General features: G+C 44.4%; 1 protein-coding gene and 1 pseudogene across 3 annotated transcripts; one reads left to right on the forward strand and one right to left on the reverse strand.

Moving 5' to 3' along the window:
• Positions 1 to 7,373: 7,373 nt before the first annotated feature.
• Positions 7,374 to 97,439, reverse strand: PPC4 (phosphoenolpyruvate carboxylase 4). 3 transcript variants are annotated; one of them, XM_086502225.1, is made up of 21 exons: positions 97,107 to 97,439; positions 96,817 to 96,979; positions 96,456 to 96,619; positions 96,244 to 96,358; positions 96,085 to 96,162; positions 95,905 to 95,973; positions 95,691 to 95,769; positions 95,527 to 95,603; positions 95,332 to 95,427; positions 93,614 to 93,755; positions 44,132 to 44,269; positions 43,789 to 43,865; positions 43,401 to 43,715; positions 43,156 to 43,281; positions 42,907 to 43,008; positions 42,682 to 42,828; positions 9,922 to 10,020; positions 9,702 to 9,790; positions 9,508 to 9,634; positions 9,153 to 9,359; positions 7,374 to 8,517 (listed from the first exon to the last, which is right to left on the reverse strand). In XM_086502225.1, exons 2-21 carry the CDS (start codon positions 96,970 to 96,972, stop codon positions 7,693 to 7,695), a joined length of 3,228 nt encoding a protein of 1,075 aa, XP_086358351.1. In that variant the 5' UTR covers positions 96,973 to 96,979; positions 97,107 to 97,439; the 3' UTR covers positions 7,374 to 7,692. The 3 variants fall into 3 exon arrangements, with proteins under 3 accessions (XP_086358351.1, XP_086358350.1, XP_086358352.1); XM_086502224.1 differs by having other exon boundaries at positions 97,103 to 97,439; XM_086502226.1 differs by lacking the exons at positions 42,682 to 42,828; positions 42,907 to 43,008 and having other exon boundaries at positions 97,103 to 97,439.
• Positions 97,440 to 113,516: 16,077 nt separating this feature from the next.
• LOC147423765 (large ribosomal subunit protein eL43z pseudogene) lies at positions 113,517 to 113,804 on the forward strand (annotated as a pseudogene).
• Positions 113,805 to 144,179: the final 30,375 nt, after the last annotated feature.

The following is a 144,179-nucleotide window of genomic DNA, read 5'->3' on the forward strand; positions in this document are numbered from 1 at the left end:
AAAAAATTTCCATTGTTAACCGACCAAGCCAACGGATAACCAAGATGTCTCACAATTTGATCAGGCTTTACTATCTCACCTGGTCATAACAGAGCATGCCAATCCATTTGATGCAACAGCAATAATTTAGGTTTTCAAAAATTCACTTGCAAACCTGCAGCGAACCAATAAATATGCAATGCTTCCATTATACAACAAGCATCCTCAGGATGATTTCTAGTCCAGAACATGGAGTCATCCGCATACTCTTGTGTCACAAAATTATTATGAGCTAGCAGTTGCAGTTCATGTAGCCGACCAGATGCTATTAAGAAGTCAATCAGAGGATGTGTAGCAATAGCATACAACATAGCATTCAAAGGCATCCTTGCCTGACCGATCGACCAAGATCCCATAACCGAGTCAGCTCACCGTCAAGAATTTCAGCAGATTGACTATTTTTTAAAAGAAAATAGATTACCTGGTGCATCCTGGGCCCAAAGCCCAAATCCGTCATGATCTGAGCAATGAAGTGCCAGTGGACAGTGTCAAATGCTTTCTCTATATCAATCTACATGATAAGCACATCTTGTCCAATATATTTTGCGTACTCAATTCCAATAAAAGCATTGGCAATATTATCCATAATTTGCCTGCGAGGAATAAATCCATACTGAGCCCGATGTATGTCGGAAAACAAATGGTTAGCAACACGAGTAGCTATCATTTTTTACAACAATTTGTAAACAACCAGCATAAGCATTATTAGTCGCCCATGTGAAAAGTATTCACACAATGCTTGTTTAGGCAACAATTTCACCAGTCCTTCTTTCCACGATTGCGGCAAAGATTTCGTGGTCCATGCATGGTTTATCATGAAAAGAAGAGGCTTCTTAAGGGATTCCCAAAAGAGAAGGAAAATTTCCACCGTAAGCGCGTCCCATCCAAGCGTTTTCCAGCGAGACCAAGATGCAACAAATTGTTGTGCAATTCATCTTCAGTAAAACTCGCCTCAAGGATATCTACATCATTCATTGTCAATATAGGATGTACATACGACAACATTAACTGTCTGGCTTGCAAAACCTCAGTCAAGGAGGCTTCAGGCTTAGCAAAAACACGTTGAACATGATCCACCATTGAGTCCGCCAATTGACCTTTCTTGGTCGTCCATTGCCCAGTTTCATCTTTAACCCTTTTGATAGAGGCAGAAGTCCTCAAATGATGCAAATGCTTAAAGAATTGTTTCGATGAACAACCTTTATCCATAAAAGCGTATTGCCTAGATCTAATTTTCCATTTTCAAGTTTTCTCTTATCATTACGCATCAACGAGGTTTCAGCTATGCATAATTCCTCTTGTTCTGAGCCAGTAAGCCTTCTAGTATCTGCAAGACTTGCCAAGGCGTGACTGGTCACCTTATCTTCCTGCACTTTATTTCTCAACCCATTTTCATCTTTAACCCTTTTGATAGAGGCAAAAGTCCTTGAATGATGCAAATGCTTGAAGAATTGTTTCAATGAACAACCTTTATCTATTAAAGCGCATTGCCTAGATGTAATTTTCCATTTTTCAAGTTTTCTCTTATCATTACGCATCAATGAGGTTTTGACTATGCATAATTCCTTTTGTTCTGAGCTAGTAACCCTTCTAGTATCTGCAAGACTTCCCAAGGCGTGACAGATCGCCTTATCTTCTTGCACTTTATTTCTCAACTGGTACATGTACCACAAACCATAATCCTTTATGACTGCCTGGATATGCATGACAAAGCGATACCAGGCCACATCCACATCAATAAACATCTAAGAGACAAGTGGAGGAATTACTGCTTCAATTGAAGTTCAAAATGTTGTATGTGAAAGATACGCCTCATTAATATGCAACAACCGCTTACAAAGGAGTGAGGAGTCTATATCTATTGCCTCAAAATAGACCCAGAGCCAAAGAGAAAAATGAGCAGATAAGGTAAAAGAATGATTAATCCTCATATCACAAGCAAACATATATTGCAAAGTACCCAATACATACCAACGATCCAAACATGCTCTATATCCAAAGTGAGCATTATGAGTAAATGTATAACCCCGCTCTGAAGAGTGCGTGTTGGTCCATAGATCCAAGACACCGGTATTACTGATCGTGGCATCCCAAGAAGAGCATTCAGAGCTCAACATAAACAAATGACCCATTGTGTTGTCCGTGTTTGCGGGTGCATTATTAAAATCCCCACCCCAAAAAGCATGCAACGTTAGGGATATTTGACCAACTCTTGCCAAAGACGACTTCATTGTGCTGAGGCAGTATAAGCATAAATACCAGCAAATTCCAGAATATTTCCTTGGACAAGACATTGAACTACCATCCAACGCCCTGCCGGATCATTATGGGCTAAAACCGGCTGCAGTTCATGACGCACCATCATCAAAACACCCGAGAAAGAACCAGTACCAACATAAGCAATCCAAAATCCCACATAGTATGAAGATTGACCTACAAAATCATGCTGATTATGCTCATGTCACACCACTATATCTGCTTTAATTGTATGTACATAATGCCAAATTAACTTCCACTTGTTGTGGTTGCACAAACCGCGCACATTATACGTAAAGCATCTAAGAGGACAATGCACCTGTACAGTATTTACAAGAGAAGCATGAGGCACTATCATCAAGTGGTATAATGAAGCGGACTCCATATGTGTTCCTTGGTGAGGATTCCGATGCAAAGGCAACGACCCAGATGTCGGTCCAAAAAGAGCATCTTTATATGAGTGTACTACCATGCCTATGTTTCAACGAGTGACTTATGATCATATGATGTAAATGTGGAAGATCCACCACTTCTCGCATTCAAAGCAGGTACATGATTTCTTGAAACAGGCGAAAGACGGGGCTTAAGTGGCTTCTTTGGAGTTTGCCAACCATCAGTAGAAACTATCATTTTAGCTTTACCCTTGGTATCTATCTTTGCAGTGGGATGCACATTAGACATGCTTTGATTTTGATCTTTCCCTTGTTTGGCCTGACATGCTTCCATTAGCATCCCCCATCTTTGGTCTCGCAAATGAAGAGGCGGAGGAGGCAACATGGGTTCCAGATGCCAGAACAACAGAAGGCGGAAGTTTCAGTAAAGATTCCTGGTATTCAGACTGCATATGGCCAAATTTTTCACAAGTGAAACATGCACCAAAATACACTCTTCGGACAGCTTGTCTTTTCAATAGGAAATCAACCCATTGACCTACATCCTGTGCCGAGGACATCTTGCCAGGGAAGAACAAAATGACCGCATTCAACACATATTGTGCTACCGGATCCGTAAGCTGTTGAATCGGAATAACCACTTCTGTAGCTGGCTGCTGACCTTCCCAAGCATTCCGAGCATCAACAAAATCCTCCGACAAACACTCTTTTGATGATATTTGTAACATCCATCGTGGAAAGATCCACCTGTTTCCTACGCTTCTATACAGCTTCTTCTGCCATATCTAATCAACACTTCACTTTCTAGAGCACACTCTGGACTAACACCCACTCAATATATTTATATACTTTTTTTTTAAAAGCTTTCTTAGCTAGGACTGTGTTGAACACACCGACAAAAAGAGCCTCTTGTTAAAGAAAATACACGCACACCCACTGTCAGGCACATCCACGACACTAAGTGACACATAACATTAAAGAGGGGGAGGTAAGCGGATCGACGACGCGGAAGTGGATGCAGGGAGCCCGAGGCAGATTAAACCCGGACGCGCGACAAGTCAACGCGAAAAGGAACCCGGGCGGCGACTCGATTTGAACCAGAGCCTCGTCGCTCAGATTGTGACGCATGGGGTAACCATCCCACCCGCGCGCACATGTTGTACCCATTGCTCGGGTTTTTGGGGTTTTATTATTAAAACATAGGCGCTGCTCGGATTTAATCCGTGGTCGGGTTTAGTTTGTGGTCGGGTTTAGTTTTTTAAGTGTCGATCTACGGTTGCAACCTCTCCGATTTTCGTGCGCGCACTTTTCTGCCCTCGATCCCCTTACCCCCCCTCTTTAATACTATGTGTTATTTAGTCCTGAGGCACTCACATGAGAATCTGACAGAAGAGCCACGTGCAGGTGAAAATCATCTTCAACTATCGGCGCGTTGAAGAAGGCCTGCGCAATGTAGGAGTTGCGCAAGGCAAGGTGGCGCGACAATCGAATGGCAGAAGGATTCACTTTCACTACCCTGTACAAAATCCCTGCAATGACGCTCTGTACTTAGAACACCTTCAGGTCCGCATACATGTAGGGCTACCCAACATGCTTCAGCAGCAAGAGGTGTCAAGGCGGAATAGTTTGGTGCAGATGCTGTCACACAAACTAAGCAGTCGCAGACAAACCTAGCCTGTCAGATGACCGCTGAAGCGCGCAGGAGCAGAGTCGCATACGCCAGGCAGGGGGCTCGCGCAGATGCTGGAGTGCGCAGGCAGGAATGCGCAGGCCAGCAGAGGGCTCTCGCCGTGCCTCAGACGTACACACGCACGCACACTACACCTCTCTCTCTCTCTCTCTCTCTCTCTCTCTCCCCTCGCTTCCTGTAGCTCGGCAGAAAAGTCAACGCTTCTTCTTTCTTTGCCCCTATGATGTAGCGCTGCAGAGAACAAACGTTGCTTTTCTTTTTAATGCTATTTTATAAGCTCACCTTAGCACCAATGCTTTGATTTGAGATAGCGCTACTGTAAACTGTTTTATGCCTTAGGGCGTCGACTACTCCCTTTCTCAGCTTTCTCTGCTAAAGCTCCAATCCTTAGGCCTACTTAAATCTTGTGCATGCGCATCGAGAGTGAAACTCAAAACCGAAGCTCTAATACCACTTGTGATTGCACCGAGAGGTGCATGCGGAGTGCGAGTGAGTGAAAGTGCGAGTGGAGATGAGTACATTTGAGGATTGGAAACAACAAATGTCATCTTTGAGAATTGAATGGTTTACCATTTGGTTGTATCTCTATTTTGGAGGCGTTTTGTATTGGTTTTCATATGTAATCCTTCTTGACTATGCTCCTTCTCTCTCCATGTCTTCTTGTATCCGATGCAGGCTAATGAGTTTAACGAGCTCATTTGAAAAATCAACATCTGTAATAGATGCAAGCCGTGTTTGGGAAAAATGTGTCTCAGCTTACAATCGTGCGGCTTTAAGGCTAAAAAATGCTAGCTGAGCAGGAGAGGATAAGGAAAATTTCCACTCAAATTTTGAGAAAATTAGTGTCAAAAAGAGTAAATTTTAGCTCAAATTTCAAATTGCACTATTGCAGAAATGGTGAACGGGATTTATGTGTGGTTAGAAAAATGATTTGCTATAACACAAGATGCAAGCATTCTTTATGTGGAATATATTTTGTTTTTTTTTTCATCTAAACTCCTCTATAAGTGTAACACCATGTAACACTATGATAATGTCGTCGTTAACAAGGGGATTTATCTTGCTACCACTTGCTTACCATGTGCATCTTGGATACGCAAACCTTCACAATCAACTCTAACCTACACTGTAAATACTACTTGTTTGAACCAATTTTTCATGATGCCAAGAGCTTGACTTACATTAGCCGAGTATTCACTTTGCTACCTTCCAAAAATCGACATTTTATTGGGCGCAAAAATGCATAGCTTCTAGATAGGCGACATTTTCCAAAGTCTGTAATTTTGAAACAATTCCCCATCAATATCTCGACTTGTATGCCATACCCTAAATTTCCGGTACACTGCCGCATTTCAACAAGCATAGCGTTCATCATAACAAATGGCCTCTCTACGCGCTAAAATTGACTTCAATTCTTGTATTTCTACGTCTCCTCTTATCATGCACGCAGTTGTACGCTAATGAACCCTCTAAGATTCTCTTCTACCACTCGCATTTGCTTTCTTTGTGTCATGTGACTGCTGTTGTTATTGATCCATATGCTAGGTACCACCACCATAAGTTCAACCCTTATCACATAAAACAAATGAGTTGATTAACTTGCATGGTTTTGTTGTCAAATTTTAAAGATTTGAATGTTTTATGATGGAATAACAGAGAAAATGGCTCCTCAAATGAGTCATTTTGTCAAAACTTTTTGAATGCACATTATGTACGCGACTTCCAAATATTGCACCCCTCAAGCGACTACTTGAACCTTTGTCCTTTTTGGTTCTAATGATTGATTTCTTTCACCTCCCATGAGTTGAATGCCACTATTATTGACAAGGTCTCTCCATTCTATCCTTCACTACGATGCCAATAGCTATTTTCCTTCAATAGATCGGTCCTACTTAACCTCCAAGCATGCAAAATATCCTTGTCCAGATTCTCGATTCATTAATCTTCTCATCACCAAACATGTTTGCACATAATCAAAATTTTAAATAATGCTGTGTAGAAGGGCATTGTCAAGATTTTCCATGCCTAATCTTTTCAAAAAAGCTTAGATAAGATGTTATTGCTTCAGTCATGTGCCACTTATAAGCTACCTTTCTTTACTGTAGTCAAAACCTCCTACATTGCCTGTTGTCCCACCATCAAATTGAATATGCATGCCCTGCTTATTCCAGGCTTTAAAAATGGCAAAGCTCGCCGAAGGGCGCCATCATAGGTCAAGCACCCAAAGAGTTCAATTATATCTTAATGGAATTTTTGGACTCAAGAGTACTTTCTTTCAGTGGTCCACCTTAAAGACTGAAACTATGAGAAAGACAAGCTCACACCACTTGAACAAGAGAAACCACTAGATAGGTAGCAAGAAGTAACTATACGATACATGTAAGAATGTGGACAAGGTTTCTTTGCGTGCAAAGAACGAGCTTGAAAGCTCAACCGGATACTTCACTAATCACTTGCACACGAATACTTCACTAATCACTTGCACACCGCAACCGTTTAAGTATTCCTAGTTCCCATTTGTTGACGGTTGCATAGATATACACTATCATGTTTGGAATTGCACATATTGCCACAAGAGGGTGCGGTGGAATAGTAGAGGCTCCCTACAGGCTCACATAATTGAGAAGATTGGTTCCCACACTATCTGTGGCACATAGCCTTCCATAACTAATACTATGGGATCCCCCCCTAGAAAACCAGAGAGATTTTATTAACACGTTATGGAGGCCGAACTTGGCCTATGAGACAAATCAGTACACTTGTGGTACCTCATCCTGAATAACTTAAAACTAAAGAGGCTTGCAAGATAGAGGCAAATGCAGCCATTGTAGATGCTTCTTCGAATGCAAGTTCGTCTAAGGGGTATCTCCTCTCTCATCCTAAACAAGAAAGGAAACAAGCATAATGACTAAATGAAAAGAGAGAGAGAGAGAGAGAGAGAGAGAGAGAGAGAGAGAGAGAGAGAACTTTTCAATGTCCTAGGAACATTCTTGAGATACTGCAACGAGCCAAGAGACCATTAATTAATTGTAAAATAGCTGTCACATTTTGTCCACTTCCAGCAAATATGCACAAATTATCTTTTAGAGTGTCACTTTGTAGAATATGAACTACAATAACCCTTGCTCACTAACCTCTATCATCCATAGCGAGGAGGAGGCTCTTTAGGCAATGCATGGGCTACATGAACACAAGTAGTGCAGGAGGTTAGCAGGGTGTTAATGAAAGCTCCGGGCGTTGCGAGCAGGAGTTTTATGTCAACGCAAGCCAAGGCAAACACAGAAATGAGTAACCCAAAAAACCTCACTCCCTTCTTCAGCCTGTGTTTCTCATTCCAGCAGAAATGCCATTGATTGTGATCAATAAAGCATCCCTCAACTTGGGATTGTTCTCATCTTGCCGCAACCGGTGTAGAATCTCCACCTGCAGCATGCTGAGTGGGTTCAAGTAGGGCAGTCTACTCTCTATCAGTCGCTTGAGCGTCTTGTTGTTTTCCGACAGCTTCTGATGCCCACTTATCAGCAGCACAAACTTCTCCGTGACATGAAACGCTTCCCTCAGTTCCGCGCCTATGGATCGTCGCTCAGGCGCAACCAAAACCTCATCATAATGCTTTGCTATGGGTAGATCTGCCTTTGCAAGAACCATCTCAATGAGGTCGATAGTCGATTGAAAGAATGGCCACTCCCTGTACATGGCCTGTAGCTCTTCCAAATACCCCTTACTGCAAGCCGCCTCAAGACCCGCACCCACTCCAAGCCACGAAGGCAACACAAACCTCGTCTGTGTCCAAGCAAAAATCCAAGGAATTGCACGCAACGAATTGATGCCCCCTGTTGTCCTCCTGCGAGTGGGGCGGCTCCCTATATTCAAATTTCCTAGCTCTGCTTCCGGTGTACCCTCATGATAGTACTGCAAAAACTGCTCATTCTCGTAGACAAAACTGCGGTATTGACTGCAGCTGATTCCAGATATTTCCTCCATAACGTTGCGCCAATTGGATGAGCGTGGGGGAACAGGCGGGTGGAGCGTGGCAAGAAGAACAGCGGTCGTGTAGACCTCCAGCTGCCGAACTGCGATCTGAGAAAGACCAAACTTAGCTTGCACCATCTCGCCTTGCTCTGTGACTCTTAGAGTTCCCTGTACTCACAAACATGGATCGATTGTCAGGTCATAAAGAGCAGAAATTCAAGGAAAGAGAGAGTACAAAAAGTTGCAGAGATGCTGACTAAAATGAAGTAAAGCAAATGGAAGTCATGAAACGTAAAGAGAGAGAGAGAGAGAGAGAGAGAGAGAGAGAGAGAAGACAATCCTCCATGGACAGACATGCATGCATCCTCTACCCCATAATAGGGCTTCCTAAGGAGAATGAAGAATAAATATTACAAAGAAGAACAAGCAAGCACTACAGCTAACACAAAATATCTGGATCTTTTACCCATCCTGCGACAAGAATCATTCCAATGTTTAAGATTTGAAACACACCAAGCTTGTATTTGCAGCTCAATGGATTCTCCAGATGACCTCGACTATTAATCTTAGGTCCTTACCATAAACCTAGATGAAACCAGGATAAGCCCAGATTCAACTTCTAAGGAAAATGTAAGGTACAAACTCATGGTAGTCATCCACACAACAACATAACCACCAGCTCCATCATGCATACTATGACATTAACGTCGAACAGAGCCTTAAAGTGGGTGTAGTTACCACAATATGCTCCCACACATCCACACCAGACGAGCATTTATCAATACAAAGATCTGTGTCCTTACCATCACTGAGCCTGGAGGCTGTGACTGGATGGCATGATATGTGGGACCACCACCCCGCCCAACACTCCCTCCGCGTCCATGAAACAAAGTAATTTTAATGCCAAACTCCTTGCACGCCGCAACAACATCTTCCTGAGCCTTGTAGAGCTCCCAAGCTGCAGTAAATCGGCCAGCATCTTTGCCAGAATCCGAGTACCCAAGCATGACCTGCACCAGACTCTTAAAAACAATCAAGCCATCAAAGTAATGACACATTTCCAAATATTGCCTTTTTTTTCACACTATAAAGGCCAGCACCAGATTCTCTAGCACTTTATCTAAAGAGAAACCATGAAGAGGTTCACAGGGTAATGACCTCTTGATGACCCTGATGATTCGTGATGAGGTGTTGTTTGTACCAATCGATGGATAAAAGCTTCCGAATGACAGTTCCAGCAGCATGGAGATCTTTTACAGTCTCAAACAGGGGGACCACACGCAAACTGTTCGTGCCATGTAATTAGGGCTCTCACTTTTGTAACAAGCCCTAAATAGTAAATGCATACTTACGAAGTTCCTGGGCATGGCCTTCCAAGCTCTCCACTTAATGCCAATCGTGCTTCTTTTTGTAGCAACTCCACTGCCAATACGTCACTAGCCTGCGGAACAAACAATTTACGTGTGAGAATTGCACAGTACTTAGCATGCAACCAAAATTGAGCTTTTCGCACTGAAAAAATTGGAGAATAAGATTCACACAAATATGAGATGATAAGAGAATTTGGATCACCTCAGAAGCCATTGAAATTACATATGCCCCCAAAGAATCACTTCCTAGCTCTGCCGCAACACGAAAAGTCCTCAGTACTTCTTCTACTTCTGCCGAAACCTGAAATCACATCATAGGTCATTTTGGCCTTTTGCGTTTAACATTTCATTTCATTTTCTCTCTCTCTCTCTCTCTCTCTCTCTCTCTCTCTCTCTCTCTCTAAGTGCAAGAGGGGCTGGCGATGGATGTAGCAGACCACATGAGCACAGAGAGAGAGAGAGAGAGAGAGAGAGAGAGAGAGAGAGAGAGTGCGAGCGCTGTTGCAGAGAGAGGGAGAGAGAGCGTACGATTTCCAATTGTGTTTCTTGGGCACACAACTAAAAGCCCTATGTTTTATTATTAAGGGTACAAACTTGTCACCATTTAAATGGCCTTTGGGTGTGAACACACCCAAGTATAAAAGAATGAATAAATGAGTAAGAGAGGCTATAAGAGGGCCTTTAGACCCAACAACCTCCCACTTAAAGGCCTGATGTGGTACCTTTAAGTAACTCCCACTAAGTGTAAGCAATGCTCATGTTGTGTCTTAGCAAGACACTTAGTGAGAACATCTGCAGGGTTATCCTGTGTCTTGACCTTTGTCAGTGTGACAAGGCCATCATTCAATACTTGTCGTATAAAATGGTACCGCACATCAATGTGTTTGGTACGAGCATGGAACATGGCATTCTTAGCCAGGCATATAGCACTCTGACTATCACAACCAAGCACTGGAGCATATGCAGGAAGACCAAAGTCTCTGACCAACCTACCAAGCCAAATAGCTTCCTTAGAAGCCTCTGTGGCTAAAATATATTCAGCCTCTGTAGTGCTCAGTGCCACAATCTTCTGTAACCTTGAACACCATGAAATAGCACCTCCAGCAAGTGTGAATACATACCCACTAGTAGACTTTCTAGTGTCAAGATCACCTGTCATGTCCGAATCACAGAATCCCCGCAATGATAGTGTACCCTTGCCATAACATATACATGTGTCCAGTGTACCTTTTAAGTACCTGAATATGCTCTTCACTGCCTCCCAATGTGGTTTGCCAGGATTAGACATGAACCTACTAACAACTCCCACTGCATAAGCAATGTCTTGTCGTGTAGCAACCATGGCATACATCAATGAACCACAAGCTGAAGCATAAGGAATGCCTTTCATAGCATGAGCAGCTATATCATCTTTTGGGCAATCAAGCTTGCTAAGCTTTGTGTGCGTAGGTAAGGGCACACCAAGAGGCTTAGCATCAACCATATTAAATCTCTCAAGTACTTTCTTGATGTACTTGTCTTGAGAAAGGAATAAAAGTCGCTTCTTTCTATCCCTCCTAATACGCATACCCAAATATGTTCAGCTGCACCCAAATCTTTCATCGAGAAAGCTGAATTCAACTCCTTTTTCAAAGCATTCAAAGTCTCCTTCTGCTTGCCAGCAATTAACATGTCATCCACATATAGGACGAGCACAATAAGACTACCATCAGGAGCCTTTTTAGTGTAAAGACAGTGACTGCGTTTGAAACCATGATTGAGCATAAAAGTATCAAACTTTTTGTACCACTGTCTAGGAGCTTGTTTCAGCCCATACAAGCTGCGTTTTAGTTTGCATACCAAATGCTCTTTCCCTCGAATGACAAAGCCCTCAGGCTGCGGCATATACAGCTCCTCATCTAAGTCACCATGTAAGAAAGCAGTGATCACATCCATTTGATCAAGCTCCCAATCCAAGATAGCACATAGAGCAAACAACACACGGAGAGTAGACATCTTCACTACAGGTGAGAAGATTTCCTGGAAGTCAATGCCTTCCTACTGTGCATAACCCTTAGCAACTAAACGCGCTTTGTATTTGGGTTTATCATCAACACATTTGATCTTATAAACCCACTTGTTAGGAATAGCTTTCCTACCTTTGGACAAATGCACAAGCTCCCATGTATTATTTGCATACAATGATTGCATCTCAGATTTCATAGCAAGCTCCCACTTACTTTTGTCGTCACAAGACTGGGCTTCTTTGTATGTAAGAGGCTCTCCCTCATCAGTCAACAAGACACAATCCAAAGATGGCTGAAACCTCTCTGACTGACGTCTCTGACGTGTAGATCTCCTCACCCAATGATCTACATTTTCCGGTAAAGGGTCTACATCCTCAGGAATGATTCCGTTATCATTTAGCGGCTGATTTTCAGCATTTATACCCTGCTGTGAATCATTTTCAGCCTGCTGGTCATTGTGTTCTACCCCATTTTGTGCATCTATTTGCTGTCCATTCTCTTCTGGCTGTTGCACAAATGGTTGCTGCTCATTTTCAGCATCAATAGGCACCATATTTTCAGCCAAGGAAGGCTTTATGGCTGGCTGGTCATTATGAAATTTGACCCTCTTTTTATCATGGTCTACATGTGTAGCATTTTGGAGCAATTTAGCCTCATTAAATACTACATCTCGGCTGCGTACAACCTTCCTGTAATCAGGTAGCCATACTCTGTAACCCATCTCACCCTCATCTCCATAACCCATGAAGATGCCTCTGATGGATTTCATGTCTAGCTTAGTCCTCTGATCTACAGGCACATGTACAAATGCCTCGCAGCCAAAAACACGCAAATGGTCATATGAAGCAGGTTTGCCAGACCAAACCTCTTCGGGGATGCCATTGTCCAAAGCACGATTTGGAGAGCGGTTGCATACATGAACTGCAGTTTTCAAAGCCTCTGCCCAAAATTCTTGCGGAAGATTAGCTGTGGACAACATGCAACGAATCCTCTCACAAATTGTGCGGTTATATCTCTCAGCCACGCCATTAGATGATGGATTATAAGGTGCTGTTAACTCCCTTTTAATACCATGCATCTCACAAAAACCATTAAATTCACATGATACATACTCTCCCCCATTATCTGTTCTTATGGCCTTTAACTTGAGATCCTTTTTGGCGTTTAGCAATGCCAAGAACCTCACCCAAGGTAAGATCGCTGAGCTCGCTGCTGCTGTTGCGCTACCCACTCGCCATCGCAACCTCCCCCTGCCCCTCCCCGCCCTGCCCTCGCGCGCCACCGCTGCCCATTCCCCCCCTGCCCTCGCCGCCCGCACCTGCTGCGCGTACGCCAGCGCGCTGCCCAGCCTGCCCGCAGCCCTATGCCCGCCCTGCCCACCTGCTCACCAGCTTTCCCCCACTCCCGCATGCCGCCCCGTTTTCTGCCTCAGCCCCCCAGCCCCGCCTCCCAATCCTACCTCTCGACGGCCATCCTGCTCGTCGGGCCTCGCCAGTACCAGTGACGGGTTCGGTCTTGCAAAAGCTTCGTTTTTCGACTACGTTTCTCCGCCCCTCCCCTACAGCAGCAGACACAAATGGAGGCTCCAGCTTCGCCACAGAGGGACTCTGATGAGGCCCCCTCGCCCGACCCCGCTGAGCCCACCATTCGACTTGCTCTCTCGCTTACAGAGCAAGCGAGCCTTGCCGCAGAGGTAGAGAGATTGCAGGCGACTTCGGTCATCTGCAAGGTTCTCGGCACTCGACCTAGCAGAGGAGGGCTGCGAGACCTTCTCCAGGCCCGCCTTCTCTCAGAGGTGGGCAAGATCTTGGATGTCCAGATTCTCGGACGGGGGTACTACCAGATTGAGTTCGAGACATCCGAGATGGCTTCCAAGGTCATTGCTATGAGTCCACTGGCCATCTGAGCATCACGCGCCCACTTTCGACAGTGGCGACATGGTTTTGACCCGACTTCGAATGTGCTAGTAGAGGAGGAAGACATCCCCATCTCAGTCTGCTTTCCGGGTTTACGGAGGGAGTACCTTCCACTTCTCTCCAGGATTGGCTCCGCCATCGGGACAGTCCTGGAGACACCTCGTACGGCAGCATCAGTAGCTGCCAAGGCGGCTGGCATCCCTTCAGTTCGAGTTTTGGTCAGAGATACCCACACGCTTCCGAAGGTCATCCTTTTGCCTCAGGTGAGTGGGGGTTGGTTTCGACAGAGTGTGGAGTACTCGGGTCTCCCGAACCAGTGCTTCATTTGCAGACAGATGGGCCACCTAGCGAAGGCCTGTCCACGGAGGAGACCACGACCCGCACCCCAGCCTCAGCCCCAACTTGCCAAGGCTGGGCCGCAGCCACAGCCAGCGACACAGAGCACAGATTCAGCGCCACCCTCCGAGCCTGGGGCCCCAGCGGAGGAGGGGTAGCAGCAGGCACGTGGCCGTCGACGCCAGGGGCCACAGCGTCAGCCTGGCACTCAGAGTGGCCCCCAGGTGCCTACTCAGCAGCAGTGGGTTCCCACGGGGAACCGCTTTGGGCCTCTTGAGCAGGAGGAGCCTCCTTCGCCAGCCTCCACCTCCGCTTCACCCTCGACAGCCGCTCCGCCTTCCGATCTCCCCTCCTCCTCCTCCTCATGCCCTCCCCCGCCCGCTGCTACCGCTCACCCCCCACCTCGCCCCCCCCCCCATGTCTCTGCCGCCCCACCCCGCTTCTCCTCTCCCCCGCCCCCCCCCCCCCCCCAGCCCCTTCTCCCCCTTCTGCTTCAGTACCTCAGTCGGCTTAGGAGACTGGACCCTCGCCGGCGGCTAGGAGATCTCTTGGCAGCGCCTTTGCCACGAGTCGCCTAGCGAGAGAGGGTCAGCCCTTCATGCGGCCCCCTCTGCAGATTCAGACATCTTCTCTTGCAGCTATCCCGCGTGGTTTGACGAGCATTGACCTCCGACGCCGCTGGGATTTCTTCGATTACGGGTTTACTCGTTTTCTTGGCGACTCCGCAGCAGACCACGAGGCAGCCTGCTTCAGAGTCCACGCTTTGTTCCTCGCCGCTAGGGGGACAGAGGCCTTGGACTCAGCAGTTGGTTTCTCCTTCCCCCTCTGTGGCAGGACTGAGACAGAGTGGTCCCTCGACTCAGTGGTGGGATGGTTGCATACACAGGTTCTCGAGTTCTCTCACCACATGGGAGAACTTGGCGTTACAGATTTGTTGCAGACGTTGTGGCCACTGGCCAAGTTTGCGGTGACACCCCCAGACTCAGCAGGATGTAGACACATTGTGGTGTACTTTTTTTGCTGATACGCAGTGTTTGCCTTGCTATGTATTCATTCATGAGGACTCCTGGACAGAGGAGGTTGCTTTACGCACGGCTCGCTCTACTTGGGCTTGGACCAGGCACTCACTGCAGTCTCGCTTATCTAGAGGACGCTCGGATGCGGATTACTCCCCATCCAAGCCTGCTTCGAAGATAGCTCGTCTTGCTGCTGCGGCAGCATCTGTTCTCTCTCGCTCCCCATGAGGATCGTCTCGTGGAACGTGTAGGGACTAGGTGGGCCCCAGTTTCAGCGACAGCGGGGCCGATTGCGTCAGGAGCTTCAGCGTTGCCTTGTGGGAGGAGAGATTGATCTCCTTATGCTTCAGGAGCACCATTTGTCTGAGAGCCGCATTCGGCGATGTGGTCAGATTTTGCGTGGACGCTATGATACCTTTTGGTCAGCTGCTTTTGGACCTGGAGGCATCCAGGGTGGGGTATGTATGACTATTGCGAACTCACTTCAGCAAGCCATTGTGGGCAGAGGGATTATTGTACCAGGCAGGGCTCAGTGGATTACTATGCAGGTTCAGGGTAGCCTTGTGGGTTTCCTGAACATCTATGCGCCCAATGTGGCGAGTGCTCGTGCAGAGTTTTGGTCACAGATTGTTGAGTCTTTGCCACAGGTTGACCAGTGGTGTGTAGGAGGGGACTTCAACATGTTGGAGGACCCTTCTGACAAGATCGGAGGCAGCCATGCTACTGTGCATGGAGTCGAGTTAGCAGCTTGGGAGAGGTTTTGTATGACGCTGAGGGTCTCGGATACATGGCAGCATTCTGGCTTTGTGAGGCCTCCAGAGAGTCTTGCCTTCTCTAGATCGGACCGCAGAGTGGGAGGAGTGAATCTATCGCACATAGATCGCTTCTACACTAGTGACCACTTCAGTGACTTGGGGGGATCAGTGGGCATCCTGGCAGGGACATCCTTCTCGGACCATGCACCAGTGATTCTCATAGTGGCAGATAGGCAGAGGAGTGGGAGCACGATGCTTCACATCCCAGAGCGGGTCTTGTTGGACTCAGCACTCAGAGAGAGGGTCGAGGCTCTATGGACAGAGGGCATGGACAGCCAGGCTCCACCTGCACACAGAGTGGCCTCAGGCCTAGCTCAGCTTAGCCACTTCTTTCTCCAGGAGTCTTTGGCTCGACGGGCTGCAGCGAGAGAGGAGGAGCAGCGTCTTAGACGAGGCATTGCTTCACTACAGAGGATACAGGAGCAGCATCCAGACAGTCCATGGTTGGAGGAGCAGTTACAGCAGGCTCGACAGGAGCTTGCTTGCACAAAGGAGAGGCGCCATGAGTTTGCCTTTCATCGACAGGCATCTCAGTGGACTTAGGTGGGTGACAGGGTGACAGGTGGTTTTTTTGAGACAGTGGGACCTCGGCACTCGCATGCCAAGGTCAATCAGTTGAGGAGACCCGATGGGTCAGTTGTTTGTGAGCCTGAGGACATGCGTGCAATCGCTACTGACTTTTACCGTGAGCTACTGTCGGCTGAGCCCGAGTCAGAGAGACAGGATGTATGCAGGGAGCAGGTTTGGGCACAGATGCCCTGTCTTGTGACTCAGGAGATGCGGCAGAGGCTTGAGTTACCTCTTCAGCTTGAGGAGCTGCACACGGCTCTTAGGGCCCTCCCTCGTGGTAGCTGTCCAGGTGAGCATGGGCTGACTCCCAGCTTCTTCTTGGAGTACTGGGACCTGCTTGGCCTAGATCTTTGTAGTGCCTTTCAGTACATTCTGCACACAGGAGTGATGCCGGATAGCATGAGTGAGGGCCTGATTTACCTCATTCCAAAGGAGGGTGGCTCCTTGGATGAGATTCGACAGTGGCGCCCCATCACCATTCTCAACTCAACCTACAAAATTCTTGCCAAGGCTCTGAGTTTGAGGATTCAGCCACTTTTGGAGAGCCTTATACATGGGACTCAGACAGGTTTTGTCAAGGAACGCAGTATCCTTGACAACATCTTCACTTTTTGGGAGGCTTCTGCCCTTGCATGGCTCCGTGGGGAGGACCTTGTGATTCTTCTTCTCGATTTTGAGAAGGCATACGACAGAGTCGACTGGGACTTTCTCGAGGGCACGCTACGCAGGATGGGCTTCTCAGAGGCTTGGATCAGAGGGGTGTCAGCTTTGTACAGACAGGCTCACAGTCAGGTGCTTTTGGCAGGAGGTAGAGGTGAGCGCTTCATGCTCACACGATCGGTCAGACAGGGTTGTCCTCTTGCCCCCTTTCTCTTTCTGTTCTATGCGGAGGCGATGAGCAGATTTTTGGTGTCACAACAGGTTGGTTTGAGGGGCTTAGCACACCCTCAACGGGGAGATGAGCTTCTGGACGCTGAGTTTGCCGACAACTCAGCATTGTACTTAGAGGGCCAGGAGGCCAATTTACACAGATGTGGGCAGGCTTTGGAGACCTTCTCCTGTGCATCGGGCGCACTGATCAACTGGAGAAAGACAGTGGCTTTCTCGGTTGGTAGTGCTCCTGTGCCAGATTGGATGCCAGGAGAGGGTTTCAGGTGGATTCCTCCAGGGACTGCATTTCGGTACTTGGGTTGTCAGGTTGGTTTGGATTTGTCCCCCGAGCAGCAGATTGCTCCTCTTCTCCTGTCCATCAGGAGAAAGCTGTTACATTGGAGCTCAGCCCGACTTTCGCTGGCTGGTAGAGTAGTAGTAGCCAACCAGGTGTTGTTGGCGACTATGTGGTACATCACTTCTTGCTGGATCTTCTCGAGTTCTTGCATCAGCCAGGTACAGAGGCTGATCAGGAACTTCCTTTGGTCAGGTCGCGACACTCAGATTGCCCGAGCCAAGGTGGCTTGGTCGGTCATCACACTTCCTTGTTCTCAGGGAGGGCTTGTGATCATTGATCCAGCACAGCAGAGCAGAGCCCTTCTTGGGAAGTTCGTCGTCAGAGGACTTCTTCCAGGCGAGGAGCCCTGGAAGGAGTTCTTGTTGCAGAGGCTTCGTGCCAGGGTGCCTCAGTCAGGAGGTCCTTGGCAACCTTCGACTAGATGGATCTTTACAGAGTTGCGTCGAGTTGGTTTGAGCAGGAGACTGGAGGACCGATTCGCTGTGAGTCTGCTTCGTTCTTGGGAGCTATTACGGCGTGGCCTAGAGCAGAGACAGCCGACGTGCACGGAGGAGCGCCTACGGCAGCCCCTCGTCTGGAACCCCATGGTTAGCACTCAGCGAGGCCACTTGGTTGGGAGTAGGCCTCATGTTTCTTGGGGTCCCATGGCAGCAGGTCCAGCGCGCTCTCTAGGTGACTGGCTAGAGTTCACAGGTTTGTCAGAGGAGGTGCAGGTTGTCCAGCTACAGGGCATGAGAGGGGTTCAGAGCATGTGTCAGGACATCTCAGAGTCAGTTCCAGCTGACTGGCTCACGCCTCTCGAGCCAGTGGCACCCCGGTGGATGGGAGCCTTCACACGACTGGAGGTTCTCATTTCAGTCAGGGCTTGCTCAGAGACTGTCCCAGCCCTATTCTTCGAGCTTCAGGGTGGGGGACGACTACAGAGAGTTGCAGTAGAGGCCCCGCAGGTAGCAGAGTGTTGTTTCCAGAGGATCCGAGTTGTGGGCATCTTTGGGAGGACTTGCGTCATAGACCCTGACCCAGCAGCTCTTGAGACAGGACACTGGAGGCTATGGGCTTGGGAGTGCTGTCCACTGGCACGACTACAGTGGGATCCTAGTGAGTGGTTATGGAGGGACCCATTCTCTTCTACAGACCGCCCAGGGTTCCCTTTCTTTCAATACACTGTTCGGCTTGGACGTCATATACTTGCAGCACAGAGTGAGGCCCGCCCCGCTGCAGCACGTCATTGGCAGGAGGAGGGTCTCACAGTTGAGTTCTTGGCAGCTTTTTGGCAGAGGTTGTGGGACTCCAGACAGCCGAGGCGCGTCACCTTGTTCCAGTGGTTGGTTGCACACAGAGCCACAGCAGTAGGGAGCTGGCTTGTACATAGTGGTCTCTCGGCCCCATGTACAGCCTGTGACCAGTTGGTGGAGAGTCAGCGTCACTGTCTTTGGGACTGTCCCTCGGCCCAGCAGGTGTGGCTACGAGTTCTTCGGCTGATGCCTGCCCTCTCCACGGCTCGACAGTACACTTGGGGGGCAGCGGCTTGGTCCACCCTCACGGGCCCAGCACTTCAGTTTGAGCTATCTTCCACCAGCAGGATGATAGTGATACAGGGGGGTCGACCTACACTCCAGCCTGCTACAGACCTTACTCCACAGGAGTGGAGCAGTGAGAGAGCGGAGTGTTGGGAGCTCATCAGCGGCCTAGCTCTCTGGTTCATCTGGCGGGCCCGTTGTTTCCGCATCTTTGAGGCTCGCCTTGTACCACCAGCAGAGACTGTTCGTGACTTTTGGCTAGAGCTGATCCATACTCTCAGAGGACAGCTTGAGGGACTACAGGGCAGCTCCGACCGCATGCGGGAGCGCCGCGAGGCTTTCCTTCGACTCTGGCGCCCTGGGCCGTTCTACTCCATGGTCCAGGGGGTGCTCAGATGGCACTACTGTCCACCAGTGTGGCTTTTCCCTCCCCCCATCTCTTGATTTAGCCCCATTGTACATATGCTGTTTTTTCATTGGGAGAGTCTCCCCACCATGCTTGTTGTAGCCCTCTCTTGCAGAGGTGGATGTAGCCCTATGGGCAGTTTTCATTAACTAATAGAAGGATCTTTTTCTTTAAAAAAAAAAAACTTGAGATCCTTTTGTGTGGTCACAAAAGCATGAAATCTTTTAAAAGCGTCAAAAACATCACTCTTGTTTTCAAGTACATACACCCAAGTCTTTCTATAAAATCATCAATGAAAGATACAAAATAGCGTGCACCACCATGTGAGCTCACAGGCATCGTGCAAACATCTGAATGTACTAAATCAAGAGCATGCAACTTTTTAGAGACACCAGACGAATAAGAGAACTTCACTTGTTTACCATAGATACAATCTTTACAAAATTCAAGGCAAGGACCTTTTACATCAAATCTCCCAAGAGAGGAGAGAACCTGTAGTCCTTTCTCACTCATATGGCCAAGTCTCTTATGCCAAAGTTCCATTGGACAATGAACTTCAGCCATAGCAACAAACTTGCCAGGTAAGGCCTTGCAATGCAAATAGTATAAAGTTCCCCTTTTGCTGCCCTTCACAATCAACATAGAACCCTTTTGTATTTTCCAAGAGCCACCACCGAAAGTAGTGAAGTAGCCCTTTACATCCAGCTGCCCAACTGATAGCAGACTCTTCTTAATTCCAGGCGCATACCTAACATCATGCAAAACAAGTTCTTGACCATTTTCCAAAGCCAAGTGAATGGTGCCAACACCCTCAATGTCACATGCATAGTTATTACCCAAGTAAACTTTACCCAGGTTACCTGCAGTGTATGTGGCAAAAGACTCCAAAGAAGGAGTACATGAAATGAGGCACCACTGTCTACTATCCAAGACTGGGACAGCCCATCATGTGTTGAAAGCAAAGCGTCAATAAGATTTGGCTTCGTGATATACAAATCACTTGCCATAGCTACAACATCATCAAAGACACTCGAAGCTACGCCAAGTGCTTCGTCCACATCAACAATTTCCTCTATGACCACACTAGAGGCCACATTGGCCTTGCCAACATCCTTGGAAGAAGAGGAGGTGTCATCATCACCTTTAGCATCTTTTGCATCCTTCTTCTTCTTACCCTGTTGCTGCTTCTTCCTTTCAAGCTCTTGCTTTTAAAATCTGCAGTCAAGCTTTTTATGCCCTTTGCGTCCACATTGATAGCAAGTTATATCTTGAGATTTTCCCTTGCTCTTACTTCTACTCTTGCCCCTGTTAGCTACATTGTTCCTTTTCTCTAACCTGCCCCTTACATGATAAGCTGTGCCACTGCCTTCACGACTGGCTTTCCTCCTAATCTCTTCATTGAGAATGGAGCCTCTTACACCATCATTGGTTAAAGCAGCATTGTTTGACAATGACACAACAAGTGCTTCCCAATTGTCAAGCAAATTCATCAAAAGAAAGATAGCTTTCAACTTGTCATCAAATGGTTGCAGCCCTGAATCCTGAAGTTGACTCAAAACACCTGTAAACACATTCAAATGATCACATGCAGGCTTTCCCTCATCCAATTCCATGTTTACAAGTTTCCGCATGAGATGAACTTGATTCACAGGAGTTTTATTCTTATACGACCTAGTCAACTTCTGCCAAATAGCATGTGCAGTGTCAAGACACTTAATATCAGTAAGCACATCATCTGACACAACCATTTTGATATAAGCAATAGCCTTTTTGTTCAGCTTTGCCCAATCTGCATCTAACAAGTTTTCAAGTTTTGCTGCGAGCAATGCATCTTCGCAATCTTTAAGGAATAGAATGCCTTGCATTTCCACAAATCAAAGCCAGTGTCATCAAATCTTTTGATTTCCATCAAAGACTTTGACTCACTGCTACTTGTAGATGCATTGGAAGCCATTTCGATGCAAAATAGACCAAAAATTCACTGCTGTAATTTTATAACAGCAGGCTGCAAGTTGCAATTTTAGCCTCTTACAGGCTCAGAGAACACTGTAGAAGTGCAAGGAAACGTAACACTCGGTTACAAACACTTTATCCAAAGTGTACAGCAGTAAAAGAGATAAATTTCAGTAGTAAATACTGAAATTTCAGCACACACATGAAGCATACCTCCTGTGCATAAATGCTTCCACTTCAGCAGTAAAACCAAAGTGCATTTGCAACAACCTCAAACCTGCAACTGAGGTAAAAGCTGCTGCAAAATGTATTTTCAGCAATACATAGACTCAATGGGAAGCATCCACAAGTAAATACATGTGTTTTTTGTCACATAAACCTCCTGTATATGTGAGAGAGGTCTCAAACTCTGCTCAATTGTACCACAAATTGCAATACACGACACAAAATGTCCAGAATTGCATCACATTTGCAAAAGCCCCAAAAGTTTTTTTTTTTTTTTCTGAAAAAGATCTTTCTATTAAAATCACCTCAAGGGCACAAACCCCAAGGTAGAATTACATCAGAATAATAAAGAGAACATAGATAGTATCACCAAAAGATAAAAATCCTGGGGCAATCTAAGATACAAGATTGCCTCAAATCAAGGCTAATTATGGGGATTAAGTCTAGAAGACCTCCTAGGCGTCTTCAGAGACTTCTCCTCAACAGACTTCTTAGCAATTTCTACCAAAGAAGGGAAATACCGCTCATAAGCTCAATTTATGCCTTCAAAACTATTGCTGATATCCAAATCTGTGCCCTGAGAAATAGGTGGCGGATCATGAAGAGCTGGTGAAGAGGTATCCGAGGGGAGAGACGAACCATCTGCTCTGCATATATACACAAGCTTTGGAGCCTCTGTCCTCCTAGCTAGTTGTTTTCTTTTCTCCGCTTCCTTCCTTCTAGATTTTTCTGCTTCACTTCTTCTTCTTATCATACGAGCTTCCAATCCCCCATTCGCATGAAGTGCCTCTTGTTTTGAAGCTTGTTGCCTTTGATCAGGAGATATCATGCGGCGGGTACAAGCTGCAGCAGCATGGCCTTTTCTGCCACAAACAAAGCAGTGGCCAGGAAGACCAATGAAGAAAACCCTCCGTAGAATTTCGCCCCCATGGATGGTTGGGAGCGAAATAAATTGCGGAGGGTTCTTCGCCAAGGATGGGTAGAGCACCATCCTTATGGAGATTGTGCGATCCTCATCTTTAGGAATCACAGCATCTCCAACCACAAAGCCCAAACATCTCCCAATTTCATTAACATGCGGAGCAAATTCTGGAAGAAGTCCTGGAAATCTAGCTGTACTGCAATTCCACCTTCAAGTCCATTTAGGTCCATTCCCTGTGTCCATCTGGCAAGAAAACCTATAGCAAAATGAAAGTCCACAGGGCTCTGCGCTAGGACCTCCATGGCTTGATTTGTAGACTTGAACTGCACCCTGAAGAAGCCTCTCCCGAGAGGGGAGACATTCACAATCTTAAAGTTGACGTGTAATAGCGAAGCTTGAAAGTAGTCCTTCAATAGCCTTGCTGAGCATAAACTTCCCACCACTTTACAGGCCAAGGAACAGGACTCCAAGCTCACAGTAGATTCGTGAATGGCGCGTAAGGTGTCAGAAGAGAGATGAATACCTATTGCAAAAGCAGAAGGGGGGGGTCGGAGGGCCTCTGAAGGGTCTCCTGGAAAGGTTCCTCGAAGAGGAACGTCCGGCTCTGCGATATTCAGCTCAATCCCGACATTAAAGCTTTCCATCTCAGTCCTCGACCTGTGTAGCTGTGAAAAGAAAAAGGGGGGGGGGGGGATGGCTGAGGAGATGGCGAGGAGAGGCCCCAAAAGTTACTGCACAATTTGCTGAAATTTCTGAACAATCAATAAAAGCCCTCAATTTCTCAACTCGAATCCCCGAGAATTTCTCCTGTAATTACACCTGTAGGCGTAGACTTGAATAATCTTGCACTAATGTGCAAGACCCCCAAGTTTAAAGTGACAATTTACTGAAATTTCAGCAAATAGGGAAAATTCCCCAATTCTCCGGGTGGATTGGTGTTGCCCAAAGTGTCCCAAATGTACCTGTAACACTTGTACTTGCTGTAATTAACAGAAAAAACCTGTTTTTGAAGAGAAACAGCCCGAAATGACCTGTTTTCAGCTTATAAGCACTTGTGGGCTGAGGTATTGTCTTCCCAGAAGTCCGGGGAGGAGAGAGAAAACACCTGCGCTTACTGCTTTTAGAGAGAGAAAACTGCGCAGGAGAGAGAAAATGAAGATTTCTCGCGAGGGAATGCGCGCAGAAGTAGGGAACTTGGCTCTGATACCAGTTTGAAGTGCAAGAGGGACTGGCGATGGATGTAGCAGACCACACGAGCAGAGAGAGAGAGAGAGAGAGTGCGAGCGCTATTGCAGAGAGAGGGAGAGAGAGCCTACGATTTCCAGTTGTGTTTCTTGGGCACACAACTAAAAGCCCTATGTTTTATTATTAAGGGTACAAACTTGTGACCATTTAAATGGCCTTTGGGTGTGAACACACCCAAGTATAAAAGAATGAATAAATGAGTAAGAGAGGCTATAAGAGGGCCTCTAGACCCAACATCTCTCTCTCTCTCTCTCTCTCTCTCTCTCTCTCTCTCTCTCTCTCTCTCTCTCTCTCTCTCTATGGTCATTTTGGCCTTTTGAAGACGTTAATATAACATTTCATTTCATCTCTCTCTCTCTCTCTCTCTCTGTGCACCCCTGCTGCCTCGCGCTCTTCCCGTGCTGCCCTGCTCCCTCACGCTCCCCCTACCCCCCTACACCCCCGCCCCCCTCGCGCTCCCCCCCTTTTTTGTTGCCTAGTGCGTAGAGAGAGAAAGTTGAGAAAATTAAAACGTAGAGAGAGAAATGAGAAGCATAGACAGAGAAAGCGTAGAGAGAAAACCTGCACGCCAATAGCGAGAGAGAGAGAGAGAGAGAGAGAGAGAGAGAGAGAGAGAGAGAGAGAGAGAGAGAGAGAGGGAAAAAATTTATCTTCCTCTCCTCTCCCTCTCCTTTTGCAACCTTCAATCATGAGGAAACAAAATGGCAAGGATGATCCTATGGAGGATGCCATTCAAAAATGCAAGGAAGAAATGAGCGAGTCCATCAACAAGATTAATCGCCACCTTCTAGGTACTATAAAGGCACTCGACGAGCGCGTCGGCACAGGAAAGCACGATACATACACTTGAGGACCGTGTGAAGGCCCAAGATGAGGAAATCGCACTACTCAAGAAAGAGCTCGCAAAGGTGCGATCGCAAAATGTCCTCGAAGACGGAGAGCTTCAACTCTCGGTAGTTAAAGAGCTTAACACGATTAAAGAACAAGTGCAGGCCATCAAAGAAGGTGAGCAACAACAAAAAAAAATGACGACCTCGTGGGTAGATGTCATCACAAAGACCCAACAAAAAGCAGAAGAGGCCGAGAAATGGATAGAGATCATCAAGAAAGGAAAGGGCAAGGAAATAATCCCCACACCAACCATCATTAACCTCACACTAGAAGAGGAGCAAAGGAGACGTGTGTGGGCCGTACACGTAAGGATATGTGGCCTCAAAGACCAAGATAATGTGGATGAAGAGGTGAAAGAACTCATGACTATGGTGGGGTTTAATGAGCAGACGCATACGAGGGCTTTGTGAGTGGGCCATAAGAAAAGTGGGAGTAAGGGGGAAATCGCGAAGGAAAGGGTACTCATCCTCCGTTTCCCCTCCATGGAAGCGAAGGACTTCTTGAAGAAAAGACCGATTCTAAAGAAGACAGGCATCTTTCTTGGAGATGACCTCACCCTTCGCAGATTGCTCATATGCAAGACGTGATGCCGGAAATTAGAGCGGCAAGGGAAAAAGGGAAGATTGCTTTTTACCGGGATGGAAGGGTGGTGATACTGGAGCGACGCTCCGCATGACAGTGCGAGACCTATGGGACCACACTAAAGATGGCAGCCTAGAATTGTAATGGGTCACTCCGTCTTGATGTAGGTGCTTTTGAGGATAGTTTCATTGGGGGAGAGATCATTTTTTATTCTGAGACACATCAAGCCCCTAGGCAATCCATGCCATAGGTGAGCGGATATAGATGGGAGACAGCTTGCAAACAGGAGACCAGATCGGAGCATCGAGGACGGAGCTCAAAGGGAGTGACAGTTTTATTCAAGGAGGAGTTGCAACCATTGATATATATAGCGCGCAGGGATGAGCAAGCCAGGTACATGTGGGCAGATACCTCTACATTGCTATGTGATACTTTCCTCCTAATACGTCAGTATATGCATCACCTAAGGACAGTCCCCCTTTGCTATTTTGGATAATGACATATGAGAGTTTTCCAGGGATGGTGACATTATCATACTAGGGGACTTCAATGCTAGGACTACCCATCACCAGACAATATTTTATGATACTTCCGAGGAGATGCTTAGGGAGCTGGACGTTACAGAGAAGATGGGCCTATCCAGACTATCACAGGATGAGGGGTACACTGAATATGGCACATACTTGATAGATATGGGAACTGCACATAGATTGGCCATTTTGAATGGCCTACAAAGATTTCCTACAGTTGGAGGTTTTACATGCTTTCCACATCGACATGGTGCTAGTACAATGGATTACGTTATGGCCCAGCCAAGTCTCATTCCATTCTTATAGGATTTCATGGTGGGCACTAGGCCAGTTGGAGTAGTAGTTGATCATGCTATCTTCTCTTTCACTCTTACGTTTCAGTTCAGCACAGCTCCATTAGGAGAGGTCCCCGCACACACTCGGTATACCTTCGTAAGGGAGACGGATTCTGTATGAGATATACAAGCAGCTATGCACTCAGGAGCCGGGACGCCCACTAGATGAACTCACTCAGATATTGAAAGAGACGTTCCATGATGCAGCATCAGAGGCATACCCCCACAGCCAACCTACACGGAGACGATCTAGAAGCATGCCCCAGAACAGCTGGTATGATGAGGTGTAGAGAGACGAGGATCAAATTACAGAAGGAAGTGCTCGTGGGTATTAGCACACATAGACAGTCACAGATTATCTTTCGCCGCCTAGTGCGACATAAGAAAGGGCTTATCTATCCCAGCTAGAGCGGGATTTGTATCAGCTATTTATGAGTCAAAGACTCAGGCGAAGCATGGAGGCTATTCCAGGAGCATTCAATACCACCTGCCGTCGCCTCCACAGAGACATGGGGGGAATATGCCACATCTCTCTACACAGCATCAGGGCAACCACCTTTGCCGGACCCACTACTGAAATACCCTGAGACATGTACTTTCTTTACTGCCGAGGGGATAAGGAAAGCCATTGACAGGATGAAGACAGGGAGAGCACATGATCATGATGGTCTGGTAGTAGAGCAATTCATCCATGCCAAAGATATGCTTGCAGAGCTTCTTGCTATGATGTTTAATCGAGCCATGTATGAAGGCTTTCCTGAGACTTGGAGTATATCCACGATTGTGCCTATCTTCAAATCAGGAGATCCATGATTCCCGCGAATTATCACACCATCATGGTTGGTCACACATTGGCTAGGCTGTATGCATCCGTTCTTGAGCAAGAGCTGAGTAGATGGGCAGAGCGAGAGGGCATACGAGCACCAGGGCAGGCAGGATTCAGGAGAGGTTTCTCCACTCTTGACCAGGTTCAAACACTCAGAGCTATCATTGAGGAGGGTAGACACCATGGCAAGAGGATCTATTGTAGCTTTGTGGATTTCCGCAAAGCGTTTGACATAGTACCGAGAGTGTAAGGTGCAGTGGAAGTGAATGTTGAACTTTGCTCAAGATGAGTGCTCCGAACTGTGCTCAAGGTTCCTTTTACTTACGGAAGGCAGAGCCTTTCGTTCCTTTAATGAGAGAGTGCAAGTGATCACAAACAAAGTCGATAAACATTGTGAATGAAGGTGCTGAGACTGAGAGATAGAGAGAGAAACCAAACAAGTTGTCCAACCCTCCTCCCAAGGCCCTTCTCTCGATGGCGAGAGAAGTCTATGCTATTGATTGCACAAATCTGGTACAAGATGCCGATGCAAGTTGAGAGGCTACGATGCAATGAGTATCTAAGTTGTCGACGACGGCAACGACGAGACTGAAATGCTAACTGCTCGAAGTACAGAATCTGCTACTGTCTAGGCTGCTGAAAAACGCTGAAGTTGTTGCTGATTGTGCTGCTGAAAACGCCGTCTTCAAGCTGTCCAAAACGCTGTTTTGCTATCCTTGAAAACGCTGCTGTGCTGGCTACAAAAATGCTACCATGCGGGCTGGAAAACAATGTGGATCAATGCTGAAAAACGCTGTTGTTGTTGGCTGAAAAACGCTGGTCTAAGGCCTTTGAAAACGTTGGATTTGCTAAGCTGCAAGCGCTGATGTGAGGGGCTCCTTGGTGATGGACTGGCTGCTGAAAATGCTGGGCTTGCTTGAAGGAAAACGCCAGGTCTTCAAGAGTTCTTGCTTGAGAGAGAGACATATACCTGCTGCAAGGTGACTTGCCTGTGCACTTCCTGCTCTTCTGCCCGAGAATGCTAGCGCTGGTCTTTCTTATATATTGTCTTAGGCAAATTGCCCTACCCAGCTTCCCAACAAAAGTCACTTGAAATTAATAAGTGAAAAATGGCTAATATAGGGAAAATAGGTCTGTGCATTGGAAAATGCTCCTGATGGATTCTAATGGTAATGTTGATGGTCATGCTGCATGCAACCAGAGGATATGTATCTACTCTAAGTGCTTGGGCATGCACGGTCTACGAATAGACTCACAAAAGTGCCAGAATACTCCCTAAGCTATACTGATTGGACTGACTGGATTGACTAAACCCTTGTCATGAAGTAGCTTGTCCACGTACACATAGGGTTAGATGTGTCACGTGACATCCCCTCCTTTTTAAAGTGAGGTACTGGTACCGATCTGCATGGCTTCCTTGTAGGCGGCCAACACCTCGGGATAATCGTTGAAAAACTCTTCATCTACCCACACTGCTCCGTGGGTTCCTCAATCCTTTAACTTCAAAAAGTATTGTCATACTTGCTTCTTTGAACCATGGCGAAACCGATGTAATAACACTTGCTCCGGCACCCATGACTTCTGCTTCATCGATGATCTCCGGTTCCTCTTCTTCCGAAATGCTTTGGAGGTATTCCGTGAAACACTTTCAACCAAAAAACATGGAAAACGTTGTCCATTGACCATGAGTTAGGCAATTGCAATTTCATTGAAACCTCATTTATCTTTTTAATGACAAGAAATGGACCACATTCGAAAAGACAACTTGGGACACTTCTTTCCAACTTGCTTAAGACGTTGCTTCATGATTCTTAAATACACCCAATCCCCTTTTTTGATCGAAACATCCTAACGATGCTTACTAGCCTGCCGTGAATAAGATTCTTTAGTCTTGCTTAGCCAAAGCTTCACACTCTCAAAAATCTCATCCAATGAGACTGACTTTCAGCATTGGCATCAGGCATTTGACTGACCGAGCGAGTCATAAGTGACTGGAACAGAAGGCCAAAAGCTGCCTCATACGGAGTTTGCCCAATGTGGCAGAGGAAAAAAAGTCATTCAAAATAGCTTAAACCAATGGGAGATAGAGCTCCCAATTAGATTGTTGATCATGCACATATGACTTTAAAACATCAAAAGCCAACTCATTGTAAATCTCTGTCTGACCATCTGACTCTAGATAAAAAGCCGATGAAAAATTCAACTTAGTGCCAAAATTTTCAAAGAGTGCGCGTCAAAATTGGACGTGAACTTAACATCCCTATCTGAAACAATTGATTTTGGTAAACCACAGAGGGAGTACCAATGCTTTATGAACAACCGTGCCACATCTTGTGCAGTGACTGTGGCCTTACAAGGAATTAACATGCCAAACTTGCTGAAACAATCAACAATTGTCAAACATTGAGTGTTCCTTGAATGCAAACTAGGTGGAAGGTTAATCACAAATCCATGGAAATATCTTGAAAAGGTCCATCGGGAATAGGCACCTTTTGATATATAGTGCACTGTGTGACATAACGAAACACATCTTTCCACATTTTAGGCCAATAAAAGAATCTTTCTATTTTTTCCAAAGTGGTGTTCATTTCCCTATACCTACCCGTGAGAGAGTCATGTGCATCATGCAATATGGCTGGCTTGAGAGAGGGCAACACACACAGACGTTGATGAAAATACAACAAACCATCACGAACGAGATAGTTGCTTGGTCCTTGGGAAGCAAGAGCCTGCAACCATTGCTTACCAAACTCGGAATCCGCATACTGGTTCTTCATGCTGTCGAAAGACACACTCTGAATAGAAACTGTAGATCTTGACTCAAGAGCCAAAATCTGTCCTTTGCAACTCAATGCATCTGCAACAGGGTTAGCTTTTCCAGTCACATACTCAATCAAACCTCCAAATTCATCAAAAAATTATGACCACCGTGCTTGGCGATCACTCCAATGTGCATTAGACATAGATTGGAGCCACTTGAGGGCTTGGTGATCTATGCGAACTGTAAACTCTCTACCATACAAAAAATGCTTCAAATCCTTAAGAGAGTGAATGACAGGCAAATGTTCTTTATCATAAACTGAATAGTTCTTTTCTACACTATTGAGCTTCCGACTAAGGAAAGCTATGGGCAACCATGCTGGTGAAGCATAGCGCCTATGGCAACATTGCTCGCATCCGTCCATACCTCAAAGGGGTCATCCCAAGAAGAAGGATAAGACACGGTGCTTTTGTCACCGCAACCTTGAGAGCTGCGAAAGCATCAATGGCTGCTTCGGGCAAGTCTACGCGCTGACGGCGAGTCTTTACCTCTTTCAAAACATCAGTCGTAGGTGCGGCAATGCGTGCAAAATTCTCTATGTGCGAAATATATGCTTGACATAAACCAAGAAAAGAATGCACATCATATGCAGTTTTGGACAAATCCCAATTACGTACTTGTTCCACCTTTCCGAGGTCTAGCTTAACGCCGTCTGCAGAAATGATATAACCCAGATAAGTAACTTCAATGAGAAAAAACTCAGATTTCTTAGCTGCAATGTACAACTGACACTCATCCAAACGGGTTAGAACCCTTTCGACATCCTTTTCATGTTGTTCCTACAATGCAGAAAAAATGAGAATATCATCTAGAAAGATGAACACACATACACCAACCATATCGTCGAAACGGCAAATCATGAAACGATTAAATGTACCCAGGGCACCTGTCAATCCAAAAGCCATAACAACATACTCCCATTGCCCTCGCTCTTGTGAAAAGCGGTCTTGAAGATGTCGCCTTTTGAATACCCGTATCTGATGGTATCCACTCTTGAGATCGATCTTACTGAAAACCTTTGCCCCTTCGTGTCTATCAAGGATATACTTAATGCGAGGCATCGGAAACTTGTTCTTGACGGTCATCTTGTTCAATGACCTGTAATCAACACACAAACGAGACGAACCATCCTTCTTGCGGACAAACAAAATAGGAGCAGCAAAAAGACTTACACTCGGACGTATGAATCTTCGAGCCACCAACTCCGTGAGTTGCCGCTCTAACTCTTCCTCCTGTGTCTTGTTAAACGGTAGGGAGCCTCACTGACAGGCTGTGCACCCTTCATAAGCTCGATACGATGGTCCTCCAGCAGCTCGAGTGGGAGGCGGGGTGGAAGATCATCCTGCAAAAAGAGTTGCTTAAACTTGGTAAACAAGCTGAATACCTGTCTGGAGCCTGAATGCTCTGGGAAACTCGAGCAGCATAGATGAATGCCGCTTGTGCTCCACGTCGTAATTCACGCTTTACCTGCACATGAGAAATGAGAGGCAAAGAATGCAGACCCTCCTCCGCACGAATGATTATAAGAGAGTTACTCTTGGCATTTAATGTGAGAGTGTTGGCCTTCCAATCAATGAAAGGCTTATGCTAACCATCTAATACCCAAAAGCATATCACATCCTGAAAGAGGAGACACGAGAAATTTCCTACGGAAAGCAGCTTGTTGAACTATAAACAACACATCAAGGCACTCTTTCGTGATGAGAGAGTCCATACCGGGAGTGAGCCAGAGACCTCGAGAGGAGATTTTTGACTAACCTCTAGGCGAGCTCTCTCAACAGGAGAGGCACTAATCACATCATGCATACCGCCTGGATCAAACAATATGATAAAACGCTGACCCTTTACATGACCATAACACTTCATGAGAGACTCATCGATGTGTGTGTCACAGACATGCGAAGATTCAACTTGGTTCATTAAAGTGCTTGTGGTTATTGTGGGTGCCTTAGGTTCTTTAGGTGGGACTGTCTTAGAACAAGACTTCTTAATGTGACCCTTGACGTGATACCAATTAATGGCATCACCAACAAAGTACATAGCTGCCGTCAAAACCTTGCTATTTCTTGTCTTCTTAGTTGTCGCAAAATAAGCATTAAATTGATTCAACCAAGAATGAATAATAGTAGAATCCATCTTACCATCATACTTATTGAACGTCAACTTCTCGGTGACTGGGTTGTTGGAGTCCAAATCTCGGCTTGTGCCACTTGAGGAACTACCAACATCTTTTGCCCGCTCGGATTTTGAGGTGAGAGCCTGTCGGACAAACTCTTGCATGCCTAGGTCTCTTTGCATCTGTCAATCTACCTCCAAGGCCGCTCGTTTGTCTTCGGTTTCCAAGCGCGCTTGCACACGCTCACGCTCAATAGCCGCCTTCCTTTCTTCTTTTCTTTCTTTTCGTTCATCGCGCTCGCGTTCCAAGGCAACGCGAGTCGCTTCTTGTCATGTTATCATGTCCATCATCGACTTGATCAACGCCTCCATAGGATTCGGTGTAAACCGTGGCGTAGATGGGGAAGGGGAAGGGTCGGAAAAACCTCCTGGTGGGGAAAACTCTTCTTCGCCACTCCCATGCTCACCACCTCCATGCGAAGTATCCATTCCGCTTCGGGTGATGACCATACACTTGAAGTCTTGGGTTCTTAAGTTCACGAGGAACTTGGATTCTTTTGGGTCTTGGTTCTTGAGGTTCTTGAGTTCTTGAGATTCTTGAGGGTCTTGAGGTTCTTGAGGTTCTTCTTTCGCTTGCAATCTGTGTTAGAGAAGGATCTTCTCTTCACCCGAGTTTTACTCTTCCCCGCAGGCGCACCCCTTGGCGGCCTTGCGCTCACACCAAGGTTGCTTTTTCCCACCTCACGTTGATTGGCCGGCCGCTAAGTACACGGTCCGCTTGCAATGAGTGAGAAGAGAACAAGGGGAGGCTGGACAAGCCCTTCTTTCCTAGGTTTCCTGTCACTCTTCAAAAACACGATTAGGAATAGAAACGCCCAAGAAGACTTGGGTTACGTGCGACCGCAACAAGCAAAAAAAATTCTTGTGGTTCTTTCCTTGAGTGATACAAAACGCTGCCCAAGCTCTGATACCTATGTAAGGTGCAGCAGAAGTGAATGTTGAACTTTGCTCAAGATAAGTGCTCCGAACTGTGCTCAAGGTTCCTTTTACTTACGGAAGGCAGAGCCTTCCGTTCCTTTAATGAGAGAATGCAAGTGATCACAAACAAAGTGGATAAACACTGTGAATGAAGGTGCTAAGACTGAGAGATAGAGAGAGAAGATTACGACACCAAACAAGTTGTCAAACCCTTCTCCGAAGGCCCTTCTCTCGATGGCGAGAGAAGTCTATGCTATTGATTGCACAAATCTGGTACAAGATGCCGATGCAAGTCGAGAGGCTACGATGCAATGAGTATCTAGGTTGTCAACAACGGCCACGACGAGACTGAAATGCTAACTACTGGAAGTACCGAACCTGCTATTGTCTGGGCTGCTGAAAAACGCTGAAGTTGATGCTAATTGTGCTGCTGAAAACGCTGTCTTCAAGCTGTCCAAAACGCTGTTTTGCTGTCCTTGAAAACGCTGATGTGCTGGCTACAAAACCGCTACCATGCAGGGCTGGAAAACACTGTGGGTCAATGCTGAAAAACGCTGTTGTTGTTGGCTGAAAAACGCTGGTCTAAGGCCTTTGAAAATGGTGGATTTGCTGCAGCTGCAGGCGCTGATGTGAGGGGCTGCCTGGCGATGGACTGGCTGCTGAAAATGCTGGGCTTGCTTGAAGGAAAACGCCAGGTCTTCAGGAGTTCTTGCTTGAGAGAGAGAGAAATGCTTGCTGCAAGGTGACTTGCCTGTGCACTTCCTGCTCTTCTGCCAAAGAATGCTAGCGCTGATCTTTCTTATATATTGTCTTAGGCAAATTGCCCTACCCAGCTTCCCAACAAAAGTCACTTAAAATTAATAAGTGAAAATGGCTAAAATAGGGAAAATAGGTTATGTGCACTGGAAAATGCTCGTGATGGATTTTGATGATAATGTTGCGTGCAACCAAAGAATATGCATCTACTCTAAGTGCCTGGGCATGCACGGTCTGCGAAGAGACTCACCAAAGTGCCAGAACACTTCCTAAGCTATACTGACTGGACTGACTGAACCCTTGTCATGAAGTAGCTTGTCCACGTACACGTAGGGTTAGATGTGTCACGTGACTGAGAGCCAGACTTATATGCAGACTACAGGACATGGGTGTGCCTATAGAGCTGATATGGGGTATTTTGGCTTTATACAGGACAATGATGGGGCGGGTACGCACTACTGAGGGAATGTCTGACATGGTCCACTCCACTATTCGAGTGAAGCAGGGATGCCCCTTTCTCCGACTCTTTTTGGGATGTATGTTGATGAGTTTTAAGACTATGTAGAGCGTCAGGGAGACAGAGGGGCTTAACTAGCAGGGACATGGATTCCGTTGTTACTATATGCTGATGATATTGTGTTGGTTTCTGACTCTCCAGAGAAGATGCAGCGTCATTTAGATGTTGTGCACACATTAGCTCGTGACAGTGGATTGTCTGTCAACCTTAGGAAAACCAAGCTTATGGTGTTCAATACCACATCACAGTGGGTCAGGAGGTCAGCACCCACGTACATATAGCGAGAAGACTGTGGAGCACACAGATGCATATACCTATCTTGGGGTAGTTTTCAGTGGACCGGTGTTTTCACTAAGGAGAGCATCAGAGACTAGACTGACAAGAGCCTATGTAGCCTTGGGAGGACTGGAGAGGATGTGTTCGCAGGTTCAGTTTCAAGAACCACGAACAAAGCTCTGGTTTTTTGACACTCTAGTGACTTCAGCTTTGCTCTATGGAGTTTAGGTATGGGACCCTCACTAGACATCATGGGAGATCTGGCAGCACAGATGGATGGAGATATATGGAGAGGCCTTTGGTCTCTATGATCGCTCGGATGATTTGGGCTAAGGCCTCAGTGCCGCATGAGATCACTAGAATTGTACTTCAGGATTTGATTCAACTAGATACCAGAAGCACATGGATACAACCGGTAAAAGAGTTGGGCATGAAGATGGCTTTCTATAGAGAGCATCTCCTCCAACTAACAGAAGATGGATATGTGATCGACCGGCCTATATGGACACTCATTTATCCTATGGGATACGATGTGCTATTGGTCAGATGCGCACATCATTGCATCAGCTAGTGATTGAGACTGGCAGATTTAGGAGAGTACCAGCAGAAGCCAGGATATTCCAATTGTGTTATACAGAACCAGAGACAAACTTACATCACATTTGTCATTGTCAAGTATACTATGAGATACGAGGCTGCTTTCACTGTCTATTCAGAGAGGGCTTTGGACCGTTGGCTAGAGTCATGGCATATCAGGATCAGAGATGCCTAAACTTATTTTTGCTAGAGCTGCGCAGACACAGGGAGTCTCTTAAGGAGACCATGCAATGGGAGACATTCACAGAGGGAGATCACTGACTTCCTTAGAGCAAGGACTCAGTAGCCAGATGAGTATGCTTCATATTAAACTTCACAGCCCACTTCTACCAGAGGTATATTAGTGGACAGAGCCACTGAGCTCGGGAGAGCTAGACGTCCACGTCTCCGGGGGCGACCACAACATCGACGGAGGCTCCATCAGAGCTATTCTAGCACGACATGGGAGACGCCCAGTACGACTATTTACAAAGGCGGACATTGACGAAGCTCTTCAACGACCGATGCAATACTTTCTCGGACACCGCCCAATGCCGGGCATCCTCGGGCATGGATGATGATGATGATGTGATGATTTCAGTTTGACGATCTTAGTCTTTTAGTTTAGTTTAGCCTTTCACTCTACTTTATTTTTGTAACCAGACATTGGATTAGATCCACAAGGATTGTATCAATTTGGTCTCATAGGTCATTTTGGCCTCTTTGAAGACGTTTAATATAATATTTCATCTCTCTCTCTCTCTCTCTCTCTCTCTCTCTCTCTCTCTCTCTCTCTCTCTCTCTCTCTCTCTCTCTCTCTCTCTCTCTCTCTCTCTCTCTCTCTCTCTCTCTCTCTCTCTCTCTCTCTCTCTCTCTCTCTCTCTCTCTAACCCTACACTCCTGCACGTCTCTCCCTAGGTGAGGGCGGCCCTGTGGGGGGAGGCATTAGCCTCAGTCTCGCCTGCCGCACAGAGTAGTACACCCACAGCCCATCAGCCCATCCCGCGGCTCTCTCCCCGGCTCTGTATCTCGCAGCTCTGTCCCCCGCGACTCTGTCCAGCTGCTGCACCACCTTCGCGCTGCTGCATCCCCGCGTGGGTTGGCATCCAAGGGCCGCATCCAAGGGCCTGCAGGAGAACGAGGCCGCTCTCGCGCTGCTCCGAGTTGCCTGACTGCAGGAGAAGAACGAGGCGACACTTGGCATCCAAGGCTCTACAGTCGAATGAGGCGGCATCATAAACCTAAGGTCAAAAAAAAACAAGGGATTGTTCTCACCTCCGGAGTAGAATGACTTACGACGCCAATCGCTCGTATCCGCAAAACTTACCTTGCGGTCGTAGCAGCACCCAAGAAGGACCCATTTGCTCGCCAAGATGCGAGAATCACGACTCTAAAGGCCCAGGATCAAGAGCTCATTGAGGAGAATGCTCAGCTCAAGGAGAGTTTGAGCAAAGCTTGAAGAAAGGAAGGACACCGAAAGCCAAGCTCTAACTGCGAAAGCACATGAGGGAGAAATCAAAGCAGCCCAGGAAGAAGCTCATGAAGAAACACATAAAAAGATTGTCATTGAAGTACAAGCAGCACTACAAGAAAATTGATTACAAGAATCCATTGGCATGAAGGTTCGGATTGGCGGACTCCATCCGCCGTGGTGCACACACGAGGATACTCTTCAAGATGCAATCACCAAGCTTAACGACATTCTCCAACCAATAACTATCAAACCAGAAACCATCTCGTGGATCAACGACACACAGAGGAAGGTGCCACCCAAGCAGTGTATCCTTACTTTCAAGGACAGAGAAGAGCGGGGGAAGCTACTACGCCAGTCTTACCTCCTGAAGGGAACAAAGCTGTGGATCGCCGAAGAGTTGATCCCAAATCAACTCAAGGTCAAAGAAAGTGAACTCAAGGAGATGCACGAAGCCCGCAAACAAGGCAAATGGGCAGTCTACCGAGGTGGTAAAGCCATCATCCAGGAGTTTCGAACTCCCAAATCGGCCCCCCCTCCATTGGAGCCCCCTTAGGTTTCATCCCTCATCTTCCTTTTCATTTTTCATTACCCTTTTGACGGACCCTCAGTCCTTAACTGATATGTATCTATGCTTCGTTGGAAAGCAAGCGTTGTAATGTTTTGTCATCAGGTCCCATAGGTCATATCTGACCTCCGCGGACAATAATTCTCTCTCTCTCTCTCTCTCTCTCTCTCTCTCTCTCTCTCTCTACTACGTCGGTGTAACAGACTTGGACACTCCAAGTCAACAATCAATCGCGACAGCACCAAATAACCACTTCAAAACAATTCACAGATCACAATAGATTTTCACTGGCCCAGGGGAGTTCCGTGCCAAGAGATATTGGCCCCAAAGACTGGCGCCCCTTTCGGTATTTCTTTTTGTATTAATCAGTTTAAAACAATTCACAGATCACAATAGATTTGCATTGGCCCGGTGGAGTTCCGTGCCAAGAGATATTGGCCCCAAAGACTGGCGCCCCTTTCGGTATTTCTTTTTGTACAAGAGAGTGGGTCGGGATTCACTCTTAGACTCTGCGTCCAGATGCTCTGAGAAGTGAAAGCCCAAACCACTTATTTAAAGTTACAAGGGATGCCCAAAAGCAAAGCCCCAAAAGCTTGAAAGCAAAAGCCTCAAAGCAAAAGCTCTTTTCCATCTCTCATAGAGAGCTTCTGAAAGCAAAAGCAAATTCTCTCTCTCTCTCTCTCTCTCTCTCTCTCTCTCTCTCTCTCTCTCTCTCTCTCTCTCTCTCTCTCTCTCTCTCTCTCTCTCTATGAGAGCAACAAAAAGCAATTATACTTTTCTGGCCAAAAGCTGAGATTTGCGTCGCTCAAAAATATCCCAAAAAAAAAAAAAAAAAAAACGAACGCAGAGTCTGAGAGTGAAACCCTAGCCGCACTCTTGTACTTTGATCTGATTAATATAAAAAGAAATACCGAAAGGGACGCCAGTCTTTGGGGCCAATATCTCTAGGCACGGAACTCCGCCGGGCCAGTGCAAATCTATTGTGATCTGTGAATTGTTTTGAAGTGGTTATTTGGTGCTGTCGCGGTTGCTTCTTGGCTTGGAGTGTCCAAGTCTGTTACAATCAGTTTATGCATCACCTAGAGGACAGTCCCCCTTCTCTATTTTAGATGATGATATATGGGAGTTTTCCAGAGATGGCGACATTATTATCTTGGGGGATTTCAATGCTAGGACTGCCCATCACCAGACAGTATTCTATGATACCTCAGAAGAGTTGATGCGGGAGCTTGATATTACAGAAATGGGCATGTCTAGATTATCACAGGATGAAGAGTACACTGAGTATGGCAGATACTTGACTAATATGGGAACTGCACATGGATTGGCCATTTTGAATGGCTTACAGAGATTCCCTGCAGCCGGTGGTTTTACATGCTTTCCACATCGACATGGCGTTAGTACAGTGGATTATGTTATGGCTCCACCAAGACTCATTCCTTTTGTGGTGGGAACTAGGCCGGTTGGGATAGCTCGATCATGCTATTATGTCTTTCACTTTATCGTTCCAGTTCAGCACTACTCCATTGGGAGAGGCCTCCACACATACTCGGTATACCTTCACCAGGGAGACAGATCACGTGTACACTGATGAGATATACAAGTAGCTATGCACTCAGGTGCCAGGACAGATCACGTGTACACTGATGAGATATACAGGTAGCTATGCACTCAGGTGCCAGGACGACCACTCGATGAGCTCACCCAGATTCAGATAGAGACGCTACATGAAGAAGCCTCAGAGGCATATCCCCACAGCCAACCTACATGCAGACGATCTGGAAGCATGCCTCAGAACAGTTGGTATGATGAGGAGTGTAGAGAGATGAGGATCAGATCACACAGAGAGGTGCTCATGGGTACTACTACACATAGACAATCACGGATTATCTTCAGCTGCCTAGTGTGACGGAAGAAGAGGGCTTACCTATCTCAATTAGAGCGTGATCTGTACCAGCTCTTTATGAATCAGGACTCTAGTGAAGCATGGAGGCTTTTCAAAGAGCACTCTCCACCGCCAGCCATCACTTCCACAGAGACATGGGGGGAATATGCTACATCTCTCTACACAGCATCAGGGCAGCCACCTTTGCTTGACCCTCCAGAGGCATGCCCAAAAACATGTACTTTCTTTACTGTTGAGAGAGTGAGGAAAGCCATTGACAAGATGAAGACAAGAAGAGCACAGGATCATGATGGTCTGGTAGCAGAGCACTTTATCCATGCCAGAGATATGCTTGCAGAGCCTCTTGCTATGATGTTTAATAGAGCCATGTATGAGGGTTTCCATAAGACCTGGAGTATTTCCACTATCGTGCCTATCTTCAAGTCAAGAGATCCTATGCTTCCCGGAAATTACCGAACCATCATGGTTGGTCACACTCTGGCTAGGCTATATGCATCAATTCTTGAGCATGAGATGAGTGGATGGGTAGAGAGGGAGAGCATACGGGCAGCAAGACGGGCAGGGTTCAAGAGAGGTTTCTCCACTCTTGACCAGATTTTGACACTCAGAGCCATTATTGAGGAGGGTAGACACCATGGCAGGAGGATATATTGTAGCTTTGTGGATTTCCGCAAAGCCTTTGATACAGTGCCACGAGCCAGACTCATACGCAGATTGCAGGACATGGGGGTGCCCACAAAGCTGATCTGGGGGATCTTAGCTTTATACAGGACAGTGGTAGGACAGGTACACACTACTCACGGCATGTCCGACATGATTCACTCCACCATTTGGGTGAAGCAGGGTTGTCCCCTATCTTCGACTCTCTTTGGGATATATGTAGATGAGTTTTCAGATTATGTACATACACAGGGTGATAGAGGTGCCCAGCTTGCAGGGACATGGATTCCGTTGCTATTATATGCTGATGATATTGTGTTGATCTCCGATTCTCTAGAGGGGATGAAGCGTCATTTGGATGCATTGCATGCATTTGCACGGGACAGTGGATTGTCTGTGAACCTTGGTAAGACCAAGGTAATGGTGTTTAACACCACGGCGCACTGGGTAAGGAGGTCTGCCCCCACTTTTACCTATGGTCAAGAGACTGTGGAGTATGCAGATACATATACTTATCTTGGGGCAGTTTTAGTGGTCCAGTATTTTCCCTGAGGCGTGCAGCAGATACGCGATTGACCAGAGCCTATGCAGCATTGGGGAGACTTGAGAGGATATGTTCGTACGTTAAGTTCCAAGAAGCTTTGGCTCTTTGACACTTTGGTCACTTCGGCCATGCTGTACGGAGTAGAGATATGGGGCCCCTGAGTTGATCACCATAGCAGAGCTGGCAGTACTGATGGATGGAGATGTATGGAGAAGCCCTTGGTGTCTATGATTTCTCGGATGATTAGGGCCAAGGCCTCAATACCACATGACATTGTTAGGGCGGAGCTCATTGCTCCTCCATTGGTAGTGGAGGCACTCACTTGATCAGTTTCATTTATGCATAGCACTTGGGCTCTCCCTAGAGACAGATATGCTCGCTTAGCACTAGAATCTGCGCGACAACTGGCATTGCAGGGAGATAGATCATGTTGGTATGCAGAGAGGCATCTTGGTTTCAGTTACATGGCTTTAGTATGGATCGGCCACTCCCATTTCACTACTCTCTGGATGCACCCTCCATCTCCCTCACTAGGGTAGAGATTACTAGGCTCATCAGACAGGACTTGATTCAGCTGGATACGAAGAGGACATGGATACAACCTACACATGAGCTAGGTACGAAGATGACTTTCTATAGAGAGCATCTTCTCCAACTCACTAAGGATGGTTTTGTGATCATACCAGGATACATGGACACTCATCTACCCCACAGCATTCGATGTGCTATTGGTCAGATACGCACATCCTCACATCAGCTAGAGATCGAGACAGGTAGATTTAAAGGAGTACCCGCTGAGTCCAGGATTTGTCAGGTGTGCCAGATAGAGCCAGAGACAGAGCTACATTACATATGTCACTGCCCAGTATATTATGAGATACGAGCCGCTTTCATTGTCTATTCAGAGAGGGTTTTGGGCCACTTTCTAGAGTCATGAGATACAAGGATCAGAGATGCCTCGGATTATACTTTCGTAGAGAATTTCTATAAGTTATATGGCCTTCCTACTAATATTGTTAGCGATCACGACAAGAAGTTTATAGGATTCTTTGTGGAGCAGTTTCTAAATGTCACAAACTGTTGACTTGTCAAGCCATTGAAGAACGGAGCCAACCTGCAGATCCTGGCCGAGGGGCCTAACCCCTTAGAAGCAGCAGCAAAAGAAGCAGAAGCAACACAAGAAGTTTTACCAACTTATATAGACTAGCCGTGTGGCCCATTTTTAAAGAAGTTACCACCAACTTATGGGACCCCATCCGATGTCCAAGTGATTTGCGTTTTTAAAGAAGTTCCCACCAACTTATGGGACCCCATCCAATGTCCAAGTGATTTGCGTTGACATGTTGACGTGGCAGTAATACGAAGTTTCCGCAATTTGCACTGACATGCTGACGTGGCAGCTGTATGGATTTTCGTATTTTTTCGCTGGCTGATTTCAGCGCCAGCTCTTGAAACCAGATGCTTTTAGAACTTGTTGCTTTTCATGTAAACTGCTTTTAGAGGCCAGGGGCCTTTAAATATGACCCATGGGCTCTCCACTCTGGCAGTCTACCCCCGGGAGATGCAGAGTAGAGGTATGGGACTTGTATTTCGTTGAAGCAATATAAAGAAATACCGAAAGGGGCGCCAGTGTTTGGGGCCAGTGCTCTCTTGGGGTGGAACTCCACCACTCCCCATCTCGTGTGTCATGCATCTCTTTCAGTTCAGTGTTATTTTAGGTGCTTAAAGTTGTTTGGTCTGTTCTTTTTCCGTTGGCACGTGGTGCCCATCCCCGTCACACTGAATAGTCGAATACTACCCTCGATCTCAGTACCGCTGCTCATCTTTAGACTTCAACTGTAGACTAACGTCAGACTAAGTGTATTAAGTAGGAACTCGATGACGCGTTAAGAGCTTGTGCCAATAAAAAGAAGCAGATTGATTTGGAGGATATTTACCAATCTTAGAGGTTGCTTAGAAGTCAGATTAGTTCTAGATATGTTTCTATTGCAAAAGTGGGATTGGTAGAGTGCAAGTCCTTGATTCTAGATATGTTTCTATTGCAAAAGTGGGATTGGTAGAGTGCAAGTCCTTAAGAGTATCCAACTTCGGATGAGAGGCATGGACAGCCCATAAGGTCGGCAAGAAAGGAGCCAGCTACCTTAATAGTCTTCCCTTTGACATGGAAAATTTGGAAATAAAGAAGTGAGGAAACATCGGCCCATCTCGTCAAAATGGTGCTTCCATGACTTTAGAGCATGTAGCACAGAGAATAACTGGTCTCCATAGATGTTGAGAGATGATTCCTTAGCTAGAAGAGGACGACACTTATTAAGCAACCACTATACCTCATGGCCATCCTGCTGCTCCAAGGTCGCAAGGCTAGTGCCACAAGCGTGATTAGCTTGCAAATATCTATGTATGCACACACAAAGACGCGCACGCACGCACACACATAGTTGACATGAAGCACCTGTATAGTTGGAGGAAGCAAGGGTCGTTTCCCCTTCAATTCGGCTATCAAAAACTCCAATTTCTTCTCTTCACTCCACTGACTATAGATCCCAATTTCAAGAAACTCGGTTATTGCATCCAAGCTATCAGTGTGCTTGCTTGATTCCTAAAAGACAGATGCGCAAGCAAGCAAGTCAGCGTGGTAACTGTTGTTGAACTTCAAGCAAAAGCATGACGCACACACCTGCCGCAAATCTAACTGCATTAAGGTCATTCCAAACGTTGCAACACGTCTTATCAGATCTGCAACACGGCCATCTGCCACGACGTCGGAGAAGCAAGATTGCTTCCAAGGAGAAACAAAATGATATCTCAGTTTCCATGCCCTTTTTTAAAAAACATATGTAGACAAAATATTCATAACACCAAACGTAAAGCAGATAATAAATCAAAAATAAGCATGACTTCAAAAACAGGGAAAATAATAATTTACCATGGAATCATAACAAAGCAATAGGGGCTCAAGCAGTTCTTCTGGCTTATCATAAAATTCTGACTGATTGTAGTCAGAATTGATGCCATCCAGGAGTTCCTCCATGCGTCTTCGCGAATTGACAAGCTGGCACAAAAAGCAGAAACTATCAATGTTCAGTATGAAAATCTAATATAAACAGAGCCATCCCCCAGCTAACCAAAGTCTATCAAGAATAAATGCAGAAATTATTAACACAAAGCAACCTTCTCTCTGACGTGTCCAAGGACCACTCTGTAAGGTTCAATATCTGGGCGTCCAGTCATTCTGGGATAGAGCAGCTTGTCAACACTTGTTTTTCCAAGAGTAGAATCTGCATTAGCTTTTTTCCTGGCACCAGATTGGCCAGGTACACCAGACACTGCAATTGTAGGTGTCTGTGACCCACTATTGGCATTCTGTCCCAAGTCACCGTTTGCATTAACAAAACCAGAACCATTTGCATACTCAGCCTTTTCTGTCATTGGCAACAAATCTTTGGATGGCAAAGTAGAGTTTGACCCTGCATTGGCTGTTGTATCCTGCAGAAACATCTAAAACTTGAGTAATGCTTTACAAGCCACATTCATCCACTTAATACCTTGAGAAAGTAACCTGAAAAGTTGATAGAATATCAATGTCGTCTTTAATAGGAAGTTCTGTAAAGGAGATATGGCCCTCTCCATCAGCACCTACTCAATAACATGACCAAAGGGACCATTGACAAAGAGGTTTAGTGATTAAGAAGTATGAAATCTGTACTTCCAAACCACAAATCATCAAGATTCTTTAATGTGCATTACTCTAATGTAGATTTAATCAACCACTATAAAGCAGTTAAAAGCCTCTTATAGGAGTTCTCATTTACAAAAACACTACAAGGCACATATGTACCTATTGGGTTCCTTGTCATTTAAAAGATTGCTTATCTCCCTTCTATGAGATTAAGAATACTCACCAGCATAGGCAGGCAAGTCAGCTCCAGCTGGAAGCTGTGTTGGAAGAGCAGACATGTGAGTATCCATATACTTTCCATGGCCTCTATGTGTCCGTTGATGTGTCCAGCTATCATGATGGTGCTCGTCCTGCTCATGCTCTGTACAAGTTAAAATTCAACTAGTAAAAGGAAATTAGGAACCTTTCTGTGCAGTGGCAGAGTTTCTTTTTCTGAATTAAAACACTCTTCTATAATTAATCAACCCCCAATACAAGGTATGGAAGCATGGGGAGATTGTGCAATGATACAAACACGTGACGAGTTTTAGGGTTAGGGTTCTTGCAGCTAGACCGGAAGCACAACTGATCAGTACGCATTTCCATCAACTTTCAAGTCACAGACCTCTCTCTAGAAAAATGGTCCTTACAAATCTTTCAGCCATAGCAAGAAACTTCCTAACAGTACATTGACTGTACGGTGCAGCGGAAGTGAATGTTGAACTTTGCTCAAGATGAGTGCTCCGAACTATGCTCAAGGTTCCTTTTACTTAGGGAAGGGAGAGCCTTCCGTTCTTTAGGAGAGTGCAAGTGATCACAAACAAAGTGAATAGACACTGTGCGTGAAGGTGCTGAGTCTGAGAGATAGAGAGAGAAGAGAATACAACACCAGACAAGTTGTCAAACCCTCCTCCAAGGGCCCCACTCTCGATGGCGAGAGTGGTCTACTATTGATTGCACAATCTGGTACAAGATGCTGATACAATGAGTCTAAGTGCTTGCTATGCCGAAAAATGTATGCTGCCAGGACGACGATGCTATCTGCTACTGTGACTTTGTGTGCTAAAATACGTTGTCTTTCTTGCTTGGAATCGCTGGATCTACTGCCCTTTTATCTGCTGCATGTCACGAGGACATGGCAGTTGTTAACTATGTCACGAGGACGTGGCAAATGCTAACTTTAGTTGTTGGTTTCTTTCCAATGGGTTTTGTTTTATTTATTTTGGGCCGTGAAATGTGTTCGCGTCATTACCTCCGGTATGACTAGGGGAACATTTTACAACTCTGCCGCGAAGTCAACTAGGCGACCATTCGGGAGATTGATAGGCGGCAACCCCGAAACGGGCAAAAGCTTGTAAATACGCCAAGTGTCACTTTTGCATGAACTTGCCTCATGCAGAAAAAAGGGCGCTGATTTTTAAGCAGGGAGAGGCTTCATTTGAGTTTTTTGTCATAGGTTAAGAGCTATGGAGTGCTTTCTTTCCCTCCCATGTATAGTGTGGTGCTAGGAGTGATGCCCTGCACGCTACACACTGCGCTCTCTCTCCCCTACGTGCAGTTATGTGATGCCCCAAAAGAGGGCTCTTCATTTGACTGATGTACAGCTGTGTCGGTTCATGCCTTTGTGCTGAGGCAAGAGCCTCCTTGAGCAGGAACAGGGGTAGCTAGTTGCTACTTTAAAGCAGACACCAGTGAGGGTCCTCACCGTCATAACCTCACCGTACAGGTGCAAATTCAACGCAGTCTATGCGAAGAAAATTGACTGCTTTTCAGCCATACGGACGCCAGAACCTCTGGGAATCGTGCCCCAATGGCAAAGAACAATTAGGGGACTGTTTGGGGCTGAAAACAGGGCCAAAACCAGTAAATACAGCGACCTGAATTTACTGTTTTTGGGCAGGAATCAGAGCGCGAGTTTTGGGGCTATTATGGTGCCGAAATTTGGCCAAATCATGTAGTATCTAGTGTGATACAGGTAAAGGATTCCCAGGACCTTACTTTGTAATTTACCCTCTCAAAGAATAAAGAAATACCGAAAGGGGCGCCAATTTTGGGGCCTACAGGTTGTCGGCGTCTCCTCGGGGCATTCTAGCTTCCGAGCCGTGTGTGTATTCAAGTGTTAATTCCCGCCGTAGGTTCTCTTTGCAAAATGCTCTGTGTGTGTGTGTCTAAAGTAAAGAATTTCGGGTGAAAGCCAACACCTACCGCCCTACGGGACGGTTTCAAGGTTCCATTGCCGGGATATCAATCACTTTTTCCTCAAAGAGTGAGCCTCGGTTGTTTTGGGTAAAGACACAGAGTGCAGGAACGTGGTATTACACTATGGCCGACAAAGGGAAGGGCATTATGGAATAGGGTTCCTCTTCAAAGGACAAACGGGAGATTCCTATGGTTTTCGAGATTGGCGAGAGCTCACGGCCACGCCAGTCTGTACCTGCTGTCAATGTGAATGTCCCCTCCAGTAGTACAGGGCTTTATGACTGGCAACTTGAGGATGATGCGTTCAAGACTCAATTAGTTGCCGCGGTGAGTGTCTTTTCGCAGTTGGTGCAGAATCCAAGGTTTATGGAGTTCTTGCAAGTGTCCCCAGTGCAACAGCAAAACAGGCAACCTACGCCGCGTACGGAGCTTGTTGAGGCTCAAGCCCAGGTACTTCATGCGGCTCAGGAGGAAAGGGAACACTCGCATGTTGCGGAGTCAGGGGCTCCAAAATAGGTTCCTCCCATGCTTGAACAGGTGGCTAGAATACCTATTCCTCAGGTTATGCCAGTACCTTTCAGAACCAGCATGCTGTCTTGAATGGACAAGGAAATGGATACCAAGCTATGCACCCAGTTTTTCCACCACCCACTGTATATCCTGGGTATTTCAAGGGTGGATCAGTGTTCCAAAGTATGGCTAGTTATGCGCCTAGAAGTCAGCCGTACATGCCAGGAACAGTGTTTGGGGGTATGCAAGGCAGCATGCCAAACCCCATGTATAGAAGTATCGGCATGCAGCAAGGTTTTCAGAGCAACCACGGCCAGTTTGGGGTGCCACAGGGTCATTCTGGCATGGCTGGTTTTTCTGGACAGCAGCCAGATATCGCACCTCTGACGCAAAACGTGAATGGCCAAGATGTGCCGATCATGCCTACTACACTGCCCATGTTGCAAACCATTCCTCATGACAACTTGGGGGCACTGGAAAAGCCAAAACTTTACAAAGAAGGTGGTGCAGCTGTAAAGTTCAGTACCTTTAGTGGCTTCGAGGATAAGACAAAGGCTCTCACTTTTCTCCAACAGTTTGATACAGCTTATGCAGGAGGGAATTTCACAGAGGCCTCTAAGGTCAGGAAAGCTGCCACTTTCTTGAAGGACAATGCGCTTACATGGTGGACGACATTGTTGATGCAAGGGCAGGCATCCGCCACTTGGGTTTACTTCAAGCAAATGTTTGCATCTGCTTAATTGTCATGAATTTGAAGCCAACGTCATGACAAATTGGCACCAGCTTACTTCAGCTTCGTGCAAGAGCTTGCTGGAGTACAATAGGAGGTTTTGTAAAGCGTTACTTTCAGTGACCTCCTTCAGATTGTGCCATTGACAGAGCAGATAGAGAAGTATTGTTGTGGGCTACCTAGAGGGCTTCGCGATTACTGTACTAAGAACAGAGTGGCTACCCTCACTCAGCTAATGGAAGTTGCTAACACTGGTCTTGTCTTGTTGAAAGGAGAGGACAGTGGGTTTCCGAGCAACGACAAAGGAGGGCAGCAAAAGAAAAATTCAGCGAAGAAGCCCTTTGTGAAAAGGGCTCCTGATGCCTCACAGGGTCAGAAAAGGCCACTAAGGACAAGGATTCAGCCGGGACTTCTGGAGCGCAGGCAAAGAAACTGAAAAGGAAGCCTTTTGTGCGTAAGTTGCTCGAGGAAAAGAAGGTCCTAATGGCTGAAAATAAATGCTTTATATGCGAGCAGCCTGGTCACTTTGCTACCAATTGTCCACAAAGGAAAAGACCGGCTGACTCAGATGATAAAGAAGACCAAAAAGGCAGGAAGCCTAAACCCACGGCAGGTTTGGTGCCAGACATGGTGGGTGACAGGCCCAGTACAGATGCCAGTGAGTTATGCAGGACATGGGGTAAAGTTAGGGATCAGACGGCACTCATCTTCTTTGATCCAGAAGCCAAAGCCAACTTTATCTCACCAGAGTTAGCTATGAAGCTGGGCATCGGAGCTGAAGAGATGGGGTACAAAGCAAAGGCAGGGTTTGCTTGAAGAGATGGGGTACACAGCAGACGCAGGGTTGGCATGTCCTAGCTACTCAGAGTGTGTTACTCCCATCATTGGAAAGATGCGTCTGCATATTCAATCGTATGTGGACACATAAGAGTTCTACATCATGCCGCTGGAAGGATGTGACGCCTTGTTGGGGATACCGTAGATGTTCCAAGTGCATGGAGTCTTGGATGCCTACAACAAAAAGATCATTGTACAACATAGGGGCAAAACTCACATCTTGGATTTGAAGCTTAGAGGAGAGTCAGTCCCTATTGTATCTGCTTCTGCTATCACTTCTGTAATAAAGAATCATCTTTCTGTCTACTTGATTTTTGCACATGATGTCTCAGATAGTGATCGGTCAAATTTGTCTATGTTAGATAAAGAAAGGTCAGCATTTTTGCAAAAGTTTAGTGACTGTTTTTCTGATTCATTACCGTCGTAATTGCCGCCAAAGAGACCTGAGGACCATCGGATAGATTTGGTGCCAGGGTGTAGCCCACCAAATAGACCTCCCTACAGGGTTAGCGCGGCGCAGCAGAAAGAGATTATGGGCCAGGTTAAGGAGTTAATAGAGAAGGGGCTGATTCAGCCTAGTTCTTCACCCTTTTGCTCCCTAGTGCTCCTAGTGCAAAAGAAGGATGGCTCATGGCGCATGTGTATTGATTACTGTGCGTTAAATAAGAATACCATCAAGAATAGGTTTCCTATTCCTCGAATTGATGATATTCTCGATTGTTTAGAGGGTGCTGCAATTTTCAGTAGGATAGACCTTAAGAGTGGGTACCACCAGATTCGTATAAGGCCAGAGGATGTGCACAAGACTACGTTTAGAACGACATTTGGTCTTTATGAGTTTCTAGTGATGCCGTTTGGGCTAACAAATGCTCCTGCCACGTTCAACAGAATGATCGACCGGATTTTCCGCTCCCATCAACAGTTTGTTGGGACGTTCTTCGATGACATGATAGTGTATTGAGCATAGACGTCACTTGACCATTGTGTTCGAAGAGCTGCACAGTCAAAGGTTACTTGTCAATCCTAAGAAAAGTGAATTCTTCTTGGAAGAGATCCACTTTCTTGGCCACATAGTCTCAAAGGATGGTGTTAGAATGGATCCCGCAAAGGTCGAAGCTATCAAGACATGGCCAGACTTGAAGATTGTGCACGATGTCAAAAGTTTCTTGGGATTGTGCTCCTACTATAGAAGGTTTATCAAAAAATTTGCACAGATAGCATCGCCTCTTCACGCTTTGCAAAAGAAAGAGGTCACTATCAAATGGACCCAAAAAGAGTTCAGCTTTTAGTCTCTTAAAAGAAAAGTTGACTTCAGATCCAGTAATTGTTTTGCAGATCTCAGGAAGTCATTTGTGGTCCAGTGTGACGCGTGTGGTAGTAGCATCGGAGCAGTGCTAATGCAAGATGGACGGGTAGTAGATTATGAAAGCCGAATTTTGCAAGGGCCAGAGAGGACTTTATCTTTGATCTTCAAAGAACATCAACAAGGAATGATGGTATATGGACCATTATATGCAGGTTCAGCAAGCGGGCCCATTTTATCCCTGTTTGGAAGGAGATAAAATCTGATCAGATGGCACGCTTGTTCATGTACAATGTGTTTCGGTACCATGGTATGCCACAATCAATTATCGCCACAATCAATTATCAATGATCGTGATCCTCGCATGACCAGTTTGTTCTGGAGAGGATTGTTTGAGAACATGGGCACTACGCTCAAGTTCTCGTCTTCGTTTCATCCACAAACTGATGGACAGTCAGAACAAGCTAATTCTACTGTCTTAGATCTGTTGAAATGCTATGTGTCAGATAATAAGGGCAAGTGGGAACAGTATTTGCCTATGCTTGAGTATGCGTACAACAACACAGTGCATTCGTCTATAAGCAAGGCACCATTTGAGATTGTTGAAGGCAGCAAAAAGGTTCCTCCCATTTTGCATACAAAGGACAAGATCTTTGAGGCAGATCGATATGTTGAGAACATGGATGAAATGTATAAGAAAATTAAAGTTGCCTTGGAGAAGACTCGGGCAAAATAGAGAAAGGCTGCTAATCGTCACCGTCGTGAATTGCTGTTATCACCTGGCGATTGCGTACTGTTAAGGTTCGAAAAGGCAAGGTTAAAGAAAATGAAGGGCAAGAAATGGCTGTATCCTAAGCTCAGTATGCGTTTCACGTGGGTTTTCTAAGACCCTTCGTGGGTGATGTGCCAAAAGATATGCCAGATGTGGATCAGCCAGAAGTTGAAGAACTTGATGAGATCCTGTACCTGAGCAAGTTTTGGCACATAAGCACAAAAAAGTTAAAGAACAAGTTGCAAGACGCTATTTGGTGAAGTTCAAGAACTATCCGCCTATGGATGCAAAGTGGATGGAACACCATGAACTGTCCGAGTCACCAAATGTTTGCAGCTTTACCTTGAAGCCTTTAGGTTACAGCCTACTTATGCCCCAACCCAACGTGTGCAAAGCAAGGGTAATGATAGAGCTAGCACATTAAATGTACATATGAATTCAGTGTAATGGATGGAAATGACAAAAGTATGAAGGTCTCATTAAGTCATTTGTATCTATGTGTTATGACCTTTCTTGCAGATACATGCGATGATAAAAGAGAGTTGATAGCACAAGATCATCAGTGGCGTGTATTTATGGTATGCAATCGAGGACGTTTGCGATTTCAAGAGGGGGGTATGTCACAAGGACGTGGCAACTGCTAACTTTAGTTGTTGGTTTCTTTCCAATCGGTTTTGTTTTATTTTTTAAACCCTCTTTTTGAAGTAGCAAACGGTCGGACATTGTATGACCAATGTGAACGGTAGTTTCACACGAAGATGGGTAGTGATCGGCACTGGAATTCGTATAGTAAGAGGATGTCTAAACTCAAAGCAAGATCATGTAGGTCCCCCCGTCGCACTTAGCAAGTTCATGGATACTAGGAAGTGAACTCAATAAAGGCATAAAGTCAAGGTGGGACTACCAACAGAAAATATCCGACAGCTGGGCCACATTGCACTTTTGGATGCGGTTCCAATGAGGATAGATGGTCAGAAGACCATTGGGAGCCCAACGGAATCATTTCCTAAAATTTAGGTAACTGCTATTTTGGGCCGTGAAATGTGTTCCCGTCATTACCTCCGGTATGACTACGAGAACATTTTACAACTCTGCCACGAAGTCAGCTGGGCGACTAGTTGGAAGATTTTTGGGAGGATACGCCGAAACGGGCAAAAGCTTGTATATCCGCCAAGTGTCACTTTTTCATGAACTTGCCTCATGCAGAAAAAAGGGCGCTAATTTTCAAGCTGGGAGAGGCTTCATTTGGGTTTTTTGTCACAGGTTAAGAGCTATGGAGAGCTTTCTTTCCCTCCCATGTACAGTGTGGTGCTAGGAGTGATGCCCTACACGCTACACACTGCTCTCTCTTCCCCCTATCTGCAGTTATGTGATGCCCCACAAGAGGGCTCTTCATTTGACTGATGTACAATTGTGTGGGTTCATGCTTTTATGCTGAGGCAAGAGCCTCCTTGAGCAGGAACAGGGGTAGCTAGCTAGCTAGCTGCTACTCCAAAGCAGGCACCGGTGAGGGTCATAATCTCACCGTACATGTGCAAATTCAGCGCTGTGTATGCGCAGAAAATTGACTGTTTTTCAGCCATACGGACGCCAAAACCTCTCGGAATCGTGCCCCACTGGCAGAGAACAGCGAGGGCATTGTTTGGGGCTGAAAACAGGCAAAAACCAGTAAATACAGCGACCTGAATTTACTGTTTTTGGGCAGGAATCAGAGAGTTTACGCCAGTGCAAGTGAGATCCAGCAGGGGAATTGATTTCGCGCGAGTTTTGGGCTGTTATACTGCCGAAATTTGGCCAAATCAGATAGTATCTAGTGTGATACAGGTAAAGGATTCCCAGGACCTTACTTTGTAATTTACCCTCTCAAAGAATAAAGAAATACCGAAAGGGGCGCCAATTTTGGGGCCTACAGGTTGTCGGCGTCTGCCCGGGGCATTCTAGCTTCCGAGCCGTGTGTGTATTCAAGTGTTAATTCCCGTCGCAGGTTCTCTTTGCAAAGTGCTCTGTGTGTGTGTCTAAAGTAAAGAATTTCGGGTGAAAGCCAACGCCTACCGCCCTACGGGCCAGTTTCACTGAATTTGCTGCCTAAAAACGTTGTACTCCTGTTGTTTAAAAACGCTGATATTACTGGCTGTGGTTGTTGTTCCGCAGGCTGAAAACGCTGGATCTGCATGCTGGAATTGCTGATGCTTTAGGGCTGAAAAACGCCAGGCTGAAGGCTGAAGGGGCTGGTTCTTGCCTGAGACGGAGAGGGAGACGCCTGCTACAAGTGGCCTTGCCTGTGCACTTTGCTCTTCTTCTGCTAGAAAAGCTAGCGCTAGGTTTTCCTTATATATTTGCTTAGTAAATTTGCCCTACTTAGTTTCCAACAAAAGTCACTTAAAAGAATAAGTGAAAAATGTCAAAAATAGGGAAAATAGGTTTTACGCACTGGAAAATGCTCCTGATGGATTCTGATGGTAATGTTGATGATCGGGCTGTGTGCAACCAAAGGAGATGCATCTACTCTAAGTGTCCGGACATGCACGGTCTGCGAACAGACTCACAAAAGTGCCATATCACTTCCTATTCTAAACTGACTTGACTGAACTGAACCCTGGTCATGCTGTAGCTTGTCCACGGACACATAGGGTTGGATGTGTCACGTGACATTGACTCTCTCTCTCTCTCTCTCTCTCTCTCTCTCTCTCTCTCTCTCTCTCTCTCTCTCTCTCTCTCTCTCTCTCTCTCTCTCTCTCGTATTTCCATCAACTTTCGAGTCACAGACCTCTCTCCAGAAATGGTCCTTACAAATCTTTTAGCCATAGCAAGAAACTTCCTATCAGTGCAATGACCTCCTCCTTCTTCTTCATCTTCTTCTTCTTCCTCTTCCTCTTCCTCTTCTTCTTCTTCTTCTTCTTCTTCTTCCTTCTTCCTCTTCTTCCTCCTCTTCCTCTTCCTCTTCTTCTTCTTTCTTCCTCTTCCTTCTTCTTCTTTTTCTGCTTCTTTTGCTCCTTCTTCTTCTTCTTCTTCTTCTTCTTCTTCTTCTCTCTCTCTCTCTCTCTCTCTCTCTCTCTCTCTCTCTCTCTCTCTCTCTCTCTCTCTCTCTCTCTCTCTCTCTCTCTCTCTCTCTCTCGCTCGCTCGCTCTCGCTCTCGCGAACAGCAGCCAACCTCGCGTAACAGTACAGTACAGCCTACCATGGTCCACTCTTGACAGGGTTTTGTTCGACTATAAATTAACATGCAAGGTGCTGCTGTAATTAAAGAGCAAGTAGGTACAGGGGCTGCTTGCCGTAGGCAAGCAAAGGGGCAGCTTTAAGCAAGGGGTCAGCTTGAGCAACGGTTCGAAAATGAGCTATTGAACCATTGTTTTCAGCAATGGAGACCAAGAGCAGCTCACCCATGTGCAAGTCTTCCTCAACGGTAACGAAGGCAACATTCATGGTCACGAACAAGAGGATAACACGGGTGGAAAAAGAGATGAAAGAGTGGAAAACGGAGATGACACGATGGTGAAAAGAAAAGGCCAACCTCGCTCAAATGGTCTTCAACGAGGGCAGGCAATGGAAAAAGGAGAAAGAAGACTTTCACGCGGAAGTCCAAGCGCTTCAGAAGAGGGCAAGCAATGGAAAAAGGAGAAAGAAGACTTTCACGCGGAAGTCCAAGCGCTCCAGAAGAGGGCAAGCAATGGAAAAAGGAGAAAGAAGACTTTCACGCGGAAGTCCAAGCGCTCCGGAAGGAGGTCTCAGCCCTCAAGCGAGAGCTTGCGGAAACTAGAGCAGGAAGTGGACTGAAGGAGGAGAAATCGAGCCCTCCATGATAGAGGAACTCAAAGTCATCAAAGAACAAGTGCAGAGGATCAAAGAAGAAGAGAAGCAACATGAGGCGAAGACGTCATTGTGGATAGATGGAATCATGGCTATTTGGGAGAACATAGGCACGCGGTTGCAGTTCTCGTCATCGTTCCACCCGCAGACTGACGGGCAATCAGAGATTGCTAATTCAGTGGTACTGGATTTGTTGAAGTCTGGATAGAAGTCGCCAAGAAAGCGAAAGGGAAAGAACCAGCAGCCATCCCCACCCCCACAATCATCGACATGACCCTAGAGAAAGAGCAAAAGAGGAAGGCTAGAGATTTACATGTACGAGTGACCGATCCAAAAGACCGTGATGATGTGGAGGGGGGAGTCAAAGAACTTCTACTTATGATGGATAGTGAGGCCACTCACACAAAGACATGGAGAGTGGGGAAGAAGAGAGAAGGAAATGGGGAGACATCAAAGGAGAAAGCATTGATCCTTTGCTTCACCTCCATGGAAGCAAACAAGGATTTCTTGAAGGGGCGTCCCACTCTAAAGAAGACGGGGATATTCCTTGGTGACGACCTCTGTCACGTGACACATCCAACCCTATGTGTCCGTGGACAAGCTACAGCATGATCAGGGTTCAGTTCAATCAAGCCAGTCTAGATTTAGAAGTGATCTGGCACTTTTGTGAGTCTATTCGTAGACCGTGCATGCCCAGACACTTACTGTAGATGCATATCCTCTGGTTGCACACAGCATGATCATAAGCATTCTCATCAGAATCAATCAAGGGAATTTTCCAGTGATTTTAGTCTATTTCCCTATTTTTGACATTTTTCACTTATTAATTTAAGTGACTTTCCAACAATAGTAGGTAGGGCAATTTGGGTAAGAAAATATATAAGCAAACCAAAGTTAGCACTAAATGGCAGAAGAGGCAACAGGAGCCAAGCTCAGCAGGCAACTTCTCACAAGAACCTTGGTGGACTTTCCCCTCCAAGCAGCAGATTTCCTCACCTAGCGTTTTGCACATCATCCCCAGCCTATCGTTTTTGCATCAGACCTGCATCGCCAACAATACCCAGCACCTAGCGTTTTTGCAAGGACCACAACTGCTAGCAATTTTTATCATAAGATCCCCTGCCGTTTTTGGTTTTCAGCAACAGATAAAGACCGGAAATTTTCACCTAAAGTGTAGCAGAGTCAGCCCGGTAAAGACCTCAGTTTCAGCCTTGAAGATCATCAATTTTCAGCCTTAAACCTGCAGATTTTCAGGGTCAAAGACCCACCGAAAACAGCCCCCAAATCAGCGTTTTTGAACTAGCCACAGATTTCAGCCCATAGCGTTTTTAGACAGCAGTAGAAAGATTGCAAATTTCAGCCCTTAGGTCGACTTCGTCATCACTGTCGTCATCGTCGACATAGCCTAGACTTGCATCAGTCTCATGCATTCAATTTGTACCAGTCTGTGCAATCATAAGTAGACCACTCTCGCCGACGAGAGTGGGGCCTTCGTAGGAGGGTTTTACAACGTCTCTGGTGTCGTATTCTCTTCTCTCTCTATCTCTCAGTCTGATACACTTGCACGCACATTGTCCATTCACTTTGTTGTGATCATAGCATTCTCTCATTAAGAACGGAAGGCTCTCCCTTCCATAAGAACAAAAGGAACCTTGAGCACAGTTCGGAGCACTCATCTAGAGCAAAGCGCAAACATTCATTCCGCTGCACCTTACATCGGCATCAGAGCTTTGGCAGTGTTCTGTATCACTCAAGGAAAGAACCACAAGAATCACAAGGATATTTTTTTCTTGTTGGGGTCACACTAACCCAGGTTCGCTTGGGCGTGTCGATTCCTAATCATGTTTTTGAAGAGTGACAGGAATCCCAGGAAAGAAGGGCTGGTCCAGCCTCGCCTTGTGTCTCTTTTCACTCATTGAGAGCGGACCGTGCACTTAGCGGCCGGCCAATCGACGTGAGGTGGGAAAAAGCAACCTTGGTGTGAGCACAAGGCCGCCAAGGGGTGCGCCCACGGAAAGGAGTAGAACTCGGGTGAAGAGAAGATCCTTCTCAAACACGGTTTGCAAGCGAAAGAAAACCTCAAGAACCTCAAGACCTTGAAGAACCCAAGAACCGAAATTCCTCGTGGACTTAAGAACCCAAGACCCCCAAGAACCCAAGTTCCTCGTGAACTTAAGAAGTCAAGACCCCGTGAACCCACAAGAACCAACGATTGCAGAATGGTCATCACTCGAAGCGGAATGGATACTTCGCTTGGAGGTGATGAGCATGAGAGAGGCGAAGAAGAATTTTCCCCACCAGGAGGTTTTTCCGACCCTCCCCCTTCATCATCTACGCCAAGGATTGCACTAACTCCTATGCCAAAAGCAATGCCAAAAGCTGCCAGCTTTTCGTAAATCGCGCTCGTGTCCGTTCAGCAGGCCACGGGTCAACCCGCCACGTCACCAAATCAGGGTTAGGGTTAGGGTTTTTTATTCTAAGGTTAGGATTTCGAGCAGAATTAAGGTTTCTGATTTTAGCGTTAGGGTTTCACACCCAGACCGTACTGATCTTCCAGGGGTGTCTTGATGTACTAAAATTACATACCTAGGCAATCTCATCCAATTAGGAATATTCAGTGGTTGACACATCACAATGCAACACAAATGCTCACATATGCATGTTACAAGACATAGAAACATAAAGCCCCCAATGAACACTCCTCCCACATAACCTAACAAGGTTCGGGCCATGAGATATTCAACGACTCCCTCATCACTCTTCCCGCATAACATAAAAAGGTCCGGGCCGGGAGATATAGAGGCCTTTTAAAACCAAACGCCCCCCAAACCGCAACCTGTGTCGTTTGGAGGTGCTGAGAGTAACCACTGCTCAGACTTCTCAATACTCCTCCCGCATAACCATCCAGGTCCGGGCCGGGAGTCACAACAACAATACTCCCCCCATAAATAACCACAAGGGTCCAGGCCATGAGTTTGATAAAAAAAACAGCACTTTTAAATCATTCAATACTCCCCCTGCAAATACCACAAGGGTCCGGGCCATGAGTATAAACAAGCATTCTCAAACATAATTTCTCACTACTCCACCCGAGAGTAAAATCACCAATCATTGAAACCAGTATTAAAACTAGAGTCAAACAATTCAAATCAGCACCAAGACAGGTTCAAAACAGATACCATCCATTTCAAACACATTTCAAACAGGATCACCAAACATGTTCTCAAACAAATTTGAAACTTAAAAAGCAATCTCGACATCAGTCGAGCTCGAAAAGTTAACTAACTTTCCATCTTCAAACATGCACCAAAAATTAGGGTTAGGTTCCTTACATTAGGTCATACCCGAGCACAGCATGGTCCATCAGCTCTTGGACAGACAGTGTTTCTTTGGCGGCGATGGTAGTCCCAAGAGATAGCAATCACTCCGAATCTCCAAGGTCATCTGCTCGTGAAGCGACATCTACTGAGAAATGTCGAGAAATTTTAAGTTATAATCTGCTAGGGTTTCCATGGCAAGCATTTCAGGATACCCGACTCTGCTAGAAGTTGCACTCCGAAGGAAGATGTCAGAAACCATATAACTTCGGGCAATTTTATTTTACTTTTTCTTGAAAGCTTGCCAAGTTCTTGGAAGTATGCGGCTTGGTAGCTATAGACATCTGCATGGTACTGTCTATGAAAAAAACAGCACCTCGAAACAACTCTTGGATCCCTTCTCTTGCAAGTGATCTTAATGGCTTATGCCCTGTACGACATGAGCGGTGAAGACGGGAGCGCGCCCGATGCGCGATGTAGTAAGGGTGGGAGTGGCTAATAAGTCCGGGTTGGAGGGCGAAGATACCTCAAATAAGTCCGGGTTGGAGGGCGAAAATATCTCAAATAATAAAATTCCAATAGCTCTGTCTGCTCTTTTGTAGGACCGGTATGCTTTCAGAAAAGCACACGCCTGATGCTCTGATACCACTGTCACAAGACGAGTACCACGTGCCAATAGAAAAGAACAGACTGAACAACTTTAAGCACTTCAAATAACAACTGAACTGAAATAGAGAGAGACGACACGCGACACGGAGTGGCAGAATTCCACCCCAAAGAGTATTGGCCCCAAACCTTGGCGCCCCTTTCGGTATTTCTTTATATTGCATCAACACAGTACAAGCCGGTAATCCAGACTCTGCACCTTCTCCACGAAGCATGCCAGAGAATGAGTCCTAACCTCATATTTAAAGGCCCTTGGCCTAAAAAGCAATTACAATGAAAAGCCTTCAAAACTCAAAAGCTCCTAGTACAAAAAGCAATGCCAAAAGCTGCCAGCTTTTCGTAAATCCCGCTGGTGTCTGTACAGCATGCCACGTGTCAGCCCGTCACGTCAGCAAATCAGGGTTAGGGTTAGGGTTTCTGAATTTAGGGTTAGGGTTTTGGGCAGAATTAGGGTTTCTGATTTTAGGGTTAGGGTTTCAGCAGAATTAGGGTTTCTAATTTTATGGTTAGGGTTTTAGCAGAATTAGGGTTTTGGGCAGAATTAGGGTTTTGGGCAGAATTAGGGTTTCTGATTTTAGGGTTGGGTTTCAACAGAATTAGCGTTTCGACACGTAAGCAGTTTGTTAGAAACACCACCAAACCGGCCAACTACCGTGTGAGTCGAGCCCAGAATGAAGAGATTATGAGCCAAGTGAAAGACCTCTTGGAAAAGGGTCTTATCCAGCCATGTACTTCACCTTACTGCTATCCGGTGGTGTTGGTTTTGAAGAAAGACGGATCTTGAAGAATGTGCATTGATTATAGAGCTCTCAAAATTACCATCAAGAACAGATTTCCGATTCTAAGAATCGATGATATTCTTGACCGACTACAGGGATCCTCTTGTTTCAGCAGGATCGATTTGAAGAGCGGATATCATCATATTCGAATCGGGCGGGAGATGTCTACAAGACAGCTTTTCGGACGAGCTTCAATTCATATGAATTTTAGGTGATGCCTTTTGGCCTTACCAATGCCCCAGTGACCTTTAACCGAATGATGGACAAAATTTTCAGAGAGTACAGATCTTTTGTTGGCACTTTCTTTGATGACATTATTGTCTTCTCCAAGGATGAGGCAGAACATAGAGAACATCTACTGCAGGACTTTCAAGCATTGTGAGATCACAAGTTGGTGATTAATGCAAAGAAGAGTGAATTTTTCTTATCAGACACACTTTTTGGGATCAGCAGCAGGAGTGCAGATCGACCCGGCCAAGATTGAGACTATTCGTGATTAGCCCGATTTGAAGAATGTCCATGAAGTTAGAAGCTGCTTGGGCTTATGTTCTTACTACCCGCGGTTCATTAGAAAGTTTGCAGAGGTTGCTTCCCCTTTGCATATCTTGACACAAAAAGGAGTACCTTTCTCGTGGGGACCGACAGAGGTGATCCTTTCAGACTTTGAAAGAGAAATTGACTACAGGACCAGTTTTGACTTTGCCACATTTGCACAAGTCATTCGAAGTATATTGTGATACTTGTGGTCATAGTCTGCATGTGGTCTTAATGCAAGAAGGCCATGTCATTGCCTATGAGAGCCGATTGTTTTCAAGGCCGGAATTGATAGCAAAGATATATGAGAGAGAGATTTTGGCGGTGATCCATGCTCTTACTCGGTGGCGACATTACCTACTTGGAGCCGATTTTACAGTCTTCATTGATCATCAGAGTTTACGCTCCTACTTGTCACAAAAGGAGCTATAGGAAAAGCAGATGCGGTGGGCTAACATCTTGTCATAGTTTCACTTCCAGATTGTCCATGTGCAGGGACAGAAGAACTTGGTGGCAGATGCTTTGTCCCGGAAGCCGTTGGTCTTGGCTATTTCCGCGATACATCATAAAAGCTTTGAGGACATGGTCGATCAGTACGCCACAGATCCAGATTTTTCAGATGTATTTGGTCGAATACAGAATAGGGAGGTAGTAGCGGGATATTCCATTCAGGATGGCTACTTGATGAAGAAAACGATGTTGTGCGTTACACAACCGTTGAGGGAAAAGGTTCTAACCGAATGCCACTGTCTACCATTTACATGTCACCGCGGCACTGACACCACCTTGAAAGGTGTGGAGTGATACTTCTTTTGGCCGAGACTCGAGAAGGACGTGGATGATTTTGTACGCAGTTGCTTGGTATGCCAGAAGGTCAAGTTTGACAGGCATAAAGCATAGGGATTGTTACAGCCTTTACCCATTCCCACACGCCCCTGGGAAAGTATTGCTATGGATTTCATTTTTGATCTCCCAAAGACACGAGTGGGCACGATGGTATCTGGACTATTATTGACAGATTTAGCAAGCAAGCTCATTTCTTCCCACTCTCCTGGGTCCCAATAAAGTTGAGATAGGGCACGACCCTCCCACACCCAAAGCCTCCAAAGTGCAGCATCAACGGAAGCGAAACGGGGGTCAACACAACGACGCTTCCCGCGGAAGCCAACTACTTTGATGGCCTCCCATCGAGCGTCGGGAAGGACAAGGTGCAGAGAGGTGGCATCATATGTCAATCTAGCATGAATCCCCTGAGACTGGTCAGTATCAACTATGAACAGCATGGTGTCTAAACGAACTAATAAGAGAGTGCTCTGAGTAAAGAGGCCTTCCCAGCTACAATGGGGAGGCATCTAACCGTGCCTCTCATGACTGCATCCCACTGTGAAGGAACGGCGGAATCAATGTCAAGCAGTCTGTCTATCACCCCGCGACCAATGTCATAATGTTCTGCCACAAAATCAGCATCCAACATACGTGTCTCATGAAACAACCGCATAGAGACAGCAGGGCCAGTGTCCCAGGCAGCCCAATCAATGTGAGTCCTCTCTCCAAGCTGACGGGGTGGATCAACCGAAGAATCAAGAACTGCAGCATTCCAAATGAGAGGCTGGCGCTCAATCTCCTCACGACATGAGGGAGGTGAGCGTACGATAGCCCGTCGCATGGAAACCCAAATTTGAAGGAGCGATCGGATGAAGGGTGAGAGGGAGGTGGTGGACAAGGGGGCAGCCGTAAAGAGAAAACGATACCCTGTATGCCAAGTATGACCATCTCTAGTGCCGAGTCATGGAGTCACTGCGCAAAGAGCGGCCTAAAGAAGCATCTTCCAAGGTTCTTGTCCGGGAAAAAGACCCCAAACAATAAGCTTGGTAAGAAGGGCGCGGCTCTGTAACTCTAGATCAATAATGCCAAGGCCTCCCTCTGACCTAGGACGAATAATCCTTGACCAGCGAACTCGAGCACGGGTATCAGTAGTCCCATCTGTGCCACTCCATAAAAAAGTTCCACACTAGGCGGCGGAGCGGAGCTATCACACCAGAATGTAACATCCAACAAGAAGCCGTATACCATACTGTAGCCAGAATGACCTGGTTGGCAACCAATGCACGGCCAGCCAACGACAGATGACGTGAAGACCAATGGCATAGCTTCTTGCGAATAGACTGTAGTACGGGTGCAAACTGCTGCTGTGAGGTAACATCGAATCCAACCTGAAAGCCCAGATATCTGCATGTCTGACCCGACTACAGCCATGTGAAACCATCAACTACCCCCCAAGTAGGTATGTCATCACTGCCAACCAGTAACCCATAAGATTTATGCCAGTTAATGCGTGCACCACTGGCAATGCAAAAAACCTCTAGGGCCTCCCGCATGGCATCAAGAGCAGCTAGCAAATAGCGTTACATGAGCATAGTGTCATCAGCAAACTCCTGATCGATAAGGTCTGGAGCTGTAGGTATTGGCATGGTCAAGCCACAAAATGCATGACTCTGAGCACGAAGAAAGTCGGACATAGTCTCTCCTACAAAGAGATACAGATATGCTGCTAGAGGACATCCCTGACGGACAGATCGAGAAAGCTCAAAACTGCGACTGACTCAGCCACCAACAGTAATAGCACTGCTGGCAGTCCTGAAGAGAGCGGAAATGCCTAAGATCCATCTCGAAGGGAAACCCATCCTTGCTAAAGATCCTTCGAGAAAGTCCCACTCCACACGATCGTATGCTTTCTCGAAGTCAAGGATGAAAAAAGCGAGAGGCTCAGAAGATGATCTGGCCCACTCTATTGCCTCATAAACAGTGAAGATATTATCCAGGATGCACCGATCCATGACAAAGCCTGTCTGAGAAGTATAAATAATATCTAGTAAGAACCGCCGCAAGCGATGGCTGATCAATAACGCTAATATCTTATAGACCAAAGGGAGTAGGGTATTAGGTCTCCACTGTCGGAGCTGAGTGGTGTCACCCCCCTTCGGAATAAGAGATATGAGACCTGAACAAAGATCCGGATGCATATATCCTGATGCAAAGATGTCCTGACAACCGCGAAGCAGTGGTATATGCAATACATCCCAATATGTCAAAAAGAAAGCTCTAGTGAGGCCATCCTCTCCTGGACAGGAGGATGGATCAAGACTCTCTATAGCAGCATGGAGCTCTGCAAGTGTGAAGGGTGCCAACAAGATCTCTGCCATAGTGTCTGTACAACGGTGTCGCTTGTGATGCCAGATCTGCTCACGGGCAAGTAAAACCTCAGTAGTGCATACATCAGCAGTGAACAATGTCTAAAAATAATCTGCAGACATATCAAGTATAACATCAGGATGCATATGTAGTGTCCCCTAAGCATCGCACAAAGTCCGAAGGGTGGTGCCAGGAGGGCGCTCTTTATGCGCAGCGAAGAAGTCTTTATTCATTCGATCAGCTTTAGCTATCCAATGAGATACTGAAGCATGGTGAGTGAACTCAGACCTAGCCTCCTATACGCGACGAATCTCCTATGTGAGCTCTGTCTGTCTAGCAGCGAGATAAGCATCCTGAGGCCACTCCTCAAGCAAGCGCTAAGTGGAACCAAGAGGGATGTGAAGATCAGACTCACGTACTCTCAACCGACGATGAATAATAGCAGTCTGATCACGGCAGTAAATACTAGACTGAGTAATGCAATGAGCAAGAAACTCTCCAGGGGGTCCACAATAAGAAGCATCCGTGGACCATAAGTCACGAATCTGCTGCTGCAATACTGGAGTGGTGAGAACACTGTCAGGGATGCGGCAGCCTCGTCTCTGTGCAGAGGATCTGTGAAGGAGATAAACAATGAGATGGGTAAATGATCTGAGAGGCTGGTCCCTCTCCATATAGTAGTGAATCCGCCTAAAGCTGCTGCCCAAGGGCCAATGTAAAAACGATCAAGTCGCTCTAATAATCTCCCCTGTTGTCTCTGAAACCCCCAAGAGTAATGAAGTGTAGCAGGGTAGTGACCAAAAGAGGGTATGTGCCAGGCGTCAACACCTTGAATAGCTAGAAGAAATCGATCCCAAGCTGGCTGCTCATCGAGAGAGATGGATGATAGAACTGGAGGTGTGATGGCTTGCCAATCAGAGTCACTCTCAACGTTGTTGAAGTCACCTCCAACAACCCAAGAGTCTACAGCAGGTAGAACAGCAACCAAAGAGGACTAAAATGTAGCCCTCTCTCGAGGAGTGGTGGGTGCATAGACTGACATAAAACAAATGATTGATTCCCGAATCCGAATAGAAACATAAACTCCTCTGCCAGCGACAAGGGTGCCATGCTGCTAAACTGAGGCCAAGTAACGTGGCCCCACTGGGATGCATACACCGCAACTCTGTCCATGAAGGCCCAGAGCAGGCTCCCAAAAATTGCGGGCACCCGAGGGCATGAGATTGCCAAAGGGAGTGGCAATCTTATGCTCCTGTACTAGCAATATATCCACAGTGCCCACTACATGAGCGTGTAAATCTCTGCGAAGTAAAAGCTTACGGGAACCTTTTACCCGAGAAGTCTGTAAACCATTAGCATTCCAAGAAACTACATGTAAATCCGTAGACTACATGAAAGAGTTTGAATAGCATCTGACTAACCGCGCATCTTCTTGGAGTCAGCTGGGCCATCCAAGGGGTGAGCTTCAGGCGGTAGGAAAGCTACCTGCAAGCCCTCTCTAAGATATGGTGTCTCATTGCACCAACTGCGGACCTCACCTTGTTTACATTGCATTACCGATGCTGCAGCTTTGACACCCCAAATGCGCATAGACATAGGAAGCACCACATCTGAGGATACATGAATGACCATAGGCAATGAATAGCAAGCATAAACATCACTCCACTCCATAGCACCAATACATGAAGGGTAGTGAGGAGACAAAACATCAGGAGCGGAAGTAGACAACCATAAATGAAGCTGAGCCATAGTCTGTGCGTGCACAAAATGTAGAACCTGATCCTCGGACCATTCCTGAGCAACGTGGAATGGAAGGAAAAAGGAATGGGTAGGTTGAGAGCGACTACCTATTAATGAGGGAACACAACCTGCCTTGTGATGCATAAGATAGAGCTGCACCCGCAATGGCCCTTCTGAGTCACCGCACATCTCAACCCGATAAGTGTCCCAGGAAAGAGGGCAAGAGCTAAGAAAACTGCGTGAGACGTAAGTATGAGCTGCTGAGGGAGGGGGAGGACCAAAAGGCGGATGGGGGAGAGTAAGGGCGAGAGGAAGAGGAGGAGAGGGAGAGGTAGTAGCGGTGAATGATCCATCTGCATGGGAACAGGGACCTCGGGAAGAGGGGAAGGAGCGGGCGGGGGAACTGCAGGTGAAGGAGGAGCTGGTAGCAAAGGTAAGTGATCCTGTAGTGAAGAAGAAGAATGGCGAGGAGATGCAGGGGGTGAGGGGGTGGTGGAAACTTGAGAGGGAGCAGGAGAGGTAACACTGGGAGCTGGCTGCGTTGTTGGTTGCTGACGAGGACGGAAGGAATGATTACGACCCACTGTCTGCCATGCTGCCTCAGTGTGAGCTGAAGCAGAGGGAGGAACATGGAGGGCCGGAGCTCGAGGAGCGCTTGTAGGCTGCTGAGGTGCTTGAGTAGTAGATGGGAAAGAAGGAGGAACCGGCTGTTGACGCTGACCACGTGGCTGAGCATGACTGCCACGGGCCGGCTGTTGTTGCCGCCGATGTCGTGGCAGGGTGGGGCAATCTCGCGCCAAGTGTCCAATCTCGTGACAGCGTAAGCACTGTCCTGGGCGGCCAGTGACTACCATACGGAGAGAGTAGTCTCGATCGCGCACAGCCACAGTAACTCTATCTGGTAATGAAGTATCCCCAAACACCAAGACCTGAATGCGAGGTGGGCCAGATGAGAAGATGCAGGATCTTGGAACTACCGTGCCAAAATGAGCAGCAATCATCTGGAGGAGATGCTCATCAATAAAATGGAGAGGCATATCCGGGAAGGAGAGCGTCAGAGGGAATCTGGGAATAAGAGGTCGACTGTCAAACTCCACAGTGGAAAACTCAAGATACCACCTCGTCAAGTATATCATCCTGCGATCAGAGAGTATCGGAGAGCGAGCCAGGAGAGCTGAGGCGGTGGCGGGATCTGAAAGACGTACCATGAATATGCCTCTGCCAAGGAGTGTAAGCTCCGAGATCCGTCCCTGAGTAGTGCCCAATGCAGTCTCACACCAATCACGTATAGAAGATCAAGGTGGAGACTGTCCAATCATCCGGCCAACTAAGGCATGCTGAGCCAAGTGTTGTACTTTGGAGTCAATGCGTGTCAATAGGTCGCCAGTGCAGTCCACGCGACAGGCAAGTGGTGATGGAGCGCCGTGAGTAGCACTCGAGACCGGCAAAGCCGCCATGAAGAATTGGCGAGACTGGCAAATGGTAAAAGCAAGACCCGAAGTGTAGCTTGGACTCTCTCTCTCTCTCTCTCTCTCTCTCTCTCTCTCTCTCTCTCTCTCTCTCTCTCTCTCTCTCTCTCTCTCTCTTTGCGCGTCGTCTGCTGCACTCTCTCTCTGCCTGCGCGCAACGCACAGCCCTGCCTACACGTGGCCCTGCACAACAGCAGGCCATGACAGTCTGCTGCTCGCGCGGGACTCCATGAGCTGCCTGCTGCTCGCCACTGCTCTCACCACAGTCCTCAACAGCCCAGCACCCCTGCGCAGCATTGCTGTGGAGCACACTTGCCGCCATTGCCCCCGCCAGCCTTGTTACACTGCGCAGAACTGTCGTGGACACCTGTGCGCAACACTGCAGCAAGGGTGAACCCCATATGAATGAGTGAACCAGTCAACCTGCGGATTTCAAGAAGTGGTTTCTCCGTGCGATCGTCACCGACAAGAAACATGCCAAATGCAAAGGATAAACAAACACCCCCATCCAAGATGGATACAGGTACAGGTACAAATACAGGGACAGGTAAAGACACAGGTGAAGGAACCGAGAAATCGGTGCTATGCTCGATGCAAGACATTTGGGGTTTTATCTCATCCTTACAAGAAATGGTGATGAAGCAGGGTGAAGACATCAAAAATCTTGCACTAAAGAACCAGGAATTGGAGCACACAATCCAAATACAGAATCTGAAAATGCAACATCAAGATGAGAAAATTCAGGCCCTGCAAGATGCATTAAACAAACAGGTCTCCAATGTGCAAGACACTCTAGCTACACACGACGAGAAGCTTGCACACATCAATGATAATGCAACAAGAAATACGACCTCCTGGGCACATGTAGTAAGAAGTACTCCAAATGCCATTCCGCAGACACATGAGACGTATGCAAATGTAGATGACACAGAATATAATGAGCGAGAGAAACGCAGTATGAATATTGTGATCCAAGGCATACCCGAATCTGACAATGAGAAAGTACTCATGTTGAATGCGGAGGTCATGGACCTCCTTGCAAACACATTTGGCATGCATGATTTAGTGTTGTATGGGGCACACCGTGTGGGTAAGCAGAGACCTGAGAACAATCGCGCAATTGTATGCACAATGTTGGATGCACGTAAAAGAGCCATCATACTCGAAAATGCTCGCATTTATCTAAGGGACAGCCCAATTTACATCAGTGAAGACAGGACACCCGCGAAACAAAAGGAAAGAAGACAGGCATATGAAGAACGAATGAAAAAGAACACCACCCCCACACGGGCAACACCACCAGAAGCATGACAGGGGGAAACCCATGGGACCACGAACATACACGTCACAAGTTGGAATTGCCGAGGTTTCCCTTGGCACAAAGGGGAAGGATTGACAGAGGTTTTACCACAAGCAGACATACTTTTTCTACTTGAAACGTGGGAACAGGACACATGTAGACTGCCAAGATATATTACACACTCGATTTGGTGGCTTGGTACTAAGATGCGCGGGCAAGGGGGTGTTGCTATAATGTACAAGGAGGAAATGCAAAATCAGGTTAAGATATGCAAGATAGATGAACACAAACGATACATATGGGCTGAGATTTGTACATCTGGGAGATCGATGTTCATTGCGGGATGCGACATCCCACATCGAGAATCCCCGTTCTATGATTTGCATAATCTCTCCAAGAATGACACTTTTGCCGACCTATATACAGATATTGCAACCTACACACCACAAGGGGCAGTGATGATACTCGGGGATCTTAATGCTCGCATAGCCAACATACAGGTTCAATTGGTTGACTACTCAACCCATCCCGCCGACAAAGATGGCGATCTTGTATTAGATGCAATATGGGATAGATGCTCATGCGATCACCTCATGAATGAACAAGGTTCGGCTTTGATATCCATGATGAATTCTATGCAACTTGTAGTCATGAATGGCACCAAGAAATTTGCAAGCTCCGGAACATACACATGCTATACATCAAACCATGGAAGAAGCACTAATGACTATGCGTTAGTTAGCCACAATGCATTGGATTTAATTGGACACTTTAAAATTGGGGCTCGGTCACCGAACTCGGACCATACTCCAATTCATGTATGTCTAGACCTCCCACACATGCCTACACAACGCATCCAAAAAGCGACAAGTTGGGCATATCGAATGCAAGCCACAAAGAAATTCGATTATGCCACTTTTCTGGACAACCTATTGAGTAGCCAATGCATGTCCCAAAACATTTAAGAAAATTGGGCTACCTTTCGTCAAGCAATAGAAGAGGCTGCAGAGGTCACTATGGGGCGATCTAAAAGAAATCACCAACAACTGAAAGGTCTCCCTCATAACCCATGGTTTGATGCAGAATGTAAAGCAGCCAAACGCAAGTTAAAGTGCTTCAATAAGTCCACGAAGAAGTGCGAAAGTGCAGCCAAGGAATACAAGATGCTGAAAAGGAAAAAGAGAAGGATGCATGAACTTTTGAAGGAGGAGCAAGAGATCATCAGATTTAAGAAAGAGCCCAAGAAAGCATGGCGCAACATGAAAGGAAAAAAGGAGGATATATGGGAAATTTCAGCATGGACGAAATGTATGTATATGCACAAACACTCTATGCTCCCACCGATGCTCAAATAATGATGAATGCTGAAATTCAGGTTGACACTAAGGAACCTATAACTTTTGCAGCGGCTTTGAGAGGTTTCAAAAAACTAGCCACTCGGAAAGCCTCTGACATTTTGCACTTCAACTCCGAAATGCTGAAATGGTCGGGCAATGAAGCCAAGAAATGGATACACTACATGATGAATCAAGCTATCCACCAAGGCATGCCTGAAGATTGGCAAGAGAATTGGGTCAAAGCTTTGTTTAAAGGCGGAGACCGTAACCTACTCACGAATTACCGCACCATCATGGTGGGCTCTTGCATGGCAAAACTTTTTGGGAGCCTGATAGAAAAGGATATTAGCACATGGGCTGAAAATAGTGGAAAGAGGGCTCTCGGTCAAGCAGGTTTTAGAGCAAAACATAGTACCATAGATCACTTGATTACAATCCGGATTATGATGGAAGAGGCGCGACTCAGAGGGGAAACTATGTACTGCTGTTTTGTGGACTTTAAGAAAGCGTTTGATACGGTACCTCGTCATGGGTTATGGTCCCGCATGGAGACCATTGGGGTTCCCATACACTTGAGGGTTGCGGTGGCACGCCTATACCATGCGGTTCGATGTAAACTGAAAATGCAAACAGGCTTCTCCAAAGAGTTCTTTAGCACAATAGGGGTCAAACAAGGATGCCCTCTGTCCCCAACATTATTTGGGCTATGCATAGATGAGCTTGAGGACTTTATCTGCCAAACGACGTAAGATAATGGAGATGCACCAAACATAGGTCTCATTACTTTGCTACTCCTCATTTATGCTGATGATGTGGTTCTTTTAGCGCATAGCATGTCTCTCTTGCAAAAACTTTTGGATGCGGTACATACCTTCTGCGAAGCCACAGGACTTTCAGTGAATGTCACGAAAACAAAATGTATGGCGATTTGTACACACAAATCAAAGGATCAGCCCGCCCTTATGTATGATGGGCAAGAGATTCAAGCAGTAGACAGCTTTAAATACTTGGGCATCATTATACCCTCGAATCATAGATGGGGGCAATGTGCAAAAACAAGAATTGAAGCAGGACAAGCAAGGTATTACGAGTTTGAAAACATGTGCAAACACAGCGTCACTAGAAGGTGGGAAATAAAGTCCACGGCTTTCAATGCGTGTGTGGTCCAAATGCTATTGTATGGGGTAGAGGTACGGGGACCAAGTATTCCGGCCAGCACATGGAATGACATTGAGAAAATTCAGAAAAAGTTCTTATGTAGACATATGGGGATAAAAACCACAACACCATACTCAGTGATGCTATTGGAGACTAGACAAAGACCATTGGAAATGCTTGCCTTGCAAAGAATGCATAGATATCTCTTGAAGGTGAAGCTGATGCCTCATAACCGTTTGCCTCACATAGCATGGGAGGTAGGATGTAAGCCGCAAAAGAACCACAAAAGCAAGTTTCTCACCTCTAGCCTTGTTGAGGACATCAGGAAATGGTTCTCTAAATGGAATCTGGGAGCACATGTGGACATGCATGTAGAGGCAGGTACCGACCATGAGCACGAGCTGAATTTTGAACTACAATTACTTGAGGCCCTCCACAGCAAATGGAAGAATGCAATGCACAGGTCCACGTTTGAATACTATTGCAAGCACATAAACACGAGATACTGGGAAGAGTACAAGACCGGGGAAACCCAAATACATATCAGGACACCCATGTCTTACCGTGCGAGACGGGCCATCACCTTGATGCGGACAAGATCACACATGCTCAAAAGTGAAACTGGAGGATGGCTGAATATTGATGCAAACATGAGGAGATGCACTCAATGCAACTTGAACTCGTTGGAAAATGAGGCACATGTAACCCTTGAATGTCCAGCATATGCACACATTCGGGTCGACTTTCCCCAACTTATTCAAGGATGTACTACATTTGAGGAGCTTCTCTCAAGAACACATCCCTCTCCAGTAGCACTAGGCATCTATCTTGCCAAAGTGCTAGAACATCACACCACACTCACAAACAAAATCACCACAGAATCATGACACGTCCCCTCCTTCACATGGGAAGGGGGAAGTCTCATATATGAGATTTTGGGTCCCATGGGTCATTTTGGCCCCCCGAGGACGTAAATACATCATCATCATCTCTCTCTCTCTCTCTCTCTCTCTCTCTCTCTCTCTCTCTCTCTCTCTCTCTCTCTCTCTCTCTCTCTCTCTCGTGCACTCTCACATAGTATCAGTCACCAAGCACATGGTATCAGCAGCTTAGGCTTTCCATGGCTTGGGACAGCGCATCTCCGCATCGAGTTCTCCTCCCAAGATCAGGTCAGCGTTTTTGCATCAGGCTGCTAGCGCTTCACCTCTAGGATCATTTCATCACCGGAAACCTCCTCTGCTCCACCTACGTTTTTCAGCCAGATCTGCGTTTTTGGGTTTTTAGCCCATTTTCGGCGGTTTTACTGGACACTTTGTGTCGTAGACACCTTCCACATGTTGCTGGGCACCTAGGGTACCCATCAAGCCTTTGTTTTTTCAGCAAATAGAAGGTTTTTGGTGCCAAAAAGTGCAGGAAAAGTGGACTGCAAATTGACCTGCGTTTTTGCAACAGGAGGGCAGCGCTCAGCTTCTGGACCCCAGATCTCGCCACCACCTACCCGGCTTTGCATCTGGTGCATTGCCGGCGCGTATCCTCTACGTCTTCATCAGATTTCAGCCATTACCCCTTGCTGTTTTCTCTGTTTTCAGCCCATCTGGGGCAGTGAGACTGATTACCACCCCTCCCTGCACCCTCTGCACCACTCCGAACCCTGCCGAGAGCGTACGAGCACGCTGAAAATCGCTGGAAAGCAGCATTTTATCACCTTGCAATTGCGTTTTTGGGTGGACAGCAGCCTCTTGGCTTGTGTTTTTCACAGAGGATGAAGTTACCTCCTGCCAGGAGTCCAGGACACCATCCCATGGTGGTCCATGCGGTCTCTCAATGACTGCTGCAGTACACGGTATCTTCGACATCGGCTTGATCATCTATGGGCGTACGATCCTTGGGAGATCCATTCATTCCATCCATCATTTGGCGGTTGCGCACTCTAAAGGGGGTGGTGACTTGTGGTTTGCTATAGACACACTTATGCACTCATCAGAGGAGTTCACACAAGATATGGCCATGCTCATGGCATATGGGATTTTGACATTCCCAGAGAAGACACCACGTGACCTCCATACGTCAGACCACTTGCTTACACAGGAGCATCTACATGGACTTAGGGAGAGGATCTTGGATCTCTTCTTGGACAGGTTCATTGCTTGAATCTACAGACTGGAGTGTGACTTCAGTGCTTTGGACTCTCTTGGAGAGTTTACCCGCGAGATGCGGGAGATCAGGCATCATTACGCGACTACATTCGGAGTCACCCCGAGCTTGGCTTGAATGGTAGTGCAGTTGCTCTTCTACACTCCTGATAATTTGGATTGCTACCTTCTATAAAAAAACTGCTGACGTGTCGACCTACTGAAGAAAGGAGCTACCGACCGAGGGGCCTAAACCCTAAGAAGAACAAGTAACAGAAGAAGAAGTCCTACCGACTTATGGGGACCCCGTTCGATGGGGCCCCAAGTGACAAAGGATTAAAATAAGGCAGGACCTGCACACACACGAGCAAAAACTGATGACGTTGCAGATTTCCGGAAATTGCGCTGGCATGATGACGTGGTAAGCTATACGGATTTCCGCGTTTTGCGTTGGCTAATGACGTGACAGGCTGTACGGATTTCCGTGAATTGCGTTGGTAGCTTTTTGGCTTTGCTTTTGGACCTAATGCTTTTGAGTTTGAAGGCTTTTTACTTTAAACTGCTTTTGGGGCCTAGGGCCTTTAAATATGAGATTAGGGCTCATTCTCTAGCATGCTTCCTGGAGAAGGTGCAGAGTCTAGAGTATCGATTTGTACACTGTTGATGCAATATAAAGAACTATAGGAAGGGGCGCCAAGGTTTGGGGCCAAAACTCTCTGGGGTGGAATTCCGCCACTCCGTGTCGCCTGTGGTCTCTCTCTCTCAGTTTTGTTTTTATTGAAGTGCTAAAAGTCTGTTCAGTCTGTTCTTTTCTATTGGCACGTGGTGCCCGTCTTGTGACAGTGGTATCAGAGCATCAGCCGTGTGCATTTCTGAAAGCGTACCGGTCCTACAAAAGAGCAAACAGAGCTATTGGAATTTTATTCGAGGTATCTTCGCCCTCCAGCCCGGACTTTGGAATTTTATTCGAGGTATCCTCGCCCTCCAACCCGGACTTTGGAATTTTATTCGAGGTATCTTCGCCCTCCAACCCAGACTTATTAGCTACTCCCACCCTTACTTCATCGCGCATCGGGCGCGCGCTCCCGTCTTCACCGCTCATGTCTTACAGGGCATAAGCCTTTAAGATCACTTGCAAGAGAAGGATCCAAGATTTGTTTCGAGTTGCTGTTTTTCTCAGAGACAGTGCCATGCAGATGTTGATAGCTACCAAGCAGCATACTCCCAAGTACTTGGCAAGCTTTCAAGAAAAATTTTGCCCGAAGTTATATGGTTTCTGATATCTTCCTTCGGAGTGCAACTTCTGGCAGAGTGGGGTATCCCGAAATGCTTGCCATGGAAACCCTAGCAGATTATAACTTGAAATTTCTCGACATCTCTCAGTAGATGTCTCTTCATGAGCAGATAACCTTGGAAATCTAGTGCGATTGCTATCTTGGGACCCATCGCCGCCAACGAATACACTCTCTATCCAAGAGCCGATGAACCATGTTGTGCTCAGCTACGACCTCATGGAAGGAACCTAACCCTAATTTTTGGTGCAGGTTTCAGGATGGAAAGTCAGCCGACTTTTCGAGCTCGGCTGATGTCGAGATTGCTTTTTAAGTTTAAATTTTGTCTGAGAATCGGTTTGAGAACTTCTTCGGCGATCCTGTTTGAAATTTGTTTGAAATGGATGATATGTGTTTTGAACTTGTCTTGGTGGCGATTTGAATTGTTTGACTCTGGTTTTAATACTAATTTCAATGACTGTTGATTTTACTCCCGAGTGGAGAAGTGAGAAATACTGTTTTGGTATTGTTGAACCTCAGAACGACGCAGGCCGATGCCTAGGGAGCATTTTGTTGTATGCTAGAAAACCTCCGAACGACGCAAGCCGATGCCTGGGGAGCGTTTGATTGTATGCTTGAACCTCCAAGCGAGGCAAGCTGCGGTCTAGGGAGCGTTTGGTTGTACAGTCCTATGAGCTCATGGCCCGTATCTTTTTAGGTTATTTGCGGGGGGGGAGGTAGTCGGTGAGTAGCAGCATACCGCAGACCGTTTGTCTCGGAGGAGTGCTCAGCGGCGCTATTTGTTGTGTCTTGTAACATGCATATGTGAGCATTTGTGTTGCATTGTGATGTGCCAACCACTGAATATTCCTAATTGGATGAGATTGTCGGGGTATGTAATTTTAGTGCATCAAGACACTCGTAGAAGATTAGTACGGTCTAGGTGTGATGGCTAATTTTACTACGCCAGAATATCAAGAGTTCCGATCTGGACGAAAGCAGAAGCTAACTCCTTGATCAAAGAGCCGAAAGGAAAGCTAACTCCTTAGCAAAAAAAGCAAACTGATTGTCCCTCGAAAATTTTTGAGCTAACTTGAGTTGTTTTGCACATATGTTGTAATCGCGGATGATTACTCTCTTTCAAGAAGGGGAGAGGTGACAAACTACTGACGTGTCAAAAGCCTAAAGAATAGAGCCAACTTACAGATGGCGGCCGAGGGGCCTAAACCCTAAGAAGAACAAGTAGCAGAAGAAGAAGAAGTCCTACCAACTTATGGGGACCCAGTCCGATGGGGCCCCAGTGACATAAAGGGATTAAAATAAAGCAGGACTCACACACTCTCACGCAAAGCTGATGACGTGGTAGCTGTACCGAAGTTCCGAAAATTACGCATGTTGATGACGTGGTAGGCTGTACGGATTTCCGTGTTTTGCGTTGGTTGATGACGTGGTAGGCTGTTCGGATTTTCGTAAATTGCGCTGGCAGCTTTTTGGCTTTGCTTTTGGACCAGATGCTTTTGAGTTTGAAGGCTTTTTACTTTATACTTTAAACTGCTTTTGGGGCCTAGAGCCTTTAAATATGAGCTTAGGGCTCATTCTCTGGCATGCTTCCTGGAGAAGGTGCAGAGTCTGGAGTACCGACTTGTACACTGTTGATGCAATATAAAGAAATACCGAAAGGGGCGTCAAGGTTTGGGGCCAATACTCTCTGGGGTGGAATTCCGCCACTCCGTGTCGCGTGTCGTCTCTCTCTCTCAATTCTATTTATATTGAAGGCTAAAATTCTGTTCAGTCTGTTCTTTTCTATTGGCATATGGTGCCCGTCTTGTGACATTGGGAGCATCTCGAAACCCAGAAAAGATACCAACTTTACAACCTGTCCACCATCCTTGAATTCCTTAGTCTTTTTGACCTTGTCCTCGAAAAAATCATATTGGTTGGCTCTATAAAGTGCTTCTTCTTTGCATAAAGCATGTGGTCATCGAAGTCAAAACTCTCAGAAGAGGATGAATCTGTAACAGGCTTGGACACTCCAAGTCAAGAATCTACCGCAACAGCACCAAATAACCACTTCAAAACAGTTCACAGTTCACAATTTATTCCACACTGGCCCGGCGGAGTTCCGTGCCTAGAGATATTGGCCCCAAAGACTGGTGCCCCTTTCGGTATTTCTTTTTGTATTAATCCCAGTTCAAAGTACAAGAGTGCGGGCAAGCGCTCACACTCGGACTCTGCGTCCAGATGCTCTGAGTTGTGAGTGGCCTACCCTCTTCTTTAAAGAGTACAAGGGATGCCAAAAGCAGAGCCCAAAAGCTGTAAATCAAAAGCATTCTCTCACAAGCTCTCTTGAGCCCCCAAAATAAAACAAAGGAGTTCTTTCTCTTTCTTGGACTTTTAATAAATAAAGCAATCCCAACTTTAATCAAATAAAGCAATCCTAAACACTGCCAGCATAGCCAAAATCTGAGATTTACGTAGCATAAAAAGCAACTGGCGCTCGCGTAGCAAAACACAGCAAAGCTGCCGCTGATTCCAGCCCCAAAGACTGCACCATAAATCGCGGGACTCTGCCACGTGTCAGCATGCCTGAAAACCGCCGCAAATTCCGGCAGCCAGCCACGTTGCAATTTGCAAGGCTTTTCTGGGGATCCATTTGCCAAAAGGAAAAATTGTACAGGGCAACCATGTCATGCTAGATTGTGACGTACCCCCCTCTTGAAAGCATTGTAATCGCCCTCGATTACGCCTACAAAACAGACAGAAGCCATAAACCGTCTTAGCAGACACTAACTGTTAGTACCTACGCACTAGGAACACACATCTAGCACATGTACCAATCGACCGTCACATCACTCGACATCACATGACATTCAACATTCATTCGGATCTTAGAGCATGATTTATCGGCAATGCAGTTAGCAATCGCATCTAGATCCAATCGGGACCTCATAGATGCCCGATTAACTAACCCCTATTGCCATACAGCAGAATACTGTCAGCTCTTAGTATCCCTGAAGCTCAAAGAGACATCAGTGACTCTAGTATTCAAAAATCAATCAAGCATCTGTTGACAAAGGAGCGGAGTAACTCCCCTCTTGTGCATCCCACTACACCAGATCTGCGGCCAAGCTGAATTCTGGGTTCCATTTGGAGTAGACTGTGCTAAACCAAAAGCTTCGAGGTAAAGTTTCACAATCTGAGGAGTATCTGCGAGGTCCTCCTCCTCCATCCACTTCGCATCCAATGCAGGATAGTTCTTGAACTTAACCAAGAACCGCCTTCTTACTTTACCCTTATTCTTTGTGTCCTTATGTGCCAAAATCTATTCAGGAACAAGGATCTCCTTGTTTTCCTCCACTTCGGGTTGCTCATCGGGCTCCCCATCATCACGCACATCACCTTTGAAAGGTTTCAAGAGACTCACATGAAAAGCATTGTGAGTCCTCCAAGTCTCAGGCAGTTTCAGTCGGAAGGAGATATCATTGATCTTTTCAGAGATCTGGAAAGGTCCGTAGTATCTCATACTAAGCTTTTGAAAAAGCCTCTCCTTTCCGTTCTTCTTTCTCAGGCGTGCCTTCTCAAAACGTAAGAGCACCCAATCATCCTCCTTCAATTTCATATTGCGACAATGGCGCTCCGCTCCCTTTTTCTGTCGTTCTTGAGATTTCTGCAAAGCCTCGCAGACCTTGGCAAAAGCCGTGTCTAAGTCGCGCATATACTCATCAACTTCAAAAATCTTATCTTTCGTGCTTAGGGAGGGTGGAACCTTCGCAGCACCTTCAACAATCTCAAATGGCGCCTTCCCCGTCGAAGAGTGTATCGTGTTATTGTAGGCAAATTCTACCAAAGGTAGATATTTTTTCCATTGAGTCTTCTGATCAGACTTCCATAAATCTAAAACCACTAAATTGGCAATCTCAGATTGCCCGTCAGTCTGCGGGTGGAAAGATGACGAGAACTGCAACCGCGTGCCAATGTTCTCCCAAATTGCCTTCCAAAACAAACTCCTAAATCTGGGGTCCATGTCAGAGACAATCGTCTCAGGCATGCCATGTAATCTGAAAATCTTGGCCACAAACAGTCTCGCTAAGTGATCCGGCTAGACTGTTTTCTTCACTGGAATGAAATGAGCCTGTTTGCTAAATCTGTCAATAACAGTCCAGATACCATCGTGACCGCTCTGTGATCTCGGGAGATCAAAAATGAAATCCATTGCAATACTTTCATAGGTGCGGGTGGGTATGGGCAAAGGCTGTAACAATCCATGTGCTTCATGCCTCTCAAACTTAACCTTCTGGCATAGTAAGCACCTGCGCACAAACTTTTCCACATCCTTCTTGAGTCTCGGCCAAAAGAAGTATCTCTCTACCCCTTTCATGGTGGTAGCAATGCCGTAGTGACCCGTAAAAGGTGGATAGTGGCATTCACTCATAACCTTTTCCCTAAACGGCTGTGTAACGCACAACATGGTTTTCCTCATCAAGTAGCCATCCCGAATGGAATATCCCGCTACTGTCTCCCCATCCCGTATCCGTGTGAAAACGTCTGCAAAATTAGAATCTGTGGCATATTGGTCGCCCATATCCTCAAAGCTCCTATGATGTATCACAGAAATAGCCAAAACCAACGGCTTTCGAGACAAAGCATCTGCCACCAAATTTTGTTGTCCCTGAACATGGACAGTATGGAAGTGAAACTGTGACAAGATGTTCGCCCACCGCATTTGCTTTTTCGATAGCTGCTTCTGTGACAAGAAAAAGCGTAAACTTTGATGGTCTGTAAAGACAATAAAATCCGCTCCGAGTAGGTAATGCCGCCACTGAGTAAGAGCATGGATAACCGCCAAAAGCTCTTTCTCATAAATCTGTGTTGTCAATTGCGGTCTTGAAAACAATCGGCTCTCTTAAGCAATGACATGGTCTTCTTGCATTAAGATTGCACCCAGACTACGACCACAAGCATCACAATATACTTCAAATGACTTCTGCAAGTCCGGCAAAGTCCAAATTGGTCCCGTAGTCAATTTCTCTTTCAAAGTCTGAAAGGCAGTCACCTCTGTGGGTCCCCACGAGAAAGGTACTCCTTTTTGCGTCAAGATATGCAAAGGGGAAGCTCTGCAAACTTTCGAATGAACCGCCTGTAGTACAAACACAATCCCAAGAAGCTTCTAACTTCATGGACATTCTTCAAATCAAGCCAATCACGGATAGTCTCTATGTTGGACGGATCCATTTGCACTCCTGCTCTGCTGACACAATGTGTCCCAAAAAGTGTATCTCTGGTAGGAAAAATTCACTTTTCTTCGCATTAATCACTAACTTGTGATGTCGTAATGCTTGAAAGACCTGAAGCAGATGATCTCTATGTTCTGTCTCATTCTTGGAGAAAACAATGATATCGTCAAAGAAAGTGCCAACAAATAGCCCGTACTCTCGAAAAATCATGTCCATCATCCGGTTAAATGTCACAGGAGCATTGGTTAGGCCAAAAGGCATCACCAAAAATTCAAATAACCCAAAAGTCGTCCAAAAGGCTGTCTTGTAGACGTCTCTCGGCGCGATTCGGATCTGATGACATCCACTCTTCAAATCAATCCTACTAAAACACGAGGATCCTTGTAATCTGTCGAGTATATCATCGATCCTAGGAATCGGAAATTTGTTCTTGATGGTGATTTTGTTGAGAGCTCTATAATCGATGCACATTCTCCAAGATCCGTCTTTCTTCAAAAACAACAACATTGGAGAGCAATACGGTGAAGTACTAGGCTGGACAAGATCCTTTTCTAAGAGGTCTTTCACTTGGTTCATAATCTCTTCATTCTGCGCTCGGCTCACACGGTAAGGTGGCCGGTTCGGTGGGTGCTTCCACGTATCAGATCAATGGTATGATCTTCACGACGAGCAAGGTGGTAACTCGCTTGGCAGGCCCTCTGAGAAGCAATCAGAATGAGAGTCGAGAAAATCTTGGCGTTCTTTATCAAGTTCGCACATATTTGTCCTATCTCATCACTCAACTCTTTCATACAAATCGAGTAAACAAACAGACTGGATTTCATTAATTTAGAAATGGCCGAAGCCGATATAATAGGGACAGACTTGCCCTTCAGTTTTATATCGAGAACAATGGTTCTGCCCTTCTCTGTAGTCAATGTCGCTTTCCTCTCTCGATAGTCAACCACGGCGTTGTTCTTGTGGTACCAGGGAATTCCCAAGAGAACATCACAACCTTCCAAAGGCATTATGTAAAAGTCCTCATGCCCCAAATATCCCTGCCAATGCAACCGAAGTTTGCCAATGACAGGTGTAATGGCTACGTCCCTTCCGAGTGCCGCTAGAACTGCCTCCGCAAGTGGTCCCATCCGATCGGAAGTGATCTCGAGCCGCGCCGCCAATTAGGGTGAAATGAAGTTGGCCTTGGCTCCTCCATCAAAGAAGATCATGGCTTCTTGCTCTTTCACTTTGCCCCAAGGTCGACAAGGTTCTGTACTCGTCCGACGTGCTGGGATCGGTACCCACGCAATCTGGAACCAGTCCTGTTTTCATTTTGCCTTTTCTTCCACGTTCCTCAGCTGCTCTCGAACTCTTAGGCCTTTCGTCGTCCTTGTCATTTTGTTCTTTTTGTGCCTTTTTAGGGCACTTCGCGGAGATATGTGCAATTTCCCCGCATCCAAAGCACTTACCTTCCCTAATGTAGCGAGCTCTCTCCTGAAGAGTAAGCTTCACTCGTGCATCCTTCTTTTCTAGGTTGCTCTTTCTCTTTCTATTTTCATTTGTCAAAGTCTGTTCGGCTCTTTGTGTCATGATCCCATCGGTGGGCTAGGTCAAACTACCAGAGTGAATGGCAAAACCCCGTTTCGCATGACTCATCAACTCCTGAATGGAAGCTGACCTTTGTTCCAAGCAATGATCTCGGATCTCTGTAGGTAGACCCAAGGTAAACCGCTCAATCTGTTCCTTGAACGAGATCTTCTTAAATGAAGAGGCGGGTAGAAAAGAGCTCCAGAATCTCTCGCAATAAGCGTCCACTGTATCTTTCTTGGTTATCCGAAGATGGTTCCAAGCAGTTCGTATATCACGTTCTTACTCTCGAGTCAACCAAGAAGAAATAACAAGCCTCTTGAATTTCAGCCATTTAATTGGCGCAGTCTTGCTTAAGAGAAACGTGGACCACCAAGTTCGAGCATTCCCTTTAAAGTAAGAGGCAGCTCTCCGAATCTTACTGAGTAACGTTCTCCCACGAAAGCGATGTCAAACTGTTGTACAAAAGACAAAGCCTTCAAAGCATCTCTATATCCCGAAAACGTGTCAAATTTAATTGATTGCCCACCTTCCTTAAACTCTCGGACTTTCTTGCTTTTGTCTTCCAGAAAGTCATACTGGTTGGCTTTATAAAAATTCTTCTTCTTTGCATAAAAGTTGTTGTCGTCGGAGTCTGAACTGTCTGTAAATGAGTCCTCTGTATAACTGTCACTTACGGGGCGAGATTTAGACTTCTCTGCCTTTTTCTTGCCCTTTCCAAAGCGTTGCTTTTTGCTTCGCTCTTTGCCTTTTCGATCTTCTTTGCTCGAGTCAAATGAGATAGAAGAATTGTCTGAAGAAGAAGAAGAAGAAGAAGAATCGGGTACTTCTTCAAATCGAACACGATTCTTCTGTTTCTTTGCCTTTTCAAACGTCGACTGACGACCCAAATAGCCCGGGAAGTCAGTGCCTTTCTTCTGCTTTTTGCCGTGCTTTTTAGCTTTGTTTTGCGCATCAAAAAGCTGAGCAATTCGTGCATCAACCACCTCTTCTAATTCCTTCTTTGAATACTTCTTGGGAGCAGGAGGTTTCTTGAGAACGGGTTTTGGGGGTGGTGTTGTGGTTTTCTGCCACTACGTGTGCACCTCCTCCAGAGAGTTCTTGCTCATATATTTTGCCATTTTCGGGTCCTTGGCAAAATTAAGCATCATCTTTGTTGCGTCGCCGATCAATCGTTGATGCTCCATCTCATCTCTCGACGCTCCACCTGAGTAGGCCAAGACAGGCCATACTCCTTGCCTGAATCTTCGTTGTGATGCCTTCCTGCATCTCCGGATGCAGAGGGAGCCGACTGATCCTTGCCTGAAGCCATAGGTGCCGCGGAAAAAAATTAGGGAACGGATTTCCCGTAGGAGAGAAATCGGCCGTGCTCTAATACCACTATAACAAACTTGGACACTCCAAGTCAAGACTCTACCGCGATAGCACCAAATAACCACTTCAACAAAGCTCACAGTTCACAATTTATTCCACACTGGCCCGGCGGAGTTCCGTGCCTTGAGATATTGGCCCCAAAGACTGGCACCCCTTTCGGTATTTCTTTTTGTATTAATCTGAGTTCAAAGTACAAGAGAGCGGGCAGGTGCTCACACTCAGACTCTGCGTCCAGATGCTCTGAGTTGTGAGTGGCCTACCCTCTTATTTAAACAGTACAAGGGATGCCAAAAGCAGAGCCCAAAAGCTGTAAATCAACAGCTTTCTCTCACAAGCTCTCTTGAGCCCCCAAAATAAAACAAAGGAGTTCTTTCTCTTTCTTGGGCTTTTAATAAAATAAAGCAATCCTAAAAACTGCCAGCGTAGCCAAAATCTGAGATTTACGTAGAATAAAAAGCAACCAGCGCTTGTGTAGCAAAACACAGCAAAGCTGCAGCTGATTCCAGCCCCAAAAGCTGCGTCGTAAATCGCGGGACTCTGCCACATGTCAGCATGCGTGAAAACCGCCGCAAATTCCGGCAGCCAGCCACGTTGCCATTTCTCAGGCTTTTCTTGGGATCCATTTGCCAAAAGGGAAAAATGTACAGGGCAGCCACGTCATCCCAGATTGTGACAGAATCCTCGTCAAAACTGTCAAAAAAATGTCGAGTTGTGCAGTAGGGTGTGCTCTTCTTGGCCTTCTTCTTGTTCTTTGCAAATCTCTGGTTCTTTCTTCGTTTCTTGCCCTTTCTGCCCTCATCGCTCGAATCAGAAGAGAAAGAGCTATCCGAACTGTCAGAAAGCTAAGAATGCGGTTTTGTGTCCCTTTCCAGATTCAAGAGAAGATAAATGATGTATCCTTCAGATTGAAATTGCTAGATACTTAGAGGATTCACAATGCTTTTCATGTGAGTCTTTTGAAACCTTTCAAGGGGGAGGTGCCAATCGACAAGGAGCTTGAGGAGCAACCTGAAGTGGAAGAGAGCGTGGAGATTTTCGTCCTGGAACAGATACTTGCTCTCCAGGAAAGGAAAGAGAAAGGTAAAGTGAATGCCGGTTCTTAGTCAAGAACTATCCGGCATTGGATGAAAAGTGGATGGAGGAGGAGTACCTAGCAGGTACTTATCAGATATTGGAACTTTACCTTGAGGCTTTTGGTCTAGCTTCGTCAATTCCGAGAGATCTCGTGGATCAGTAGGGTTGAATCTGGTGCAAACGAGATAGCACAAGAGGGAAGTCACTCCGCTCTTTTGTCACAGGTTACCCAGATGGAATAAAGTCACTGATTTTCCTTTGGATTTCAGGGATATTGATGGGCAGACAGTATTTTTCTATATGACTTTATGAAAGAAGTACTTCGACATGGGAATTACCGACATGAATCTAATTTACGTGTGCTCTCTCATGTGAGTCATGTCTGAGTGCATGTTTGAAAGACGAAATGACTGCAGCATTTCAGTCTTGAGATGCTAGATAGAACTAGCAAACTTGTAGTCCTTATAAAGTTACTATATGGTAAGGTAGGAGTTGCTATATGACCCTAGAAAAATGCTATATAGTAAGATAGTATGGACATGATAGCAATAAGAATTAGTCAATCCGACATTAGTGAGATCCGATGTGGATCTAGATGCGATTGCTAAACACATTGCCGAGAGATCATGGTCTGAGATCTTGATGGACTTTATGTGATTTGATTTGAATGGGATGTGGATGTTAGTGACTGTTGTCTTTGTGTAAGTGCTAGATTTGTGTCGTCTTTGTGTCGGTGCTTAGAGTCAGTGTCTATTGAAATGGTTTATGTCACAAGGCGGGCACCACGTGCCAATAGAAAAGAACAGACTGAGCAAACTTTTAACACTTCAATAACAACTGAACTGAAAGAGAGAGACGACACGCAACACGGAGTGGCGGAATTCCACCCCAGAGAGTATTGGCCCCAAACCTTGGCGCCCCTTTCTGTATTTCTTTATATTGCATCAACACAGTACAAGCCGGTACTCCAGACTCTGCACCTTCTCCAGGAAGCATGCCAGAGAATGAGCCCTAGCCTCATATTTAAAGGCCCTTGGCCTGAAAAGCAGTTACAGTAAAAAGACTTTAAAACTCAAAAGCAAAGCAAAAAAGCTGTCAACGCAATTTACAGAAATCCGTACAGCCTGCCACGTCATCATGTCAGCGCAATTTCGGAATCTGTCTGCTGCCCTTAGGGTTAGGGTTAGGTTTTCTACAGTTTTAGGGTTAGGGTTTTCAAAATTAGGGTTTCAGTAGTTAGGGTTTCTGGCAGAAATTAGGGTTTAGGCCCCTCGGCCACATCTGTAAGTTGACTCCATTCTTTAGGCTTTGACACGTCAGCAGTTTGTTACATCTCCCCTTCTTGAAAGAGAGTAATCGTCCGCGATTACAACATATCTGCAAAACAACTCAAGTTAGTTCAAAAATTTTCGAGGGTCATTTCGAGGGACAAGTTTTCTCTTTTTATTAAAGAGTTAGCTTCTCCTTTCTGCTCGTTTGACCAAGGAGTTAGCTTCTCCTTTCTCCAGATCGGAACTCTTGATATTCCGGCGTAGTAAAATTAGCCATCACACCCAGACCGTACTGATCTTCCACGGGTGTCTTGATGCACTAAAATTACATACCCAAGCAATCTCATCCAATTCAGAATATTCAGTGGTTGGCACATCACAATGCAACACAAATGCTCACTTATGCATGTTACAAGACATAGAAACATAAAGCCGCCCGCCGATGAACACTCCTCCCGCATAACCTAACAAGGTCCGGGCCGGGAGATATTCAACGACTCCCTCATCACTCCTCCCGCATAACCTAAAAAGGTCCGGGCCGGGAGATATAGAGGCCTATTACAACCAAACGCCCCCCAGACCGCAGCCTGTGTCGTTTGGAGGTGCTGAGAGTAACCACTGCTCAAACTTCTTAATACTCCTCCCGCATAACCATCCAGGTCTGGACCGAGAGTCACAACAACAATTATTTTACAAGCATACAACCAAACGCTCCCCAGGCATCAGCCTGCGTCGTTCGGAGGTTTTCAAACATACAACGAAACGCTCCCCAGGCATCGGCCTACGTCGTTCCGAGGTTCTCACTTCTCCATCGGGGAGTAAAATCAGCAATCATTGAAACCATTATCAAAACCAGAGTCAAACAATTCAAACTGGCACCAAAACAGGTTCAAAACAGATACCATCCATTTCAAACAATACTTTCTTAAACAAAGCTCAAAAGTATCTAACTATAAAACAACTAGAGAGTTCATTCAGGATTTGTTCGGACAACCGAACTTTGAGGACGACTCGCTTGCCCTTCTGCATCACGATGATGGTTCGGTTCCGGACTTGGAGAGTCGCATCATTCTTGTCATGCCAAGGCATGCCTAATAGAACGTCACAATTGCCCAACTTCATGATGTGGAAATCAGCTTTTCCATGATAATCTTGAATAGTCACTGGAAGAGCACCAATGAGCGGTACTACTTTCTGAGTTTGCCCTATGGCTAGCTCAGCTTCAATTTCTCCACCCTCTGCATCGTAATCAAAGTGTATCTGCTTTAGGAATTCTGGATGGATGAAGTTCTCTGTAGCTCCGGGGTCAAAGAAAATAAGGGCTTTGAAACCATTGACTTTGCCATATGCTCGACACAATTCATTTGTACTCTCAAGGCGTATGCCATAAATATCAGGAACTAGTCCAATAGCGGGTCTAGCTCTCTTGGCAGGAGGTGGCGCTCGGGTTCTGTCGATCGTTGGTGCGGGCGTCGACTCCTTTGGTCTATCAGTGCGTTTGGGACAATTAAAATGATTATGCCCTGTTTGAAAGCATCCAAAGCATCGGCCTTCTTGTAGTAAGGTGTCTCGTTGTTGAGGTGTCAAACGAAGCCTTTGCGGTTGATTTTCACGAGACTCTCGAGAATTTGTTCGTTGTTGCCGAGAGTTGTGGTTAGTGGCCGGAGATTCTTCTGTGGTAAACTCTAGCTTTCCCTTCATCAGTTTGTAGCCGACCGCGGCATGGTCCATAAGTTCTTGCATGGTAGAGACTTGCTTGGATAGACAATATTCCTGCAATGGTGATGGTAGTCCAATGGTGTATCGCTCGCATTGGGCCTCCAAGGGAATAGATCTAAAGAAGGACACTAGAAGGTACACGTCGGGAAACCTTTGGTTATATTCGTCCATGGTTTCACTGGCAAGCATTTTCAAGTTGCCCCATTCTGCCAAAATCCGCACTTCAAACATAGAAGTCATGTAACTACCTGCAAAAACTGTCTTGAAAGCTTGCCAGGGCCTTGGAGCATGCGGTTGTGTTGTGATTGAACTCCACCATTGCATAGCATTATCTTTAAGAAATCCCGCTGCTCGAGAAATCTTGGATTCTTCTGTATAGTTCCCTGAAGCATAGATGTTGTCAAAATGCTGTAGGAACTGCAATGCTTTCTTGCGATCTTTCACCTCGGAAAAAGTGAAAATTTTGACTGTCGTGCCACCATCTTTGAAATCTTTGGGTTGGTTTGGCGCATATCCCGGGTATGGATAATAAGAGTATCCATATGGGCTCCAACCATTGTAGCCTTGTGGCGGTGGTGGTGGAGGTGCGGGCAATGGATGTGACAAAGGCGGTTGCACTGGATCAGGGTCAGATGGTTGCACCATATTCCTGAAGACTCCCCTGATCGTGACAGACGGCTGAGAAGGTTGCCGGTTGGAAGCTCTCGTACTTTCTGGTGCCAGAGGAGGAGGTACCACCTGGGGCATCAGAGGGGGTAACATGTAGTTCAAAAATTGTTGAAAGCCTTGCAGCATTGGAAGATTCTGCTGAGGATGCCGTGAAAGAATGTCGTGAAGCTCGTTGACCAGACACTGTAAATATTCTGCTGAATCCATGAATTCCAAGTATTGGGTTCTTAATTGGCTTATGCCTTGTAAGACACTGCGGTGAAGACGGGAGCGCGCCCGATGCGCGATGAAGTAAGGGTGGGAGTGGCTAATAAGTCCGGGTTCGAAGGCGAAGATACCTCAAATAAAATTCCATCAATAGCTCTGTCTGCTCTTATGTAGGACCGGTATGCTTTCAAAAAAGCTCACGCCTGATGCTCTGATACCACTGTCACAAGGCGAGCACCACGTGCCAATAGAAGAGAACAATCTGAGCAAACTTTTAACACTTAAATAACAACTGAACTGAAAGAGAGAGACGACACGCGACACGGAGTGGCGGAATTCCACCCCAGAGAGTATTGGCCCCAAACCTTGGCGCCCCTTTCTGTATTTCTTTATATTGCATCAGCACAGTACAAGCCGGTACTCTAGACTCTGCACCTTCTCCAGGAAGCATGCCAGAGAATGAGCCCTAGCCTCATATTTAAAGGCCCTTGGCCTGAAAAGCAGTTACAGTAAAAAGCCTTTAAAACTCAAAAGCTTCTGGTTCAAAAGCAAAGCCAAAAAGCTGTCAGTGCAATTTACGGAAATCCGTACAGCCTGCCATGTCATCAGTCAACGCAAAACGCGGAAATCCGTACAGCCTGCCACGTCATCATGTCAGCGCAATTTCGGAATTTGTATGCTGTCCTTAGGGTTAGGGTTAGGGTTTCTACAATTTTAGGGTTAGGGTTTCCAAAATTAGGGTTTCTGGCAGAAATTAGGGTTTAGGCCCCTCGGCCACATCTGTAAGTTGACTCCATTCTTTAGGCTTTGACACGCCAGCAATTTGTTACAGTTTATGGCTTATGTTCGATCTTGCAAGCGTAATCGAGGGCGATTACAATTCTTTCAAGAGGGGGGTATGTCACAAAATGATAAAGTGGCATGTCCACCCGGAAACTGACAGAGTTAAAAGATTTTAAGATGTTCCAACTTATAGGGTACCCGTTCGATGGGGCCCTTGGAGATACGCAAAAAGAGATCGCAAAGATACTGACGTGGCAAGGGTTGTACTGATGCTTCCAGATTTTCCGCTGACTGCTGACGTGGCACTGCACGGATTCTCGTAAATCGTGGAAGTTGCTGCTAGCACCAACTTTTAGGCCAGATGCTTTTGGGACTTGAACCTTTTCATGTAATTGCTTTTGGGGCTCTGCTTTTGGTATTCCTTGTACTGTTTAAAAGAGGCCTTGGGGCCTCACTCTGCAGAGCATCTGGACGCAGAGTCTGAGAGCCGAGGTCCCTCGAGAGTTGTACTTTGAAATGACTAATGATAGAGAAATACCGAAAGCGGCGCAAGACTTTGGGGCCAATACCTCTCGACACAGAAGTATGTCGGGCCGTGTCGACTCTCTCTCTCTCTCTCTCTCTCTCTCTCTCTCTCTCTCTCTCTCTCTCTCTCTCTCTCTCTCTCTCTCTCTCTCTCTCTCTCTAAGGTGCAGTGGAATGAATGTTGAACTTTGCTCAAGATGAGAGCTCCGACCTGTGCTCAAGTGTTCCTTTTATCTTACGGAAGGGAGAGCCTTCCGTTCCTTTAGTGAGAGAGTGCAATGGACACAAAGTGAATGGACATTGTGCGTGAAGGTGCATGAGTCTGAGAGATAGAGAGAGAAGAGAATATGACACCAAAAAGTTGTCGAAACCCTCCTGCAAGGGCCCCACTCTCTATGGCGAGAGCGGTCTACTTATGATTGCACAAATCTCATCGATGACAATGTCAATGGTGACGATGCGACGACGACGACGCGCTGAAAACGCATATGCTGAAACCTGCGTTTTCCGGGCTGAATTTGCAAACTACGCTAGATCTGAGCGTGCGGCGAGGATCTACTGCGGGACGGTGAGATCTGCAACACAAATGCTTACATATGCATGTTACAAGACACAACAAACAGCACCGCTGAGCACTCCTCCGAGACAAACGGTCTGCGGTATGAAGCTACTCACCGACTACCTCGTCACTTCCCCCGCAAATAACCTAAAAAGGTACGGGCCATGAGCTCATAGGACTGTACAACCAAACGCTCCTCAGAACACAGTCTGCGTCGCTTGGAGGTTCAAGCATACAACCAAACGCTCCCCAAGCATCGGCCTGTGTCGTTCGGAGGTTTTCTAGCATACAACAAAACGCTCCCCAGGCATTGGCCTGCGTCGTTCCAAGGTTCAAACAATACCAAAACAGTATTTCTCACTTCTCCATCCGGGAGTAAAATCACCAATCATTGAAACCAGTATTAAAACCAGAGTCAAACAATTCAAATCGCCACCAAGACAGGTTCAAAACACATACCATCCATTTCAAACAAATTTCAAACAGGATCGCCAAAGAAGTTCTCAAACAGATTCTCATACAAAATTCAAACTTAAAAAGCAATCTCGCCATCAACCGAGCTCGAAAAGTCGACTGACTTTCCATCCTGAAACCTGTACCAAAAATTAGGGTTAGGTTCCTTCCATGAGGTCATAGCCGAGCACAACATGGTTCATCGGCTCTTGGACAAAGAGTGTTTTCGTTGGCCGCGATGGTAGTCCCAAGATAGCAATCGCACTAGATTTCCAAGGTCATCTGCTCGTGAAGAGACATCTACTGAGAGATGTCGAGAAATTTCAAGTTATAATCTACTAGGGTTTCCATGGTCGGGATACCCCACTTTGCCAAAAGTTGCACTCCGAAGGAAGATATTAGAAACCATATAACTTCGGGCAAATTTTTTCTTGAAAGCTTGCCAAGTACTTGAAGTATGCTGCTTGGTAGCTATCAACATCTGCATGGCACTGTCTCTGAGAAAAACAGCAGCTCGAAACAAATCTTGGATCCTTCTCTTGCAAGTGATCTTAATGGCTTATGCCCTGTAAGACATGAGCGGTGAAAATGGGAGGGCGCCCGATGCGCGATGAAGTAAGGGTGGGAGTGGCTAATAAGTTTGGGTTGGAGGGCGAAGATACCTCGAATAAAATTCCAAAGTCCGGGTTGGAGGACGAAGATACCTCGAATAAAATTCTAATAGCTCTGTCTGCTCTTTTGTAGGACCGGTATGCTTTCTAGAAAAGCACACGCCTAATGCTCTGATACCACTGTCACAAGACGGACACCACGTGCCAATAGAAAAGAACAGACAAACAGACTTTTAGCACTTCAATAAAAACAGAACTAAGAGAGAGAGAGAGAGAGAGAAACGACACGCGACACGAAGTGGCAGAATTCCACCCCAGAGAGTATTGGCCCCAAACCTTGGTGCCCCTTTCGATATTTCTTTATATTGCATCGACAGTGTACAAGTCGGTACTCCAGACTCTGCACCTTCTCCGGGAAGCATGCCAAAGAATGAGCCCTAATCTCATATTTAAAGGCCCTAGGCCCCAAAAGCAGTTTAAAGTAAAAAGACTTCAAACTTAAAAGCATTTGGTCCAAAAGCAAAGCCAAAAAGCTGTCAGTGCAATTTACGGAAATCCGTACAGCCTGCCACATCATCAGCCAACGCAAAACGCGGAAATCCGTACAGCCACAGCCTAGCACGTCATCAGCCAGCGTAATTTCCGGAACTTCCGTGCAGCTGCCACATCATCAGCTTTGCGTGAGAGTGTGTGTGTGAGTCTTGCTTTATTTTAATCCCTTTGTCACTGGGGCCCCATCGGACGGGGTCCCCATAAGTTGGTAGGACTTCTTGTTCTTCTGCTACTTGTCCTTCTTAGGGTTTAGGCCCCTCGGCCGGCATCTGTAAGTTGGCTTCATTCTTTAGGCTTTGACACGTCAGGAATTTGTGACACCCAGGGCTTTAGCGTTTATTCAGCAGTTTGACATAGCATTCTCTGAAGGGCGCCACTCACAACACTCCAAAATCAGGAGGGCAACATCATTTTTGAAAGGAAGTGCACGAACATGGTGGTCTACTCTTATTACCACTTAGGACCATCTTCGGATGACCAAGGCCGACACTTTGGATGCTTATTGTGAGAGATTTTGGGATGCTTTTCTACCTACCTCTTCTTTTAAGAAGGTCACTTTTAAGCAGCAACACCAGCGATTTTGCTGTGGACTTCCCAAAGAAATCCCAGATTATTGTCTTCAACAAAAGTCCGAGTCCACACAACAACTAATGGGATATGCTAAGCAAGGATTTGCTATGCATTCGAGTAACCTGACTTACCCCACTAATCAAGTTTTGACACCAAGGACCGGACAGAAATCGACAAAAGATAATAGGAGGAGAAGAAGGTTTCAAAATTCAGAAAAAGGAGGATGCACGACCCCAATTGACCTAGGAACAAAAATCAGACTACCTCAAGGAGGGGAAGTTTTTTTACTGTAGAGAACAAGGACACATCTCTGCAAGGTGCCCATAAAGGCACACGAGGACACTCAAAAGACAGGCCATTGAGTTCCAGAGCAGCAGAAGAACGTGGCAGAAAAGGAAAGATGAAAGCAAGATTGGTACCAGATTGTATGGGGACCGACCCACATCAGATAGATGAAAGCACAAACTTTGCCGCGCATGGGGCAAAGTGCGAGATCAAGAATCCCTCATCTTCTTCAACAAAGGAGCCAAGTTCAACTTTATTTAACCTGAATTGGCGGCTCGACTTGGAATTACGCCCGACAAATGGGGCCACACGCGGCGGCAGTTCTAGCGGCACCCAGACGGGATGTTGCCATTACACCTGTCATTGGCAAACTCCGTTTGCATTGTCAGGGGTATTTAGGGTACGAGGACTTTTACATCATGCCTTTAGAAGGGTGTGACATCCTCTTAGGAATCCCTTAGTACCACAAGAACAACGCCATGGTTGATTATCGGGCCAGGAAAGCTACTTTGAAGAATGGGAAGGGCAAGAAAATTGTACTTGATGTAAAATTGAAGGGCGAGTCCGTCCCACTTGTATCGACTTCGGCCATTTCCAAATTAATGAAATCCAGTCTTTTTGTTTACTCGATCTTCTTGAAAGAGCTGAATGATGAACAACAAACCAATATGTCTAAATTGGAAAAGGAACGACAAGAATGTATGCACACACAAGCTGATTGTTTCTCAGAAGGCCTACCAAGCGAGTTAGCTTCACCTCGTCCTGAGGACCATATGATTGATTTGATTCCTAGAAGTACACCACCGAACCGGCCACCTTATTGAGCTAGCCGAGCCCAGAATGAAGAAATAATGAACCAAGTAAAAGAACTTCTAGAAAAGGGTCTCATCCAACCTAGCACGTCACCTTTCTGTTCTCCGGTATTGCTAGCAATAAAGAAAGACAGATGTTGGAGAATGTGCATTGATTATAGAGCTCTCAATAAAATCACCATCAATAACCGATTCCCTATTCCAAGGATGATATTCTCGACAGACTACAAGTATCCTCTTGTTTTAGCAAAATTGATCTAAAGAGTAGATATCATCAAATCTACAGAGGATATCTACAAGACAGCTTTTCGGACAACCTTTGGCTTATACAAATATTTAGTTATGCCTTTTAAACTTACGAATGCTCAACTTTTAATCGAATGATGGATAGGATTTTCCTAGAGTATCGATCTTTTGTGGGCACTTTCTTTGACGACATTATAGTTTTCTCCAAGAATGAAGCAGAGCACAGACATTATCTGCTACAGGTCTTTCAAGCATTGTGAAAGCATAGATTGATTATCAATGTGAAAAAGAGTGAGTTTTTTTTTGCCAAAAATATATTTCTTGGGGCACATCGTCTCAGCAAAAGGAGTGCAGATGGACCCGACCAAAATTGAGACTATTCGCGATTTGCCTCTGAAAGCGTCCCAAAATACCAAACATTACCAAAATGATTAGTTCTACGTTCTGCAAGAGTCGCCTTACCCTTTGGTGAGAGGATCTTTTTCGGCCTGGAATCTAGACAACCCTTGTGTGTGTGGCCAGTGCTGCCAATCGTTGCCCTTCTCCAGTGAATGATCTATGCGTAGTGGCACCAGTTGTGGAGTAGCTTGCCTTACACACTTTTTAACTACACTGCTTTGGACTCAATGGGGCATTGTTATTAATGTAGCAAGTGACTAATAGTGCATAAACCACATATACATGATCTTGAGCTTTCAAGAATAGCATCTGATAGATATGATAGAGGATGCCAGATAGAGCAACAACTAAAATGACACCAAAAAACAAACTGTCGGGTTGTTGGCTGGACCAAGCACCACAATTTGTCATGTTGGAGATCTCCAGAAGATTGGGTGAGATAAGACACATTGAGTAGGGCTTTGTCAAAGTTATAATATTTGCAGTTGGGCACAATCTGAGGCACACCGACTTTGGCTAGTTGTTGTCAACAGCATAAGAGAAAGGTTAACTACCAATGAGAGTTGCATGCCGCCCAGTAGTGGCCTTGTTTGCAACACATTGTTATTAGGTGTTGGCGAGGTGGTGCACGCGGGAGCAAGCCCTCTACGGACCCAAAAAATTATGCACTGCAGTTGAGCGCTAGCGGAATGGACGGCTGGGAGGTTGAGCTTGATTGATCACCGGTTGGCAGTGGTAGCAAAGGGCCGATCGGCCGGATTCACTTTAAGGGCTCTATTCGGTGGTTGGCGGATGCCAAAGGAAATTTCAATACACTTGAGCGTGTGGCTCAAGTCCGAGCGCCCATATGCCTTCTCACCAACAGCCAAAACAAGGGGGGACCCTTTGTCTTTAGGGACGGCTCCCTCTCTTAGGGAGTGCACCTTTATAAAACTATTCATATAACGTGCATTCAAAAGGTATTTAAAAAACCCCTTTAATTACAGATTAAGGTTATAAAATGACCCCTTTTTCTTAAAAAACGTACGGATTTTTCTCTAAAATCAATTTAAAACCTTCTGTTAATATAATCCTATTAAAATTTTAAAATTTTGGCAATTAAAAAACCTACAGATCTTGACTTTGCTAACATTATTACCCGGATATAGAATGGGGAGACAGTTTCAGACTATTCCATACGGGACAGCTATTTGATGCGGAAAACGATGTTTGTTACACAGCCTTTGAGGGAAAAGGTTTTGATAGAGTGCCATTGTCCACCTTTTATGGGCCACCGTGGCATAGATACCACCTTGAAGGGTGTTGAGCGTTACTTCTATTGGCCAAAGCTCAAAAAGAATGTGGATGACTTTGTTCACAGTTGTTTAGTAGAAGCGGGGGGGGGGCTAGAAGGCGACGAAGCAGAAGCGGGGGAAGGTTAAAAGGAGGAATCAGACACTGCGGGTGTTTGCACACAGACATTCAGGCAGGAGATGCAGAGAAGAAGAAAAAGGTAGAGAATAATAAGCTTTGATCCTGTTCTTTGAAAAACCCGATTAAGGCAGTAAAAAGTGACGAAAAGAGGGGCGGAGCCAACAAAAGAGGTTTTTAAGGGGTAAGTGTGTGTGTCATTTTTTTCTTCCAGCAAGTTAGCCTTAGGTGCACCCTATCCTTTCACTATCGCCAATCAAAGAGATCCCCAAACCAAATCAACATCAGTTGCTGCAGAAATTCTTGCCCACAAGTTAACAATTACAAAAATATGCATTGGAAATAGATCCATACCTTTCTCTAATATTTCTGAGACATACTGTGCAAGTTTGTCATTGCACGTGGTCATTGAGAATTCAAAGCGAAGACTGTCAATTTCACGTATGTACAAATCAGCAGCAATCCACCTTGCCAGCAAACAAACATCCCTTGTCACCTGAAACCATTGAAAGGTAACTTCTTAAAAGAAACTTGAAGGCTTGAGACGCCCCTTGTAGCTCATTTCAGATAGCTTCATGCAAAGCAATTAAAAACTACCTACAAACACATAACTTTCTCTGAGCACTGGATACAGAAATTAACTAAGACTCACAAAAATGGAACACCATTTTACAACCCCTATGAATTTCCAAAAATGTGGATGAAAAGCTTCAATGGCACGCTCCCTTGCACGCTCGGATAATGTGATATCAACAACCAGGGCTACTCCGACTATTGCCAGTACCAGAAAATTCAAGTACATAAAAGCATCTTTTCCTTGGAGATTTATTGATTTTGCAGGAAAATCTCAATTACTAGCACTGCAGATGACCACTCTGCTTAGGTGGAAGACTGCACATTATGCCTTGGTGGTAGGCGGTTGGTCAGCCAAGGTGAGGACTCCAGATGATTGTCCCAGATGCCATACCATACAGCCTCCTGGACATTAATTCTGGACCGATGATACAGCACAGTCTGTTCACACGGATTCATGACGGCCTACCAAAGAATGACACCACACATTGGCTATGTTAACAAGGAAGCATTCTGCTGACTTGCATAAGCCTCAGGAGTGCAGCTTTCAAACAAGGATGGTATTGGAGACAATGCCCTCTACATTCAAGGTGAATCGGATCTTGTGCTTTACAGGATGTTTGCATTATCCATCTGGTCTCTTAATTAAGAGCAAATTAGGCCTTATCCATATATAGAGTTAATCAGGTTAGCAGCTAGACCTTAGTCATATCTAGAGAGAATCAGCTTAGCAGCTGGCATTACTGCTTGGTGCAAGTCGTGTGCTGGGTGAGCACTAGTATTTAGACACAATCCAGCAGTTTCAATTGATATGCACTAGCAGCTAAGTATTAAAACAGTGAGACAATGTAGTCACATTCTCTTCAAGAAGAGAGCAGGGAGGCGGCACTTCAGTGTGCCTGTTCTATCTTTATTGAGAACGAGAAGAGGAATGTATAGCCCAGATGGACATGAGCAACTGCTATTTTCACTCTCTTCTGGTATTACTAGTACTTTTGTACTCTGAGCATTGTTTCACAAAAACTCAGATACGTTCACTCAAAAACGCCAAAAAATTTACCCAATCAAAAATAAAATATATTCCCTGCTAGTAATATTTTGCCTGTACCAAAAAATCTGTGTGAAGTTCGATGATCTCTCTAACATACAGGTTATCATCATACAGTAGTTCACAATGCAATGTTTCTGCAGCGTGCTTAGCATATTAGAAACTTAAACTGGAAAAGCATGGAAAAAAGAGCCAACGAGTCTACTTTTTTCCTCTATAAATGCACATAGCTACTTGTCTTCTTGAAGAATCATTGCACAAGCCTGCTTGAAATTGAAGCATGGACGTGCCAACAGAATTTATGTTAAAAGTAGCACAATTCCTTTCTATAAATTGCAAACTTTCAGTTAAATAGTGAAAAGAAAATTAATATTTGACTATTCACTTAGACCAGCTGCTCAGAGTTCACCAATATGTCAAGCTGACACAGATGAGAAGGCAATAGCTGCACCTTTGCTGTAACATTTGGGTTGCCATCTCTGTCTCCGCCCATCCAAGAGCCAAATTTTATTGGTGTACAAGTCAAAGGAAGTGATTTGCCTGTGTGCTGTTAAACAAAGACTTTTGGCTGAGATGATCATCACTGTTATTAATAAAGATAAAGCGACTGCTTTGTTCAACAACAACAAAACCAAGTCAATATTACCTTTCGTAGTGCATTGCTAACCCTTCTTAAATACTGCGGCACAGCTTTCCAAAGTGACTGCTCCACTAAGTGTAGACCTGAATATATGAGCAACAAAAAGTGTTACCCTTCTCACTTGCAAAGCAAGCATAGCACAACCTTAAGCTTCATCCCAGGACCCTTACCTCCTTTGGCTTCATCTAGCGGGGTAGGCTTCCTACGCCTCAACTCATCGGTGTGCCATAATGACACAATCTCTCTAACCTGCAAAATTTATGCTTTTCTGTGAGCTCATTAGATGAAAGGGAGATGCTTGCATCTTCTTCATAATTATAAGGTAGAGGGAGACACAAGATCTAATAGGCAAAGAAGAAAACAGGAGCTACAGTGCTGTTCTACCAAGTCTTCAATCAAGAGCTCCTTATCTTCATGTGTTAGATCTGTTCGATCCTTATAGTCCAGAAGATGCTGGTATAACATCATCCAGATACATAATTAATTCATCAGAAAGTGTTATATCTACCTCAAACTATGTTTCCAACACATCAATTAAACAAAGTGCATGTATGAAGACTCTACCGCCATGCGTAAGTGCTTGTATTGTAAAGTACGTCTATTGATTTGAGTAGGATGAGCTGTAAGAACAATCTCTACTTCCTGAAGAAACCATAAGAGTGTCTACCTGAGTGTCATTAACAACTTCGAGGATTGACCAGATAAGCTCAAATTAGACAAAACCTGACTGCAAACAGCCTTGTAAACTTCCTCTGGAGAGAAGCCTGTCTGAACAAGTTTCTCAAACACGTCGTCACACGATTTTGATACATGAGAAGTTGATCGTGTTTTGCGAACACTGAAAAAAAGAGCAACCCATCATCCATGTATAACATTCTCAGCAAAGAAATACAAGTCTCATCTAATAGTATCCTCTACATTGTAGTCAGCAGTACCGATGATGAGTTTCAGCTATGCCTGTCAAGCTGAGGTAATGACTGAATGCTCTTGCTAAGGGTACAGCCTCTTCCAGTGTCATGTTTGAGATTTCCTGCTGCAATTGTTTGGACAACCACTCGGCTGCATCTTCGAGCCCCACCATGCGCATATTGCAAGCACTCTGCACACAACCTTAAATTGAGCACATTGATAGGGAGGTATACATACATGTGTGTCTATGTCTGTCATTTTACGTGCATGGGCTCTTCCATTAGAATCATGGCCAAACTTTCCCTGCCTACATCTGTAAATTTCCACTGATTTTCATAACACCATCCATGCACTATCAGTGGTTGACGACCCATCCAAATTAGTCACCTGTGCCAGCATCCGAGCTCGGTCAACCTTCTCCATGAAGCCTTGACCAACTTCTCTTTGCAGACAGTCGATGAGCAGATTACCAAGAAGATGGCAATCATCTTCAAAAGCTTGAAAAGAAATCTCTTCAGCTATGTCATCTGTAGTGTCCGTCATTGTTTTCCTGTCCGTCAATAACACCATGCAATCAGCGCTAGCCATAGAAAATCAAAAATCGAGAAGAGAAGAAAAGACGCACTTTGTAAAGTGTCAAACGTGAATAGAAGAAAACAAAACCAACCGTTACCTACGAAGAAAGCTACACAGAGGAGAGGAGCCTTCTTGACAGCAATCCAAATGGGAAATGAGGTAGATGGCACAAGAGGCGATGGGCGATAGTGCCTTCTACTTGGCTTTCCCTCTTGAGACGTGAAGAGAGCAGCGGAAAAGCGGCGACCCGCCAGCTTGCTTGAGGGTTGGGGGGTTTGGTCCTGGCAAAACTGGAAGCATGAAAGGCGAATATACTACCACTCTACCAGTCCAACGAGGAGTCGCGACAGCATTTCGGGTGTGTAGCAGCATTGTCGTAAAGTGCGACAAAGTGGAGTCGTTGGGGGCCCAAAGCGTCCGCTTGTTGGTGGCAGTGCGTCTTGATAATTGTTGCTCATTTATGTTCCGAGGGCACACACAAGGCTGATGATATCCCAACAAATTTTTGACATCTAAGGTAGTCCCCACCCCGCCCGGCCTCCGACTTATTGAGTTAAAAGGCTAGCTTAAAAAGGAGGAGCTCCTAAATGTGAAAGGCTCTATTTTCTGAACTAGGCTGGCTTATTGAGTTAAAAGGCTAGCTTAAAAAGGAGGAGCTCCTAAATGTGAAAGGCTCTATTTTTTGAACTAGGGAATATTGGGCTGATAAACTTCACAGATAGGAGAAATAAGAAAAAGAAAAAAATTTGAGAATTTTGTTTAGTAAATGAGAAATAAGCAAGAAAAAGTTCTCTCTTCTCATAAGGACAACCTTAAGGTGGCTAGAGATTTTTTTCAAGGCATCTTCTCCTCTCCTCCTCAAAGACCACACCAAGGCTAGGGCTACAATTGCAACGCTTAGGAGTTCCAAAATATATTGCCAAGGTGTTGGATCACCCTCTCACAAAGGAGTTCTTGAAGGACTATTTCCTCTCTCAATGTTGGTAAATCACATGGCTTGGATGGTCTTCGTAGTGGATTCTTCCATGAATACAAGGATTTTTTGATGTGAGCATTTGGAATGAGGCCTTAAAACTAGGAGCTCTTCCTACTTCTATAAACACTTGAGTAGTAAAAGGCATTCATAAGCTAGGGGAGAAGAAGGACTTAGGAAATTGGAGACCTATTGTTATGGAATTGATATCTTATTATTTATTGCAGCTGTGACAGGTGGAAAAGGCTTGACCGAGCTAAGCTATTGCAAAAGGATATCATATTTTATGTACATTTTATTATTCAAGTGCTCTTTATGAGCTTTGGCCATTTATGACTGGCCTTTCATGATTATTCTAATTATATTTCATGATTCTTCTCTTTAGAGATATGAAATTATATTTCTAATTATATTTCATGATTCTTCTCTTTAGAGATATGAAGAGGTCTTTCTTGTTATTGAGTAATTCATGCAAGTATTCCTGTTAAAGGAGTCCGAGAAGTTTTATTGCATGAGAATCAAAGAAATTTTAATGCCCTACAAATAGAGACCTAGAAGAAGTTTGAAGAAGAAGAAAGGTTGTAGGAAAAGGCAAAGTAGAGGAGGAATTCCACATTGTCGTCATTGCACGCAGCACGGTCCTTACAACCATTGGAATCACTGGAAAAATTGTATCTTCCTCCGTCCCATCCGCTTCAGCTTTGTGAGAAGCACCCTCAAGCTAATCGTATTTTTTTTTATAGTAATATTTTATCCTAATGAAAAAGAAAAAAAAAAGCAGGAGCAGTAGTGCTCGCTTTGAGAATTCACAGTTGTCGATGATGTAAGCAGGCAAAGCATGCAAGATTGTAGAGGGTGTGGGGATGATTTGCGCAAAACTATACCCTCGACGGTTGGGGGTCAACCCATCACCCCTCATATCACCACAATTGCCATCGAACTGTCGGGCGCATATGCCACTATCTAGCAGTTGATGCCTACTACTCACGGGACACAATAGCCGCAAGACCTCGTGCAACTCAACAGGCAGTGCATGGTGCATGCAATCCACAGTTGCAGAAGACTACAGCTCACCGTACCCACTATTCTTGCGCTTGACGGTTGCCACCCACTAAATACTGCGCACCTTGAGAATTTTCCTTCTTTACCCTTTGCATGCACCACCTAAGGCTCCTGAATGCTTCTCAACCTCCAGCGAACGACCTCATGCAACCGCAACAGTAAGGACCACACGCGCGCAAGAGGTGGTGAGAATCTGCAGTCCGACCATATCTCACTCGCTCTCAGCCCCACGTTGCCAGAGTATAGGTGCACACACATCCAGTCCAACCGCCACCAACCTGCATGCAAACTACAAGCGCTCGTGGCACAACCGGGCTGCACCATATTTCTCTCTCTCTCTCTCTCTCTCCCCACTTCTCCTTGGCTAGTTGCCATGCAGCATGCGGCTGTGGTCCGTTAGCGAGCAGCAACCGTCCCTCTTTTTCGTACACACAGTACAGGTGTAGTCCAATTCTCTCTCATTCTCTCCTTAACAGCCATTACATAGCGCACCATGTAGCCCAACAGTTGTCCCTATGTCTCTGTTGACACTCACTTCGACCAACCTCAACCACTCTCGCTCTCTCACAAGAACCAGAACTAGAGTCTGGCACCTTAAACCACTCGGCCACCCTGACTCCTCCAACTTCATGCAGCCGCTCGGTTTCTCTCTCTTTCGAACTGTTTAGCCTCCAAGAACTTTCACTCGATCTCATTGTCCACTGGGGTCTGCAGTACACACTAATCCCTCCAGCTCACACACGCCATGCAAAGACGTGGGAGATACTCCCCCCCCCTCGTTTACTGCTCGCACCAACACCCCGCTTCTGCCTCTCTCTCTCTCCCAGCAACATGTTGTCTCCCTCATCATCTATGCTCTCTCTCTCTCTCACACACACACACACACATACACACAGGTTGTCAACAGCCAGCACCTCGCCATGTAGCCAAACAAAACCCTCGCTGTCTCTCTTCAGTCATCATCCATCTCTTTCCTATTGTGATGAACCAACCCCATCAGCAACTACACTGAAACGCAAGGGCATAGCAGTTGGTGAGCGCTGCCCAAGCAGGCTGGTCTGGCGAGGTGTGGCAAGAGTTGCCGACTGCAGTACACTCACTTCCTGCGGCCTGGCATCAAGGATGGCAGCTTCTCTGTGGCGGAGAAGAACTCCATCATCCAGCTCCACGCCGTTCTTGGGAACCGGGCCTTCCCGTTTCCCTTTGTAGCTCAATATAGTGAGCGTTTCGCTTGTCTTTCAACAGTTGCATGATTGTCATGCTGCCTTTATTCCCACAGCTCCCAATCTCCCTCAACCTATCCTGTGGCCCACCCAGACATCCACCATGGTGCACTGGCATTGGACTTTTCGCTGACCGAGTGTGCGAGTTTACACTTGAGCCAGACGAAGCAGACATCCCCGCCAACAATGACTTTCTTCAATCCTGCCAGTCTCTTACTCCCGGACTACATGCCTATACGCCTGCACACTTGCTGCAAGTTCCATTCTCTTATCTGCTTATAGAGAGGGTATTAGTGATCTTATGCGGGGGAGTCAAGATGTTGAACGATAGGTCCAAATCTTCCAAAAGCAACCTTCTACAACAACAGTACGTATGAGAAAGTGAGAGACGCGCGAGGCTATCTTCAATCTCTTGCGAACATGCATCAAGAAAAACGATGTCGCTGCTACCATATGCGTGCGTGCTCTTTTGGGTAAGCTCTCATCATGTAGAGTCTTCTCTCGTTGATCAGCTCAATTGGTTCTTCTCTTCTACTGATTGTTTGCCTGAGGCTAAAGCTATCTTTGAAAGCATACCCTTTCCTGGGGTGCACTCATGTCACGGCATTCCATTATCTCAGCTCATTAATATGGGTCCTGAGAGAAGGCTGAAGCCTTGAAGTTGTATCATAGAATGCAACAACCGGCTCTTGTTAAGGCCACCGCCTATATGTTCTCATGTGTTTTGAAAGCTTGCATGCTCCTATATGAGCAAATTAAAGCGAGCGATCTTGTTTTTGTTGTTGTAATTGTTGTTATTGGCAACACCCTAGTTGACATGTTTACCAAAAGTGGGGAACCCCAACAAGCAATTGAGGTTTTTAAAAGCCTGCCAATGAGAGATGTGGTTTCATGGAGCTCCATTATTGCAAGCTTTGCCCATCATAGACATAGTTTTGCGGCTCTGGAGGCCTTTGATAAAATGCAAGGGCTATCATCGACACCGGGGGCAATCTTCTCGGCCACCAATGAATTAATTTGTAATCCCTCAGCCACTCAAACCCTTTACCAATCCAATGTTCAAATTTCTCTCTACACCTTTGTTTGATATTTTTGTAGTGCTTAATTTGAATGGTACATACATATTTAGGACAATAGGATGATGCCACCGGGCAATAAAGCTCTTCTAACATTATATGTTAAAGCATTTTGCAAATGCACATACAAACCCCTTCTTATCTCAGTAGATGTCTCTAGGCTAATCAAGACCAGAACAAAAGCTTTTTTAGAACCAAATTCAATGTATATTGTGTCATAGTTCTTTGGTGTGGAGGAATCCTTGAATTAGATTGTCGAGGACATAAAACATATTAATAAATAAATAAATAGAGTAGGATAATTAGACCCAACATATAGTACTATCTGGTCTATCGTGATGCATACACGATAGACCAGATGATGAATTTGAAACATGCACATACGAGCGGCCAAACAGAATTAGGACTCTAAAGAAACAACTCACACTTTTCTCTTTTATTTTTTTGGTTAGTGACACTAGTTGATCTATGTGTAGATGAATTTGAAACATGCACATACGAGCGGCCAAACAGAATTAGGACTCTAAAGAAACAACTCACACTTTTCTCTTTTATTTTTTTGGTTAGTGACACTAGTTGATCTATGCTATTTACTTAGAGCTGCAAACATTTTCTTTCCGCTCAATTGTCTCACATTTATTTCATTGTATACTAATCCCTTATGTAGTTGTAATTGCAAGTTCATGACTAATTATTAACCCCACACTACCACATTTTGGATCTGTTAGTTATAATTTGGTTTAAGTTTGCTAGTTGCAGCACTTGTACCTCTCCCCATATGCCAACAATGGTATATATTTTCAAATACAATATACCCTTGTGGTATGTACATCAAATACGTCATTCCTCTTTCATATTTCATTTCTCTGCATTGTGTTCTACACTGAATACTAAAACACTGCAAGGTCATCACTTATAATTATATTGAAAGGATTTTTTTCATTGAGATGATTTTTCAGCTATAAGCTATGCAGCTACTCATGCGACTAAGGTACTATGGGATAATCAACAATAATTTGTAAGTACTTTGATATACTCCAAAGTGGTGTCACACTGAAAGTTAATATTTTTATGTCTAGCATAGTCCATTGGTCACAGACACACAGATTTGCCAATTTAGGCAGCGTGTAGATACTCATCTTGGTGCAGATTCGCCGATTTAGGCAGCATATTGCAAATTACAGATTCATGATTTTTAAACAATACCAAATGCAGATTCGCCGATTTAGGCAGCACACTTTATTGGTGTAGACTCGCCGGATGAGGCAACACCGATCACAAAATCATGCTGCAGTGGCTGGCCACCACTGCAACTGGTATGATTTTGTTACCCGGGTGCATAATGAAAGTGATTTGGATTTGAACTTATATTGTGGAATTGGAATTGAATTGGGATTTGGTATCTGATGATTATTTTATCACGGCAGTGTTTATGTGATGAGACTTGACAATATGAGATTGATGATGAGTGTAACCAATGATATCCTGATTCATCAGGGTATGACACATACTCCTTATTCTAGTGGTATGGGACACTAGAATAGGTAGTATGTGGATGACGACAAGCATAAGCTAATGTTTTTTAGTTTCATAAATTTTTCTTTCATTATGTGATGTTTTTGACACAACATACTAATCACTGTTTTTGACAAGTATTGTTTGTAGATTTTATCTTCGTAACTGAGGACAGTTACTTTCCAACAGAGAGGTATGTTATGGAATTGATATCTTATTATTTATTGCAGCTGTGACAGGTGGAAAAGGCTTGACCGAGCTAAGCTATTGCAAAAGGATATCATATTTTATGTACATTTTATTATTCAAGTGCTCTTTATGAGCTTTGGCCATTTATGATTGGCCGGCCAGTTTGTACTCACTTTGACCATTCAAGAATCTATAAATTAAATACGTGCAAGAGGGAAATGGTCACTCTTGCACGGGGGGAGATTGCACCCAGTGTCTGTGTATTCTTCTCTCCTCTCCTCTCTCCTTTCTCGCCGTGCCGGTGTGGCACTCCGCTGTAGGAGGCGCATCTGCACGTGCTCTCTCGCTCTATCTCCCTCTCTATCTCTCAGTGCTCATGTGCAGCTTGATTATGTACAAGGATGGTTGCCACGTATGCAGATTTGTGTGTTTCATCGTCTATAGTATCTAGTTTTGGTATTTTGTAGGGCTCTCCACGCTCCCGTTTTTAGCACCTATTACCGACCTGACTTCTGTGTACAAAGTGTTTCCCTAGTCAAGAGGCTCAACCCTATCATGCACCATGTCATCCTTCCATAACAAAAAGGCTTCATAAAACGATGATTCCTTATAGATGATATAATCACCTTGTGGGAGGCTTTGGACTTTGGTCAAGACAGTTTTTTTTAAAAAACATTGATTTTGAATAGGCTTCTGGCATAGTGGAATGGGATGTTTATCTTTCGGTCCCTCTTTGATATTGGCTTTGGCAGAATGTTTACTAAGTATATTCAAGTTCTATTGGGAGAAGAGATGGGGAGACCGGTTGCTTAAAACAATTCAACACATGTTCACAACATCACCATCAACCAGTCCACCTCTTTCCCCAATTTCCAAGCACACATACACACACACACACACACACCTAAACTATGACACACACACACACACACATACAGAGAGAATATAGAATTGACATAGACAAGTTTGTAAGAGAGTGTAAGAGAATTGTAGGAGATGGAGACTTGATTAGAGAGTACACAACAAATTAAGCATAGCATAAGAGTGTAGAGAAGAGAATCTACAAGAGAAAGACCTAAATCTAGCTCCAAACTCCACGGCACCTCTCTTGTGGAGTTGGTATTTAATATATTATTTTTGATTTTTAGGTGCCAAAAATTGAGGCCCCTCTTTTTTCAACCACTTCACTTTTGTAAATGAGTGAAGCTCATTAGTTCTTGCATGACCCATAAGGGGAGTTCCCACTACAATTATCTACAGAGTCATAGTGTCTTATTGAAATGAAATTCTAAAATATTGTGCGAATATAAAATGGCCAAGAGTAATTGCGGGCGCCTCTTCATCAACTCCCCGCATTCCACTCTACAAAATCATCATCATCAACTCAATTAGAAAATAAATAGACAGCACATAATTAACCATTACGCCAGATATCCCAATTGCAACTAACCACTACAACAGGAGGGTGCCCAATCTTGTAACATCCCTCCCACCAGGGATAGCAACTGTCCTCAATTGCTCAATAAAGAAATCAACTGGACCGTGAGTGATGAAAACGGTGGAGAAGATTGGGGAAGTTGCGAAAAAACTTTTTAGGCATCCTCTCTAGGGTGGCCCTTGAAAGTCAAAAGGTAACGGTTATAAACCATGCCAGTGCGTGTAGTGGTGGTCTCGTGATCAACTATTTTGTCAAGGATGAGTTGCTCTTCTTGGTCTACAAGTAAAGGTGGGTCTTCATAAATGTGGTGTGTAGGTAGGGTCCTCTGAATGGTCATAAAAGATTAATGTGAAATTCATTATGAATGTGCCTGTGTGAAGGTAATTAACTAGTAAAATACATTACAAGGTTAGGCTTCTTGTTTAAATAAAGACCATGACCCAAAATATAGTGAGTATCCAAGCATGAGCTAAGGCCATGGAGAATGCACAAGATCTTAAGAGTCCTCATGCCCAGCATATCCTGCATTACAACCATAGAACGTGGCACAAAAGGTGGCCACAAGTGTGATTATCTGAAAAGAAAACTTTACCAAGAATTTAGTACCTGTAAGGGCCAATAAGCCCAAAGCTACAAGATATGCAATACCATAGCAACTTGTTAAACTTCACTTTTCTATCAAATAAGTAACTGTTACTATGAAGAAATTGGTGTATTTTGTTATATAGACATGGTTCTATGTAGAAATAGAGTTAGCAAACTCTATATTATGAAGAAATTGGTGTATTTTGTTATATAGACATGGTTCTATGTAGAAATAGAGTTAGCAAACTAGTAGTAAATAAAGTAATGATGTCATTTTAGCAACTTAATGAGTTGGCATTCAGCTTTTTGAAAAGAATGTAAACCATAGTCCCGCCATAGTAAATATGATGTTTGAAGCTCACAATTCTCGACAGAATTTTGTACTTACAAGTGATTGTATTTTTTATCTATCAACATTAGAACTAAAAGTGGCCTTTGTGCCATGATTAGTAGCATGAAGATTGAGAAACATATAATATGGAATTATCAATGATAGATCACAGTTTCCAAGTATAATACGTATATGATAGCAAATTGATTATAACCATGAATGAATAATAGCAAATTTGTTCTAAAAAGATAGAAGGGAGAGAACTTACAAATTATATTCACCGACATACATCCGTTATGGAATGTGATTAGTTTCACCACAATCAAGTGTCTTATCCCTTATCTTGGATAGCTTCCAAATACATTGGAAGAGAAAACTCATAAAATCGTGAATATAGGAATCAATGAATATATTTGCATCATTTATAAATGCATGAGATACGAACAAGTATAGAATGAAGTAACAATGGTCGATGAAAAATAAAAGAAGAGATACATTACCAAAAATTGGCATAGACTTTGAGGATACCTGTTTAAAATTGGCATCAAAACTAAAAATAAAATAATTCATGTTATCTCATGATCTTCGTTCATGAATTGACTTCAATACAGAGATTTGACTGTTGGTTGTCAAGTTGTCCAAATGTTTTCAAATACAGACATGAATTTAGTGGTTTCTTCCACTGTCTTGTTGGTGCCATCTTTGTAACTTACAGAGAGAGAAAACTCCACGGAGAGTTAATAGTATAAAGTTCATCTGATAAAACTCGTTTAAACACATGTTTCAAGAAAATTCAAGAAAATATATTAAAATTAAATTACTTTATCTGGGTGTCTAGTCTAGTAGGCTTCTTTGTAAGCCCCTTTGATAGTTTCTATCCGCTTCAAAAGCATTTCAACATCATCAGCATTAGCGGTATTCAATTTGTACAATGAGCTCGACAATGGTATTGGCCCTAGATAATCGTCAGAACACAAGCCACTACTTCCAAGTTCTTTTGGAACGATAATGTCAATGTCGCAATTGATTTGCAAGTTAGCTATCCTGTTTGGTTGTGTAGTGAAATTGGAATTTGAAATTGGGTCCGACCTCTTATGAATCGGGATGCATCGCCTTGGGAGTCCAACTTCAAAGACCTTGGTGGGAATAGGTCATAAAGTCTACTTTCAAAGGTCAAAAATTAAGGTCACAAGGTCATTTTTAATAGAATAGTGCCAGATTATCATGGGAGACTAGTAAGCAAGAGTTAGATGGCAAAGGACTACCCGTTAAATGACTAGGCATGCAATGGGCAGCCAAAAGTGATAAGGGCGGACAAAATAACCAAGGTTAGGCGGCCAAAATAAGGTGTAAGTTTTTGGGTGGTCAAAAAAATTTTAAGTGGATGGTTTTGAAATTTGGTCAAGTGCAACCCTGGTTGGGTAATCGACCGAGAGAATTTCTAAATGGGACAGCTGGTCAAGGGTGTAATAGGGTGGACATGCCCGTGAGGATTTGAGCCTTGAGTACCAAGTGGGTGGTCAGGTCATATTTGACCTCCCAGGACGATAATGTATGTGGTAGCAATGTGGTTTCTAATTCCTCACTCATGCAAGCTATGGTTCAAACAAAGAATGTTGAGAATGTGGATGTGGAGGAGTTGAAGGAACGGGAGCGACGTTCCAAGAACATTGTTATTCGTGGAATTTCCGAAGAGATGTTAGAGACACCTCCTTCTCTTGCCATTGTTATTGAAGATTTCTTCAAAACCCACTTTGGCATGTCTGGAGTTATGGTCTATGGAGCACATGGAGTGGGAAAGCAAGGAGCTCCTCGCTCGTATGCACCATGCCGGATGAGACAAAGCGAAAGATTATCCTTGATAATAGTTGGATCTATTTGAGGGATACAAAATGTTTTGTATGTGAAGATCGCACTATTAAGCAACAAAATATGCGTCGCAAGGCATATGAGGAAAAGAATAATAAAAACAAGGAGATCTCTCATGAAGAAAATGTGCCCAAGGAGGAGGCAAGTCTCTCAAGCAAATAGGGATACGTGACCTATGAGACCGAGTTACAATTGAAAATATGCTTTTGGAATTGTAATGGATACCCATGGAATGCGAGGGTTGGCATTGATGAACTAACAAGCAAAGTCGATGTTGTACTTCTTGTTGAAACTTGGGAGCATGATACACAAATGATTAACGGCTTGGAGGATTACAATGTACATTCATTGATGTGGTCAAAGAATCTCAAGCAACGAAGAGGACAAGGAGGGTTAGCATGTATGGTTAAGAAAGGATTGGAAGATTTTGTATCAATTGTGAAAGATGACAAGTACAAACGTTATGTATGGCTGAAAATTATGACACCAAAAAGAGCACCCATTTTTGTAGCCGGTTGCTACATTCCTCATCAAGATTCTCCCTTTTATGCTTGCATGGATAGAGATCAACCATTTTCTGATTTGGAAGAGGACATTGCTTATTTCAAAGGTGAAGGTGATGTTATTGTATTTGGGGATATGAATGCTCGCACAAAAACACTGCAACATGATACTCAACAATTTGATATGCCATACATTTCAAGGGAGTTGGAGGAAGTTCACTTGTATGATCGTACTTCAATGGATGAGAAAGAGCCGGATCACTATGGAAAGTTACTTTTACACATGTGTAATAGCACGGGTATGCTCATTGCCAATGGTGTATCTTTGTGGAGTGGAACCAATGGATTTACATGTAGAAGACATAATGGGGATAGTGTGATTGACTATATGCTACTCTCTGAAGCCATCATGTAACGCATAAAGAGTTTTATGTTTGGTCAATGGACCCCGGAATCCGACCATCGCACCTTATGTATTGACCTGTCATGTGGAGAAGCAACTAAGCATGATAATCTCAGCCAAAGGAAAGAGAAGTTATCACTATGTATGGATTTCAAACGGGCACCAATGTACATTGAAATGGTTGAGCAAAAATTATGAATGACAAAGCTTCAATGTGATGCACCATTGGAAACTAAATGGGAAGCTTTCAAGAAAGCTATTTGTTCTTGTGCGGAAGAATGCTTTGCCATAAAGCATCTCCATGGTATCAACAAAGATGGATCACGCAAAAGGTGGTTTGATAAAGAATGTCAAGATGCTCGAAAGTCCTTGATAAAGCTTGATGCAACTATGGACAAAGACAACTATCAAAGTCATTTGCATACATACAAGGCATTGATTCAAAAGAAGAGAAGAAGATGGGAAGTAAAGCAACAAGAATTTCAAGTCCAAGAAAAGGCACATGCATGTGGAAGATTTTGGAGAAACTTGAGAGGCAAGCGGGTTGAGAATTTTGGTAACTTGAGTCTAGTGGATATGTACACACATTGTAGGCAATTATATGAGCAAGAAAATACTGAAAAAATGCCATTTTATGGTTCACTCCCATGTATGCCGTCTTTTTTTACTATTGAGGATGTATGCGGTGGGCTTGAAAAGTTGGCCACTCGCAAAGCGGGAGATCTTCAAGGTATCAAGCCGGAGATGATCAAATGGACGGGAGATTTTACCCATGAGTGGATGTGTGATATGTTCAACCTTGCACTTCAACATGGTATGCCTTATGATTGGAGTACTAATTGGGTTAAGCCTTTGCATAAAGGAGGGGATGTAAAGAATGTAAGCAACTACCGGACTATAATGATTGGGTCTCTTATGGAAAAGTTGTTTGGGTGCATAATGGAGATGAAATTGAGTGATTGGGCTGAAGAGAATGACAAGCGTGCAAAGGGACAAGCGGGTTTTCATCGATGCCATAACACCATTGATCATCTTGTCACTCTTCGTGTTCTCATGGAGGAAAGTCGGTTGAAAGGCAAGCGATTGTATTGTTGTTTTGTGGACTTTAAGAAAGCCTTTGATATGATTCCACGTAACAATTTGTGGAGAAGGATGGAAGAACTCCAAGTGCCAAGTGAGTTTATGCTTGCGGTTTCTCGAATCTATGAGAAGGTGATTTGTCAATTGCGCATGGGAAGAGAAATTTCAGAAATTTTTGTAAGCACTATTGGGGTTAAACAAGGATGTCCATTGTCACCAACTCTCTTTGGTCTATGCATCGATCAATTGGAACAAATGGTACTTGACTTTATGCAAGAAGAAGGCATTGAAGAGGTCACTATTTGCAATGCGGTAATCATGCTTTTGTTGTATGCGGATGATGTAGTGCTTCTAGCACACACTTTAGAAGATGCACAAAAGCTTATGGTTGTCCTTGAGAACTTTTGCTTGCATAGTGGGCTGATTGTAAATGAATCCGAAACAAAGGTTATGCTTGTGAAAACCAACCATAAGGAGAAGCCATGCATTGTGTACAACAACGAGACACTTGAAGTTGTTGAGAGCTTTAAGTACCTTGGCCTTGAGGTTCCATCCAATCACAAGTGTCATGAATGTGCTATGCGTCGTTTGGAAGCGGGAAAGAGAGCATATTATGCATTTGAGAACATGTGTAATGCGGAAAACATCAAGTGTTGGGTTCTCAAGAAGTATCTTTTTGATGCATTGGTGACATCGGTTCTTCTTTATGGAGTTGAAGTGTGGGGCGGGAGCATCTCAAAGTCTACTTGGAAAGAGTTTGAGAATGTCCAAAAGCGTTTTCTTACAAACTTTCTCCAAGTTAAGACACAAACACCATATATGCTCCTACTTCTTGAGTCGAGATCTCTTCCAATCGAGGTTATGGGCATGGAAAGGGTTGTGGAGTACATGATAAAGATGCGTCAAAACCCCTCACATCGACTTCCTACAATTGCATGGGAAGCAAGCAAAAAAGTTCAAAAGATGCATAAAAGCAAGATCTTGAGCACGGGATGGATGCAAGACATAAAGAAGTGGTTTGGGAGATGGGATGCATTACACTTGCTACATGATGCTTCAATTGACTCTCAAGTGAATGAAGGTTTTCTACAACGCCAATGTATTACGACTTGGGAGAAATCCGGTGGGTCACGCTTCATACATTACACCACCTATATTGCCCCCAACTACAAAACCATGTTCTTCGCTGAGAGAGGAAACCGTACTCACACTTACATGCTTGAGCCTATTCCCTTGTTCGCGATACGCACTATCGCAGCAATTCGGCTTAGCTCCCATTTCCTTCGATGCGAGATAGGGCGTTGGGGCAATGGAGAAGAGTCAAATCGATTGTGCACATTATGCTCACTGCAAGTTCGAGAGTCTGAGTACCACACACTACTAGAGTGCTCAGCTTTTGATCACATCCGAACTTGCTTCTCTCACATTTTCAGCCATAACTTAGACCTACACACTTTCCTCTCCCAGCCAAAGTGTGGGCTCTCCATTGCGACTCTCATCACTACAATTTTGCAGCATCGAGAGTCACTCATCAGCCATACACATACTACATCACATGTAACTTTGGTCCCATAGGTCATATTTGACCTCCGAGGACGATAATAAAATCTATCTATCTCTCTCTCTCTCTCTCTCTCTCTCTCTCTCTCTCTCTCTCTCTCCTCTCTCAACGAATCCAGACAACAATGAAATAATGTCATATTTGAAGTGTGGCAAACAATTAAGCCACAACTGCTCTATATGATGGTGGATTATAACAACAAGAAGAATGGTGCCACTCCAAAGCAACACGAAGGTTTGAATTTTGCATCGTTTAACTTTTACACATGTCAAAAGCACTACTTTGAGATCATCATCCTCACAAATGCCTCGTAATTCACATGTCCAACACCATCACATCGTTTCATCAACCTCTTCATTTGTCAACCTCTCTTCTAGATTTGTCATCACATGGCGAATCTCTGCAACATAATTAAACCTATTCTAGTCCTTATTCAAAACCTTGAATGCTTGTTTCAACTCCTCCTCAAAGGCACTAAACTTCATCTTGTGAGCCATCAAATTCAAGCACGCAGGAAAATTTATCATTCCATTGCCATCCAAATCCACTTCATTGATCATCTCTTGGATTGAAAGCTTCTTAGATCTCCAAGATCTGCTCTCTGCTAGATTGATCAATCATCGTGCCAGAGAAGGCATGCATAGAAGAGTGTGCAAAAGAAGACAATATAAAGAATGGGAAAGCAGGATGATGAACAATGGTGAGTGCGTCTCCCTCCGTGCTTATAAAGGTGGGGATCCTTGACTACTCTAGCACGATATGGAAGAGGCAGACATTCACAAAGCTCTTTAGCAACCGATGCAATACTTTCTTGAAAAACACCCGATGTCAGGCATCCTTAGGAATTGATGATGATGATGATGATTTCAATCCGACGATTTTTTGTACCAAGACATTGGATTAGATCCACAAGGATTGTATGAGTTTGGTCTCATAGGTCATTTTGGCCTTATAAAAGGCGTTTAATATAACATTTCATTTCATTTCTCTCTCTCTCTCTCTCTCTCTCTCTCTCTCTCTCTCTCAACAATCCAAAAAAGACATTTTGCGGGTTTGAACTAGAGACATCATTGCAATACATGAGAGGTGTATCAAAAGAGGTGGAAAATGACTAGCAAATGGGGGCTCGTTATTTTATTAGAGATTACATTAAAGCTTCAACTTCCTACACTCAAGGTTTAGAAATGACCACCCTTGTGCCCGTACTGATCATACTTGTCATCATGGCCATGCTTGTCGTCGACATCATCATGGTCATCACTTGTCATCATGGTGGTCATTGGTGTCATGGTCGCCTTTGCCCTCGCCCTCATGCATCATCGACTCGCTACAGGCCGCTCTGGCAAACCATGCAAGCAAGCACCAACAGCAACAACAAATTGCGTGATGAAAAATTAGCCATGGCGATGGTGAAGCAGTTGGTCGTGAGCAGCTATGAGCTACAAGGTCGACAATCTCACACGACTCTCTCTCTCTCTCTAACACACACATACACACACACTGATGTTCTCTCTCTCTCTAACACACACACACACACACACGCACACACTGATGTTCTCTCTCTCTCTCTCTCCTCTTAAAGAGGTCCAAAAGCTCCTGAAAACAGTCCGCACGCCGCGAACTGTTTTCAGGAGCTTTTGGACCTATTTAAGAGGAGAGAGAGAGAGAGAGAGAGAGAGAGAGAGAGAGAGAGAGAGAGAGAGAGAGAGAGAGAGAGAGAGAGAGAGAGAGAGAGAGAGAGAGAGAGAGAACAATAGTGTGTGTGTGTGTGTGTGTGTGAGGAGTTTTGAAATGCTTAATTGAAAGCCAATGCTCGGCCTGCAGCTTGCTCACTCTCTCTCTTCCTCTCTCTCTCTCTCTCTCTCTCTCTCTCTCTCTCTCTCTCTCTCTCTCTCTCTCTTTCACAGAGGTCCAAAACCTCCTGCAAACAGTCCGCGGTGCCGCAGATTGATTTGAGAAGTTTTGAAATGCTCATTTCATAGACACTCTTATACATTATACTCATATAATAGCTGCTTCTTTAAAAAATTGCATTCGTTGAGAGATGCCATTAAAAGATTCCCTCATCACCTCGCCATGACCTCCTCGTGCTTATCGCCTCGGCCTCACAATATTGTTGCCTTTGGTCATAACATCAGACCCAGGTTGCCATGCACCTCTCATCGTGAGAGAGAGAGAGAGAGAGAGAGAGAGAGAGAGAGAGAGAGAGAGAGAGAGAGAGAGAGAGAGAGAGAGATGTGTGGACAGGCTACTGCCTCAATTGCATTATCAAACAAGAGAGAAGGAGAGAAAGAGAAGAGAACTGTCCACAGAATCACAGATTTCATGCAAGTCTTATGAGAGAAAGAGAGCCAGTTGTGTGCGTGTGTGTGTGTGTGTGTGTGTGAGAGAGAGAGAGAGAGAGAGAGGGAGACTGAGTTCGGTGGCCTTTCCTTCAAAAACTCCACTAGGGATTTTCTTTGATTCACTGCTTTCCACCATTTTAAAAAAATCGTGCATGCATACTCAAGAATTTAAATAAAACATTCCTCCATACCAAACACTTGAGGTTGCGAGCCTCCCGTCCCTCACCCTCTTTTGCTACCCTTATCCTCTCCCTCGTCCCCTCTCTCAGACCAACTCCTCCTCTCCCTCCTTCCCATGCTACATGGTTGGGCAACAAATGTGGGAGTGTTGCACTTGTGATTCACGTCTACAAGAGCCATGTCGAAGAGAACAAAGAAGGCACGCATTGTTGGCAAATATGGAACCCGTCATGGTTCGAGTTTGAGGAAGCAAATCTAGATGATGCACGTCAGTCAACCTTCAAAGTAGTTCTATGAATTTTGTGGGAAGTTTGCGGTGAAGAGGAAAGCCATTGGAATCCGGTCTTACAAGGACTTCAGCAGGATCAATGCCGGTGGTACCCACACATTGAATATTTTCCATGCTATGATCGTTCGTAGTACCATCAGGCGATTGAGGGAGCACTGCTCATTTGAGTGCATGTAGGCATACTCGAACTGTAACTGCAATTGTGCAAATTTTGGTATATGAAAACCTCTTGAAGAGAGAGAGGGGGAGCAAAAGACATAAGTGTTAGAGAGAGAGAGAGAGAGAGAGAGAGAGAGAGAGAGAGAGAGAGAGAGAGAGATAGGTAGATTTTATTATCGTCCTCAGAGGTCAAATATGACCTATGGAACAAAAGCTACATGTGATGTAGTATGTGTATGGCTAATGAGTGACTCTCGATGCTCCAAAATTGTGGTGATGAGAGTCGCAATGGAGAGCCCACACTTTGATTGGGAGAGGAAAGTGTGTAGGTCTAAGTTATGGCTGAAAATGTGAGAGAAGCAAGTTCAGATGTGACCAAAAGCTGAGCACTCTAGTAGTGTGTGGTACTCAGACTCTCGAACTTGCAGTGAGCATAATGTGCACAGTGGATTTGACTCTTCTCCATTGCCCCAACGCCCTATCTCGCATCGAAGGAAATGGGAGCTAAGCCGAATGGCTGCGATAGTGCGTATCACCGACAATGGGATAGGCTCAATCATGTAACTATGAGTACGATTTCCTCTTTCAGCGAAGAACATGGTTTTGTAGTTGGGGGCAATATGGGTGGTGTAATGTATGAAGCGTGACCCACACGATTTCTCCCAAGCCGTAATACATTGGCGATGTAGAAAAGCTTCATTCACTTGGGAGTCAATTGAAGCATCATGTAGCAAGTGTAATGCATCCCATCTCCCAGACCACTTCTTTATGCCTTGCATCCATCGCGTGCTCAAGATCTTGCTTTTATGCGTCTTTTGAACTTTTTTGCTTGCTTCCCATGCAATTGTAGGAAGTCGATGTGAGGGGTTTTGACACATCTTTATCATGTACTCCACAACCCTTTCCATGCCCATAACCTCAATTGGAAGACATCCCGACTAAAGAAGTAGGAGCACATGTGGTGTTTGTGTCTTCACTTGGAGAAAGTTTGTAAGAGAACGCTTTTGGACATTCCCAAACTCTTTCCAAGTAGACTTTGAGATGCTCCCGCCCCACACTTCAACTCCATAAAGAAGAACCGGTGTCACCAATGCATCAAAAAGATACTTCTTGAGAACCCAACACTTGATGTTTCCCGCATTACACATGTTCTCAAATGCATAAAATGCTCTCTTTCCCGCTTCCAAATGATGCATAGCACATTCATGCCACTTGTGATTGGACGGAACCTTAAGGCCAAGGTACTTAAAGCTCTCAACCACTTCAAGCGTCTCATTGTTGTACACAGTGCATGGCTTCTCCTTGTGGTTGGTTTTCACAAGCATAACCTTTGTCTTGGATTTGTTCACAATCAGCCCACTATGCAAGCAAAAGTTCTCAAGGACAACCATAAGCTTTTGTGCATCTTCTACAGTGTGTGCTAGAAGCACTACATCATCTGCATACAATAAAAGCATGATTAACACATTGCAAATAGTGACCTCTTCAATGCCTTCTTCTTGCATAAAGTCAAGTACCATTTGTTCCAATTGATCGATGCATAGACCAAAGAGAGTTGGTGACAATGGACACCCTTGTTTAGCCCCAATAGTGCTTACAAAAATTTCTGAAATTTCTCTTCCCATGCGCAATTGACAAATCACCTTCTCATAGATTCGAGAAACCGCAAGAATAAACTCACTTGGCACTTGGAGTTCTTCCATCCTTCTCCACAAATTGTTACATGGAAGCATATCAAAGGCTTTCTTAAAGTCCACAAAACAACAATACAATCACTTGCCTTTCAACCGACTTTCCTCCATGAGAACACGAAGAGTGACAAGATGATCAATGGTGCTACGACATCGACAAAAACCCGCTTGTCCCTTTGCACGCTTGTCATTATCTTTAGCCCAATCACCCAATTTCATCTCCATTATGCACCCAAACAACTTTGTTATAAGAGACCCAATCATTATAGTCCGGTAGTTGTTTACATTCTTTATATCCCCTCCTTTGTGCAAACGCTTAACCCAATTAGTACTCCAATCATAAGGCATACCATGTTGAAGTGCAAGGTTGACCATATCACACATCCATTCATGGGTAAAATCTCCAATCCATTTGATCATCTCCGGCTTGATACCTTGAAGATCTCCCGCTTTGCGAGTGGCCAACTTTTCAAGCCCACCGCATACATCCTCAATTGTAAAAAAAGACGGCATACATGGGAGGGAACCATAAAATGGCATTTTTTCAGGATTTGCTTGCTCATATAATTGCCTACAATGTATGTACATATCCACAAGACTCAAGTTACCAAAATTCTCAATTGCTTGCCCCTCAAGTTTCTCTAAAATCTTCCACATGCATGTGCCTTTTCTTGGACTTGAAAAAGTTGTTGCTTTACTTCCCATCTTATTCTCTTCTTTTGAATCAATGCGTTGTATGTATGCAAATGACTTTGATCCAACTAGATCAAAGATAATCTTTCGCTTGGTCTCATCCGGCATGGTGCATACAATTGGTCGTTCTCCCGAGCGAGGAGCTCCTTGCTTCCCCACTCTATGTGCTCCATAGACCGTAACTCCGGACATGCCAAAGTGGGTTTTGAAGAAATCTCCAATAACAATGGCAAGAGAAGGATGCGTCTCTAGCTTCTCTTCAGGAATTCCACGAATAACAATGTTCTTGGAACATCGCTCCCGTTCCTTCAACTCCTCCACATCCACATTCTCAACATTCTTTGTTTGAGCCATATCTTGCATGAGCGAGGAATTAGAAACCACATTGCTACCACATACATCAGCCCAAGACTTGTTTGTGCATACATTTTTCATGTCACATACATCCCGATTCATGGTGTCAAATTTTCCCTCTTTCAATACATGGTCATGCTCTACTTTGCTCATCCACTCCTTCAAAGCATTCAAGTCCACAAGAGAGCGTTTACATTCCTTGACTTCCTCTTCAAGCTGCATCAAATGTGTTGTTTGCATCTCAAGTGTCCTCTTGAGATTCTCATTCTTAACCACAAGTACCCTTAGTGTGCCATTCTCCATTGCAAGTGCTCGTAAGTCTTCGCCTTGTTTGTTTACGGTCTCTTGCAATGATACCAAGTATGCCATGATCATGGTTTTTGATGTCGTTGGTTGGGTGGTTGTGTTGCTATCTCCACACTTAGGAGGTCTTGGATCATTTTCCACATTGGTTGTGGACCTTGTTGAAGAAGAAGAACCCTTGCTAGTGCCGCAAGACATTGTATGTAAAATAAGAGATGAGAGTCAATTTTCTTAAACCTAATCACTTCGGAAATGCTGTTACAAACATGCCTTCCATAAATCTGAAAATTTCTTTCTTTACATCAATGGATAGAGGGCTTTGTGCTCTTTGATTGAGGCTATAGATCACCCAAATCGGAGTTCGGATGAGGAAGTTATGATCAAAAGAGTGAACTGTTGTCCACTAGAGAGAGAGAGAGAGAGAGAGAGAGAGAGAGAGAGAGAGAGAGAGAGAGAGATTTGATTATCATCCTCTTAAGTCAAATATGACTTATGGGACCAAATAAAACATTACAAAGTGGCTCCCTCATATGATTGATACAGCTCATTTGGGTAGGATATAGATTGGATGGAAAATTCTAGCTTTTGGGAAATCATATTTAGGGATGCACTAGCCGGTTGACATAAGACAAGAATAAGGGGCGCTAGAAAGAAATTTAAAAGATAAACCTAAGAGATATCTTCAGCTGATTGCGGCGAGGTCTTCTTCGGAGTTCGAAAATCCTGGATGATAGCCTGTCCATTTCAATGGACTGCCCATTTGCCTTGTGTGTGAGCGTTGTGCGTCTTTTTGAGTTTGCTTGCTTTGAGTTTGAGTTGGTTTGTCGTCAATTCAATCCATAGCTTCTTTCCCTTGAGGAGGCGAGATTGATGTAACAACCTCGAATGCTCGTCTTTGTCCTTGAAAGTAAGGATGCATTGCCCGAATGGTAAGCATCTATTTGTGTCGTTGATCCAAGAGACTGTGCTGGGTTCAATAGTGAATGGTTGAAGTATGTCATTGAGCTTGAAGATTGCTTCTTTGAGAGTATCCTCGACAGTAGACCATGGTGATAGGAGCCCCCCGATCCTAACTTCGAGACCAAGGGATTCTTGAAGCTGGCGTTCTTGAACAGCCGCTTGTAGCTCGATGTCAATTTTCTTCATGATGCAATGGGTTACTTTGTGAAGTTCCTTCTGGACTATCGACACAGATTCATTGAGGGATGTTTTGACCTCTCGTGCTTTCACAAGGAGAGCTTGAATCTCTATTTCTCTTGCATTCTCAAGCTTCTGTAGGTGTTTCTTGAGAGCAACATTTTTCCCAATGAGCTCCTGATTATGGGCCTCAAGGGCTGAGATTCTTGCTTCTTGATGGGCGAGAGGATCCTTCTTGGGTGTTGTTGCCACTGCAAGAAAGCTCCTAAGAGAAGGGGGAGCTGGTGTGCATGGGGTGGACATCATCACAGTACTATCTGTGGTTTCTATGAATGGTTCCACTAACTGGCTGGGCATCCCCACTGATGCAACTCGGTCATCCTGCTGAGGCATAGGCTCCATAACTACCTGAGGTCGGACTGCATGAGACTCGGTTACTATCAAGCTATTGTTCCAAATTTATTGTCTAGCACACAGGGGTGCTACGTGAGCTTGCAGGGGTGTACTATGCGAGCTTGTGAGCGGTGTTGGACCTGTTGAACATGTCACCTAGGCAATGCCGGGAGTTTCAAGCCTGCTGCTCAGTAGAACGCACTCTGTTGCTGTCGGGCATGTCGAGTTTGTGATCGCTGTCGGGCAAGGTCGTTTTGGACCTGCTGTGGAGTCTGTGCCAAGCTTGAGGGGTAGGAGGAGCAGGGATATGCCTTAACGCCTCCCCATAGGGCTACCCATTGCCCCCGGGGAGATTTGTGGAAGGGAGAGATCTAGGGTTCGCTAACCACAGAGAGAGAGAGAGAGAGAGAGAGAGAGAGAGAGAGAGAGAGAGAGAGAGAGAGAGAGAGAGAGAGAGAGAGAGAGAGAGAGAGAGGACATAACTAGTGAGAGAGTGGGGGCATGCCAAGTGGTTGGAGAGAGAGAGAGTGATTGCAAAATACATGAGTGTTAGAGAGAGAGAGAAAAGAGATTTTTTGAGATTCATCATTTCTTCTTTTTAAAAACAAGCAGACATAATACTCCTATTTTTCTCTGCACAAAAAATGTCTATCAATGTTGAAATTTCTTTTAAAGAAACTTCTAGGTTAACAACTAAACTTTGGAATTTCACAAAGTTTTGTAAATGAAATCTTACTCAATTCTATGGACTTGTATCACATGGGATTTGAGTCGCCGTTTTCCATTGTGGGCCCTTGTGCCCATCAGCTCACGAACTTGTGTGAAGGTTGGGGGCCAAAGAGAGAGAGAGAGAGACAGAGAGAGAATGTGTGTCTATTTTTGAACGTTAGGCCATGGAGTTCACAGCCAGTGAGGATCTTCTTGCCTACACACACACACATAGAGATAGAGAGAAAGAGAGAGAGGAAGAAGAACAACAAGAGAGAAGAAGATAATTTAACGCTATAGGATACTATACAAAGAGACCTTAAAGATTACTACCCAAATACTAATGGGGAATAAAACAAGATTGGAGCTGACACCTATTAGGGTAATTAGTGCCCAAATAAAATGTACAAATTTTGGGAGACACCTATAAGACATGTAATGCGTTACATCCATGGCTCCACATCCTCAACATGCATAGAGGGGAGGATATCTTTTCTAAAATTAGTGCTCAATTGCTTTGAGTGTTCACTCTTTGTGGTGGGTCTTGCTCGGTTTTACCATTTGCTTAGTAAAGTTTGCTCAGTGTATGGCAAGACACTTAATGAAGTTGAAAAGCTACGACAACAAATAGAGTGCGTGCAGGAAGAAAAAGAAGATCTCAAGGCTACCCTAGAGCATGAAATGAAAGATGTGGTAAGTATCTTCCAAGATTTGGAAAAACAGATCGAGGCTAATAGCAAGATGCAATTGGAGCAACAAGCATTAGAGGAGACTCTATCAGGAGAGCAAAAGAAATATTTAAAATTGTGTGAATCATAAGATGTGGTAAAGCATACACTCTTGGCTCTCTTGACCATTCAAGAAGTCCCTGCTCTTGCCTCTATTTCTCAAGCTCCAAATGCCACAAGAAAGGAGATCAAAGTGCTTAAAGCAGAGTTAGCACAAGAGAAGGTTCAAAGACAGATGATGCTGGCGAGACAAATGGCCACCCAAACACAATGGGAGCAAGAGATCAAAGAGCTCCAAGAGCAATTGGAAAAAGCTAAAGTAGATCTAGCTAGCCAAGCAAAAAGACATGCTCAAGAAATGCAAAGCAAAGATTTGGAAATTAGTCCCCTGCAAGCAAAGGCAATTGTACCAATCCAAACCGCAAAACATGTGGTAGAGTTTGAAAGAACAGACGTACACCCCTTGGACCTACCAAGCACATCAACAGGGGGCTATGCAAATAACTTTGAAGACGACACAAAGCCTACATTTTCCCCTATTCCTCGACAAGGGTCCTGGGTTAGCTACTTCATATGGAAGAGTTGTCGACCATCAGTTCGACCATCAGTTCTATACTACCTAGTATTGTCAAAGCCCCTCAATAACTACAAGTTGATAGAGTCATATATGGTGCACACAATGCAAGTAGTGATTAATCAAATGAGATGTGTCAGACTTGACATGCCAGATGTCGACCAACATAGCAAAGACGGTAATCACATGCATTCAAGCTTTAGAAGATAGAGCACCCCTGGTAGGTGATTCTCGAAGGTACTAAAGGCATTGCTTGGAATATAGATACTAAAGTTCCCAACCGCAATATACTTATGGGCATGTATGCCAAAATTATGTTTCTTCTCTTACATTATATGCAAACTTTTGAGGAGGCATTCATGACAGGATTTTTTGAAATGGATCCTACCATTTTTAATCCCCTCACTAAAAATCTACAAGTGTGGCATATTGCATACCAAAGTGTAGTGCTCAACAACCCATTCAAAGACCTATCAATACAGGTAGATATAGTGGCTCGGACTGCCAAGTTCACTTGCATCATGAAGAAGAGAAACGGCAGTTCAACTACTAAAGCTCAACTGACAAAGCTTGCATGAGGATGAGCAAAGGCTGGGAAGGGGGAAATGTTTGGGGAACTGGAAACTGCAACATACTCTCCTTGAGTGGTGGAAGACAAAGTGCAATTCTGGAGACATGATCTCCAAGAAATTTTTGCTCTAGCGAACAAGAAGACATAGCCAGATGTGGATCTCCAAGTGTCCACACAACCCGCATATCCAAATGAGTATATCCAACTATGGATGCAATACTGCTCCCAAAGCGTAAGCACTTGCTAGTTGAGCCCTTGACGTATCTCAAGATGTGCTTCACTGCTTCCCAATGCTTTCTGCCTGGATTTTTAATATACCTACTGACCACTCCCATTGTATATGCAATGTCTGGCTAGCCTTATACTTAGGCTCGGGATCATATGTGGTATACTTCTGCTTGTACACCCATTTGCATGGCAATGCTTGTTTACCGGCTAGTAACTCTGTCAATTCCCAAGTTTCATTTGTTGAGATTGAGTTATACTCATATTGCATAGTCTCTTCCCACTTCATGCTATCGTTCATTTGAATGCCCTCTTTGTAGCAAGTGGATTCACCGTAGTCAGTGACTAGCAAGTAGTCCAATCCTAGGTCAAAATGCTCAGGTGCATGAGATGTACGAGTAGATCTCCAAAGTGCATGACTGCTAGGTTCCACTCTCTTTGGAGCAACATGTGTGTGTGTGTGTGTGTGTGTGTGTGTGTGTGTGTGTGTGTGTGTGTACTAGTGGAAGGTGCATCACTAGCACGTCCAACATTCTATGTAATTGGTGGTGAGGCAACATCCTCAAACCGTACTCTATGATCCTCAATGTCTTTCATTGACTATTTATGCATCTTAGACTCATTGAATATCACCTGTGAGTTGCGTATAACCTTCTTAGATTTTGGGTTCCAGAGACGATATCCCATCTCTCCATCCACACCATATCCAAGGAAGATGCACTTGTGTGATTTGGGGTCCAGCTTTTGTCTAAGCGCTTTTGGCACATGTGAGAATGCCTCACACCCAAACACACATAAATTCTCATAATTGGGATGTTTGCTCATCCACATCTCCTACAAAACCTTGTACTTTAGTGGTGTACTAGGTGACTAATTGTTCAAATAAGTAGCTGTTATAACAGCTTCTCCCTAAAATTCTTGAGGTAAGTTGGCCATAGACAACATACAAGTGACCCGCTTCTAAATGGTTCTCTTCATCCTCTCAGATACACCATTTTGGGTGGGTGTGTAAGGTGTGGTAAACTGTCTTCTTATGCTTTGTTTAGTGCAAAAGGCCTTGAACTCGGAGGAGATGTACTCGCCTCCATTGTCACTTTACAAAGCATTAAGCTTTCTACTTGATTGGTTTTCGAACAGAGCTAAGAACTTTTGAAAGACACTAAAGACGTCGCTCTTCTGCTTCAAGAGATAAATCCATACCTTTCTAGTAGAGTCATCTATGAATGTTAGGAAGTATAATGCTCCCCTAGAGACTTGACTACCATAGGTCCGCACAAGTCACTATGAACGAGATCTAGAGTACTCCCTAACTCCTTGTCCAAAGGCATTGATGTCAACTTAGTCTGTTTTCCATATATGCAATGCTAACTTAAAGAGAAATTAGAGTAATCTAACACAACGATATGACCAAAACCCTCCAAGACTTTTATTTCCTTCTGACTCAAATGACCTAGACGATTATGCCATAACTCTGTAGACGGCAGCTCGTCTACACAAATAGAATTTTCTTTCATGAAAGAGACATAAAGTGAGTACAATGAGCTAGACTTTTGGCCTTTAAGCATGTCCATATTTCATTTCTTGATAATCCAATATGGTAGTGTAATCCAAATCATCCAACTGTCCAAAAAACATCAAACTCTTTGTTAATTTGTGTACATGTCTGACATTATGTAGCATAAACTCAGTGCCATTATGCATAAAAAACTAGATGCTGCCCACACTGCATATGTCAAGCTCATAAGAATTGCCTAGCTTCATTGTGTCATGTGTGGCAGAGCATGTAGAAAACCACTCCTTGTGAGGAGTCTAGCACCTAACCTAAGTCCACAATCCAATTCTGCGGATAACACTCGTCAAGAGCTAACAATGCATCAGGACTCAAATCTGATGTGAAAATCAACACATCATTTTGCACGTCAGAAACTCTCTCAATGGTTGGAGACTCAAACACATTAATCTCTTCAGTTTTCACGTTGCTTTTAGGTTTGTCGGACTTTGCTTTCTCTTTGCATTTGTCATGTTCCATTGTGCGGCAATCTTTCTTCAAGTGTCCCTTTTTATGGCTGTAGTAACAGCCAACATTTCCCATGTCTTTGTCGCACGACTCTTGCTATGACCTTCCCTGCAATCCTGAGAATGATCGTAGCTATGACCACGCTGCCTTTGCTTGTCACAATTTCCACTAGCCACATATGCATCACCGTTCCCACTTGCATCAAGATATTGACATCGAATATCCTCAGTGAGCATCGCACTAGCAACATCACACTAAAAACTAGCTTGTCATTAGGTGCAAAATTGCTTATGGCTATGTAATGGTATCCCATTATAGAAATTGAGACCTTTTGAAGTAATCTGTGAAAATATGTTGTTGAACTTGTTCAAGTGAGATCTAAAATTAGTGCCCTCTTTCATATTCATGCACATAAGCTTCTTCATCAAGAAAACCTTGTTTGAGACATTGTTGCCATTCCATGATGCACATAGAGCATCCCATAAATCTTTGGCATTGGTCTTATCCATTATGGTAAAGTAAATGGATTCACTAAGGTGCAGGAGAATTGTCACCATGCCATGCTCATTCAAGTCTTCCCATTGTTCATCAGTGTACGCATTCTCTCTTCTTTCACGCAAGGGTGATATCAAACCTTTGTTGATCAAAACATCTTGCATACGATGCCACCAAATAGCAAAGTTTGTGCCATCAAAATTTTTGATTTAGTACTCTTCTCTTTTGGAAGCACTACTCATAGCCATGACTCAAGAGAATGTGGCCAAAAACTTTATGGGAAATTTCATTGGATAATTTCGGTAGAATTTTCCCTATATCAAGAGAAAAAACTCAAACAAATGTAGTAAAATTATTGTCTAAAAACAGTCAAGGGTGCCAAGAATGCATTAAATGGACTCACGGGAATAATCCGGCAGAGTCTCCTCTGTACAGGGAGCAAACTCTCGAACTCAATAGGACAAAGGTAAGCACATAAACTGCTCAAAACCAAATGCCGTGTGACTGCCAACTTGGCATCAAAAACTAAAGAAACCGTCCAGATACATATCCTATGGCGAGGGTACTGTAAGAGGGGAACTCCAGCTACCTATATCACTAAAGGTATCTCAACATTTGAGAATACCCCAGCCAAAGAAAATTTCAAGCAACGACCCTCAAAAGGATAAAGTAGATGCAAAATGACAAGCCACAATCTCAAAAAGGGCTCTTCCAGTCCGAGTCTCAAAAATGGCCGGGAAAACTACCAAATTATCACGCCAAATCGGTGCCACAAACATCGTACATAGGTAGTGACCGCAACTCAACGTACATGAGTGACTGCAGACGAGCATGTGCCAAGAACTACTATGTGCAGTAAAAAGTATCCCTGCGGAGATATCTGCTCTCAAAAGAGCTCAATAGCACTAGGTGTGCTCAAAATAACATACATCTTTCAGAGCATCTATCCATAGAGAAATTGTCATCAAAATGTTTGACAAAATTTCCTCTTAAGGCGTTGTGTATGTAAAAGTCTGAAAAAGCCCCCTGTAAACGTGCGTGTTGGTGTAGAATGGGAATGTTCGTGCTGATTTTTGCCACCAAATGAAAATGCGCTAGTCAAATAGCCGCTAAAGAAGTCAAAGCTGAAACTGTGCCGCAAAGCGTAATCGGTGTGCTCAATGCCGATGCCGGGTGTGAGTTCTCTATGATAGAGGAGGAGACTTCAGAAGGAAAGGGGTAAAATCTTGGAAGCAGAGGAGTTAAAGTCAAAGATGGAGATGCCAAGGGCAGAGATGATGGTAAGGGTGAGGGCAAGGCCACCGATAATGACAAGGATTCACTTGCTTTAGAAACACCGGGCAACAACTCACAATAGAAACAAAGAAAAAGAATGCAAAGCCTAGAAAAGTGAAGCAGATAGAGGGGGCTCTTGGTGATGATGATACGATTCTAGGCCTAAGCATTGGTGATGGTGAGCTTGAATTGTCAATTCAGATGGATCTGTAGAAGACTCAATTATAAAGGGCAACTGATAAAGCCAAAAAGGAAGAAGAATGGAGGGATAAACATGGTCATAAAAGGGGAGGGGGTAGGGGCAAGAGCCCAACCAAATTTTTGGCGATGGTGAGCTCTTGCATCTGTGTGTAGGCTAGTGTAGAGGGGAAGAGAGTCATAATCATGCTAAGTAAATGTGCACAATGGATGGCTAGGATGGTTGCTGCAGAAGTAGGAAGAAGAGAAGGGAAGTAACACCAAGGCTGATGTGTGTCATGTGACCACTGGCACTGCTGCACAACACGTGTTCATTGTGTGTCATGGGACCACTGGCATTGCTGCCTACTTGTCAACACTAGCCAAAGTTGTGATCTATCCAAGCTCCCTCACCTGTTTCCCCAACTATGAGAGCGCGTGTTGTGACAACTACTACGCCACCTCTGCTAGCTGACAGCCAACTCATCAAGTTGCCACCATGATAACTTATTGATGAGATGACATCTAGCCATGCTCTGACATTTTGGTGGTGCCAAATAGTGCCAAACAAGCCATGAATCAAGAAAGATGCTATTTGAAAGATTGGCCAGAGTAGAGTATTTGGACACACCAATGCAAAGGATTTGTTGCAAAGTGACGAAGGTTAATGAATAGCAATGAGATGTTGCAAGAAGGTTGCAAGCTATGGGCAGCCTAGAGGTTGAATTAGGGAAGGAAAAGGAGGTGGGACTACAGAATAATTGGAGGGCCAAAGGTCACATCTGACAACACTGACAACAATAGGGCAGCAACCGATGATGGTTGTTGTCGCTTTTGTACCATCACAGGGGTGCAACACAACAGAGGGTGGGGTAGTAAGAGGAAGATGTGTCACTATAAGGACTCATGGAAGTCCTTCCCAATAGCATTGTAATGGGGTCGAGTGTAGCATGGCAAGATAGGGTGTTGTTTATATGGAGAACACAGGTGGAAGTGGTGTGCTCACACAGTGGAGAGTGGGAGCTAAGCATTTTCTTCCCCAAATGAAAAGTTTTATTTTGTTGAAGCTACTCTATATTAATGAATCTTTAGGCAATAGATTGCCAAACATAGGCTCCATTCAAATGACTTCTTAGAATAGCAAGCACAATGAGGGAGGTGCTAGGACATGAGAGAGAGAGAGAGAGAGAGAGAGAGAGAGAGAGAGAGAGAGAGGGTGTCTTTTTCTGTCTATTAGAGGCAAAAGTTGGTCTATGAGACAAGTCAAATGTGCACGTGTGTGTCCTCCATCTATTGCAAAAGGACAAAAGCTCAAAGTAACATAATGTGTTCCTATGGTTATAAGGGGAGAATATGATCAATGGGGGGGGGGGGGGGGAGAGAGAGAGAGAGAGAGAGAGAGATTTTAACATCCTTAAATAGAAACTTTTTTTTAAGCTTTAGTTTTCAAGGAAAAGTAATTAGACAACCATAGAAAATATCAAGGTACTCATAGACAATGTACACAAATGCATTGCACACATAGATAGTGTTTTTGTTAATGCTCTTACAATCGTTATGATATTGAATCTATCTATGTCTCTTAAGATCTCATATGCTATTCATCGCATCCATCAATGTCTCTTAAGACCTGATATGCTATCTGTCTCATCCACATCATGTTAATAGTGTACAAATGATTTCTTTTAGCTAAAATTTAAGCCCCACAAGCGTGTAGTGGTGATGATTTGTTTAACAAGGTCTCTCTTTCTCTCAAAATCTTTCTCATGGGTGTTGTATTGATACATGCATTACCCTCTTACCTACCAAAGTATTATTGCTTGTTGTTGTTGTTTGAATCCCATCCTCAAAAGAAAAGCCAACAAAGTTTGTGGCGGCCTAAGGACTGACCTATTTGAAAATCTTTACATGTTGACCCACCTTTATCTCAAAGCTTTCCCTTAGTGATTAGGTGGGGAGATTGCAATATAGAGAGAGAGAGAGAGGTTTTATGGCCAATAGTGCACCACATTAATGTACTTCATTGTATGTCTCTCTTTGGCACCCTTGAGTCTGATTCTTGAACCGCGGCAAGCCAATGTAAGCATTAATGGATTTGGCAAGTAAAATTCCTATAATGACTACCCTATAGGCAAGGTGATAAAGGGGATTGGCATCGAAGCTATCTAAACTATAATATAATGGGAGACTGAGACTCCACGTGTCACAAGTTGCGACCTACAGGTTAAAGTGCAAGCTTTGGTTGTTGGCAAAGTTTCTCTATGTGTGTGAGTGTGCGTGCGTGTGTGTGTGTGTGTGTGTGTGTGAAAATCCCCTCATAATTGAACATATTACTAGCTTGATCCACCCAATCCAAAGGGATGGGTTGGGGCTCTCAGCTCCTAAATTGGTCAGGCACCTACATGCTTACATATAATCCATATACTGTAATCAATGTCCACCCTCGAGCAAGTGTTGAATTTCAAGTGGTCTTTATCTTGCAGGATCGGAGTTTTATATAGTAATCACCATGACGACATAGCTCACAAATTTGGAGTGACACATCAACCAAAATCATGAGATGTTAGGTATGCAGTTTTCATAGTACCTTACTCTCCTCCTTAGAGGGCCCCTTTATCATACAAAAATTGGGTATTCTTACATCTAAACCCTATTCAACACATTACAAATGGGTATTCTCGCATCTAAACCCTTTTTAACACAGTACAAGAGATTGAGCTATAAACATTGAAATTTTTAGGAAGCATTTACTAGAATTGGTGGGGGATTGATCCACTTGGTGGACCATCCTCCACCAAGTGGATCTCTCCTCTGGGATGGGGGAGGGCCACACAGACACACACACACACACACACACACTTATCTAGCTAACAATTCCTTAACTAACCCTTCGCTGACTTCTTCCCTCTTTGGTAATCTTGCTCTCGGATGATCGGGTGCATACTGGGATACTCCCTAGGTTTTTTCACAATCTCTAGCTATTGCAAGACAAAAAAGTAGGGGCTACATGGTTTGCCAACCCTTTGCCAATCTGGCAGTTTATGGGATCACATGGTTTGGTTTTAAAACTCCCAACTTTGATGAGTTGGAGTCTACCTAACTTGGAATTTTTAGAAAGTGGGGAGTTGAGTCCTTCTGGCTAGCGAGCCTGCATTTTTATCTATACTGCACGTGCTAGTCAGTACCGTGGCTGAGCCCTACATCTGCTACTCCATGGAGCAACTTGCACTCTAGAGCCCCCCTCATGCAACCATCACCATGCAGCTATCTGTCTTGTATCAGCTCTCGCATATGCTTCGCTACAAGCAGTCTCGATGAGCTTACATACTCGGCAGCCCGTATGGGGAGGTATGGTATTGGAGCTTACTACCTTTGTACATCTTTCAACATAGGGATCTAATACACACACAACTTCGTGCGTACGTGCATGCGCACGCGCACACATACACACACACACACACACACACAAGCCAGCTGTGAACATACTCACATTATCATTTACTCTCACACTTTCTGTCTCTCCTATCTTGCAACAAATCTAAGTATGTCCACTAATCTTAGAGGAATACAAACACACACACCTTGTTGCTCACACATAAACACACACATACGCTCTCTACATGTGCAGGAATGGTTACCTTACACACACACACACACACACACACATGCACACACACACACTTGCATATGATCCTTTAATGCCACACACAACCTGCTTGATCTTGATCTTCATGGATTCTTGGTTTACTCACAAGGTGTCCGACTTTTCTTACCCTGGTTACTCAAAACTGATTAGCTCACCCACGACTACTCAAGGAACCCTTTTATACTTGCAAGGAGTCCCCAGATGCTTGCCTTCAACCACTCATGTCTCATAGAAAGTAGCCATACATAGTATGCACAAAATCTTGCGACCCCCAAGTGATACCAGAATGAATTCTCGCTTCTGTAATCCTTTCCAACACATGACTCAAGCTAGCATTTTCGACTACACAGGTACGTGTTCATGCACCTATTAGGATCTGGTTACATTTAAGTCTCCAAGACAATCATGCTAAGGAAATTGTTGGTAGACATACCCAAAATGGTATCTTGTTTAAAGTTTTTTTAAATATATATAGATCATTATGTTGGACTGTCTGGTGGCTTTGTACGAAGAGAAAAAACATTGAAGTTATAAGAGTTTCACACATTACATTGCAAGACAAAAAAGATGTGTTGACCTAGCCTTAAAATCTATCTTAGTGTGTCTTGAGAAAGATACCAATCTGGCTTCTTGTACAACAGTTTATTTTGCAAAATAAAATGCATAAACTTATAAACTTAAATGCATTGAGAAATCTATGGTTTAAAGACTTTTGCTTCCAAAAATTAAGAAGGAATTTGGGTATAAGCCATGAATGGTGAGCCGTAAACCTCCTGTGGAGGGTCTCATTGTGAGATGGCACAAATTGAATTTTTGAAAAAAAAAATCAAGTTACAAACAAGATGCTGCCCGATTTTGGCTAGGCATGTAATGTTAACCGTACCTATTGAAACTTAGTCTCTTTGATTCAAGCTGGAGTGACATAGTGATTCCTATTAAAGTGATAATGATCGTTAAGTTGTATAGATGGTGGCAAAGACCAGTCGTAATAGACAAAATCTTTGGTAAATTTGATACTACTTATGATTTTTGTATTAAACCTAATCCTCTTGTTGAGTGCCTCAAGAGAGGTCGAGTTCATAGAGCTTTAAGAAAGCTATTTCAAATTGCAGCAAACTGATGCCCTCAATTGGTTAGATTTGTTTACATAAAAACCAATGTTTTGGAACAGTTTTTATTGAGATAATTGGTGGAAAGGGTATAGACATTGCATTTATATTTTGGCATGGTGATTGACATTACATAAACTGAAAAATCATTGATACTGATGGGTTTGTGAGGACTATTGATTCACATTCATGATTGAACATATAGACGAGATGTTCAAAAGAAATTACTTGCAAAGTATATTAGTTTCTAATATGTTTTGAGGATGCGACCATATTTTTGAGCTAGTAACATGTGATATACTGCTAGCTTTTGATACATGAGATATATGTTAGTTCTTGAAGCCGTAAACCTCTTGTGGAGGATCTTGTTGGGAGATGGCATAAACTGAGTTTTTTGAAATACTACTTGAATTACAAAGAAGCTGCTCTCTGATTTTCTCAAGGTGTTCTACATTGATAGATAACCGAGAAATACATAGGTATTTGCATAATATATGGTAATCGACACTAGTAGTTTTTTGAGAGCGCTCGGTGAGTATCGGGATACACATGCATATACGTTTAGAGGTTATCTTACTTCAAATCTTAACTTAATAGTCAATCCTAAGTGTAAGCTGTAAACTAGGTCTACAAGTGTGACATGGATGACAACTGGATCCAGTGCCGACACCTGCAAAACACACAAACATAGTCGGTTCTAACTAAATGTTTATGTATGGATGCAAGTAACAGCTAGATCCTTCGCCATGTAGATATAGTGGAAGCTCATCCCAAAAATGATCAAATATCAAATGACTGTATTATCCATTAGATACAGAATGTTGTATTGGTGTATATGATATTGTTAATTGAGTTTTATGACATATGGTTTTAAAATATTTTTATTTAATATATTATTTGATACAATTGTAACTTGTATTGAGGGCGAGCTTTTTGAAATGGGGCCTCTAAACCCAAACCAATGGGCCTACCCTCACAAAATGTTCGTAAAGAGGTACGCACTGTTACCATATACATGTGGTAGTGATGTGTGTGAACACACTAGGACCGCCGGGGCATTTTTTCCCTCTTTAGGAGGTTTTTTCCCCCGTGCATTGTATATACGCCCATCACTCTAGGGCTATCTATCTTTCCATTGCACACTAAGGAATACACTCTCTATTGTGTGCCTTGAGCTTCCTTCGTCTTCTCCAAGCTGTGTGTGTTTCTCTGCAACCCTAATTCCAACAATTGGTATCAGAGCAGGTCACGTCCTCCCGGGCTTAGTCGCCAGCTGCTCCAGCACACGCCTGCTCACTTTCTCCGATTTCAGTGAGCTTTGGCGAGCGTTCGCAGGTCGACAAATATTTTGGGAAAGCTCGAAGAGCTTGGACTGCTCAGAATTTTGATTTGGGCTCATTTCGGCCTCCGTTTCCACTACGGGCAGTACTGCACAGGCTATTTCGTCATTTTGTGCAGATTTTCTGTCAGTGCCGTTTTCTGCATAACAGGTGCCTTATAGTCTTCTACGGTTTGTGCTATATAGCACAAGTTGTTCCTGCTCCATTTCTCCTATTTTCGGGCAGTTTTCACATCAGGTGCAGCATTTACCATGGCTGACAACAACAACACAGATGTGTTCAAGATGTTTGCTGCTGAGGACAGGTTGGATGGGGACAACTACCCTATGTGGGCTTATATGATGCAACACGTTCTTGTGTCAAAAGGTGTCTGGAACATTGTGCAGGGCATTGATGTACGTCCTGGTTCTGAAGATGTAGGCGATATTGAGGATGTTGCAGGTCTTGCTGCAAGGATTGCAGCTGTTAGAGTTGTTTTGCCTACAGCAGAACAAGCTCGTTGGGATGTTAAGGATGCGCAGGCTCATGCATTGATTGCGTTGTCTGTGAAGCGCACCATTATTCCTCACATCCGTTCAGCAAAATCTGCAAAACAGGCTTGGGATATTCTAGCAGGTCTTTATGCAAGCCGCAATGAGGCTAAAATTGCTTTGCTGCGTAAAGAGCTAGAGTCGAAGATTATGCATGAGGAAGATGATATGGACACTTTCCTTGCTAGTGTCAAGGATATCAATGAGCAACTCATTTCTGCAGGTGAAGTCATTTCTGACAGTTCCCTTGTGCAGACTGTTCTTGATGCCTTACCAGATTCCTACCAGACTTTTGCTAGTACTTGGAGACTGATGACCCAAGGAAATCCTGAAGTTGTCAAGTTTGATCCATTATGCACATTGCTGTTGCAAGAGTCACTTTCTAGAAAAAACAGGACTAGGCAGCGTGCAGTTGAACAGGCTTTTATTGCTTCTCAAAGAAAGGGTGGTAACAGTAATGCAGCCACTTCTTATGGTTCTGCTGCGAGTGGCAAAAATTCTGTTCCTAATGCTTCTACTGGCAGCACTTCGTCTGGCAATTCTGGTGATAAGGGCAAAAAGAAGATGCGTTGCCATTATTGTAAAGCCAATGATCACTTGATCAAGTCGTGTCCTAAGTTGAAGGCCAAAGAGGCTAAGAAGAAAGAGGGTGGTTCCACTGCAAATGCTGGTTCCACTACAAATGCAGCCATTGTTGAGTCTTCTGTGAAAGGAGATTGTGATGCTGATGTTGATGCAGAATGGGCTTTTAGCGCAGAGTGCACTTACAATCCTGCTGTCCATGATGCATGCTTGTCAGTTGCTGCAGATTCACATGTGTGGTATTTCGACAGTGGTGCTACAAAGCACATTACCTCACATCGTGAATTGTTTACCTCTCTCGAGTCTGTCCCTCATGGGAATTCAGTCACTTGTGCCAACAACGCCTCTTATCCAGTTCAGGGAGTTGGAAAGATTGTGCTCACTGCTGCTAATGGCAGTTCCTTCACACTTATTGATGCACTTTATGTACCTGGGATCAAGAAGAATCTATTGTCTGTATCCGCACTTGCTAGACTTGGACTTGTAGTCAAATTTGTGGATGACAGATGTACAGTTCATGATCTCAGTTTTGGTGATGAAATTGTTGCATCTGGGCTTTTGTGCCGTGGGCTGTATAAGCTCACTTTGTATGACAAGTGTGGACAAAATTTTGCAAATGCTGTTGCAGATTCAAGGGCTATTTCAGATGCAAAACTTTGGCATGCACGTTTTGGTCATCTGAATTTTGCCAGTTTGCTGCGTTTGCAGAAATCTGATATGGTTGCTTCTTTGCCGCCTCTTGAAGCACCTATCAAACATGTTTGTGAAGGCTGTATTCTGGGTAAAATGCAGCGTTCTAAGTTTCCAAAGGATGGTTCAGTTAGGGCCACATGCAGGTTGCAGCTTGTGCATAGTGACGTTTGTGGGCCCATGCAAACTCCGTCCTTGGGCAATTACCTGTACTTCGTGACTTTCATTGATGATTACTCCAGGCATGCGTGGGTATTTCCGCTTAAAGCGAAGTCCGAAGTTTTTATGTGCTTCAAACAATTTTTGGCTATGGCTGAAAATGTCTCAAAATGTACTATGGGCACCCTCCGTTCCGATCGAGGGGGGGAGTATATGTCTCATGAATTTAATGCATTTCTGGCTAGTCGTGGGATAAAACACCAATGTACAGTGCCTTATACACCTCAGCAAAATGGTGTTGCTGAGAGGAAAAACAGGTCACTAACGGAAATGGCACGATGTATGGTCAAAAGTCAAGCTTTGCCGCATTCTTTTTGGCTTGAGGCCATCATGTGTGCCACTTATGTACTTAACAGGTGTCCTACGAAAGCTTTGCAGTCTATTACTCCATATGAAGCATGGCATGATAGAAAACCTTCTATTGAGCACATGCGTGTTTTTGGCTGTTTGGCATATGCTTTGGTGCCACAAGTGCAGCGCAGAAAATTGGATGATAAGGCTGTCAAATGTATTTTTGTTGGTTATAGTGCTGAAAGCAAAGGTTACAGGTTGTATCATCCGCAAACAAAACGTATTTTGGTTTCACGGGATGTAGTGTTTGTGGAAGATTCTGTTCAACCCTTGCTGTCATGTACTAGAGACAGTAATGTAAGCTCACAGGACATCTATGACACTTTGTTGCCTCTTTTCAGTGGTGGAAATACGAATGTAAGTTCCAATGAGGCAAATGTACAGCCTATGGGGGTTTCTGAAAATGTTTTAGAACAGCCTATTACTGATGCAGATGTACATGATGTACTTGATGAGGAAAGGGCTGAAAATGAGCAGGCTAGAGGTATGCCAAAATGGCTGGTGCACACTTTGCGAGACAGTAAATTGGATGCACCTTTATCTAGTCGTACTCGTTCAGGCTCTCGCCATGCATCTTATGCATCAGATTGTTATGCTTTGGCTGTGTCTAGTTTACATGATGTTGAGGAGCCTCTGTCTTTTGATGAAGCACAGAATTCAGAAAATTGGATTGCTGCCATGAAATCAGAATATGATGCACTTATAGAGAATGACACATGGACTTTATGTGATTTGCCTCCTGGCAAAAAGGCCATTGGTACAAAGTGGGTTTACAAGTTGAAACGCAAGCCGGATGGTGAGATCGATCGCCATAAGGCTCGACTTGTTGCAAAGGGTTATGCACAACAAAAAGGCATAGATTATGAAGAGACTTTTGCTCCCACTTGTCGTATGACTACAGTGCGTTTTCTATGTGCATTGGCAGCTCATTTTGGTTGGGATGTACATCAATCAGACATTGTTACTGCTTTCTTGAATGGTGACATATTAGAGGAAGTTTATTGTAACGCAGCCTAGCGGTTTTGTCATAAAAGGATAAGAGGACAAAGTGTGCAAATGTAAGAAGGCTTTGTATGGGTTGAAGTAATATGCTCGCGCTTGGTATGAGAAAGCTGACACTCATTTGGTCAAACAAGGCTTTCGTAACAGTCCAACAGAAAGCACATTGTATGTAAAGCGTGAGGGTGATGTACTTCTCATTGTGGTTCTTTATGTTGATGATTTGTTGATCACTGGACCAAATGAGAGACATATTGCTGAATTTAAGGCTGATTTGAATGCTACTTTCAAGATGAAAGATTTGGGGCTGTTGCATCATTACTTGGGTATACAGTTTAAGCAGTGTGATGGTGGTATTGCCTTGTGTCAGAAAAGTTACATAGAGACATTGCTATGTAAGTTTGGACTTGAGGATTGCAAACCTATTGCCACTCCCATGGAAACAGGTTTGAAGTTGAGTCTACATGATGCTGGCGATCTTGCTGATGTCACTCTTTACCAAACTGCTGTTGGCTGCCTCATTTATGTATGCAACACGAGGCCAGATATTCAGTTTGCAGTCTCGCAGGTCAGCAGATTTATGCATAGCCCAGGGTCTAAGCATTGGCAGGCTGTCAAGAGGATTTTCCGCTACCTTAGTGGCACTTTACATCTTGGCTTGTTTTATCCCAAGGGGGGATCATTGCCGCCAGACTTACATGCTTTTTCGGACTCAGATTGGGCTGGTTGTTTTGACACGCGAGTGTCCACAAGTGGTTTTTGTTTCATGCTTGGCAGTTCATGTATATCATGGTTGAGCAAGAAGCAACCTACTCTGGCCACTTCGAGTTGTGAGGCTGAGTACAGGGCAGTCTTCACAGCTACGGTTGAGTGTGTATGGCTCAGACGCCTTATGGCTGACTTGGGTGTTGGACAGGACACTGCCAACACTATCTACACTGACAGTCAGAGCGCATTGGCAGTTGCGAGGAACCCAGTTTTTCATGCTCGCACAAAGCACATTGAGGTGCATTACCACTATGTCAGGGAGAGGCTCTCAGCAGGAGAGATCAGCTTGGCTTATGTGCCAACACAGGACAACCTTGCAGATCTTTTCACAAAGGCATTGTCTCGTGAGAAGCTTGAAGCTTTCCGCAAAGCTTTGGGCTTACTCCCCTTTGTGGACTGATCCTGTCCTCAGGGCATGGCACTTCCCTTTACTCATGTGCCAGCTCTCGTTCACCGCATCACTCCAGGGGGGATTTGTTACCATATACATGTGGTAGTGATGTGTGTGAACACACTAGGACCGCCGGGGCATTTTTTCCCTCTTTAGGAGGTTTTTTCCCCCGTGCATTGTATATACGCCCATCACTCTAGGGCTATCTATCTTTCCATTGCACACTAAGGAATACACTCTCTATTGTGTGCCTTGAGCTTCCTTCGTCTTCTCCAAGCTGTGTGTGTTTCTCTGCAACCCTAATTCCAACACACACACTACTTGGGGCACCACCTTCTTTTGGGAGTGGAGAAGGAAACCAATCAAAATAACACTTGCACTCGCCCACTCAAGCAACACACTTTGAAAACCCCCTTACTCTATATACACTTTGGACACTTGAACACCATCAACGATTATGCAACCCAATGCCGTGCATCGAATGAAATATGCAATTTGTGGAATAGCATTCACCTTCTCCCCATAAGAATACCCATAATACATCCAAACTCCTCCTCTCTCAAGCACTCATCAAAAAATCACGCGCACAAAACTTGCCTCTCAAACACACAAGAGAATCACTTACATCAAACTAACACACTTTGCATAGAGAGCTCATCTCCATCTATGCAATGCTGTGACACAAATAAAAAATCACCATGAGAGGTAGCCACATGCATATGTAATGAAGCAAAAGAGAGTTGGAGTGAGAAATTTCTTTAGACCAATTGAATAAGTGTGGAGAAACAAACCAATGGTAATTTGAGAATAGAACACTTACTTGATTTCTCGCACACCTTTTAAGGGGAGGACAGACGCTGGCTAACCATCACGAATTGCGACACTTGAAAGTTTTGAAGATGATTTAATGATCATTAACATAGCCATGAGAGAGATCATGATGTATTTACAAGTTATTGAGGTGCTACAAATGATTTATTGGGTTGATGGAGTAAGAGATTGTAGAATAGAAAGAGTGGAGGATAGAGTTGCACTTCCTCCAAAGAGGAGGGTTAGGAGGGAGGATGTGAAAGAGGGAGAGTTGGGGTTTTCTCTACTATTGATCAAGAAACAACATGAAGTTGAAAATATAGGTGTGTGTCATTGAGTCTCTCCAAGGGGGGCTATTTATAGTTGTGTAGGAGTGGGATTATGCTACACTTAATTAGGGTGAGTGATTAGCCCTAATTAAGTGTCCTTTGACCACTCATTGAATATTGGACATAAAAGGGACTATTTATTCACCAAAAATATCATTTTAGACCGTGAAGGCTCCATAGGGGTGCATAATGTAGGTGGGCCCCACCATGAGGCCCTACGGGTGGCTCCTGCGGGGTATCTCAACTTGTCTGTCTAGGCATTTTGAAAGCATCTTTAGGTTGGTCCCATCACATGCAAGTGACCTTGAACACTCATTGCTCTTCTAGAAGATGAGTAGGGGAAAAATAAGATCTCACCCTCTTGATTTACAGTTCCCTTTTGCTGCGAATCTGACAGATTTACACTATTTTGACCATAACTTTTTACCTGTAGCTCGGAATGACATGCTTCAAAAGACAAATTTGACCTTCTCAACATGTTTGATATGAATTTGGACTATTCTTCACGCCCATGCACCAAGGAATTCGGTTTGGAAGGTCCACACTAGGCTAGGGAACCTTTTGCTTCCAAGTCTTCTTGTATGGGCCCTTTGCTTGTATGCATCCAAGGGGAATTATGCTTTTTCAAAAGGGTATGATGCTTAAACAAATAGAGGAGGGCCCAATATTATTTGCTTGTGAAAAGAATATACAATTTGAGTCTTTTTGAAAGGAGAAAAACTATATGTATATTCTTAAGAGATATTGGGCCACCTATGTAGGGGACATAGAAGACTTGTAGAGATGGACCATAATCTTTGGTAAAGACAAGTGGAGAGTTGATTTTCCATGGTAATTTATCTATATGGGATGGAAGATGGATATATTATTTTTCTACTACTAATTCACAAGAGGTAAGAAAGTTTGGGGGTAGATAGTTGGTTATTGTATGCTTACTTTTATTTACAAAGCAAAAAAGAAAAGGGTGGTAATAAAAATATATGACTAAGGTGACATTTTTGGGAAGAGTCCAATGTATGTGTCGCCACAAAGGTTAAACGAAGAGAGGGAATTTACTCTAGATAACTTAATAGCGTAGAAAAATATATACACATATGAGGAAGAGGACGTTGAGTAGGCTGAAAAATGTAGCAAAAGATGGTTACCATTTTATGCCACTCAGTATTAGAGAGCATGCAATCCAATTCTTAGGGTATGAATACCCATATCTTTAAAAAAACCCTTTCATCGAAGTCAAGATAAATTGGAGTAGTTACATTATTATTTAATACATTATCTAATTCCAATTGTTAAGTATGGCACTAGTCCTACCAAAGACTAGTAAGGAAAAGGAGTGTGTGTTTAAGTATGAAAATCCCCTCATAATTGAACCATACTTAGACAATTGTATTAAATAATATATTAATTAATAATATTTTAAAACCATATGTCATAAAACTCAATTAACATTTCATATACACCAATGCAACATTCTGTATTTAATGGATAATACAGTCATTTAAATCAAAAATTTGATCTTTGATCGTTACAAATTGATATCTTAATGTTGTATCTTTGTGTGTCCACCCTTTTTGGGATGAGCTTCCACTATATCTACATGCGGTGAAGGATCCAGTTGTTACCTGCATCCATACAAAAACATTCAGTTAGAACTGGCTATGTTTGACACTGGATCCAGTTGTCATCCATGTCACACATGTTGACCTAGTTTACAACTTACACTTAGGATTGACTATTAAGTTAAGATTTCAAGTAAGATAATCTCTGAGTGTAGAGTCATGTGTATTTCAATTATCAATGAGTTTCCCCAAAGAATTGATGATTGTGTCTACTACTATGTATGATGCAAATGCCTATGTATTTTTGGGTTAAACTTATTGTAGACTGTTTGATGAAAATCAGGTAGCATCTCCCTTGTAATTAAATTAATATTTCAAAAACTCAATTCATGCCATCTCTCCACGAGACCCTCCACGGGAGGTTTTACACCTTCATTGACAAAAAAAACCTCGTATGTAATGTGTCAAAACTACCGATATGTCACATGCTATTAGCTTGTATACCCATCTTGATAAAAGTCTGGCAGCATCGTGTTTGTATTTCAAAAAACAAAAAAAATTTAGTAAACACACCAATTTACTACACGTCTACATGTTATGTACTCACAACCAATCCGAGGACTTAATTAAGTGTAGTATCATATGAAAGCGTCAATTTTGATGTGCATATCAACTGTGAATTGGAAACCACATTTGCATATTATACTTTCTGTAACCAGAGCAGCTATTATCAGATTTCTAGTAAGGGAGATAGAATACAAGCCATTAAAACAAGCTAAAGTCATCATAAAAAATATTTATAGAATCATTATCTTGAGATCCATGCTTACATCAATTCACCTCTTTTTGATGAGTGAAAGAGGGCAATTCCGTAAAAAATTCACCAGCAAGATGCTTGTTTACTGAGATTTTTTCCCAAAAAACCTTAATCATAATGCTGATGCTATGCTCAAATAAGCCAGATCGTTATTTTTTAAGTTCAATCATTATCCCTTATTCTATGATTCATCCTAAAAAGGTAAGACAAATTCATGTTCCGATATTATCTATACACTTGTCATCATAAGCCACAAATTCACTCCAAGCGATAATGAAAGCATTCAACATTTCTATTGAAAGACAGGTGCATGCCCAATAATTCCATTTTACAGTAGTATTTACCAAAACAATTGAATGACAACAAGCCAAATATCCCGGTAGGCATTAGAGCCTACCTGAGTGTTCGAAGTGGTCATTGTAGGATGAATTTGCAAGTTTGAGAGTTCATTGGTATGTCCAGCAAATCGTGTGCCGAATGTGGGCAAAATCTTGATGTGTGTGTGTGTATGTCGCTTCCTGCTCCCATATATCATAGCTCCCAAATGGTCTCTATTAATGCATGTTGCAGAAGAGTTCACACCATAGCAGTAGCCGTTCGAACACAAGTGTGAAAACGCCCCCTATACACAAGACTGTGTGTATCGTTGATAGTTCAATCAAAACCTTGCCATGATTCAGGTAGAGAACCATAATCAAGAGGTTACAGAGCTAACAAAGTAGCATTGTCTTCACATGGAAGCATCAATGAACACCACGATTTAGGTAGCCAAGGCCTAGATGCAAGCAAAGAATTTGTCAACACATTGGGAATCATTTCGAGCATGGCAAAAGGCATGTTGAGAGGTCTCCTTGGATCCTTCGAATGGGAAAAAGAGGAGCTCAGGAAAAGGTTTTGTTGTGCCTAGTGAGGAGAAAACAAAATCTGGCCAAAATGCAAGATCATAATTAGAGACCTTGGTTTATGTAGTCTCGGCCTGATGCACCCTCTGTGTGTGTGTGTGTGTGTGTGTTTGTGACAGAGAGCGTACCATGCCACAAGAAGCCAGGGCCAACTCTGTGCTAGTGTTCATGGTCGATTTTCTTGCCTAAAACACACACAAGCCAGAGAGCTGCATGGTGATGGTTGCATGAGGAGGGCTCCAGAGTGCCAGTTGCACCATGGAGCAGCAGATATAGGGCTCAGCCACGGTACCGGCCAGCATGTGCAGTATAGATAGAAGTGCAAGCTCGTTATAGCCAGAAGGAGTCAACTCTCCATTTTCTAAAATTTCCAAGTTAGGTAGACTCCAGCTCATCAAATTTAGGAGTTTTAAAACCAAACCATGTGATTCCATAAACTGCCAGGTTGGCTAAGGGTCGGAAAACCATGTAGCCCCTACGTGATAAGTCTTCTTCTGAGAGCATCTCCCATTACGCCATCATTTCACAGGCTAGCCAATGTGTCTGTTGGGATAATGAGATTTCCGATGCTCGAGAACTTATATAGGACTGCGTAGCAATTGGTTGAAGGCGCATCAAACAGTGGGGAATCGACTACCATCATTTAAAGAGAAATCATAGCCTGCTAAGTAAATACGAGTGCTAAAACCAAGATAGTGTTGGATGGGATTACGATACTTAAGGTGTGTAACGACCACCGTACTGATAGTATTAAGTATGTGGGCCAAATAATAAAAAAGGTATATTGTCAAGCAGTTGACCAAATCCTCAGCCCAGAAGAGATTTTTATGTAGTGTGGGGCAAATTTTGAAGGATTTGCATGTTTAACTCTGTGTGTGTGTGTGTGTGTGTGTGTGTGTGTGTGTGTGTGTGAACCAGATAGCAAGAGCGAGATTACCAAAGAGGGAAGAAGTCAGTCAAGGGTTAGTCAAGGAATTGTCAACTAGATAAGTGAGAGTTTGTGTGTGTGTGTGCACGTTACGTGCTACTTCAATGCCATGCAATCCTTTCCTGTCCTTAGGACCTCAAATCTTGAGGATGCACCACCTACTCCTACAATATCCTCTCCTAGCTATAGATTGTTGCAGTGCAAGTTTTGTTGCACCACAAGAACTCCCTCTATCCATGAAGACTTCCATGTAGATCTCATGCGTGTAGCTTCATGTAATAGCCCATGTGTGCCCATGTGTTGGCATGTGATGTCCCAAGAGTCATGAGTAGAGACAAATAGAAAGGGTCAAGAGGCATATTTCCCTTTCATGAAGAGTCAAGTGACCTTTGGGATAGGTGTAAGTACTAGGTGCTATGCCTAAATAATAATCTTTGTAATCATTTTCTCTAGTTGAATAATCAAGTGTGTGTATCTACATTCTAATCTCTTGTGCATTGGCTTAACCCTTAGCTAATCCTTATGATCACATAGTGAATGCCACATTATTCTACCCACCATAACCCAACATGGATCCCCCCCACTTCCCAAGTGCTCACTTTCTTGCTTGGTACATCTACTCATCGCCATTGCTAGACCATCATTGCATCACCCTCAACCTACCCTCCCTTGGCTTTGGCTCCATTGCCTGCACCTCCTTCTATCGATATGCAGTGTTGTCTTGCATGATAATAGTTGCCACTTTTGAAAGGAAGTAGTCTCATTCATTGGAATTGTAACATCTCCTCTCACAAGCACCAACTCCCTCCTATATTGTATCTCTCAATAGCAGGCATGCTCAACATGTGTGTCTAAATAAGGCGGATGGGCCACCCTAAAGCTGCAACGAGATAGAAACAATGTGAGTGTTTCTATGTGTACTCATGAGGATCTTGAGAAATTGTATAAGATTGCCATTCAAAACTATTGGCAAGAGCGATCAAGACCCACCGTAGGCAGGCCGCGCAAGCTAGTCTTCTATATAATAGAAGCACATACTGAGGAAACTTTGAAGCTCATGGATTTTTTTGGAATAGGCCATTCCTCTATGACCTTTATTTTTTGTGGATCCATCCATATACCATCTTTGGAGATGATTTGACCCAAATATTGTGTCTCTTGCAAGAAAATTTCATTTTTCTTGCCATTTATGTAAAGCTTATGATCATGCACTTCTTGAAAAATTTCCCTGAGGTGATCTTTTAGCTCATCAAGAGTCTTTGAAAATATTATGATGTCATTGAAGAAGACTCTTGTGTAAGCTTGATGCTTATACAATAGCATATCCATCATTTGATTAATGTGGTTGGTGCATTAGTCAAGCCGAAAGGCATCACTATGTATTCACATGAATCAAACGTGGTTTTGAGTGTGGTTTTATGAACATCTTTCGATACTATTTGGATTCAACGATGACCACTTTTAAGGTCAATCCTTCTATTGTAGGAAGATTCTTGTAGTTTGTCAAACAAATCCTCAATTCTTAAGACCCAAAATTTATTTTGTACGGTAATTTTATTTAGTGCATGATAGTCCACACACATGTGGAATGGAACTTTTTTTTTGCACTAAAAGTACTAGAGAGAAAAAAGGAGGTGAGCTTGGGCAAATCATTCTCTTGTCTATTAACTCATTGACCTACATGTTCTCATTGTGCAAAAGAGACATTGTAAGGGGGTTTGTTAAGAGGAGAACTTCTAGAAAAGAGTTCAATTTTATGGTCATCTTCACCTCTAAAAGGAGGGAGTTCGCCAAGAATAGTGTCAGTAAACCAAGAGACACACTCATCAAGAAATGCTTTTAAAGACAAATCTTGTTTAAATAAATAAAAATTATGAGAAAAAAATAGTTTTCCATTAGACACAGACTCTTTGCCATAAACCATGTACCCGGGATAGACTTTTTCATTGATTTACGAAAAATTAGCTTGCCATTAGACACAGACTCTTTGCCATAAACCATGTACTTAGGATAGACTTCTTCATTGATTTATGAAAAGATTCCTAGGATACAATAGGAATTGTGCTACCTTTGGTGGTAACTTGAATTGCTACTTCTATACCCTTAAGATAAAATTTTATGACTCTCTTTTGAAAATTGAAAACTAGCTGACATGTATGTAAACCAAGGTGAACCTAAAAGAACATCCTCATGCTTCAAAGGGGAAATATAAAAGTCTTCTTGTTCAATATATTCTTGAATGTGAACTCCGAGTTTACCAATTAGAGGAGTAACTTAAGCTTCTTGTCCTTCAAAAGCTCCATCTAGCTCTTTCAAAGGGACCCAACTGAAAGGTGTGAATACCCAACTTGACAGCAATATCTTGAGAGATGAAACTACGAGTAGAACGAGGATCAGATAAAATGCGCGTAACACCTACTTAGGTATTCTGTCACTTATTATATACTCTTCTTTAGACAACTTTTCTGCCTTTGAGGAAATCAACAAGCTGATAGGTAAATCTTGTAATAATGGGTTCTTACGGAATGAACTGGTTACTAGTATTACAAAACCAATCAGCTTGAATAGTTGGCCGGGTGCCAGAATAGAATTTAATTTTTCTTTGCAATCTACTAAGGAAGTAGGCCCATACCTAAGGGGTCTACGACCTTATTAGGTATTTGCCTGGGTATGGGTAGGTGCGTGCACACACACACACACACACACACACACACACACACACACACACACACTAAAACCTCCAGGATTATTGACTTAAGGGCATGATATTGTTTCCCTTGGCTGGAAATATTACCTCCGTTTTATGAGGCCATGCATAAAAAATCCTTAAAGGCTTTTGTTTCACTTAGTAGACATTACTAAAATTGGGGTGTATGGTATAACTCATTACGCGTGTCAGTCTCGATAAGGTACCTTCTCTGCAGCGCACAAACTTTGGGCAGCAGAGTCGGGTGTCATAACGTTTATGGAGGGAAACTGTTGGCGATGCACATGGCCATTTATGGCAACCTTCTTCCACCAAATGCACGGCTGAGGGTGAGCCACTGGACTGTATTTAGGGCTTTGGAATCTCAGCCTGACC

The sequence above is a fragment of the Adiantum capillus-veneris genome, chromosome 26 (assembly GCF_014529385.1).
Source record: "Adiantum capillus-veneris isolate H3 chromosome 26, ASM1452938v2, whole genome shotgun sequence".
Taxonomy (NCBI): Eukaryota; Viridiplantae; Streptophyta; class Polypodiopsida; order Polypodiales; family Pteridaceae; genus Adiantum; species Adiantum capillus-veneris.

What these genes read in the sequence shown, in the direction of transcription:
- PPC4 (XM_086502225.1), bottom strand. Translation starts at nt 96,972, where the DNA reads ATGACGGACACTACAGATGACATAGCTGAAGAGATTTCTTTTCAAGCT. An exon ending in ACCCAAATGTTACAGCAAAG is followed by an intron (nt 93,756 to 95,331) that starts GTGCAGCTATTG and finishes CAATGGTTTCAG; the next exon opens with GTGACAAGGGATGTTTGTTT. An exon ending in AGCCTCCAGGCTCAGTGATG is followed by an intron (nt 8,518 to 9,152) that starts GTAAGGACACAG and finishes TTGTGAGTACAG; the next exon opens with GGAACTCTAAGAGTCACAGA.